Source organism: Capricornis sumatraensis, chromosome 20 (assembly GCF_032405125.1).
Source record: "Capricornis sumatraensis isolate serow.1 chromosome 20, serow.2, whole genome shotgun sequence".
Lineage (NCBI taxonomy): Eukaryota > Metazoa > Chordata > Mammalia > Artiodactyla > Bovidae > Capricornis > Capricornis sumatraensis.
Window position 1 is genome coordinate 65,779,139 of NC_091088.1, and position 115,808 is coordinate 65,894,946.

The 115,808-nt window shown below is 41.2% G+C and overlaps 2 protein-coding genes, 1 non-coding gene and 2 pseudogenes across 3 annotated transcripts; 1 reads left to right on the plus strand and 4 right to left on the minus strand.

Moving 5' to 3' along the window:
- Window positions 1–4,506: 4,506 nt before the first annotated feature.
- TRNAC-GCA (transfer RNA cysteine (anticodon GCA)) lies at window positions 4,507–4,578 on the plus strand. The gene has a single exon. It is a non-coding gene; the product is annotated as a tRNA-Cys (tRNA).
- A 12,910-nt stretch (window positions 4,579–17,488) lies between these two features.
- On the minus strand, window positions 17,489–18,697 carry LOC138096921 (zinc finger protein 415-like; annotated as a pseudogene).
- Window positions 18,698–21,895: 3,198 nt separating this feature from the next.
- On the minus strand, window positions 21,896–58,820 carry LOC138096922 (zinc finger protein 665-like). Its single transcript, XM_068993158.1, is given in 10 exon segments — window positions 21,896–21,947; window positions 22,576–22,674; window positions 29,516–29,755; window positions 29,757–30,095; window positions 30,097–30,402; window positions 36,279–36,285; window positions 47,902–48,005; window positions 48,085–48,850; window positions 55,956–56,141; window positions 58,733–58,820. Coding segments are annotated over 10 exon segments (2,187 nt in total).
- A 2,190-nt stretch (window positions 58,821–61,010) lies between these two features.
- On the minus strand, window positions 61,011–61,564 carry LOC138096585 (large ribosomal subunit protein uL6 pseudogene; annotated as a pseudogene).
- Window positions 61,565–66,069: 4,505 nt separating this feature from the next.
- On the minus strand, window positions 66,070–67,699 carry LOC138096923 (zinc finger protein 813-like). Its single transcript, XM_068993159.1, is given in 1 exon segment — window positions 66,070–67,699. A coding segment is annotated over 1 exon segment (1,320 nt). The 3' UTR covers window positions 66,070–66,379.
- Window positions 67,700–115,808: the final 48,109 nt, after the last annotated feature.

Sequence of the window (115,808 nt, forward strand, 5' to 3'; positions counted from 1 at the left end):
TGTGACAACTTGGAGGGATAGGGTGGGGAAGGAGGGAGGGGACACATGGATGCCTATGGGGGATTCATGTTGAGGAATGGGAAAAACCATCACAGTATAAAAAAAAAGAAAAAACTCAAGAAAAGGGAAATTCTACTAGAGCTGGCAATAAACTATGGAGCATAGTTATTAATTCTGTAATGTTACATCAACATTTTAATATGCTTTGGAAAACTAGACTTCTATTTAGTATTTATTACCATTCATTCAGTTCAGTTCAGTCACTCAGTCGTGTCCGACTCTTTGCGACCCCATGAATCACAGCACTCCAGGCCTCCCTGTCCATCACCAACTCCAGGAGTTCAGTCAGACTCGTGTCCATCAAGTCAGTGATGCCATCCAGCCATCTCATCCTCTGTCATTAGGCTAATGTAAAAATGTCTTAGGCAATAGATAGTAAATAGTCATTTTTCTGTTTAGTAAAACAGATAAATAGTAATTTACTACCACCTTCAACAGCCAGATAGAATAATGGAACATATCTTTACAGCAGGAAACGGAATGCAACAAATTCATAGCAGGAGTAAATATTCAGTGTTTTGTTAAACAGTCTCACTGTGGTTTCTCCCATGTTTGACTACTGATACCTCTAGACTTTAAAAACAACCGCTTCCTCTGCTGCCTGTCTGGGCAGGCTGAGAAAGTCCCATCAGATTGGAAGTCTATAGTGCTCCTACTAGAAAGCTGCATCAGTTAACAAACATTCTCATAACATATCATCTGTCCCAGTATCCAAACCAAACTTTGGTTTTGGTTCATTCTTGTGCTTTCAGTGACTTCAAAGTAACAAGAACAAAAAAGTTGGGATTGAATCTATGAAAGTCCTAGTTTATCAGACCAAAAAATGCCACCATGTAGTGTGCATTCTCAATGATTTCTGGGACTTCCCTGGCGACTCAGGGATAAGGAATCGGCCTGCCAATGCAGGAGACGAGGGGTCAATGCCTGGTCCAGGTAATTCCCACATGCTGTGGAGCTACTAAGCCCCTGAGCCACAACTATTCAGCCAATAATAAGTAAATAATCCTAAATAAATTATTTCAGAATTCTCCAAGGTCAAAAAGAGCTACCACTTTTAACCTTAGTTCTGAAGTTTATTTCCTAATAGTTTACATGTTTATTTTTCTATTTTCACTTCATGTTAATCAGGTGCATACTAATGGTTTTGTTTGGGAACAAAAGAGGACATTGGGAAATATCACACAGGAACATCCATAAACAGGGGAGTAGGTTTTAGGGGGCCAGAGTCTGTAAAAGCTCCACTATGGATGGAGTGTGGAGAGAATAGCTCAAGTGCAAATTATTAGTATATACTCCCCAAATTAACTATTCTTTGATTTCACCATGCAAAGAACCTCTAATAGATTCTTTCAAACTTGAGAGCCTTTGGGGCATTACTAGCTTCTGTTATGAAGAACTGAAAAGGGAGAAAACTGCTGTTTGAAGAAAAATGATTGTTGTGAATAAAGAAATATTGGTTATACGAATGCAGGTAACTCCTTCAAAATACTGATTTTTTACAGGACATTCCTGGTGGTCACAGGAATTCCAGGTTAAGAACCTGCCTTGCAACAAAGGGGACTCAATCCTTGTTCAATCCTCGGTTGGGGATATAAGAAATGACATGCAGCAGAGCAACCAGGTACCACCAAGACAGAGCAGGCATCCTCCAGAGCCCCCTGCCAGGATGAAAGGGCCTGCATGATGTGAAAAAGATCTGATGATCCACAACTAAGGCCCATGGGAGTCAAATAAATAAATATTTTAAAAAACATCCTGATTCTGCTTCCTTTGGGTATATAATCAGAAGTGAGACTCTGAGATCCTATGCATGTTCTCTTTTTAATATTTGAGGAACCTCCGTACTGTTGTACTGTTTTCCATGTACTATTTACATTCCCACCAGCAATTCACAAGAGTTCCGGTGTATCTGTATTGTGCAGGTATGTGGCACATGCATGTGATTTGGAAAGACATGGAGAGAACCCCGCTGCACTGGCAGCAAGAAATAGCAGCTGCATCATCTCCAGAATAAGCCTTTGTACTCCAGATTGCTATGGAGCTGATGGTCCTCGGAGTCTACGAATAATCCTTCCCTCTGCCCGTGAGCTAAGACGCTTCAGTCATGTCTGACTCTTTGGCACCCTATGGACTGTAGTCCACCAGACGCCTCTGCCCCATGGAGTAGGTTGCCATCCCCTCCTCCCAACTCAGGGATCAAACCCGCATCGCTTATGTCTCCTGCATTGGCAGGTGATTCTTTATCACTAGCACCACCTGGGGAGCCCGAGCCTTCCTTATATCCTGAGAATTTATGGCCCCTCCCTAAGGAAATCCCTCTGCCATCAAAGTTTAGCACTATCCATTTCCCTTCTAGGCTGAAAGACCTTTGTGAAATTTCATCTGGTTCAACACACTCTCCACACATCCAGTAATAATCCACCCATCGTGCTATGCAATCCCCAGAAAGATTCCAAGGTTTAACAACTCATGCATTTATGATGGAATAATACATGAATATGCCCAAGCACCATCCGGACTCGACATCTATTTTCAGTCACAGTGACCCTAGCCAGTAAAAACTGTTAGCTCCAAAGTCTAATAATAAAAGACAGATGCGTATGCTGATGCACATCCCCCAGTGAGACTTCAGCATCTTCCAAGGATACACTCCAAGGTCTTTTTTTTTTTTTTCCTTTCAAATGCATCGGAAACCTTCTTCACTAGCAACTCAAAATAATAGAAAATACTAAAGGTAACTGACAAAATCATCTCCGGGATTTTACCAAGTTATTTTACAGGTTGCATAATGATTCTTGTCCTTCCAAAAGAACCCACAAAATCTACTCCATGGAGTTGATGCTGTGGGCAACCTTCTGGATCGCACCGCCAGGACCAATGCACCCATCTTCCTGCACCCAGACTTCCCTGTGGGCTCAGCTCAGGCCTTGATTCTAACACACTGCAGGACAACAGTCCTCTTCCCAATTCCACTTCCTTACTTCCTCCAAAAGTGTGATCATGACTTACCAAATCAATCCAGGCACGCAAAACTCTGTCACAACACCTGTGTCCCAGGGAAACTGAGCTAAGACACTGTGGCATGCCCACCCTTCCAGGCACCCACAATTAGCCATGAGCCCACATCCAGGTCCTCCAGTCTGAACTTGTTGGGACCAGCCTAACAACAAACCAACCGGAGTGAGTAGGGCCACAGAAGAATAAAGAAAAATAAGACTCAGAAATAAGGTGGGGATCAGGGGGCTGATGCCATTCACAGGCAAAAGCCAAGATCCTGATCCTTGCATGCTTTTTATTGTTAACATCTACTTCCTTGTACATGCTCTAAAGACATCTGTTTTTTACAATCTCAGATCCGGGACAACTATATACAATGCACAGTCCTCAATGTTCTGGTTAATGTTCAAACCTTCAGGCCTTTCATGATTGTGTTTAGCCCTTCAGCTAGTGACCACCTTCCTCAGCAACTCCCTCAAGGCTCTGGTCTGAGAACAGTCACTAATGGTTTTCCATCAGTCACATCAGTACTTCAACATCTTGTTTTTAAGATGTTTTTCCACGATGTACTTTTTACTGCTCCCAGCCCTTTGCCTGGAGGTGATAAGAAAGTCATTCTTATTCTTCAAAGAAGCCCTGTTAATTATAGTACAGGCCTGTGCATAGCATATTCTCTACATATCCTCCTTTTTTATTTTTAGAGGCTTTTTATGATTATTGTTGATCACAGAAGCCAAAGCAATAGTTGCTAATTGCTGTTGTTGTCCGTTGACTGTCTTTGTGATTTGCTGTCAGACTATGTAGAAACAGAAAAAAAGACATATAAAAATTAACATAAAACCAGCCATTGATCCTCCAATAGTTTTCAAGTGAGGAATGGGATTTAATTGAGAAATTCCATCTGCTGCTACTTCCAGAAGATTAGATCCTTACAAAAGGTGTAGTTTCTGTGAGAAAGTTTCCATAATCTCTTATTATAAGTTATTAATATCCAGAGATAGATTACCTTGATTTAAGAGGTGTTGTTTAACTCTGTCCCAATGAAACGATAATTCATTGTATTTATGAGGAGTGACACAAAAAGAAGTAATATTTCAATCACACTTAAGACGAATCTGTTTTTGAAGAGTATTCACTTGATCATCTAGTTGTACAACCTGTTGTAAATCAGCCATTTGTGCAGCTAATTTTCCATCTATTTGTCTTTGAGTGGAACAAAGAACATCAGAGTCTTTATGCCATTCTTGCACAAAGTGCAGTCTGTACAATCTGATGTAATGCCACTCCTGTAGTAGCTATAGCAATAATTCCTAAAATGGCAGCAATTAACAATCCAATAAGCCGTTTAGTGCATTTTAATACTTTCTTAAGGATCTGTTCTACAATATAGACTGTGGGGCTATCCTGCCATGGTCTATTCATTTTTACAGGAAGCCATACTCCAGGTCTTCCCTGGTGGCTCAGATGGTAAAGCGTCCGCCTGCAATGCGGGAGACCCAGGTTCGATCCCTGGGTTGGGAAGATCTCCTGGAGAAGGAAATGGCAACCCACTCCAGTACTCTTGCCTGGAGAATCCCACAGATGGAGGAGACTGGTAGGCTACAGTCCATGGGGTCACAAAGATTCGGACATGACTGAGCGGCTTCACTTTCATACTCCAGATCTGGTTTTTAGAATATATAGAGAATAGTCATTCTGAAACTGGAGGGAAGAATTGATACAAGTGTAAAAAACAATTTTGATAGGTAAGTAACCCAGAAGAGGCATTATAAAAAGTAGGTCCTATCAAAAATATGAAAGGTAAATGAACACGTGTTTTAATCCAATGGGTTGAATTTTTATCAAAATGTAAGGAATGACCTGATACTGTCAAATTAAATTGCCCCTTCCATGCTGTTATTGGTTGGAAGGCAGCTGATATTTTCCACAATTCTGAATGTAAAGGCATATAAGGTAATTGATTGAGGTAAGGGAGGAGAGAAACTCCCTCCATGCCAATATACAGAGCTATCAACAATGTTATTCATGGAGTCTAAAGTATTAATTAACAATATAGGCAAATCCAAATTATTATTTTTATCCAAAGGATATCCTTTGGGACTCCAATCAATAATTTCTCCATCAGAAGTATTGGCCATAATATGTCCAGTTTTAGCTTTATATAATTTCCATTGTACCCAATGTTCTATTCCAGATTTTATAGAAGTAATAGTAGTAGTGAAGTTGCTCAGTCGTGTCCGACTCTTTGCGACCCCATGGACTGTAGCCTTCCAGGCTCTTCTGTCCATGGGATTTTCCAGGCAATAGTCCTGGAGTGGATTGCCATTTCCTTCTCCAGGGGATCTTCCCAACCCAGGGCTCAAACCCAGGTCTCCCGCATTGTAGACAGACGCTTTACTGTCTGAAAGGAAAGGAAAGTTGCTCAGTCATGTCCGACTCTTTGTGACCCCATGGACTGTAGCCGACCAGGCTTCTCAGTCCATGGGATTTTCCAGGCAAGAGTAGTGGAGTGGGCTGCCATTTCCTTCTCCAGGGGATCTTCCCGACCCAGGGATCAAACCCGGGTCTCCCTCATTGCAGGCAGACACTTTACCCACTGAGCCACCAGGAAAGTCCTATAGAAGTAATACAGTTAGGTAAACGGGGTGCAAATATAGTAGTATTTTCTCCTGTGATATTAAATGAAAATGCTTCTAATAAGAAAAAATGAGTTTTGTTCCCTTGAGGTTCTTTAACTATAGATAGCCAACTTTGTAATCCTCTTTTAAGACAATGAGTTTCTACTCCCATACATATAGGGGTAAGATCTGTTCCCACAGTATAATTAACACTAACATTTGAAAGTTGTTGGCCCTCTTCTGCCAGTTATAAAGGAACGCTTGGGTCAAAAGGTCCTGGTAACCAAGAAGAGTCATTTATGAAAATTGGAACAGAAGAATCCTCCCATGTAATTGGTCTTGATAGGGGAGTTTTGGGCACATATGCCCAATAAGTATGATTGGCACCTACCGTGGTAGTTACCACAGGTAACATAGCCAAAAACAAGGTAGCCGAGGTCAAAGGCTGTCCCTGTTCTTTGACCAATTTTTCCCCTTCAATGGTCAACTTCTTCAATTGGCCCCAAGTGGGCGGTTTGGCTTTGTTGGTCCTTGGAGCTGGTTTGGGGCAGTTGCTTGATCGTCAGTCTTGTTAGCCACATCACTGGTGGCTCTCCAGGAAGATCAATGTCGAGCCTTTTCCCCTTCTTTCTTTGATGTGCCTTCGTGGTATCCAACAGTGTTGTCCATCATCTGAAATGACAAAGCACAACCTCATCCTTTCTGAAGCCCTGTTAATTATAGTACAGGCCTGTGCATAGCATATTCCCTACAAGAACTGAGACCGCCCTTGTCAACAGTTTCACATGTTGACTCATGATCCTACGACTGCTGCAGGGAAGAGCCGACTCTGATTCCAAGTTGGAACTGTTTCTTTGCCTTGCTTTTCACTGCTTCTGTTATTATACTAATCCATAATGGCTGGTCTCAGAGGAGGCCTTTGTTGAGCTCACAGGAAGATAATCTGACCTGCCCACTTGTGAATGGCTGCAGGGACGAGAGATGAACACTGAAGGCTGGCTGTCCCTGAGAAGTATTGCAAGACAGATGGCCCTTTACTGATGGCCCTTTTTACTTTACTTCCCTTCCTATTCTCCCTTCGACTCTTTCCTCACTGCTACTTTCTCTCCTTTTATAAAGGAACCTGGTTACTTTGAGAAATTAGTCAGCCATCTTCTTGGTTAGTTGATTTTCAAAATAAAGTTGGATTGTTTTCCTCAACAAGTCCTCTCTCTGAAGCACTGCCCTGTCTTGCAGACAAGCAGAGTGACCTTGAGCTCAATCACACCACTATGCTTGGAACACATGTATACACCATTCACGGGGCTCATCCAGATGCCCAAACTTGCTCCCTCCCACAAGTCTCCTGCAGACCCCAACAGGTTCGGCTTTACTTTTCCCCATTTTTTTTTTTTTTTTTTACCACTTTTCTATGCACAACTGAGCAACAGTGCTAAAACAGCTAAGACCACTGGGCATGGGCATCACAACAGAAAACACACAAGCTGCAAATGCAAGGGCACTGGGCATTCAGTATAGAGACCAAGAAGCTGGCCCTCCTGGGAAAACCTGCCAGGAACTGGGGACACCACAAAGTATTAAAGGCCCCAGAGATTTGGTTGAATTGAGCTCAGTGAAGAAGTCACAAAGAGAGAGAGGCCCAGTGACACTGCCCAGTGTCCTCCCCCACTCAGAGCTAACTAGAAGATACCCCAGCTCTTTAAGACATGTTGCACACCAAGACTTGAGCCTATTAATAAGCCTGTCCTACATCCCACACAGCTGTGTACAGCACTCATTATTGTCTTCCCAATTCCAGGACAACCTCCTTTCTCTAATTTTAATCAATGAAGACAACCCACTCCTACTCAATTCTATCAACAGTCTACTAGCTGAAAGCATTTTCAGCTGATTTCTTATCTCTGACCATATTCCACCTACAACAGTCCCACAAATAACTGGGCCTCATTAGTTGAAGCTAACTGCTCCTCACCCCCTCTTCCACGCCATACGTAATCATCTCAGGCTTGAGTCTAAAACAGGCAGTCAACCTCAATGCACAAAATCTAAAATTAGCCCTCAAATGTCTTCGAATTCTCCAGTCTCTTAGGATATTTTCCCACTATTATATATCACTTTCCACCGCAACTGTCAGCAATCCAAAAGTCAGCATTATCCCCATTAGGTTTCATTGACTGGAAAGCATCCAACCAAAATCCACTTTTTAAATTCAAATAAAATTTTATACACTACTATCAGACCAAAGGGGCTTCCCAAGTTTCTCAGTGGTAAAGAATCCGCCTGCCAATGAAGGAAATGCGAGAGATAGGTGTTTGATCCCTGAGTCAGAAGATCCCCAGGATTAGGAAATGACAACCCACTCCAGTATTCTTGCCTGGGAAATGCCATGGACAGAGGAAAGAGTCAGACACGACTGAGCACAGTGACCATTTTATAGTTCTCTTTGATTCTAGTGCTCATACCAGTAACTAGCTGTAAGGCAAGTGCAGAGAAAAAGAGAGCGAGCCAGGCAGTCAGGCAAGAAAAGGAAATTTATTAGAGGGAAAAGAGGGCGACTGGCCCTTAAGGAGAACCAGCTTTCTCCGTTTCTGACAGACTCCTTCTTATACCCCACCAATGAAAAATTCTCTGAAGGGATGGTCATGTAGTCGGAGGTCTGGAATCTGGTGGTCTCGTAGCTTTGAGAAGATAGGTGCCAGTGAGATAACAGGATGCCATTTGGGCAGTCTGGTCAGTCTCACAGATCCCTGCACTGTGATTTTATTCTTTATGTGCAAGGTCAACATAACGAGCCATCTTATCAAGGAGAACCCATGTGGGCCCTATCACTAGCATCACTGAAAATAATCTCCTAAAATGAAGACTCTTTGTAGTCAACTTACTACCCTGTTCATGTAAACCAGAAAAGGAAAGTAATATACCTCCATCACACTGGAGAAAAAACTGCAGCTCTACCAGCAGTCCCAAAGCTGATATTCTAAGCTAGTTCCTGAACACCTGTTTTGGGATATTTATAAGTTTAGTGTCATGTCTTAATTAAAATGACTTTTCCCCTATAAATTACTGTGCATTTCGTGCACTATATGGGTTACTGTTACCAAGACCAAGCTCACTCTGCTTGACAAAGGATAGGCCCATGAATCTGAGCGACCAAGTGTTGAGGCAAGGAAGGTACTTTAAGGGGGAGCCAGCAGATGGAGAAGAGGGCAGGCTAGCGCCTCAAAATAAGCATCTCATTGGGATCTGGATCCAGTTTCTTTGATAGATCAGAGACAAACAAGCAATGAGGAACCAAAGTCAAAAGCACAAGAGGGAGGGAAATGAAGTACGGAAGTAAAACGAAAGGTTCTTCAATCTTGTAAAACATCTCCAAGAGAATGTCCAGCCTTCAGTAGGGGTGTGTTAATCTGTTCTGTTCACAGATGGGCAGAGACAAACGATGTCTCCTGGAGTTGAACAAAGGCCCTTTAGTGTACAGCGAAGCAAAGGGGCAGGATCCTCCAGGCAAGCCATTGAGTATGATTATAATAATAAAAGCAAGTCAAAGAAAGCAGTTCCCAACATGGTATGCGTCGGGGAACAGGAAGGTTCTAAATGATCCGAGACCACGGAGAGGGAGGAGAGAGGAGCCCCCAGGCGCAGCTTCGAGGAAAAAGAACCCTAAACACCACCTCACGTTTCCCAAGTCGACCGCACCTACCAAGTCTCGGCTTCAGAATTTGCTGTAAACTCGCTTACGTAGTAGGGCGACGGAAGACCCCTCCGCAGTAGGTGTCCGAGGTATACCACAGCGAGCGGAGGGGTGTGTGACGCGCCTGCGTCCAGGCGTGTGAGGGCTGGGGTCGAGCTGGGCTCAGAGGACCCCTGCACGCGGCTCCGTTTGGTTCCCGAGGCTCATGGGCGGTGGGGTGAGGTCAGGGGATTTCCAAAGGCTCTTTTCCCGGAACCTTACAAAATGGAGTTTTTCTTTTAACAAAATGGAGTAGCTTAGGTTCTTCAGCAACACAAGTACTGAGCCTGTGCTCTAAAGCCTGTGCAACAAGGGTAGCTACAGCAGTGAGAAGCCTGCACACAGCAACTAGAGAGTAGCTCCTGCCTGCTGCAACTAGAGAAAGTCCACGTGCAGCAAAAAACGGCTCAGCACAGTGGGGAACAAAAAGACGTTGAGTGCTCGGACTGACTAAAACAAGGGGATGCAGAATGCCAGTCTCCAACCAAACCCCAGCCAGGTTTATGTTATGTGTACAGAATTCATACCCCTGCTTGCCGCAAGGAGAGAAAAGCCAGCGCAACAGTGAAGACCCAGCACAGCCAAAAATAAATGTAAAAAATCATTAACAGAGAAAAAAATTTCCTTTAATGAAAACTGCAGTCTTCTTTATAAAAGTGTTTCTGCTCCACACTTGTGATGACGTAGCTTCAAATACTTTTGAGCAAAACTTGTTTACATCATAATATATAATACTTAAATCAACACTTCAATTTAATGAATGTCAAATTACTCTATGATCACTTGATGGTAATTAGACCATTTACTTTTTGTTTAACAATGGTAATATATTTTTGCCGCGGCCAGCACAAGCAAGAGTCGCACCTGCAAAGGGAGAGAACGGAGCGTCCCCGCGTGGAAAAATAAGAGAGACAAAAGATGGGGTTGAGAGGATCAGACCCACTATGTCTGATGCCTTCCTTTATTAGGCCACGGTATTTATAGGGTAAAGTACGTGACTTAAGACATGTACAAGGTTATTCTTTAATCTCAAAATACAATCACCAGACCCCTACCATTGTGTACAGAATTCAATAAGATAATCTATCTTTTATGATACGTGTATAAGATAATCTATCTTCTAGGACATGTTGCAGGAACAAGACATCCTGGAGCAAGACGACCTGGAGCCTTAAGGGCTACAAGAATTCTTGAGGGTGGCGGGACAGGGAGCTTAGGACAACGCCTAAGGCTCTGCATACCTGCGGAGCAGCTCCCAGGACTTAACCCTTCACGGGCCGTCCCCCGCATATTTTCTCTCATTTCTTTGTCTGTTTCTGAAAGCTGTCAGTTGTGGAAAACAAAGCAGACTGTAAAATATGACGTCTTGAGAAGACATTAGGATTCACTTTCACCAAAATTATCACGTTTGCACTATTTATAAATATTTTTATGTGTATAAACTGAGTGAACTCAAGTCCTACTAAAGGAGCTGTCTTTCTTCATATTTATAGGGCACCTACTATGTCCCTTGTGTTAAGGTCCACAAGGGGCTCATAGCATATTGTTGAAAAATGGCCCATTGTAGTGACCTGACCAACAAAGGATGAAGTCACAGCGGCCACATTGCCCTGGTGGGATCCTGTTTTGCTCTGCTGAGCCAGTTTCTCAAGACTACATGACCACCTGACTGTGAGACTCCTCAGATTATGTGATCACAAGACCCCAGCTGCAGGCTAAAGATAAAACTAATGCTCTCTCCCTGCAGGGCACAGCTTCCCATCAATAGGGTATAAGAAGGGTTGGCTGTAAAGGGAGAACACTGGCTTCTCTCTAAAGAGACACTTTCTTTCTTCCTATAACAAATCTTTCTCTGCCTGGTTCATTTTCTCCAACCTTGCCTTACACCTTGTCATTGTCTTATGTGCATTTTCATGTTACAAAAGTCTCAAAATAACCCATAACTATATATTTGTTAGTGTTAAGGCATGGAAGAAATGTAAATTAAACATTAAATCTGCATCACAACATGTGTATAGAAAAAAGTAACACAAAGCAAAAACTGGGCTTCCCTGATAGCTCAGTTAGTAAAGAATCCACCAGGAATGCAGGAGACCCTGGTTCAATTCCTGAGTCAGGAAGGTACGCAAGGGAAGTGATAGGCTACCCATTCCAATACTCTTGGGCTTCCCTGGTGGCTCAGCTAGTCAAGAATCTGCCTGCAAATGCAGGAGACCTGGGTATGATCCCTGCATTGGGAAGATCCCTTTGAGAAAGGAAAGGCTACCCACTCCAGTATTCTGGCCTGGAGAATTTCTTGGACTGTATAGTCCCTGGGGTTGCAGAGTCTGACTCGACTTTCACTTTCAAGGAAAAACTACTGGGAAAAAAAAAGATATAGGATGGAATGATTGGCAAGAATAGCACCGAAACATATATTACCCTATGTAACATAGATAGCCAGTGGGAGTTTGAGGAATGACACAGGGCACCCAGAGCCACTGCTCTGTGAAGACCTGGAGGGATGGGGTGGGGAGGGAGGTGGGTTCAGGAGGGAGGGGACACATGTATGCCTATGGCCGATTCATGCTGATGTACGGTAAAAAAACATCACAATATTGTAAACAAAGAAAACTAAAGAAATTCCACTACACCTGACAATGAACCATGGAGCCATATTACTTAATTCTATAATGTGACATCAACACTTTAATATCCTCTGAAAAATGGACTTCTTCTTAGTATTTATTACCTAATAAATAAGTCTAAATATTAATGTTCATTAAGCTAGTGTAAAAATGTCTTAGGCAATAGATCATAATTAGTAAGTTTTTTGTTTAGTAAAATAGACAAATAGTAAGCTACTACCATCTTCAAAAACCATATGAACAATGGAACATATGTGTACCATAAAGGAATGTTATAAATTCATGGCATGTGTAAACACTCAGTGTTTAAGAATATAAACAGTCTCACTGCGGTTTTTTGATGTTTGACTACTGACTCCTTTAGACTGTAAAAACAACCACTTCCTGTGCTGCCTCTCTGGGCAGGCTGAGAAAAAAAAGACTAAGGCCCCTTTCCTTTGATATCAACTAGAAGTTCACCAGAGCAGGAACGCTCCCCTCCTTGCCATCCAGTAATCATCTTAACACTCCAAGAGTCACCATTCCATGTTCGTCAAGCTTTTCTTTCCAACAAGCTTTTCTTTCCGAAGTCTACCCTGCTCCGACTAGAAAGCTTCAACAGTTAACCTTCTTAAAACACTTTAGCACATGGCTTCATCTGTCTCAACATCCAAACCAAACTTGGTTCCGTCTTCTTCCAGTGGGTGACTGCAAAGTAACAAGAACAAAAAAGTTGGGGACTGAGTATGTGAAATTTCTAGTTTATCAAGCAAAAAAATTGCACTCATATAATGTGCATTCTAAATTATTCCTGGGGCTTCCCTTGTGGTTGACTGGTAGGGAATCTGCCTCCCAATGCAGAACAACAGGGACTGATCCCTGGTCCGGGATATTCCCACATGCTGAGGACCTACTAAACCCAAGAGCCACAACTATTCAGCCAATAATAAAAAAATAATAATTTCAGGATGCTCCAAGCTCAAAAAGAGGTATCAGTTTTAACCTTATTTCTGAAGTTTTATTTCCTAATTATTGTATGTTTATTATCCCTATTTTCACTTCATGTAAATCAGGCACATACTATTAGTTTTATTTGGGCACAAAAGAAAACATCAGGAACTATCATATGGTGCACCTATAATATGCTGCTGCTGCTGCTGCTGCTGCTAAGTCGCTTCAGTCGTGTCCGACTCTGCGTGACCCCATAGACGGCAGCCCACCAGGCTCCGCCATCCTTGGGATTCACCAGGCTCCACCGTCCCTGGGATTCTCCAGGCAAGAACACTGGAGTGGGTTGCCATTTCCTTCTCCAATGCATGAAAGTGAAAAGTGAAAGTGAATTCACTCAGTCTTGTTCGACTCTTAGCGATTCCGTGGACTGCAACCTACCAGGCTCCTCCCATGGGATACTCCAGGCAAGAGTACTGGAGTGGGGTGCCATTGCCTTCTCCGTGCTACACATCCATAAACAGGGGGAAGGTTTTAGGGGGCCAGAGGCTATAACTGCCCTGCTATGATGCCAAAGAATGTTCAAACTACCATACAACTGCACTCATCACACAGGCTAGCAAAGCAATGCTCAAAATTCTCCAAGTTCAGCTTCAACAGTATGTGAACCAAGAACTTCCAGATGTTCAAGCTGGTTTTAAAAAAGGCAGAGGAGCCAGAGATCAAATTGCCAACATCCCTTGGATCATAGAAAAGGCAAGATAATTCCAGAAAAACATCTACTTCTGTTTCATTCAATAAAGTCTTTGCTGTGTGGGTCACAACAGATTGTGGAAAATTCTTAAGAGATGGAAATACCAGATCACCGTACCTGCCTCCTGAAAAACCTGTATATGCGTCAAGAAGCAACACTTAGAACTGGACATGGAACCACAGACTGGTTCAAAAGCGGGAAAGGAGTCCGTCAAGGCTGTATATTGTCACTCTGCTTGTTTAACGTATATGCAGAGTACATCATGCAAAATGCTGGACTGAATGAAGCACAAGCTGGAAGCAAGATTGCTGGAAGAAACATCAATAACCTCAGATACACAGATGGTGCCACCCTTATAGCAGAAAGTGAAGAACTAAACAGTCTTTTGATGAAGGTGAAAAAGGGGAGTGAAAAAGCTGACTTAAAACTCAACATTCAAAAAACAAATATCATGGCATCTGGTCTCATTACCTCATGGCAGATAGATGAGGAAACAATGGAAACAGTGAGAGATTTCATTTTCTTGGGCTCCAGAATGACTGCAGATGGTGACTGCAACCATGAAAATAAGACGCTAGCTCCTTGGATGAAAAGCTATGACCAACCTAGACAGCATATTAAAAAGCAGACATTACTTTGTCAATAAACGTCCATCTAGTCAAAGCTATGATTTTTCCAGTAGTCATGTATGGATTTGAGAGTTGGACCATGAAGAAAGCTGAGCACTGAAGAAATGATACTTTGAACTGTGGTGTTGGAGAAGACTCTTGAGAGTCCCTTGGACTGCAAGGAGATCAAACCAGTCCATCCTAAAGGAAGTCAGTCCTGAATATTCATTGGAAAGACTGATGCTGAAGCTGAAACTCCAATACTTTGGACACCTGATACAAAGAACTGACTCACTGGAAAAGACCCTGATGCAGGGAAAGACTGAAGGTAGGAGAATGGGACAACAGATGATGAGACAGATGGTTGGATGCCATCATTGACTAAATGAATATGAGTTTGAGCAAGCTCCAGGAGTCAGTGATGGACAGGGAAGCCTGGTGTGCTGCAGTCCATGGGGTTCCAAAGGGTAGGACACAACTGAGTGACTGAAATGAACTAATGGACAGAGTTGGAGAGGATAACTGAAGATATTGGTATATAATGCCAAAATTGTCTATTTCTTGATTTCATCATGTAAAATTCTCACAGATTCTTTCAAACTTGAGAGCTTTCGGTGCATTGCTAGTTTCTGTTATGAAGTACTGAGGAAGCATACAACTGTTGGAAGAAACATGATCCATTCAGAGTTACAGAAAAATAATAACAATTTTATTAGAGCATAGGACTTATGATACATTTTGAATAAAACATTAGCAGACTGTAAACAGCAGCAATTAATTCTGAAGCAGAAATGTGCACATACTTTCCTGGTTCTTTTGATTAAATTTTCTTCAAGAAAAAAGCTCTTCCATTTTGAAGAATAAGTTTCCATTAATCATTTATATGAACAGCAATTACCAGTCAAGGGAGAAAATGACCAGCATTTCCCTGATACTACTTCTCCCACATAATCAGTCCCCAGTAACCTGTTAACTCTGTGAATATTTCATGAAAAAAAAAAATACAGTATTCATTACCTGTGCTACCTTGCTTTACATATAAATCCTCTCACGTTCCACAGTTTTGATCTTTGGGTTAAAGCTTTAGCATATACATTACTTTTGTGTGGTTTCTCTGAAAGACATATATTCTAAAGTCTAGTGTACTCTGAAGCCTGCAGAAAGCCCTTGCTCACTCATTTCTAAGACTCCTCTTCATTATGGACTCTTGTTGTTTAATACTTAAACTCAAGCTGAAACGTTCCCACTCCCATTGCCTTTGTAAAGCATTGCTCAGAATGTTCCCCAACTTGGTGTTTCGTGAAAATCCTCCTGACAAAAATTGCCTTGTGTGGCTTAACTCCAGGATATGTATTCTTACATACCTAAAGTGTGAGCAGTAATTGCGAAAACTGCCATAGTCATTGCATTTAAAAATGTAAAGTATTTGATGAACCCTGAGTTTAAGGCAGTACCTAAAAGCCTTGACACATTACATACACTTGTAAGGTTCTCTCTAGGATGGATCATCTGATATCTGATGGTTGGTGAGATGTGAGCCCCGAGTTAAGGTTTTACACAACCATGTCACTTGTAAGCTTTCTCTCCAGAATGACTTCTTTACTGAATCGTGACTTCAGATTGTTATTCAAAAACCTTGACATGCTCATTACTATGATACAGGTTCTATCTAGTGTGAATATTCTCAAGAAGCCTAACATGTATACACCTGACAAAAGCCTGGCCACACTGATTACATTTGGAAGGTCTCTCGAATATGGATCACCTGATGCCTTTTTAGGTCTGAATGCCACCTGAAGGATTTGCCACACTTAAGACTTGTAAGGTGTTTCTGCATTATGAATTCTCTGATGATGGGAATGATGAGACCTGTTATTGAAGCCAGGTCTACACACATTACAGTTATATGTTTCCCTCCAATCTTAAGACAGGAGGGATTTACCATGCTCTAAATGTATGGCTTCTCGCCAGTATGAATTTTCTCATGTTTTGTAAAAACTGAAACGCTTCCAAGGCACTTGGTACCACATGCTCTACATGGGTAAGATTTCAATTCAAAATGAATTACCTGATGGTTAGTGAGATCTGAGCACAGAATCAAAGCTTTGCCACACCTACCACACATGTGTGGTTTCCCACCAGTTTGACTTTTCTGAAGGTCAAAAAGTTTATACACTTTACTGCATTCACTGCGGAGAAGGCAGCGGCACCCCACTCCAGAACTCTTGCCTGGAAAATCCCATGGATGGAGAAGCCTGGTAGGCTGCAGTCCATGGGGTCGCTAAGAGTCGGGCACGACCGGGCGACTTTACTTTCACTTTTCACTTTCATGCATTGGAGAAGGAAACGGCAACCCACTCCAGTGTTCTTGCCTGGAGAATCCCAGGGACGGGGGAGCCTGGTGGGCTACCGTCTATGGAGTCGCACAGAGTCGGAAACGACCAAAGCGACTTAGCAGCAGCAGCAGCATTCACTGTATTTGTAAGTTTTCACTACAGTATGGATTCTCAGATGATCTGCAATGTCATTCCTTTGACTGAAGGCTTTGCCATATGGTTTCTTTCCTGTTTGAACTGCCTAATGGTTAAGGCTGAACATGCACTAGAAGCATTTCCACATTCATTTCACTTCTTTTGTTTTTGTTTTTATACAGTGTGAATTCTCTGAATAATGATAAGGCCTGAACTTGGACTAAAGGCTTTGCCACACTCATTATATTTGCACTATAATGTACTCACAACTGTTCCATTTCTAATGTTTCTCTCTAGTATGAATTATCCAATGGTTTCTAAGATGGTCATTTCAAGTAAAGCACTGGTCACATACATCATATTTATATGGTTTCTCTCCTGTATGAACTGCCTGATGATGAGTTAAGGTTGATGGTGCCTAAACATTTGTAACAGTTTTTACGTTTTTAAGGTTTCCAGTATGAATTTGCCAATGAACTGCAAGGTTTATAGTTTGACTAAAACCTTGCCACATACATCACATTTGTCCGGCTTTTCTCCAGTATGATTCTCCAATAAATTCTAAGTTGTATGTTTAGAGTAAGGCTTTGGCCACATACATCACATTTGCATGGTTTCTCTCCAACATGAGTACTCCAATGAACTGCAAAATAAAATAAAACCTGGGACAGAACACTTTGCACATAAGTTACATTTCTATGCTTTCTCTCCTGTATGAACTGCCTGATGTCTAGTTAAGGAGAACTGTGCACTAAAATGTTTGTCACAATCGTTACATTTGTAAGGTTTCTCTCCAGTATGAATTCTCTGATGAACTGAATGGTTTGTAACTTGATTAAAGGCCTTGCCACATACATCACATTTATATGGTTTCTCTCCAGTATGAATTCTCCCATGAACAGCAAGGTATGCATTTACAGTAAAGGCCTTGCCACATACATCACATAGATATGCTTTCTCTTTAGTATGAATTCTCTGATGCAGTGCAACTTTACTAATGGCCTTGCCACATAAATCACACTTATATGGTTTCTCTCCAGTATGAACTCTCCAATGATTTCTAAGCTGTGTGTTTCAAATAGAGCCATGGCCACACACACCACATTTATATGGTTTCTTTCCCGTATGAATTCTCTGATGAACTGCAAGGTGTGTAGTTTGACTAAAGGCTCTGCCACATACATCACATTTATATGGCTTCTCTCCAGTGTGAATTCTCTGATGAATTGCAAGTTTTGCACTTTGACTAAAGGCCTTGCCACATACATCATATTTATGTATTTTCTCTCCAATATGAGCTCACCAATGAACTGCAAAGTAAGACCTGGAACTGAAGACTTTGCCACATAAATTACATTTATATACTTTCTCTCTTGTACAAACTGTCTGATGGTTTGCAGCTCGACTAAAGGCCTTGCCACATACATCACATTTACAGGGTTTCTCTCTAGTATGAATTCTCTGATGATATGCAAGTTTTTCAGTTTGATTAAAGGCCTTGCCAAACACATCACATTTATACGGTTTTCCTCCTGTATGGACTCCTTGATGTCTAGTGAGTTCTGAGTCCTGAGGACAGGTTATGTCACACTCATTGTATTTGTAAAGTTTTTTCTTGTGTGCTGCATGGTCTGGTGCCAGTTTTGAAGGATATGTAACAACACTCTTATGTTTATCAGAAATGCCTCTACAGATACTACGAGTTCTCTGAGGTGGTAAACCTGAGTCGCTGCTTTTGATATTCATCACAACTTGACTACATTCAAAAATTGTCCCTTCAGATTGAACTATCTGCAATTCATCCTGAAAGCTTGATCCATGCCTATCAACAGGCTTATTTCCTGCACCACTTCTACTGTGACGGTCTCTTTCATCAGTCAGGTTTTCCTTATGAGTTATAGACATTCCTTTGTCATTTCTTTCATCATCTGTCCACAGACACTCAAAATGATACAGAGTTCCCTGGATCTTCCTGAGGAAAAATCTCTGATTTCATGACTTTTGGCTCTTCCAAAGATCACTCTGAAAAATTTCTCATTTACCACTGAATTCTTCTGCCTATAAATTCTTGATCATATGTATATGAGACATATCTACAAGATATAAAGAAGCATAGGCATTGTATTAATTATAATTTATAAATAAACTGTTTCTCGTCAAACACATGGTATGATACCAAAACTCATACCCATCCTGAAAGGAATTATGAATCTTCGCAATGATGATCTTAAAACTATAAGACATGAAAGGAATAGAATTCTTTAAAACAGGAAGAGTAATCACATGTAATTCAAATTAATTTCAGGGTAGTGTAGTTTCAAAGACACAATCAGTAAACATTCATTTTATGCAAACTCATGTCAGTTCTCAAGGAAAACTGTATTTCCCCACCATGACCTCAAAGTTCATTTTACCTGGTATTAAACACACTGCTGTCTCATAATTGAGGACAAAAAATAATATATTGTACACACTTTATATAGACTTATATATATTTAAATGGTAAATAACATACAGAGCTATGTAGGTGACTTGGTGATAAAAAAACTACATGTCAATGCAGACAACACCAGACAGGGGGGTTCAATCCCTGGGTCAGGAAGATCCCCTGAAGCAGGATATCGCAACCCACTGCACTATTCTTACCTGAAAAAAATTTCATGGACAGGGGAACCTGGAAGGCTACAGTCCACCAGATCACAAACAGGACTGAGTAACTGAGCAAGCAAGCATCAAACAGGCAATACACTGGAATGGTAAATAATGCAAAAGAAGCATTCTAATGAATAATGTAAAAAGTAAGTGTTAGTTGACAACTGTTCAACAAATACTTCATTTCTTAAAAAAATACACACACACACACAAACATACACACAGCTCTATACATACGTATACACATATGTACATACATACTACGTATTTTTCCTGGACTATGTATTTTTGCTGCAGTGAAACTACTGAATTCTATCCACTGGACTGTCAGGGAATTGCCTAATTAAAAAAAAAAAATAAAAAGCAAAACACTTTTCTAAATACCTCTTAGAAATCTATCACTAGATAGACATATAGGCATTTTATGACATTAACAAGTGGTTCATGTCAGCTATATTGTGCAATACAAAAAGACAGTCATCAAAATAACCAAAAGTTATTAAGTGAAACATTCTCTACTTACACAGTTCAGTTCAGTTCAGTCGCTCAGTCCTGTCTGACTGTTTGTGACCCCATGACCTCAGTACGCCAGGCCTCCCTTTCCATCACCAACTCCTGGAATCCACGTAAACCTATGTCCACTGAGTCGGTGATGCCATCCAACCATCTCATCCTCTGTCGTCCCCTTCTCCTGTCCTCAATCTTTCCCAGCATCAGGGTCTTTTCCAATGAGTCAGCTCTTCCCATCATGTGGCCAGTGTATTGGAGTTTCAGCTTCAACATCAGCCCTTTCAATGAACACCCAGGACTGACTCCTTTAGGATGGACCGGTTGGATCTCCTTGCAGTCCAAGGGACTCTCAAGAGTCTTCTCCAACACCACAGTTCAAAACCATCAATTCTTTGGTGCTCAGCTTTCTTTATAGTCCAACTCTCACATGCATACATGACTACTGGAAAAACCATAGCCTTGACTAGACAGACCTTTGTTGGCAAAGTAATGTCTCTGCTTTTTAATATGAGGTCTAGGTTGATCATAACTTTTCTTCCAAGGAGTAAGCATCTTCTAATTTCATGGCTGTAATCACCATCTGCAGTAATTTTGGAGCCCAGAAAAATAAAGTCAGCCACTGTTTCCACTGTTTCCCCATCTATTTCTCGTGAAGTGATGGGATTTCCAAATCATTTTAGCATTCTTATACTGTAAATGTTTGTTTTTTAAAAAACATAAATACTACATTATGAATCTAGTAACATAAGACTAAATATTATTGAACAAAAAATAAATAAATCTTATTGAACAAATAATATGCAAGAACTGCTAATTCATGGTTCCATACCTAACAAGATGGTTTTTTCAAGCTTTTAAAGGACTGTAGTTTTCCATCGGTCTGAGGGACTAAAAAACAGGTGCAACCTCAAATAAGAGTAATAAACTTATTTACCTCCTTTACACTACTCACAATATTCGTATTAACAATACCAAGTATAAGATCAAACTTTAACAGTTATAGAAGTATTATATATCATTCCTATGTAAAACCATTGTCTCAAATGTGTCTATCATCAGTCTAATTTCAACCACAGTTATTCATAGAGACAAGAAATAATCAGCTCAAATGAACACTGAATCACAATCTAAACCTTAAAATTATCACTTCATTTCAAAATAATTATTCCTCAATCTTTGCACCAGTAGTACTATTAGTCACATGATCTACTGCAGAATTTATGATACATACACTGTAATTCTAATATTAATCAATTCTTAAGATATTTACTCCTGCCTCTTATCTGGGCTTCCCAGGTGGCACAGTTGGTAAAGAATGTGTCCATCAATGCAGGGGACATGGGTTTGTTCCTTAGGCCAGGAAGACACCCTGGAGGAGGAAACAGCAACCTGCTCCAGTATTCTTTGTTGGAAATCCCAAGGACACAAGAACCTAGTGAGCTGCAGTCCATGGGCATGAAGAGTTGGACTCAACTGAGCACATGCTTTTTATCACAATACTAATTTTTTTCCCCAACCAGGGGTCAAACCCAGGCCCTTGGCTGTGAAAGCATGAAGCCCTGCAACAGGATCATCAAGGAATTTCCACAATACTACTAATTCTTGTTACCACACTCTTTTCCAACTTTTCACAGGATGGGAAAGGGGTCAGAATTATGTCTTTTCTATTTATTGGGTGATGACACGGCCGAGCAGATACAAATACAGCTGCTCTTCAACAATTTTATACAATCATAGTGGAGGCTCTGGATTCATTACATTAACAGCCTAATCTCTATTCAGCTTAAACCCATGCGACCCACAATAAATCTTTATGCTTAACCTAAATCACTAAATCTAACCCTGACGGGACTTGTATTGGACGCAACTGGAAAATCTGCCCAGACTGGCTTGCACCCATGACTTTCCTCAGTGACAGAGGGGCCTGCTGCCATCTTAGCCCTACTCCACTCTAGCAGAAGAGCTGTAGCTGTCATCCTTATCTCCATTTATCCTTTCATAGAAAAGAAGAAAATTACCTAAACAGTTACAAAATGTTTAGGAACTCAGTTCAGTTCAGTCGCTCAGTCATGTCCGACTCTTTGGGACCCCATGGACTGCAGCATGCCAGGCCTCCTTGTCCATCACCGACTCCTGGAGTTTACTCAAACTCATGTCCATTGAGTCAGTGATGCCATCCAACCATCTCATCAACTGTCATCCCCTTCTCCTCCCACCTTCAATCTCTCCCAGCATCAGGGTCTTTTCCAATGAGTCAGATCTTTGCATGAGGTAGCCAAAGAAAGTATTGGGAGTTTCAGCTTCAGCATCAGTCCTTCCAATGAATATTCAGGCCTGATTTCGTTTAGGATGGACTGGTTGGACCTCCTTGCAGTCCAAGGGACTCTCAAGCGTCTTCTCCAACACCACAGTTAAAAAGCATCAGTTCTTCGGTGCTCAGCTTTCTTTGTAGCACAACTTTCACATCCATACTCACATCCATACATGAGTCCGGCCTCTGAGGGTCAAAACTGAAATTACTCGGGTGTGGAAGAGCAGGTGAGGGTAATCTGACGGTCCGAAGACCTCGCAAATGGAGGAGAGGGGACACCCAGGGGCAGTTTAGGGGAAAAAAAAGGTACCTCATGTTCCCGACAATGATCTCAGCTCCACAGTCATGGTTTCGGAACTTGGTGGAAACTCGCCGACCTGGGTAAGGAGGGAAGAGCTGGCGGCTGGGCCTGAGCAGAGGCCACTAAGGGCGGGGCGTAGGGCACTCGGCAGCCTCCTGCCGAGAGGGGCGGGGCCGAGCGGCTGCACGTTCTTCTGTTCGGTTCTCAACATATCCTGTCTGGGTTTAGAAATACTTTAGGGTCCTTGTGTCTTATGCTGCACCATTGATTCCTCCCTAGTTTAGGTAACTGTCACAGAACAGTTTTAAAGTAAAAACTTAAAGTTCTGTGGAATCATTACGCTGTAAAGTAAGGTTTACTCTTAACAGGAGTCCTGCTGATGAGGCTGAAGATATTCAGAGGTCTGGGAACTGAAACCTGGTGTGGTGGCGGGGCTCGGGTTTAATGTAGGGTGGTGGCTGGACCCAGAAACCCAGATATTCCTGCAATTAGAATTAATTTAAGCAGTTTAAGTAAACAACTGGATTTGTGTAGGGATGACAAGCTAGAATGTGAAACATATAACTCTTACAACCGGCTACTTCTTACTAACACCTGAAAGGAGAAAAGTGTCTTGACATCCCAGTTCTTCAAGGATCAAGTTCGTTAGACACTACAGTGCCCCAGTGGCAGTGCACCCTAAAGCAAATTCAGGATGGAGAAAGACAGGCACCAGTCTGTGCTTTGGAAATACTGACCTTGACACATCAGTAAGCGCTTCATGGGGCCATCGACCTCCTCAGCAAGTCCAGATAAGTTTGAGAGCCCCACTCAGTGTGTTTGAACTAAGTCCGTTAATACACTGCCAAGTAAAATTCAGGGTGATCAACCAATAACTGGGAGATCTGAAAACCAGGAGAAAAAGTGAAAGTGTCACTCAGTTGTGTCCGATTTTTTTGTGACCCCACCAGGCTCCTCTGACAGCCATAGTCCATGGGGTCACAAAGAGTTGGACAAGACTGAGTGACTTTCATTTTTTTCTCCTAGTGCCTAGTGGGCTACAGTAGGCTCACTGCCATAGCTAGGAGAAGCCTGCACACAGCAACTACAGAGTAGCCCCCATTTGCTGAAACTAGAGAAAGTCCATGCAAGGCAAGACCCAGCACAGCAGAAAAACCAACACTGAGTGATCTGGACTGACCAAGAGAAGAAGCATCAGGACTCCCACCTCTAAGCAAACCTGAGCCAGCTTTACGTAGGTATGGAATTTATACTTGGGGGCAGTTAACTGGGTACTAAGGAAATTCTGCTTTAAAAATGGCCAACATGGGAGCTCTTTCTGACATTCCAAAACTGGCTAGAGAAAGCCAGGTTTGTAAAACATCTTTTCAGAATCCCGACCCTAAAGGATGAAGTCCTAAGCGGAACCTGCATTTCTCTCCTTGTACCTTTGTGATATCAATGTTCTACCTGATCTTTTTAGGCTTTATTTATTTATTTTTTTCTGTTTTGAGAACTTGGTCTGGAAGGTACACACAGGGTTACATTTGGCAGCCAGTCAACTAGACTGGACCAGCTCTCATGGGACTTTGTCATAAGGGGTCCCTGCCATTATTTTAAACTTCCTTTTGTCTGGGTGTACAAGGGCTTTCACTTTCTTAGACTATTTTGAAGGCTGCGTTCCTTGCACTCTTGTAGTGACTTATCTTGTATCTTATCGCCTTGAGGGGCTGTTGGGCTATTACCACTCAATCGCCAGATGGTGGATCTTTTAAATAAGAGAAACTTCTAAACTGCGATATTTTTAGAACTCATTAGCAACAGCTTTCCGCTTTCCAGGAGGCACTAGTAGTAAAGAATCTATTGTAAAGTAAAATAAAGTAAAAATAAAAATTAAAAAAAAAAAAAAAAAAAGAATCTGCCTGCCAGTGCAGGAGACAAAAGGGCAGAGGAGACTGGGAAGCTACAGTCCTTAGGGTCGCACAGAGTCAGACACGACTGAAGTGACCTAGTGCACGCGTGCGCGCGCACACACACACACACAAACACACAGAAAAAGCTTTCTTATAGTTTTATTTGTATCTCTAAAAAGATCAAATTAAAAGGTGAATACAAAAACATATAATGGTTAACCTTAAGAACCCCCATAATTTAAAACAACCAACGAAACAAACAAAAAATTCACTCTGGGAGAATTTATTTGTGGTTTCAGCTTCCCCTCAATGGATCTCACAGGTGTTTATACAAACATTAGATGAGAGACTTCACTGTGGGTCCAGTGGTTAGCAATCCACCTGCCAGGGAACACGAGTTAGCTCCCTGGTCCAGGAAGATATCATGTATCACAGGGCAGCTAAGTCCGAGCATCACAACTACTGAGCCCACATGACCTAGATCCGTGCTCTGCAACAAGGAAAGTCACCACAATGAGAGGCCTGAGCACCACTAGAGAGCAGCCCTGAGCCCAACAAATAAGACCCAGCACAGCCAAAAGTAAACAAATGATCATCCCCACATTAAACAGACCATAAGTTAAAAAAACAATTTACAGGCTGGCAGAAAACTATATTGATATTGCATCAATAATTGCTTGGAGCAATAGCTAGGCCACATTTGGGTCAATTAATCAAGTTGGAGATAGACAAAGGGTCTTGGTGATTTTTTTTTTTTTTTTACATACCATGCAGTTTGCAGAATGTTAGTTCCCTGACCAGAGCTTGAACTCAGGCCCTCGGGACAGTGAAAGCACAGAAATCAAATTGGTTTACCAGGGAGTTCCCTGGGTGATTTATTTATAACATCATTCAGATGAGTAACGCATTACTTGCACTCACACCATATTTGGTAAAACTGGTCTCATGGCCTTGCCTTGCTGCACAGTGGCTGAGAAATTAAGAATACACATGGCTATTTTTGTGAAGTTATCAAAAAGGTGAAGGAAGTCATTACATTGGAGTGAACTTTACTGAAAATTTATATATGGAAATGGAAAAGAAGAAAATTGAAGATTGTAAAAAAAAAAAAAAAACTGTTTCTTGTCTTTCAAAACAAACCTAAAAAGTTTACATAACAAAAATTTTAAATAATTTCCCAACTACAAGCCTTCATCTCTCACTTTCAGGTAGGGTGGTACAAATGACATTTCAAAAATGGGTATTTTTCATTTCCCTGCCTTGATGCTAGAATTAGAATAGCTATCATTAAAATTTAAAGACTCACCTTGTTATTTGGGGCTTTCCAGCTGGCTCAGCAATAAAGAGTCTGCCTGTCAGTGCAGGAGATGAAGGTTTGATCCTCGAGTCAAAAAGATCCGAAGGAGGAAATGGCAACCCACTCCAGTATTCTTGCCTGGGAAATTCCACAGAGGAGACTGGCAGGCTACAGTCTATGGGTCGCAGAGTTGGACACGATTTCATGACTAAACAACTGTATTCTTATTTTCTCTTCATGTCAAGCAATACAGAAAGAACATGAAGACACCTATTCATACAGGGCACACTCATTGACGCATGGCAAGGTTCAGGTCGTGTTAAAAAGAAGAGACAGACCCAAGGTGGAACCACTGCCTCCAGGAGGGCAAACCAACACTTCATTGCGGTGCCTGCCTGATTAAACACATGACCAGGAGTCACTGACTGGAATTTCCAGGACTATAGTCCAGTAATCTGCAGGGCAAGACGCTGGCTACACCCTCCTCCTGCCCACACCCCTCCATAGGAGATCAGACCTGAAGCAATGCGTTTGCAGATAATTTTCTTGTCCTCTCTAGTTTCTACCTACAGAAGCCTTCCATGTTGTACAGTTCCTTTGAGCACCTCTGAATGAACTAGATAGGGTGCCACCTGATTCATGAATCATTCAACTTCAATTAGATCTTTAAAATTTCTAAGTTTAAATTTTTGTACCTTTTTTTTGGGGTGGGGAGGCCTGCCTGGTGTCTTGCAGAATCTTACTTCCTTGATCATGAATTAAACCTGTGCCCTCTGCAGTGAAGTGTGGAGTTTGAACCACTGGACTGCTGGGGAACTCCACAATTTTTCTATTTAAATATATTTTGAGTCTGAAAATGTACTGCTATGGTATTTTAATTACAGCTGTCTGAATGTTTTGAAGCAAAGTAACTCAAGTGCAAATTGTGAATATGTAATTCCCAAATTGCATGATCTTTGGTTCCATTGTGGAAAGCAATTCTCATAGATTGTTTCAGCCCCAAGAGCCTAACACTGCATTGTTACCATCTGTTACAAAACACTGAGGTCGGATAAAACCCTGTTGGTGGGAAGAACATGATTCATCCAGGGTTGTAGAGAAAGTGATTACATTTTATGAATCAAAAGAGGAGATCCATGATACATTCTGAATAAAACAGTAGCAAATGGTAATAGCAGCAGTTAAATGCCAATCATATACATATACATACTATTTGATTTTTTTTTAAATTAAATTTCACTCAGATAACTGCTGTCTTGATGGTAAAATGGTATAGCACCCAGTCCTACAACACGCTGTGGTCTGTGTATGGAAGGGCGCCCTGAACATAACAAGCATGGTAAGTTATGGCACAGTTTTACATTATTCTCTGCCCTTACCTGATGCCAATTCACACACCAGTAAATTGAATAATTCAGTGTCCCTGTGTTTTCAGGAAAGATGGATATGAATGAACCACACTTAATCAGCTTAGCCTCTTCATTTTACTAATTCCTCTGCAGAGACCACCATGAAAGGCCTGTAAGAAAGCTACAGAAGGTTTTCAAACTACTGCAGAAAAGTCGTAGTGAAAGGTTGTTGCTGAACCACGGAAAGACGCCGGGATTCTTGGCCTCCGGAGGAGAATACAATCTGGGGCCAGAGATGAGGCTTGATTGCTCAGAGCTTTTGTGTAATAAAGTTTTATTAAAGTATAAAGGAGATAGAGAAATATTTTGACATAGCCATCAGAAGGGGCTAGAAAGAGTACCCCCCTGCTAGTCTTCAGCTGGATGTTATATAGTCACTAGCAGTCTGTTAACAAATGAAAGGAAATGTCTTAAAACTCAGAATGACAGCAGGCCCCTCATCCATAAAATGTATTTTAGGATAATCTTGGCACCAGACAAGTCATCCCAGGCCATAAAACGATTGACTTGAATCTTGCAGAAGGGCAGATTACCATACAAATAGTTTCGTTTACATAGATTAGGGGAACAATGTCTGAGTATAACATGCTGGTTTGAAGACAGAGTCTGGGGTAAATGCATAGTACATTAAAATAGCTTAAGACAAACATTTCCATAAGAAAAATGCATTGGTTATCTCAAGGTTTGAGAATAGTTAACTTCAGGTGAAACCAGGTGTCATTATGGCAACACAGTATTTTAAGAGAAACCGCCTTTTAAATTTGTATAGAGAAGGAAAAAAATATCACTTGTTTGTTTCCTCCTGCCGCTTAAGAGAGATAAAAATGTGTGACACTTGCAGCCTATTTCTGCCACTGGCCTCCCTGCCTGTTACCCTCTCAATAGTAATATGGCCTTCTCAAGAAAACTCCACTAATTAAATACTTTACACACTGAAGATACTGGGCTATCCTCCTACATGTCCTTCAGTTTCAACATATTTAATATATACCTCATGCCATGAGTTTCAACATATTTAATATAATTATTCTGCAATAGTATTGGAGGTTAATGTTGGAAAACTAAAGATTTATTTTTCCTAATATGGTTTGCCTGCTGTAAGAACTGGTCTAAAAACTTGGCAAATTCATTACATCTGTAAGGATTCTCCCCAATATGAATTTCTTAGTGAATCTTGAAGACATACTGACTTTCTTAGAAGTGTTTTCATATTCAGTATATCTGTTCAGTTTCTGATCTGCAAAATTACCTCATTATGCCCAAGGTGTGAATATCTGATGAAAAAAACTATACAACATTCATTACCTGTACAAGCTTGCTTTCCAATATAAATTCTTTCATGTTTCAGATTTGAACTTCAGGTTGAAGTTTTAGCATGCACATTGTATCTGTGTACTTTCTCTGAAAGACGTGTAATTTGAGGTCTAGTGCAGTCGGAGCCTGGAGAAAGCCCTTGCCTACACATTTCCATGACTCCTCTTCAATATGGACTCTTGTTGTCAAATACATCCAACTCAAGGTGAAACTTTTTCCACCCCCAATGCATCTGTAAAATACTGTTCCAGTATGTTCCCCACCTTACGTTTGTAAGATGTCTCTGCATTATGAATTCTCTGATGATGTGAATGACAAGACCTGTTACTGAAGACCCAGCCACACATTACATGTATATGGTTCCCTCCATAAGAGTTACCTTATGGTCACTTAAGATTGACTGCACTCTAAATGTATGGCTTCTCTCCAGCATGAATTTTCTCTTGCTTTGTAAGAAATGAATGGCTTCCGAAACAAACACCTGCCACATTCACGATGTGGGTAAGATCTCAATTCAGAATCAATTACCTGATGGTTACTTAAGTCTGAACATAGAATCAAAGCTTTGCCACATATATTTGTGTGGTTTTCCTCCAGTGTGACTTTTCTGAGGGTCAAACAGATGATATGCTTTACTGCATTCATCACATTTGTAAGTTTTCACTGTAGTATGGATTCTCAGAAGACCTGAAAAGTGATTCCTGTGACTGAAGGCTTTGCACATAAATTACATGTCTATGGTTTCTCTCCTGCATGAACTGCCTAATGGTCAGTTAAGGCTGAACATGCACTAAGGGCTTTGCCACTCATTACATTTGTGAGATTTTTCTCCAGTATGAATTCTTCAATTAATTCCAAGGTGTGCAATTTGAGTAAGGCACCGACCACACATATATTTACATGGTTTCTCTTTTGTATGAACTCTCTGATTGACTGTAAGGATTAAACTCTGACTAAAAACTCTGCCACACTCAGGACATTTGTAAGGTTACTCTCCATTATGAATTATTTGATGAACCAAAAAGTCGGTCCTGTACCTGAAAGCTGTGCCACACAAATTACATTTATATGGTTTCTCTCCTGTATGTACTGCTTGATGGTAAAGAAAGGTTGAACGTGCACTATAAGCTTTGCCACACTCATCACATTTGTATGGTTTCTCTCCAGTATGAGTTCTGTGATGAACTGCAAAGGAAGCCCTGTACCTGAAAGCTTTGCCACATAAATTACATGTATATGGATTCTCTCCTGTGTGAACTGCTTGATGTTTAGTTAAAATGTGCACTAAAAGTTTTGCCACACTCATCACATTTATATGGTTTCTCTAAAGTATGAATTCTCTGATGAGCTTTAAGGCCTGAACTCTGACTGAAGGCTTTGCCACACTCATTACATTTGTAAGGTTTCTCTCCAGTATGAATTCTCCGATGATTCCTAAGGTATGAATTTCGACTAAAGCACTGGCTACATACATCACACTGATATGGTTTCTCTCCAGTGTGAATTCTCTAATGGAGTGTAAAATAAGACCTGAGACTGAAGGCTTTGCCACATAAATTACATTTATATGGCTTCCCTCCTGTATGAAGTGCTTTATGTTTACTTAAGTCTGAATGCACTAAAAGCTTTTCCACACTCAGCACATTGATATGGTTTCTCTCCAGTATGAATTCTCTGATGAATCCCAAAGTGTGCATTTTGAATAAAGCACCGGCCACATATATCACATTTATATGGTTTCTCTCCAGTATGAATTCTCTGATGAACTGTAAGTGTTGCATTTTGACTAAAGGCTTTTCCCCATACGTCACATTTATACAGTTTCTCTTCTGTATGAACTGCTTGATGTCTAGTTAAGTCTGAACATGCATTAAAAGCTTTCCCACACTCATTACATATGTAAGGTCTCTGTCCAGTATGAATTCTCCATGAAGAACATACAAAAACAAATTCAATCAATAGGCTGTCTATGCAGAAGTGTTACACTCTACACTGAGTGACATTCAGTATGTAGATGAATTACAGCAAGACTGGTATCTTCAGAGACTACAAAGTCCACAGTGGCTTTAAAAGGACACACACATTGTGATGACGACATCATCACACTAATGATAGGTGTTTCAGCACTTCCTACACACTAAGCATTACTCTAAAGACTTCACATGGATGAACTTGTCACCAACATAATAGCATGTTAGAGAAAGATCTGTGTCCATCTTACTGGGGAGAAAACTTTTTCACTTTAAGAAATTGCTCTGGTCAAATGCTTAAGCAATGAGGCAACAGCTTCTGAGCTCAGGTGGTTGGGAGTGACAACTGAACCTAAGGAATCAAAGAGTTAAGTAACAGAGCATAACGACCATCCACAGAGTTCCCTGAGAATATGTGGAACAAATTCAAGGAATCTGAAATACAATGGAACAGCATAAATGGTCACTATGCAGGGTCACACCCTCTCCCCACCAACCCACACAATGTAAATATCATTCTTATGATGAGGCAGAAAAAGCTTAAGGCCATGGAATACACTTAAGATACAGTTGCAACTGCTACAAAGCATAAAACATATTTATGAGATAATGTCTTCTAATAAAACCATGGAGTTACATATCCATGCACTCATGCATGCATGCGTAAACAAACAAGAGTTCCCTTTATGTTTTTCTCTCATTCAATCAAAATTTACTCAGCGTCAACTCTGTGCCTCAAATTGAGCATACAGCAGTGAACGTGATGGAGCTTCCATTCAAGCAGCCAGCTGGCCAATTTCATCCATAATTTCAGCATTAGTATTGTCATATGTGCTCTGAAACAGGCCTGGTGCTAAGGGAAGATTCAACAGAAGTCTTGACCTACAAAGATAAATCAGACAAGGTCTCTGTGAGGAAGAAACACTTAGGATTGGCAAGGTGGGAAGTGGAAGAGTGTTGCAAGGACAAAGAACAGCCTGAGGGCCGGCTCTGAGGCAGGAAGATATTTACTAAACAGAAAGCCAGTCAGTGTGACTGGGACACACAGAACAAAGGGGGGTGATGCCAGGTAGATGCTGCTTTCTACAAGGTCTTTGGATTTAGGACTTTATTCCAAAAGCTACTGGAAGTCACTGAAGAATCTGCAGGAGGAAAGTTAGACGCTAGATTTCTTTTTCAGAGCTCAATCTGCTGTGTGTGGAAGTTGTTGTTTACCTGCTAACTCTTTGCAACCCCACTGATGGCAGCCCACCAGCTCCACTGCCCATGGAATACTTCAGGCAAGAATACTGGACTGGGTGGCCATTTCCTTCTCTAAAGAGTTGCCCTTTGACTCATTCTGGAATGATACTCACACTTTCCTTTTATTCATGCGTGTTTCGGCATCTTTGGGACATTAAAAATGAATTAACTGTACTTCAGTAACTTTGTGTTAGTCATTCAGTTATGTCTGACTCTTTGCGACCCCATGGTCTGCAGCCCACCAGCTCCTCTATCCATGGAATTCTCCACGCAATAATATGGAGTGGGTTCCCATTCTCTTCTTTCATTTTACTTCTTCCTTCAGTAACTTTGTCAACATTCTATTTCTTTTTCAAGCTCATTTATTTTGCTTATGTTGGGTCTTTGCTGTGAGTGGGCTTTCTCTAGTTGCAGCTGCAGTGCCCGGGCTTCTCCTTGCAGTGGCTTCTCTTGTTTTGGAGCACAGGCTCTAGAGAGTGCGGGCTTCCATAGTAATGGCTCCCGGGCTCTAGGGCACAGGCTCAGTTGTTGTGGTGCATGGGCTTAGCTGCTCTGAGGCATTTTCCTGGACCTGGGGTGGAACCCGTGCACCCTACACTGGCAAGCACATTCTTAACCACTGTACCACCAGGGAAGTCCTCGATATTATCTTATTCTAGTTCAAAAAAAAAAAAAAGTAATACAAGCAGAAAATAACATACAGAAGATTTCTTCCAATCTCTATAAAATACCTGTATTTAAAAATAATATGAGGGCCTCGCTACTAGTAACTCGTAAAGAATCCACTGGGCAATGCAAGAGACACAGGTTGTTGCCTGGTCTGAGATCCCACATGCTGAGGGGCAACTAAGCCCGTGAGCCAGAGCTGCAGAGCCCAGGAGGTCAAACTACTAAAGCCGGCGCGCCCTAGAGCCTGGGCTGCAAGACAAGAGAAGCGACTGCAATGAGAAGCGTGTGCAGTGCAACCAGAGAGTGGCCACCACTCGCCAGAACTAGGGAAAAGACACTGAAGCAATGAAGATACTGTACAGGAAATAAATAAATTTCTAAACTAATACTGTGATTTGTATCATTAATTTTAGGTATGTACTGATTAACAAACTCCAAAATTTATTATTTTATTCCACTAAGAAAATACTGAATCAAGATTAGTGAAGTTGGAGGATTCCCTCATGGTCCAGTGGTCAAGATCCCTCACTTCCACTGCAGGGTTTCAGGTTCGATCCCTACTCAGCAAACTAACACCTTGGAAGCTGCATCAAGTGGTCAAAAGAGAAAGAAAAAAAATTAGTAAGCCTGATTTCACAGTTTAAATTAGATGGTTGTAACAAAACACTCCCTAGCCCTGACATCTGTTTCTGAACATTCCATTCCATTCCCAAACACTTAAGTTTTCAAGGAGGTGCTCATTTGGTTTTAAATGTACTATAAAAAGTCAGAACTGATTTCCCCTCAGTGGCCTCTTTGGCAGATTTTACCATGTACTGTACATGTTAATACGTGAGGTCCACCTACAGCTTCTTTACCCTGATTGACAGAGAGCAGACACCACATCCACACGGGCCTGAAGCAACCCATGCTGCCCAACAGCATGAGACCCCATCTCCAGCCCATGGGTGAGAAGCCGTACCCTGGACGGTGCCCAAGGGAACCTCCTCACAAGGGCCAGGTCACTGGGTCATGGGGAGACAGGATCTAAGTGGAGATGCCAGGCCCTGAGGGAAGGCCCCAGGTGAGTGTGCATGTACTGGAGTCAGACAGGATACCTCAGAGTCACACACGATTAGCGAGTCCAGAGAAGGGCATTTCAGGAAGGCAGTGTGAGATTCCACTGAGAATATGACCTTACCGGAGAAAGAGCCATGCCTGACTCCTGTTCTTTCCTCTTCTGCACTTCTTCATCCATGAGTCTTCACAGTTCTGTCATGAATGTGGAAAACATGCTATTTAATGCTTAGAGTCAACACACCCCTTTCCTGCGCCACAACCCCACACCCAGGGAAGTCCTCACCATGTGGAACAGACAGTCCTCTGTGGCCACTGGTCTCAGGAGGGACTCAGGACCGTCAACTCCTACAGAGAGACCAACACTGGACTTTCCCACACTTTCCCTCGGATCACACTCCCCTCATGGTGAGGCCTCATGTACACAGCAAGGGGCACCTCCACTGACCCCACGATCCCCTTCAGGTCACACAGCAGGCCCTGGTCCAGCCCCACTCAGAGCAGAGCACCCTTCCCTCCCCCAGGGCCTGATCTCAGTCTCCGAAGTGGAGGCTAAGAGCCCTGGTGCTCAATGCAGGATCCAGATCGGAATCATCTGCGCTTCCTGGGGTGAGGCCCCACATGAGAACCTGAGGCGTGTGTCTGATGGGGAGAACCGACTACTGAAAGGGTTATGTGTATACATACCATAAAACGTGACCATGTGACACGTGTACACTGTGAAATATTTATCACAATCCACGAACCAACACATCCATCACCTCCAAATTCCCATGTTCTGTGTGTGGTGACAACTCTGATGACGTACTCTCCAGACAAATTCCCAGCATGCAATAACAGAATAGGATTAACTACGGTCAGTGTGCTGCACACACCTCCCCAGGACGCACTCATTTTACAACTCAAAGTCTGTACCCTTCCAACCAACATCTCCCCACCTCCCAGCCCCAGATAACCACCATCCCACTGTCTGGTACTAGTGAGTTTCACTTTTTTACATTCTACATAATGGAACCACATCTTTCCCTGTCTGTTTTAATTCACTTAGCATAATATTCTCTACATTCATCCAAGTTGTCCCAAGTGACAAAAATCTCCATCTTTATGGGTACATAATATGTCATTACATATATGTGTGTGGGTTTGCCTTGGTGTATGTTACCAACCAGGACTTCCCTGGGGGCTCAGAGGGTAAAGAATCTGCCGGCAATGCAGGAGACCCAGGTTTGATCCCTTGGTTGGATAGATCCCCTGGAGATGGAAATAGAAACCCACTCCAGTATTCTTGCCTGGAGAATTCCATGGACAGAGGAGCCTGACGGGGTACAGTCCCTGGGGTCGCAAAGAGTCTGACATGAATGAGTGACTAACATTTATACTTCCTTGTTACTAACCTGGATCCTTGGGTTCTTTAATCAACAGAAATAGTTCATGAAAGCAGAGAAGAAATTCAGGGAAGGCTTTATTGGGATGCCTGCTGCATTAAAGGTAAGCAAGAATAAGAATCGGTGCCCTTGCACTTGCCAAGAAAGGGGGTGATGTAGTCCCTTAACTGGGGGTGCAGGTCGGTGTGGATTGATGGTTAAGGCTGGAAGGAACCTGAGGTGATCTGCCCTCCTCAGCACCCCCAGTGGTGCTGTGAGCAAGGATCAGGGCCGTGACCTGCCTTGCTTCCGGAGCCTCAGAACTAATAGCTGGTTTGTGGCCCTTTTTTCTCTATTGTTCAGAACTTCTGAGTGCACATGAATGTGGTTATAGTTTCTTTGTCTCTTACATTTTCTTTGTGGTCTGTTGCCCCAGGAGACGTTCATCCAGGTGCAAGAACTGCAGTAAAAGGTCCCAGGACCCAGCCTGTCTCATATACTGATGGTTTCATTAACCACTCAGCCGATAACAGACATTCAGGTTGTTTCTACTACAAATGGTGGTTGTGAATCATGCAGTATTGTTTACAACAGTGCAGGTAACTCCTTCATAACACTGGTTTTGCACAGGACTTCCCTGGTGGTCCAGTGGTTAAGAACCTGCCGAGCCCTGCGGGGGATGTGCGTTCAGTCCCTGGTGGGGAAACTGAGATCCCACATGCGGCAGAGCAACTAAGCCCGAGCACCACAACCAGGGAGTCCGTGCACCAAAACCAAAGATCCTGCAGGACTCAGGTGAAGCCAAATATATAGAGCCTTTTTTAAAATTTCTGAGGGAGATTGTGAGACCCTGTGCATGTTGAGGAAACTCCGTACAATTTTCTAGGTAACATTTATATTCCTATCAACCGTTCACAACTGTTATCTGTATCATACCCATATGTGGCACACGTATGTGATCTGTAAAAACAAAGAGAGAACAGTAGAGGAATCCACTGCACTGGCAGCAACAAGCAGCAGCTGCATCAAGTCCAGAAGAAGCCTCTGTACTATAGGCCGCTGTGGAGCTGACAACTCTTGGATTCTAGGAACGATCCTTCCCGACATCATGTGATTTTAAGGGCCCTCCCTGACGAAATTCTTCTACCATCAAAGCTGAGGGCCAACTATTTCCCATCAAGGCTGAAAGAAACTTCCAAACCTGCATCTGGGCCAACACACTCCCCAGAAACCCAGTAATAATCCACCCACCCTGCTATGCAATCCCCAGAAGGTTCAAAGCCTTAACAGCTCCTGTGTTAATGATGGAATAATACACATGAAGACGCCCCAACACCAACCAGATTCAAGACATCTTCTTATCAGTCACAGTGACCCCAGCAGCCCCCAAACTGTTATCTCCAAACTCTAATAATACAAGACAGATGTGTAGGCTGGTGCGCATTCCCCAGAGCAACTTCAACATCTTCCAAGGAACACGCCAAGTTCTCTTTTTTAACCTTCCATCTGAAACCTTCTTCAGTAGCAACTGAACATAACAGAAAGACTAAAGGTAACCCATGAACTTATCTCCAGCATTTTACCAACAGTTATTCTGTGGGTTGCAGACTGATTCTCGCCCTCCCTAAAGACCACAAATATCCACTGTGTGGAGGGGGTGCTGTGGGCACCTCCTGGATCCCGCCCCTCTTCTCTGGGACCACTGTGCCCATCCTCCTGCACCCAGACCTCCCTGTGGGCTGAGCTCAGCCCTTGCTTCTAACACACTGCAGGATAACATTCTTCTTCCCAATCCCATGGCCTTCCTTCCTCCACAGGAGTGATCACATTTCCTGATTAACCCAGGCACGCAAACCTCAGTCACAGCATCTGTGTCCAGGGAAACTGAGCTAAGACACTGGCATGCCCACCATTCCACAAGCTGACAATTAACATAAGCCCACATGGAGGTCCTCCAGCCAGAACTGAGACTGCCCTTGTCAACAGTTTCACACACCCCATGATCACACAAGCATGTCTGTCTCTCATACACACATACACCATTCACTGTGTTCATCCAGAGACCCACTCTTGCTCCCACAACCCTCCTAGAGACCCCGACAAGCTCCCCTTCACTTCCTCCCATTTCCTACCTCTTCTCCGGGCATAGGTGAATAAGAGGCTAAAGAGCAGTGACCATGGGCATGGGCATTGCAATAGAGTTGCCACAAGCTGCAAATCCAAGGACACTCGGCACTCAGTACAGAGACCAAGAAGCTGGCCCTCCTGGGTAAACCTGTCAGAGACTGGGGGCATTACAAAATTTTAAAGGTCTTTGAGATTTGGTTGGATTGAGCTCAGTAAAGAGGTCACAAAGATAGAGAGACCCCAATCTCAGTGAACCCTGTTCTCTCCACTGAGAGCTAACTAGAAGATACCCCAGATCTTTAAGGAGGGAGACTCCTTCATATCCCCTTGGATTCCACACCTTCTGGCCACTCTAACCACAGTAAACTCAGCATCCCCTGCTCTGAGCAGATAAACTGCTGGAAGGCAGAGCTGCTGTCCAAGATGGCAGCTGGTCCGTGGGTGGACAGAGCTTAGAAGACCTGGGGGCTGCAGTGAGCAGTGACACAGCAGACTAAAACATGGGGACACCTCAAGACACTAGATCTATCGGGCTCATTAGGACTCCCCATATCTGTTTGCTTTTGAGTAATGAAGTGTCCACATGAGGTAAGGATCAATTAGAGTTGAAATGTCCAGAACAGATATGGGAACCATCATCATCTACCCTGTCCCCTCTGTCTCCCCTGAGAATTCTTCAGCCCAACCCACAGTCCTAGTCTTCCCCTCAAGTGAGATACCCATCTCACTGCAAGGAAGAGGGACTTGAGTCACTGAAGCATCATTCAATGAAGGGAAAAGAGGAAAGACTCCAAATAATCAAAGGACTAGGGCATTTCTGATGAGGGTGATTCATATAGAGGCAGGAAACCTGATTAACGTGACAGAGAATATGGGAAGGAGACGGGGAGACCTCGCTGGCCTAGACCTGAAGGAACAGAAAGAGCAAGAGCCACAGTGATTAATGACCAAAGGCAGGCGTAGAAACTAAGATCCGAGACAGAAAAGGTTTTGGTGTTTATGAACAAGGACTAAGTGAACGTGACCAGGACAGACTGACCATGAGAACAGGGTCAGCTCCCAGGGTGCGGCTGGAGACACTGGCAGCGACCTGAGGGTGACAAAGGGCTGTGGAGCCACCTGAGGAGTCAGGATGCTGCCCTGAGGACACGGGGAAGCCAGTGAGGGTGGGAGGCCTCCCTGCAGACTGACCCTTATACATAGAAAACATCTGCTGATAATGTATCTCACTTTAAGCATTGACCTTTATTCATAGAATACGGCTCATGATTGCCTCTCAGACTCTCAGCCTATGTTCCTGCCTCCATTACTGTTCTTTTTCATTTTGCAAAACTGGGATTCATTTCAAACTCTAACTACAACTGGGCACTCCCTCCAAGAAATGCCACACACAGTCACACATCCAATTTGGCCAATCATTTCAGGGATCAATGTTGCTCAGTTTCTGGACCTGAGGGAAGCATCATCAGATCAGCTCATAGCTCACTAGTTACCAGATCACATAAGAGAGGAAAATGGAATATCACACCAACTGCTTAAATTAGGTCTTGACTGTTAATATAAAAGATCACTGACATCCTTATTAAGTATTCATCATAATAGTCTATAACTAATTACCAGTTACCAAAAAAATGTTGTGAAGATATAATGTTAAAAGGAAACAGCAAATGGGCCTCAACTAAATGTGAAAGAAACCTTAAGTGAATCAGCTTGTTAAATTTTTTCATTGAATGATAATGATGCAAAGTACAAAAAAAAAAGTTGAGAATACAGCATATTTAGAAAAGAATGACACGAATTAATTACAGGAGGCCATCAATTCCTATTTCAGAAGTGAATGATTGTTTACAAGCTGCTATTGAATGAACCAATCTTTATCCCAAGCTACAAAAAAAAACAATGAAATGTAAGGAAAACTATCACCAAGAACATGCTTAATGTTTCTTCAAAAGGCACTGTGTAGTAAGAGTTGGTCACCTCCTGCCCCACTTCTCTCCATAACTTTTACTCCACACCAGGAAAAGGGAAGGGGCTGACCCACCTTTGGGAGTCAGGCCACCGCTACAGCCCCCACCGCTACAGGCTCTGCACATGGACGCTATCTTTTCATACAAATAATTAGAACATGCAGAAGCCCTACAGACGGAAGTTTTGCAACTCTCATTCGCAACTGTACAAACAAGTTTAAAATGTATTACATTCTAACGCCAAAAATCAATGCACTATGTTCATCATCCTTATCCAACCCATTCAGCACTCGTCTGGATCCAGTCCCCTCCCCCACCTGCACACTAGTTGTTTCTACTTCCTCTGGTTTATCTGTTTCCCTACTCATTTCTCCATCCCTCTTCCTCTTCCCCTCTGCTCTCCTGCTGTGCTTGTCCTCCTCTGCTGCTTCCTCGACTCCCATCCGGCTTCTCTCTGCCATCTGTTCCCCATCAGGATGCTTTCTCTCCAACCTCTCTGGGGATCCTCAATCTTCATATTTCAGCCTTTCTTCCTCCATCTCTGCCCTTCCTTCCACCCAACTCTCTGGCACCCCAAGTGGCTACGCTTCCTCTCAGTTTCCTTTCTCAGCTTCTCCAGTCGCTAACAGTCCCCTTTCTCTCCCAGCAGGATATTGTCTGTAAGCCAAGGCCCCAACTCTTGTATCCCCTTTGCGGGCTCTCTGTGTGAACCGCCTCTCCACTGTCGCCCCCTTTGGGACCCCTGATTTACAGTCCCTCTCCCTTGAAGGCTATAGAAGAGGGCGGCAGAGGATGAGATGGTTAGATACCATCCCTAGACTCATCGGTCATGAACTTCAAACTCTGGGAGATACAGGGTTCGCAAAGACTCAGAATTAAGAACACCTACTTATTCTGCTCACCTTTACTCCGGAGATCCTGCTTTTCTCTAAACTTCCCTCTTTTCCCCACCCGCTACCGAATGTTTATTCTCTTTCATGAAGGTGTCTCTTCCAAGTTCCCCACCAATCCTCTTCATTGCCATCGCTTCTCCCTCGTGCTTTTCTCCATTTTCTATTTCTCTCGGAGTCGCTGTCTCTGCTTTTCATGACCCCTCCTTGCCCACTATTTACAGGGATGGTGACTAACTAAGAAGCCCCCCTCCCTCAAGAGCCAAATTCCAACAGGTGGCATTTGGGACCCAAGAACCATGGGTGACACGTGGCTGGCTCAGGTCACCTGCCCCCCCACAGGGTCACTATGAATGGAAGGTTTGCGGGACACAAGGATCGGCCTGAGGACAGAGGGGCTGGGAGGGAGAGGGTCTCAGGGGCGGCGCGGGCTCTCCCGAATCCTGCAGAGGAAGGCCTCTCCGGGAGCGGGGGCGGTAGGCCGAAGCTGCCCAGCGAATAAACCAGCTCGCGGAACAGTTTTATGAGGTGCAGGAAGAGCAAAGGGTTCAGTGAGGTCAGTTAGTGGTTTTAAGCAGGAAAGAGGTGCCATACGCAACGTCTCAGTGGACCAAAAGCAGGAACCGGCTTCAGAGCGACTTCAAAACTGAGGAGTCTCTTCGTCGCTACAGAGACGTCTCTCAGTTTGCTGGGGTGGTGGGGTGGGCGTGGGGATATAGAGTCTTTAGAGTCAGTAGCGAATCTCAGACCCCGGATACACAGAAAAGGAGCCTGCGAGGCGAAGGTCCGACTAGAAAGACAGAAACTCAAGTGGCGCTTTCTAGAAGTTCAGTGGGAGAATTCTTTAATCATTGCTACTTTACACAATACAGGGTCTGAAGTAAGCTCAACTCTGTCATCATAAACCTTAACACCAAGAAAAATAAAAAAAAAAGTGATGAATACATGTTATAGTTGAAAAATGGAACATTAGGAATATGAAACCAATAATAATAAAAAAAACAAACACCCAAGAACCTCGGTGTATGTACCTTAGAATGTCAGTGAAGGGCCTTGCGTGTTTCTTTGGGGATGTATTGTGTCTGGTCCTGTTACATCGTAAAAACACCATTAGGTGTTAAAAGATGTTCCTCTGAATCTTGAAGTCAGAGGTCTGGGTTGATGTTAAATTGAACAAGATCCCAGAGGTTATATTAATGGCAAAATCTTGACTCTCTGCAATGCCAAACCAAATAACTTGAAATACAAAGAGTTATGGAGGAGAAAGAGTGGCTTTATATATTTGCCAGGCTAGGAGGAAACACATTAGGCCCCCTCCCTGGTGAGTAGGGAGAGATTATATTGTCTGCTAAGGATCAAGGCAGTCACAGTATTGTATTCTTCTTTACTCAAGATATTATAAAATTGCAAAAGGATGGGTTTGCTGACAAGATTAGGGTGTCTGCAGGGTCTTAAGTGATTTGGTGTCCTAATCAGTGCAGTGGTAAAGAATCCACCTGCCAGTGCAGGAGACTTGGGTTGAATCCCTGGCTGGGAAGATCGCCTGGAGTAGGAAATGGCAACCCACTTCAGTATTCTTGTCTGGGAACCCCATGGACAGAGGAGGCTGGTGGGCTGCAGTCCATGGGATCTCAGAGAGCCGGACAAAAGTAGACGGGATTGACCCCAGCATAAGCACCCTTCTTTGATAAGCAACTGGTCTGCCCTTTGGAACTCACAAAAGGTCATGCAGGCTAGTCTTGCCTATAGGAAATGGGTTGCGACATCAATGCTAAGAAAATATTTTCCATTTTGCCATTTCTCTGGTGATCATGAAAAAAAAGTTTTGCACAGCATCGTGGATTTTATGTTCATGATTATAGACAGTAGTGAAATATCATACTGATGTAACTAAATTATCCACTTATCTCCTCTTTTACCAGCTGAGCCCTGCTGAAGAAATAATCTGGTGAGAATATGGCTTTCTTGATTAATAAAGTGAAAAAAGTGTCAGTTGCTTTCTGTGATCTGAGAAAGCAAGCTGTATGTGAACTGTCCTTCATGTTGGGCATGGAGTCAGTGTACACAGATGTGGATCAACTAGGTATTAAGTTAATACTGTTTGGCCCAGACACCTGGGGGAAAGTCTTAAGGAAATTCCTAGAGTTGATCTGTGGAGGATTTAGCACATCTGAACTAGTAAACACAAATTGAAGTGATTTATCCAAGAATACTGAACCCTGTTGGGAAAATAAAATAAAGATAAAAATGAATGGGCCTGGAGATTATCATACTAGGTGAATAAGTCAGATAAAGACAGATTAAATATCACTTATATGTGGAATCTAAAAAAAAATGATACCAGCAAACCCATTTATAAAACACAAACATCCTACTGTATAGCACAGGGAACTCTGCTCAATATCATGTGACAGCCTGGATGGGACAGAAGTTTGAGGGGAGAATGGATATATACATATAACTGGCTGAGTCCCTCAACACTGCCATTTATCCTGACCCCTTAAAAGACCTGAATCCTCTTGGAACCCAGCAGTACTCTACACTCATCCCCACGCCACCCCCAAGTACAAAGCGCCTCTTCCCCTGCCATGTCTTCACTGTTTTTTTTTTAACACTTTATTGGAGTTAGGTTGATTCACAACATGGTGTTAGTTTCAGGCATACAGAAAATTGAATCAGTTATACATACACATATATGCACTTTTTTAGATTCTTTTCCCATTATACCTCATTACAGGGTAGAATTCAGTAGAATTCTGTGCTTTATGTTAGGTCCTTATTAGTCATCTACTTTATATATAGCAGTAGGTATATGTTAACCCTCATCTCTCTCCACTTCTCACCCCCTGATAACCATATTTTGTAGGTCAGTACCTCTATTCCTGTTTTGAAGAGTTCATTTTTACCCTTTGTTTAGATTCCACAGATACAGTGATACCATATGTATTTGTCTTTCTCTTTTGTCTCTTGCGGATAGAAAAGCTGAAGTCTTCCAGACCTTCCCTGACATAAGAGAAAGACTCAAGCATCCAAAGGTTAAGACACAAGAGCCAGACTCACTGTCTGATGCACATTTCTGAGTTCTTTTTAAAATATTTATATTTATTTGACTACATTGGTTGTTACTACTGGCACGTGGGGTCTTTCACACCAGCTTAATTGTTCTGTGCCATGTGCCATGTGGAATCTCACTTTCCCAACCAGGGACAGAACCCATGTCCCCAGCATCGGAAGGCAAATTCCTAACCACTGGATCACAAAGGAAGTTCCACATTTCTGAGTTTTACAGATATGGCAACTGCTACCAGAGGGAAAAATGCTAACTGCATAAGCCGACTGCACCCATGCCATAAACTGCTTCATCTTGATTCAACGCCAAGTGTATGCCTAGGGCAGTTTCAAGAACTGGCATTAGGAGAACTGGATTAACAGTATTGCTCATAGTAATCTATATCTCTGGGGGCATCAGAATAACTGTAGCTTGCTCTGCCTGTGTATGTAAATAGGCACGCACAACTGGCCATACAGAGATGCTACATGATGGTCAGGACGTGGAAGCAAACTAGACGTCCGTCAACAAATGAATAGATAAAGAAAACGTGTAAATACAATGGACTATTAGTCATAAAAAGGAACAAAGGATGAGCTGTAGTGAGGTGATGAACCTAGAGCCTGTTACAGAATTAAGTCAGAGAAACAAATATCGTACATTAACATATATATATGGAATCTAGAAAAGTAGTATTAATGAACCTATTTGATCAATCCCTCCCAGCATCAGAGTCTTTTCCAGTGAGTCAACCCTTCGCATGAGGTGGCCAAAGTACTGGAGTTTCAGCTTTAGCATCAGTCCTTTCAAAGAAATCCCAGGGCTGATCTCCTTCAGAATGGACTGGTTGGATTTCCTTGCAGTCCAAGGGACTCTCAAGAGTCTTCTCCAACACCACAGTTCAAAAGCATCCATTCTTCAGCGATCAGCTTTCTTCACAGTCCAACTCTCACATCCATACATGACCACAGGAAAAAACATAGCCTTGACTAGACGGACCTTAGTCGGCAAAGTAATGTCTCTGCTTTTGAACATACTATCTAGGTTGGTCATAACTTTCCTTCCAAGGAGTAAGCGTCTTTTAATTTCATGGCTGCAGTCACCATCTGCAGTGATTTTGGAGCCCCAAAATATAAAGTCTGACACTGTTTCCACTGTTTCCCATCTATTTGCCATGAAGTGATGGGACCAGATGCCATGATCTTTGTTTTCTGAATGTTGAGCTTTAAGCCAACTTTTTCACTCTCCTCTCTCACTTTCATCAAGAGGCTTTTTAGTTCCTCTTCACTTTCTGCCATAAGGGTGGTGCCATCTGCATATCTGAGGTTATTGATATTTCTCCCAGCAATCTTGATTCCAGCTTGTGTTTCTTCCAGTCCAGCGTTTCTCATGATGTACTCTGCATAGAAGTCAAATAAGCATGGTGACAATATACAGCCTTGACGTACTCCTTTTCCTATTTGGAACCAGTCTGTTGTTCCATGTCCAGTTCTAACTGTTGCTTCCTGACCTGCATACAGATTTCTCAAGGGGCAGGTTAGGTGATCTGGTATTCCCATCTCTTTCAGAATTTTCCACAGTTTCTTGTGATCCACACAGTCAAAGGCTTTGGCATAGTCAATAAAGCAGAAATAGATGTTTTTCTGGAACTCTCTTGCTTTTTCCATGATCCAGCGGATGTTGGCAATTTGATCTCTGGTTCCTCTGCCTTTTCTAAAACCAGCTTCACTCATTATTAGAGAAATGCAAATCAAAACTACAATGAGATACCACCTCACACCAGTCAGAATGGCCATCATCAAAAAGTCTATAAACAATAAATCCTGGAGAGGGTGTGGAGAAAAGAGAACACTCTTGCACTGTTGGTGGGAATGTAAACTGATACAACCATTATGGAAGATGGTATGGCGACTCCTTAAGAAACTAGAAATAAAACCACCATATGACCCAGCAATCCCACTCCTAGGCATATACCCTGAGGAAACCAAAATTAAAGGGGTACACATGTACCCCAATGTTCATTGCAGTACTATTTACAATAGCTAGAACATGGAAGCAACCTAGATGTTCTTTGACAGATGGCTAAAGAAGCTGTGGTACATATATACAATGGAATACTATTCAGCCGCAAAAAGGAATGCATTTGAGTCAGTTCAACCTAAAGCCTATTATACAGAGTGAAGTAAGTCAGAAAGAGAAATACAAATATTGTACACTGATGCATATATATGGGAATCTAAAAAGATGGTACTGATGAATTTATTTTCAGGGCAGTAATGTAGAAACAGACCTATGGATATGGGGGAAGGGAGGATGGTGAAAGTGAGTTGTACGCAAAGAGTAGCATGGAAATTTAGAGTACCATATATAAAATAGAGAGCCAGTGGGAATTTCTATGATTCAGGGAACTCAAACAGGGGCTTTGTGACAGGCTGAAGGGTGGGATGGAGAGGGAGATGGGAGGGAAGTTCAGAAGGGAGGGGCATGGCTGTATTCTTGTTGATGTATGTTAGAAAACCACAAAATTTGGTAAAGCAATTATCCTTCAATTAAAAAATAAATTTTTTTAAATAAAATGTTGTAACCGAAAAGAAAAAAGAAATCTGTGCTCATAAGCACGTTTATTTCACTGTGTGACTGAGGGTGCCTATTTTTTACTTCAATCACCTCTATTCATAAAGGGCATTCATTCACTAAGTGGGGAATGATTCCAATCTCTAAATATGTAGCAAGAAGCAAAATGAATACCCTGACTTCACGTAGCTTATATAAGGGAATTTCACCAAGATCATGATGAAGGTAAGTACAATGAAACTGTATATGAACAATGATAGTGACAGGAAGTCCTGGTTTAAAAACAGATTCAGGTAATACCTAGATGATGGGAAGATATCTGAACAAACCCAATAATTAACCGAGAATGTGTTATAGAAATACACATGGGGACCACTAGCCAAAGGAAGTAATTTAACCATGTCCTCTAGAATTGGGAACAGGCAAGAAAATGAATTGCGATCAGGAGAATCCAGCAGGAGCACAGTGCATTCGTTGGATATACTGAACATTTCTGGTGTCCAAAAAACAAGAGAATAAATCTGTGCTGGTTTAAGGTACTCAAATTTGTGGCAACTTGTAATAGGAAACACAGAAAAGTTAGTAATGGTGTATGTAGAAAAGCAAGTCTATAAAAATATCTAGAAAAAGTATAATTTGCAAAGATAGGAACCACATGAAAAAATTGAATGCAATTCTTTTATAGCTGCCATTTACAAACTGGAATTGAAATTTTAAACATACATATTTGTATGCAAAAAGTAAAAGAAAATCTAGCAAAACATGGGCTTTTATGCTAAAAAATAACATGGTAGTAAAAGTTAAAAATAACCTTTTATTTAGGGCATTTTTGAGAAACAAACCATAGTCGCTGAATTGCAAGGCAAATATACCATATTCATTGATTGGGGAGAACAAGAAATATCACCTCACCTCAATGTATAATTCGTTTTAATCCATTTCCAGTCAACATATTTGTACATTCAAATAAAACTATTCTAATAATAAGAAAGGGAAAAATAATGAGAGCTAAAACATCTGAAAGCACTGAAGTGGTTGGGATCACTCCACATGATACCGATTTCAAAGATTTCAGTTGGTGGAGGATTCTGTCCCACACCCCTTGTGGCCTATCTATAGAAGTGCACCCTGAACATAATGAGTATGATGAGCCATGACCTAGTTTTACATTATTCTGTTTCTGCCTGACCCTAATTCACACACTATTCAATTTGACAATTTCGGCTGGAAGTGAAGAAAGGGTACCTAATGAAGTTGGTCCTTCATCTTACTCTTTTCCAGGGAATATCGTGAAAAGCCTATAATAGTGTAAGATAAACAGACTTCATGTTGAAAGACACAAAAAGTAACGTACTCAAAATCACTGACTATTCATACAATGAAGATAACTGGCCATTTCAACATACCTCCTTCAACCTCTCATATAATGTCATAAGTTTTTGGGCTTCTCACGTGTCTCAATGGTTAGAACCAGCCTGCCAAACAGGACATTTGGGAGACACAGGTTCTATCCCTGGGTTGGGAAGATCCCCTGGAGAAGGAAATGCTACCCTCTCCAGTATTCTTGCCTGGAAAATCCCATGGACAGAGGACCCTGGTGGGGTACACTCCGTGGGATCACGGAGTCTGAGACGACTGGGAGATTAACCCACCACAAGTTTTATTTTATATTTTTGCTGTGCTGGTCTTCGTTATGGTGCAGGCTTTTTCTCTAGTTACATAAGCAAGGGCTACTCTCAATTTGCAGTGTGTGGACTTTTCATTGCTGTGGGTTCTCTTGTTGGATAGCACTGGCTCTAGGCTTCAGTAGTTGCAGCTCCCAGGCTCTAGAACACAGGACAACAGTTATGGACCATGGGTTTTTCATTGCTTCATGGCATGTAGGATCTTCCTGGACCAGTGATGGAGCCCGTGTCTCCTGCATCTGCTAAGGATTCTTTACCTGAAGCAACCATTGAAGCCCCCATATTATAAGTTTTAACATAATACGGTGTGGCCTGTAATGACTCTACAGCTTTTATTACCTTAGAGAACGAAAGATTCATTCATTCACAGTTACCTATTCCCTGCTGTGGGCTCTTTTAAGTATTGCTCACAAAATTCACCAAATCCATGACATTTGAAGAGTTCTTTGGTGACATCTGAGGACACAATGTTTCTCAACAATGTTTTACACGGACAGTATACATGTATGGGAATCAAAACAGCCAGGAGAAATATCAACAATCTCAGATATGCAGAGGATACCTCTTTAATGGCAGAAAGTGAAGAGGCACTAAAAAGCCTCTTGATGAAGGTTCAAGAGGAGAGTGAAAAAGCTAGCTTAAAACTCATAAAAAAAAAAAAAAAAGATTATGGCATCTGGTCCCATCACTTTATGGCAAACAGATGGGGAAAAAGCAGAAACTGTGTCAAATTTCATTTTCTTGGGCTCCAAAATCACTATGGACTGTGACTGCACTCATAAAATTAAAAGATACTTGCTCCTTGGAAGAACATTTCTCCATATGCTTACGAACTGAAAGGGTGGATGTTTGTGGAAACATCTTGCCACACTCTTTACATTTGTAAGGTTTCTCCTCAGTATGAATTGTATTATGAAGTGTAAGGTATCTCTTGCTGCAAGACCTTCCCACGCTCATTACATTTCTAAGGTTTCTCTCTAGTATGATTTCTATTGTGAATTGTGAGGGCTAACTTTCTACTAAAAGCCTTCCCACACTCATTACATTTGTAACGTTTCTCTCCAGTATGAATACTCAGATGGCTTGCAAGGCTGTTCTTATGCCGAAAAAGCTTGCCACAATCATTACATTGGTAAGGTTTCTCTCCAGTGTGAATTCTATTATGAACTGGAAGGAAATTCTTTCTACTGAAGACCTTGCCACACTCACCACATTTGTAAGGTTTCTCCCCAGAATGACTTCTTTGATGATGAACTGCAAGGCTTTTTTTTTGACTAAAGTCCTTGCCACACTCATTAGGTTTGTAAGGTCTCTCTCTAGCATGAATATGCTGATGAAATGAAAAGGTGGCCCTATGCCAAAAGACCCTGCCACATTCATTAAATTTATAAAGTTTCCCTCCAGTATGAATTCTATTATGAAGTTTAAGGTTTATCTTTCTACTGAAGAGCTTCCCATATTCCTTACATTTGTAAAGTTTCTCTCCTACATGAATTTTTTGATGATGACATGTAAGGTTTCCTTTTTGAGTAAAGACCTTGCCATACTCATTACATTTGCAAGGTTTCTCTCCAGCGTGAATTCTCTGAGGACATTCATGGGTTCTTCTTTGATGAAAGTCCTTGCCACACTGTTTAAATTTGTCAGGTTTTTCTTCACTGTGGATTCTGTTAGGAATTATCAGTAGTGAATTCTTACTGAAGACCACTTGTCTTTTATCAGTTTTATCAGTGTCTGCTTTTAGTTGTAATTTCTTGATCACATGTACATGAGACATAGCTAAAACACAGAAAACCACAATTATCCTGTATATTATAATTCATAAATAAATGTCTCACATTAAATATATGCTACTATCCTAAAAAACCACTTATACCATACAAAGCAAAGCAAACACCTAGAATCACCTATGATGAGCTTATAAAATTTAGGAACACAAGGGAATAGGATTAGTTTCTAAGAAAAAAACTGATCAGAGACAATTCTAATATTTTTAAGAGCAATTCAGTTTTAAACAAGTGGTGACAAGAACACTCAACCTAAACAAACTCCTTTTGGGAATCAAAGAAATTGTGTATTTCCACTATGCCCACAATCTATGGATCAAGTAATGAAACACTGCTGCCTCAATACCAAGGAGAAAAAAATCATAATTTACATATATTCTGCATGTGCCTGTGTGGTGTTATATCCAACTCTTTGTGATCCCATGGTCTGTGGCCTGCCAGCCTCCCCAGGGAACCTTCCAGAAAAGAACACTGGAGTGGGTTGCCAATTCCTACTCCAGGAGATTGTTCTGATCCAGGGATTGAACCTGTATATCCTGAATCTTTTACACTGGCAGGCAGATTCTTTACGCCTGGTGCAACCTGAGAGGTCCCATATTCAGCATTCACACTATAAATAAAGAATGATAAAGAATGATAAATATGATAAAGAATACACAATATATTGTAAAACTAACTAAATCAGAATTAGCTTATCTAATTAACAACCTATATACGTAGGAGTTACCAATTAGACACAAATAGTATAAAGAAAGTGAAGAATTTCCTTCTGGTTCAAGATGGCAGAGTAGAAGGACGTATACTCCTCTCCGCCTCTGAGTACACCAAAATCACAACTAGGTGTTGAACAACCATCGACAGGAGGACAATGGAACCCATGGAAAAAAGATGCCCCATGTCCAAAGACAAAGAAGACACTAAGGCAAGACAGTAGGAGGCATGTAATCACAATAAAATCAAATCCCCTACCCGCTGGTGAGTGACCCACAAACTGGAGGACAACAAACAATACCAAAGAAGCTATCCTACTGTTGTGAAGGTTCTGAACTCCACATCAGGCTTCCCAACCTGGGAATCTGATAAAGGCACTGAGAATCCCCAGTGAATCTGACCTTGAAGTCCAAAGGTATTTTATTACAGGACTTCCACAGGACTTGGGCAGAGACTCCATTCTTGGAGGCCACAAACAAAATCTTGCACACACCAAGACCCAGAGGAAAGAAGAAGAAAGAAAGAACCTGAGAAAATGTTTGAAGAGATAATAGCCAAAAACTTCCCTAACATGGGAAAGGAAATACTCAACCAAGTCCAGGAAGTACAGAGAGTTCCTGGCAGGACAAACCCAAGGAAAAATACACCAAGCCACATGGTAATCAAACTGACAAAAATTAAAGACAAGATAAAATATTAAAAGCAACAAGGGAAAAAAAAAATCATACAACATAAAAAGGAACTCCCATTAGGGTATCAGCTGATTTCTCAACAGAAACTCAACAAGCCAGAAAGGAATGACACCATATATTTAAAGTGATGAAAGGGAAGAACCTACAACCAAGAATACTCTACCCAGCAAGACCCTCACTCACATTTCACAAGTAATTCAAAAGCTGTCCAGAGAAGCAAAACTTAAGAGAATTCAGCACCATCAAGCCAGTTTTACAACTAATGCTCAAGGAAGTTCTCTAGGCAGGAAAACACAAGAGAAGGAAAAGACCCACAGAAAATAAGTCCACAACAATTAAGAAAATGGTAACTGGAGCACACACATGGATAATCACCTTATATATAAATGGATTAAATGCACCAACCAAAAGGCATAGACTGACTGGGCAAATGAAAACATGTGAATGCATGCAATTCCAATTGCCACAATACCCTGCTTGAACCCACAAACTGAATGCAATTATTTTATATTGTTAGCTTAATCACGTTCCCATTATGGCTTTCAATTGTAATGATCTCTAATTTTTTGTCTGGATATTAATCATGAAAACGGATAAACATCTTTACTATTGTGACTATGTAATTATTGTGACTGTGTAATATTACATATTACACATATGTAACTGTTGTGACTATGTAACTATACCATTATTGGTCAACAGAAAAAGAGTAGAATTCTATATCACCAAAACTACCACTTAATAGAAAAAGTTTTAATCACGTTTTAAAATCAACATGCATATCAGAATTATCTTGGAATTTTTTGAAAAATACAAATGCCCAGGTATTGCTTTTTTCCTACAAAGCTCCAGATATGTTTCCAATGAGCAGCCGTAAGCACCTGGAGTACATACATGATGATCTTTTACTTTTAGCTAGTTTGTTACGTTTTTTTGTATTTCATATTCAGTACTCCCATTTCATTTAGCTTGTGTTTTCCAGTTTCTCCATCCTTTTTTAAATGTTCTTTCTCAAGCCTTTATCAAGCGTATATACAAAAGTTTTTGTATACATATATACAAATAGTATGTATAATATATATATTTTAGAAAACTTATGAATTTTTGGTTAACTAAAAATTTTATGACATTTCACTTGTTTGATTTAGTATGAATAGAATGACAGATTCCTAATTAAAAAGTAGATATACAACAAGCAACAAAGATTTCCTGTATAGCACGGGACCTACAGTCAATATAATGGAAAATAATCTATCTGAAAAATAATGTATAACTGAGTCACCTTGTTGTGTGCCTGAAACACTATAAGTCAATTATACTTCAATGAAACATATATATTAAGAAAAAATAGAAAGTGAATTCAGCAATAAAAAATCAAACTTAAATGTATATAAATGAAATATTCTATCAGTTCAGTTCAGTTCAGTTGCTCAGTCGTGTCCGACTCTTTGCGACCCCATGAATCGCAGCATGCCAGGCCTCCCTGTCCATCACCAACTCCCGGAGGTCACTCAGACTCACGTCCATTGAGTCAGCAATGCCATCCAGCCATCTCATCCTCTGTCGTCCCCTTCTCCTCCTGCCCCCAATCTCTCCCAGCATCAGAGTCTTTTCCAATGAGTCAACTCTTCACATGAGGTGGCCAAAGTACTGGATTATCAGCTTTAGCATCATTCCTTCCAAAGAAATCCTGGGGCTGATCTCCTTCAGAATGGACTGGTTGGATCTCCTTGCTGTCCAAGGGACTCTCAAGAGTCTTCTCCAGCACCACAGTTTGTGGAGGAGCTGGAAGGCTTTAAGCAAATACTGAGAATGTATTTGCTCCACTCATGACGAAGGTTGGAAGCTGGGATGAGCATAACAAAGGGTTATGAGGGTTCACCGAGTGCCCAAGGCTGGATAACGAAGGGTTATACGCCCAGCCTTGAGGCGTTCGAAGGCTTCCTTCTGACCACCTGTTTCTGGGAGCAAAGACTGTTGTTTCACAAGACTCCCTTTAGAGTTTCGCCAAAGCTATGTTATGGCTTGGGCGGTGGGAACTGTAATTTATGCTTGAATGCTTTGATGTTTTATCGAGAAAGGCTACATGCAAGTCTGCTTTATGCTCTGCTCCCTGAGACCATATATCTGCAAAAAGCTGGATAATAAAATTTGTCAGTCCACTAGAGGCTGTCCCTGAATGTCCTTTTCAGAGTGCGGCCCTCCGAGCCTTACAACAGTTCAAAAGCATCAATTCTTCAGCGCTCAGCTTTCTCCACAGTCCAACTCTAACATCCATACATGACTACTGGAAAAACCATAGCCTTGACTAGACAGACCTTTGTTGGCAAAGTAATGTCTCTGCTTTTCAATATGCTATCCAGGTTGGTCATAACTTTCCTTCCAAGGAGTAAGCGTCTTTTAATTTCATGGCTGCAATCACCATCTGCAGTGATTTTGGAGCCCCCAAAAATAAAGTCTGACACTGTTTCCACTGTTTCCCCATCTATTTCCCATGAAGTGACGGGACCGGATCCCATGATCTTCGTTTTCTGAATATTGAGTTTTAAGCCAACTTTTTCACTCTCCTCTTTCATCTTCATCACGAGGCTTTTAGTTCCTCTTCACTTTCTGCCATAAGGGTGATGTCATCTGCATATCTGAGGTTATTGATATTTCTCCCAGCAATCTTGGTTCCAGCGTGTGTTTCTTCCAGCCCAGCGTTTCTCATGATGTACTCTGCATATAAGTTAAACAAGCAGGGTGACAATATACAGCCTTGACACACTCCTCTTCCTATTTGGAACCAGTCTGTTGTTCCATGTCCAGTTCTAACTGTTGCTTGCTGACCTGCATATAAAAATGAATAAATAGTACAATTTACTACCTATGCAGTGCCATTAAATATCCAGTTTACTGGCTCCAAGTCACATGAAATAAAGAGAGAGCAGTATGTAACTAGCACTCAAAATATAATGCAAAGGATGTCATAATAAGTATTACAGAATATTAATGTGTCTTTTTATATAAAAGTAACTTTTTAGCCTTTAACAAAAGACAGGTACTATTTTAACCTGGCTAACAATCTTTTAAAATAATTTGATCCCTCACCATGGATCAAACCTGTGACCCCCTACACTGCAAGGCAGATTCTTAATCACTGGACAACGAGGGAAGGCCCTGAAATGAAAGAATTAAAAAACTTTTTTCTCTTTTTTAAATTATGAAAGTATGATAACACATTTATAGAAGACCTGGAAAATACAGAACAAGGTTACATAGAATGCCACTATATATTATAATTGTTTTTCAAGTAGATAACTTTAGATTTTAGTTGGAGTTACAATATCAAGCTCTCAAAAATTAACAGAATGAACAGACATAGTAGTAGGACACAGTAGACATGAAGAGCATGAGAAAGCGATTCATCATAATTAAGATTTATACAATTTTCACACAACAGTAGGATAAAAATTACACAATTCCCATAGACTACAAACTAGTCCCAAAGACTAAAACGTTGATACAGTGCCATGTATTTTGGCATCTAGTATTACTGCCAGAAGTCTAGAAAATTTATTATCTCAGTGATTGAAATAAAAGATTTTAAAAAGAAGAGACTGTGATATTAAAGGAAGAGAAGCTCACATCTATTACACTATTCACTATGTCATGTATCATACTGCATATTCCGTAAGCTCCATTTCCATGCATATGTTCGATAAAAACATACACAATATTTGAGGTGACTGGGCAAGCATTTCCTTAGCACAAACTAGAATGAAGAAACAAATACAGTCCAACCAATAGAGGTGAGTTAATTCTGCGTAAACACAGTGTGCACCTAAAGAATCCACAGTACCATAAAGTAGGGAGACCAGGATGTCCTAATGAAGTTCCTGGCTGGATGAGCAGAATCATCACAGGGAAGCGAGGCTGGCAGGTGTTTGCCAGAGTCTGAGCACTTTAAGCCCCGGGGTACCACAACTAGTGAGCCCTCACTCCATAATGAAAGAACCTACTGTAATGAGAAGCCCACACACCGCAACCAGATAAAGCCTGCAAGCAGCAACAAAGACCCAGCCTGGTTAAAAAATAAAATAAAAACATAATAAGGAAGATGACAGAACTATAAAACAAGTACTCGTTAACACAAGAGGGAAACAAGTCAAAAACAATGAACAAGACAGACTTTGGCGGGGAGGAGGAAGGACGCTGGGAAAACTCTACAAACCAGTAGGGAAGCTGGAGGACCTATGTGGGAACCATATTTTACTGCTTTCTCAGAAATATCTCCAGGAATTTAATCTTACTCATTCCCTCTTCCTTGCTTGCTCCCCTACTCCGGTCCTTCAATTAGAAGTTCTGGTTGACACGTCAGCATTAGCTAGGTGCAGTTCTGCATGCAAAACAAACCACCTTATCTTCAAAGACCTTTCTTTACAACTCTCCTGTGACTACCTCCAGACCTCCACAAGGAAGCTTCCTTAATCCCAGAGTTCTGGTCTCTGTCTGGCTTTACTGCTCGTAGTTAAAAGATAGTAAGATAAATTATCAATAAATATGCACTTAGCATTTTCTCAAAGTTGCTCTTCTGCGAGCTCTCCCTGCATTGTCTCTCATATTCCTGTGTGTTTGTGAGAATTATTCAGTGTGAAATTGCCACAGACCTAAGACATTGCCTATCCTGAAAATACTGAAATGAAGAGTGTAGGAGTTTATGACAATTTCCTGGCCTTTGACGCCCCAGCTCATTGGGACTGAGGAATAGAAGACTCCCAATTCCCACGTGTACCCTCCAAAAGAAATGCAAAACAAAATCACACTGAGATATTCCCTCAGTCCTCCTGGAACAGCTGTCACCAGGATGGAGGGGATCTATGTATGCTGATGGCTGAATCACACTGTTTTATGGCAGAAACCAGTACAACACTGTAAAGCAATCATTCTCCAATCAAAAAATCCAGAGATTCCCGGAATCAACCTTCTAAGGTGCGTGCACCCATGCATACGCACACACACACACAAAGACAAAGACAAGAGATGACAAGTGTTATCGTGAATGTGGAGGAAATGGAACTCTAATAATTATACTGAAGCATGCGAACTGGTGTACCAACTTTAGGAAACGTTTAAGGTTCCTAAAAATATATTTTTACAAACTTCTCTGGTGGTCAAGTGGTTAAGACTTGAGCTCCCAATGCATGCGGTAGGGGTTCAATTCCGGGTCAGAAACTAAGATCTGGCACGCTGTATAGCATAGCTAAATATGTATATCATATAATGCATCATTTCCATTATGAAATCATTGTCTTAGAAAGATACCTGCACTCCCATGTTCATTACTGAACTACTTACAATAGCCAAGACATGAAAACAATCTGTGTCCAACAGACAACAGATAAAATCTGAAAAAGGACGAAATCTAGCAACTATACCAACATAGTTGGATACTGCAAATATTTGCTCAGTACATTATTCAGAAATAAAGACCCTCACTTAAATAAAGACCTCAGTAAAACACAGTATTAAAAAGAAAAAAAAAGAGTCAAACTAACAGAAACAAAGTAGGTATCACAGTTTGTAGAATGAGGAGATATTAGTCAAAAGACTATATTTCTAGTTGTAACTGGAAGGAGTTATAGGAATCAAATTACAGTATGGTGAATATCCTTATCAACACTCTGATATATAATTGTAACAAGTGATCCTCACCCACAGAGACCAGGTTCCTATAGATCTCCCACGTCATATCCCTGTACAGGGCCCCCTGAGCAGGGTCCAGGCATTCCCATTCCTCCTGAGTGAATTCAGTGGCCACATCCTTGAATGTCAACTGTTCCAATAAGGAAACACATTTCAGAACGGGACCATGAGAAGAGTTCTTATTGTCACAAAAAACTGAGGAGGAAAGAGGGGTGAGAATCATTTCAGTTGAAGTATATACTCTGACAGATCCACTTATATGTATCTGGAGCAAATTATGGGTACCTAATTTTCATTCCTCATGCTTTTTCATAAAATTATGATATCATCCAGTTAAAGCAGACTTTTCATATTTGTGGGCAATATATGAAATACACAGAAAAAAATTCAACAAAGGTTTATCTATGCAGAAGTGTTATCTATTATGTTTTACATGATAAGTGATATTCCTTATCTACATGACTTACAGTATAATTGGCATCTTAAGAGAGGACAAAATTGAGATATCCCTGGTGGTCAGGTGGTTAAGACTCCACATTTCATTGTAGGGGACACAGGTTCAATACTCCTTTGGGGAACTAAGATGCCACATGCTGCATGGCATGGCCAAATATTTAAAAAGAGAGAGATGACAAGGTCCACAGTAGAATTTTTACAAAGTGTAAATATTAAGTGACAAAGATGATAAGAATAGCAATGACTTACGGTGTCCAAATACTTTCTAGATATTAAGCATTACTCTAAATGCTTCATATGTAAGATTTTTTGAATGTGGACTATTTTCAAAGTCTTTATTGAATTTATTATTATATTACTTCCATTTTATGTTTTGTTTTTTTGTCAGCACGTACAGAGAAAAATGATTCCATAAGAAAACTACTACTCCAAAAAACAATTTTAGGGAAGTCCCTGCAGGTCCAGTGGCTAAGACTCTGAGTTCCCAATGCAGGGAGCCCAGCTCCCATCCCTGGTGAGGGAACTACATTCCACATGTCAATTAAAAGAACCCAGAGGCCATTATGAAGATGGATCTTGCAACTAAGCGGCACAGCCAAATGCAAAAATAAATACTTAAAAAAAATAAAAGAAACTTTAGAAAAGCTGTAGCATAAGAAAAGAAATCAACACTGAAAAATCAGTTGCAATTGTATACACAATTAACAATATCAACCGGAAATTAGAGAACAATCCTATTCATTATAACATCAAGAGGTAGAATACTTATGAAATATTGGCAAAAATATTAGCAAAGAAGGTAAAAGACTTATACACTGAATACTGCCAAACACTGCTAAAAGAAGTCCATGGAAACACACATAAAAGAAACCCTGTATTCAGGAACTGACAGGGTTCTTAAAATGATCACAATACTCAAAATTTTCTGTGTGTGTGTGCTCAGTCGCTTCAGTAATGTTCTACTCTTTGCGAACCTATTGACTATAGCCTGCCAGGCTCCTCTGTCCACGGGATTCTCCAGGCAAGAACACTGGAGTGGTTTGCCATGCCCTCTTCCAGGGATCTTCCCAATCCAGAGATCAAACCCACATATCTTGTGTCTCTGCCTGCACTGGCAGGTAGGTTCTTTACCACTAGCACTACCTGGGAAGCCCTAAAGTTTTCTACAGACACAGTGAAATCCCTATTAAAATTTGAATGGCAATGTTTATAGTAACAGAACAAATCATGTGAAAATTCCTATAGAATCTCAAGAGACCCCTAAATAGCCAAAACAGTCTTCCAAAAGGAATTGGAGGCCAACACTTTTAGATGTGAAAAATGCTGAAATCATCTGGGATGTGGTACAGGCATAAACAAATACACAGAAGCCAGGGGAGCAAATCAGAAAGCACAGAAATAACCCTTAGAATATATGGAAAAGTTGGCTTAAAGCTCAAAATTCAGAAAACTAAGATCATGGCATCCAGTCCCATCACTTCATGGCAAATAGATGGAGAAACAGTGGAAACAGAGACTATTTTGGGGGGCTCCAAAATCACTGCAGATGGTGACTGCAGACATGAAATTAAAAGACACTTGCTTCTTGGAAAAAAAACTATGACCAACCTAGACAGCATATGAAAAAGCAAAGACATTACTTTGCCAACAAAGGTCTATCTAGTCAAAGCTATGGTTTTTCCAGTACCTCTGTACGGATTTGAGAGTTGGACTATAAAGAAAGCTGAGCACCAAAGAATGGATGCTTTGGAACTGTGGTGTTGGAGAAGACTCTTGAGAGTCCCTTGGACTGCAAGGAGGTCCAACCAGTCCATTCTGAAGATCAGCCTGGGATTTCTTTGCAAGGGATGATGCTAAAGCTGAAACTCCAGTACTTTGGCCACCTCATGCAAAGAGTTGACTCATTAGAAATGACCCTGATGCTGGGAGGGATTGGGGGCAGGAGGAGAAGGGGACAACAGAGGATGAGATGGCTGGATGGCATCACTGACTCGATGGACGTTTGAGTCTGAGTGAACTCCAGGAGTTGGTGATGGACAGGAAGGCCTGGCGTGCTGCAATTCATGGGGTCGGAAAGAGTTGGACACGACTGGTGAACTGAACTGAACTGAACTGAAATGGGCAGAAGAACTAGTAGAAAACTGCCAGGTTGCAAACAAATTGACACCATAGTTGTGTTGTTTTGTGAGATGTTATATGAATTTTTTATTGGAGAGAATTAAATTTTCGAGTTTCTGGTAGTAAGGACCTTTTTATCTTTCATGACTGAAAAGACAACCCTTTATAATCCTTATTGTGGTTTGGTTTTGATGTCCATTCTGCTTTTTTACACAACTGAAATTCCCTAGAAGGTTTAGCCATCAGTACTGGATCCAAAATCATGTTGAACAGGGTGCATGATGTCTGAACATCTTTCATTCTGGCATCCTTACAGCTATAAAGAGGGCATGTATGTGCATTATTTGTGATGTTAATGGAAGGATAGTAAACATTGTCAAAATTGCTGGGGAGATTTGATCTCACGGTATATTCATATGCATAATATTACATCTCTACCCCAGGAGGCACCTAAGTTTGTATTGCTACTACTATTTATGAATACATATCAAGAAAACTGAGTTGATTTAAGTCTCAGTCATGTGAGTTTTCTTCTCACTATAAATATTCTGATATCTAGTGATCAGTGAGCAATCAGAAGAAACTTAAGACATATTCACTGCATTTATAAGTAGGAAATATTTGGTGAACCCACAGTACACACTGTTGTTATTCATTTTTCAGTCCCTCACTCATTTCGACTCTGTTTCATTTCATTCCTTTCATGTCTTTCCAACTTCACTGTTTGAAATACTTCTCCTATATCAGTGCTTGCTTTCAGTTGCCATTTCTTGATCATATGTGTATAAGAGCCATCTACAATATATAACAAACTGTAAGTATTCCATTCATTACAACTCATGAATAAATGTTTCATGTTAAATAAACTGTATTATATGAACCATAATACATTTATCAAGAAAGTTATGAATGTCACCAACCTCGATCTTACAATTTATAGGAAAACAAAACAAATGATTCTTTACTAAAGCAAAAGTCAACAGAGGAAATTCTAATTGTAAGGCACCCTTTAAAATAACCTGCTGCTGCTGCTTATATGACAAAAATATGCACAATGGAAAAACTGTTAGCTATCAAAGAAAGCGTGAGTTTTAAAATGATGGCAAAGCATGTACCAATTGTCAGGAAACATAATGGCTACAATTAAAGGATGAGCAAAGGATATTAAACTATATATACTGCATACTTATTTTACGTGAATGAGTGGTAAAGAACCTAAGATGAAATAGTAAAAGGAAAAACAAAACCAGTTTATCTAATGAATAATTTAAATGAGTGCCACTTTAGAACTGGGAGACAAATACAGCACTGAGAAAATGAACAATCTGAAGTTAAAACTTTTGGCTGTTAGGAATTAAAGCTTCTATTCACAATTTCTGGGGATTTGCTGATGGCTCAGTGGGTAAAGAATCCACCTGTCATGCAAGAGACTGAGGAGACATGGGTTCCATTCCTGAGTCAGAAGATTCCCTGGATGAGGAAATGGCAACTCTTCCAGTATTCTTGCCTAAAAAATCCCATGGACATAGGAGCCTGTGCAAAGGGTCACAAAGAGTTGGACATGACTGAGTGATTAAGCACATCAGTTCAGTTCAGTTGCTCAGTCGTGTCTGACTCTTTGCGACCCCATGAATCCCAGCACGCCAGACCTCCCTGTCCATCACCAACTCCTGGAGTTCACCCAAACTCATGTGCATCAAGTCAGTGATGCCATCCAGCCATCTCATCCTCTGTCGTCCCCTTCTCCTCCTGCCCCCAATCCCTCCCAGCATCAGGGTCTTTTCCAATGAGTCAAATCTTTGGAAAACTAAACAGGCACTCATTAACCCATGAGGAACTCAATATACAATAAACAAACAAACAGGCCTTTGGGAAAACTCTACAAATGAGTAAAGCCTCACTACATGTCCAGAAAACATTAAGCCTACAAGTGTAGGAAAAGTTCATGACAATTTGCTGGCCTCATGACAATCTGAAGTAACTGAATTACAGCTGAGCTATTTCAAATCCCAAAAGATGATGCCCCATACGTGGAACAGGGAACAGTGCTTTCCAGTACCTTGAAAATGCTCAGTTTAAGTTCTTGTCTGTAACAGCTTTAAGATAAAAGCTTGTATTTGTGTGGGCTGCTTACATCTAAAACTGATATTTCCTCCTAACAAGCTGAAAACAATAAAAGCAATAAAACTGTTCTTTTCTATTAATGTGCTGTGCTTAGTCATTCAGTTGTGTCCCACTCTTTAAGACCCCATGGACTACAGCCTGCCAGGCTCCTCCGTCCATGGGGATTGTCTAAGAAAGAATACTGGAGGGTTGCCATGCCCTCCTCTAAGGAATCTTCCCAACCCAAGGATCAAACCCAGGTCTCCCACATTGCAGGTGGATTTTTTTTTTCAAATCAAGAGTTTTTATTGTCTCTTTAAAAGATCACAGCTGGGTCCACAGAACTGTCTGCTATTTTGTTGTTTCTGCAGCAGGATCACTCAGATCTTACTCATCAGCCTGCTGAACTGTTCCTTTTTCAGAAACATAGATACCATCCAAAAATTTTCTGATATCCTTAACTGTGGTGGCTTGCTGAATCAAAGCAGCTGAATTTGACACAAGTTCAATGTCATTTCCTTCAAGAATCAACTCATCTTTCTGGGCTTGAGACACTGAACAGGCAACCCTGCGTATGTATTTTTCATCCCCAAAATTTTCAGATTTCCACAAGAGAACCATTCTCCTGAATAACAACGTTGATGGGGAAGTGGGCATACACCGACCTCATCTTGTAACGGAAGCCCAGTGTAACACCCTTGATCATGTTCCGTACCTGACTACAGATTGTGTGAACAGTAGCCAGTTCCTTTCTGTTTCCCCACCATTTGTCAACACGGAGCCTCTTCTTTTTCTTTCCAAGGAGACTGAGTTCTACATTGATGTGATTGAAGTCCCTCCACAGGGTGCCTCTGGGGCCCTTCACAATAACTGTCCATCCCTTCAAGTTAATGTTAATTTTCTGGGATGTCGACAGTCTGATTGCTGGGAATGGTCTTCATTCTCGCAGTAGATGTGGCAAAGAAAGAGCTGCAGGTGGATTCTTTACCAACTGAGCCACCAAGGAAGGCCTTTCTATTAATACTTCACCAAAAACTCTGTTTTAAAAGTTCCATTTAGCACCAGTGCACACAGGCCAAGTTTTCACATTAAAACTATTTCTGTACACCATCTTTCAATCCTAAGAACTTAATGGTGCACTTTGCTTCTGTAGTAAAAGTACCCAGGTGGAATAAATGTGTGTTGATGAAATGAACATGATTCATTGAAGTTTATGAAGAATAATTAAATTTTAATTAAAACAGGAATAAAAAGATAGCAAAAGGTAATGACAGCCACTAAATGTCAATCATACACATACATCACTGCAGATGGTGACTGCAGTCATGAAATTAAGACGTTTACTCATTGGAAGGAAAGTTATGGCCAACCTAGACAGCACATTAAGAAGCAGAGACATTACTTTGCCATCAAAGGTCCGTCTAGTCAAGGCTATGGTTTTTCCAGTAGTCATGTATGCATGTGAGAGTTGGACTATAAAGAAAGCTGAGTGCCAAAGAAGTGATGCTTTTGAACTATGGTGTTGGAGAAGACTCTTGAGAGTTCCTTGGACTGCAAGGAGATCCAACCAGTCCATACTAAAGGAGATCAGTCCTGGGTGTTCATTGGAAGGACTGATGTTGAACCTGAAACTCCAATACTTTGGCCACCTGATGTGAAGAGCTGACTCACTGGAAAAGACCCTGATGATGGGAAAGATTGGGGGCAGGAGGAGAAGGGGATGACAGAGGATGAGATGGTTGAATGACATCACTGACTCAATGGATGAGTTTGGGTGGACTCCAGGAGTTGGTGATGGACAGGGAGGCCTGGCGTGCTGCAGTTCATGGGGTTGCAAAGCCAGACATGACTGAGCGACTGAACACATACATACAGGATTCTGGCACTTTGGATTACATTTTTCTTTCACAATCAAAAACTGCCCTCTTTTTAATTTCAAAGAGCAAGACTAATTTTTCATTAATCACATGTATAGAACAGCTATTCCTAAGCAATGGAGAATGTCACCAACTTTCCATGTGTATTGTTGCTACCAGATAATCACTATTAGCTTTTCACTTTCTTCCCATGTAAAGTCCAGTCCATTAAGGTCCTGCTGATCTTTGCATAGTGATTGGCAGATGCTTCTGTCTGATGATTCATTGTGACCTATCTCCAAAGGGCACCCTTGAATAATAAGCATGGCTAATCATGTCATATTTTTATATTACTTCTTGTCCCTCTCTGATGCTAATTCACACAATATTCAATTGGATAATTTAAGATCCTTCCTTTTTTAGGAAATAAGGATATGCATCATCCACACTAAATGAAGTTAGCCCCCTCATTTTATCGATTTCCTCTCAGACTATCATAAAAAAGCTGTAATGAATGCATAAGATCAACAGTCTTCATACTTCAGGTAGAAAGGTATAAACAGGTCAAAAAGCCTCTGGTAATTACATATTTATAGATAATGGGCCATTTCCACATATGTTCTTCTTTCTCTCACATAGCAAATATGTCATTAGTTTTGACATATTGTCACTTGCAATGATTCTGCACTGTAATAGTCTGACTTATCTCGGAGAAATGAGCTCTTCCTCATAGCTCAGTAGCAGAGAATCTGCCTGCAACGCAAGAGATGCAGGTGCAATACCTGGGTCAGGAAAACCCCCTGGAGGAGAAAATGGTAACCCACTCCAGTATTCTTGCCTGGGAAAACCCATGAGGAGCCTGGAGGGCTACAGTACAAGGGGTCACAAGAGTCAAGACACAACTCAGTGATTAAACCACTACCACCACAATCTAGGAGAAATAACTTATTTACTCCTAGTATTAAATTTTCCAATATGTACTCTGCTGAGAGAATTACTCAAAAAATTTACCATCATCATCACACTTGAAAGGATTCTCTGCAATATAAGTTCTTCGGTGAATGCTGAGGATGCACTAGCTTCCATAGTTGGTAAATTTCTAGTTTCTGCACTGTATAGGTGCACTTATTACAAAAGGTGTGGATACTGGATGAAAATTTTTACAGTACTCATTACATTTGAAAAGTTCCTCTCCAGAGTAAGTCCTGTGTTTCAGAGTGTCTATCTTCTGGTACAAGCCTTAGCACGGGTATTGCTTTGTGTGGTTTCTATGAAAGATATATATTGAGATGTCTAGTGCATTGTGAGACCTGCATAGAGCCTCTCCTCATGGATTTGAAGTGTTTCTCCTCAATTGCTGGGAGCCAGCATAGGGAATCCCGCCCGTGGCAAAGGTCATGAGGAAGAGGCCTGATAGGCAAAGGTGAGATCAGGCCTCGAGGAACCCCCCTGGGCCTTCTGGAGCATCTACCCCAAAACCAGAATCTGTCTGTCTTATTTTATGACTTTCACCAACGTTTTTGACATTAACAAGGGAGCTATCCCCGACCACCTTTCTCTGGAAAAGGTTAACTTAGAGCTCCAGTTAACAGTCTCCTGCATAGAAAAGGAGTGTTTCAGCTCAAACTACCCCTCTGCTGGCTCTCTAACTTGCCTTACCCAGACTTTTACAACTACGCATGTGATTGTTTACAGCCCCCAACTGTGAGAGGCACGGGAAGCCTAAAACATAGAGCCTTTCAAAGAGTTAAAAGCTGTTACAATAGTGCTGGTGTGAGATTTCACTGTTGGGCCAATGCTTGCTGCCAAGTTCCCATATCCCTTATCCACTGTGCATCTGGGAATACATTTGTTAACATAGTTAGAAAGTAAGAAAAACAAGTGTAGCCTTGAAACTAACTACATCAGACCTTTGAGCTAATTGGTTCTTTCTTTGTTGTAACTCGCTGCACCTTTGCTTCGTGAAAATGTAACTCTGTTTGATACTTTCTGAGGCTAACATAGAATAGAAATATAAAGAAAAAACATTTCAAGGGAAAATAAGTTTTCTGGTTGAGCAGCCTTTATTAAAAGAGGGTCTTAAAATGTTCACAGGCCTCCAAGGCCAGAAGATAATGTACACAACATCATTTATGGGAAAGGTGTAAAAGCCCTTTCGAAAATAAAGCTATGGGGCCTCACTTACCGAAACAGCTTGGTCTCCCCGTATCAATCATTCTCTCTCTCTCCCTCTCACTTTTTCAGGCTGATCCCTTGGAGCATAGAGGCTCCCAGCAATCACTTTACTGCCCAGGTTTCCAAGACCTGAACGGAAAGACCTTCTGCATCTTCACTCCCTTGGGAGACCAGGAGGGCAACTGTGGCCTCCGTGAACGGGGCAAACTTCTTGCCTTGGAGTTTTATTGGCTTTCTATGTAAACCAAGGAATATCAGCCTGTTTCTCCACTAATTTTCCTACTACACTATTCTCTCCTAATCTCTTTTCTAATTAAATAGTCCTTTATAAGACGGCGACTCTGTCCCCCCTTCGAATTCCCTGGATCCACCAGGGCTGGACCGTGGCACTCAATGGACTGTCTGATGTTGCCAGTTCTTGAATTCAACACAAAGGTTTTGTCAAGCTCATTGCATTTATAAGGTGCCACTCCACTATGTCTTCTTTTTTTAATTTAAAAAAAATTTAAACTTTTTATTTTTGGCTGTGCTGAATCTTTGCTGCTGCACGGGCTTTTCTTTAGTTGCAGCGAATGGGGGCTACCCTCGAGTTGCAGTATGCAGGCCTCTCTTATGCTGGTAGCACAGGCTCTAGGGTGTGCGGGCTTTGGTAGTTGCGGTGCACAGGCTCAACAGTTGTAGCACATGGGCTTAGTTGTTCTGAGGCATGTGGGATCTTCTTGATCAGGGATCGAACCCATGTCTACTGCATTGACAGCCATATTCATTACCACTGAGCCACTAGGGAAGCCCCGTGTCCCATTTTCTGACCTTTGGGTAAAATCCTTGCCACACACATTACATTTCTGTGTCTTCTCTCCAGGATAAATACGCTGATATCTAGTGACAAAGGAGTAATAATGTGAAACTTTGCCACAGTCATTGTATTTTAAAAGCTTTGCAAAATTCAATATACTTGTAATGTTCTGTGCAGTGCAGATTACTTGATTATTGGTGAAAAGTGAGACCCAAGTAAGAGTTTTTTCTAGTGTTCACCCCAACTGTGAGGTAATTTTGAGAATGAATTCTTTGGTGATTGAATTCCTTGTCTAAAACACATTTATCACATCTCCCTCCAAAAGGACCTTTCAAATGAAGAGGTGGACACCTGCTAAAACCATTTCTTAAATTCCCTCACAAACAGATTACCTAACAGTAAGTTAGACTTGAGAGTACACCAAAGGATTTGTCACACTCATTTTATTAATAAAGTTTCTCTCCACTATGATTCTTCGGTCGACTTTAAAGTACAAATTTTGACTTAAGATTCAGAGACAGTTATAAAATTTCTACAATTTCCATCCAGTATGGATTTTCTTGTAATAAATGAAGCTGTGCCACTCATGAATGTGCACAAGTTTCTCCCCACCATGAATTTCCCATGACTTTAAAATGTCAGTATTAAATGAAGACCTTCCCACATATATCCATTAACTTGGTTTACTGTCTGTATTGATTCCCTGATGCGTAGTAAGGTTTGAGGTCTGAGTAAAGGCTTTTCATTACTTACTGCCTTTGAAAGGTTTCTCTCCATTACGAATTCTCTGATGAATTGAAAGGTCTGAATTTTGACTACTGACTTCATGACATTCCTCACAATACTATAATTCTTCTCCAGGCTCATTTCTCAGGGACTGAGTGAGGGTTGACCTATGATGAAAAATTCTGCCACACTTAACTACATTTCTAAGACTGCTCTCCTGTATGAATTTTCTGATGATGTCTAAGGTGTACTTTCTGACTAAAGACCTTGTCACAATCATTACATTTGTAAGGTTTCTCTCCAGTATGGACTCTCTGATGTCTTGCACAGTTTGAATGACAACGAAAGACTCTGTGACATACTTCACACTTAAATGATTTCTCTTCCCTATGGACTAATTTATGCTGAGTGAGGGCTGAGTTCTGATTAAAGCTCTTGTCACACTCGTTACATTTGTAAGGTTTCTCTCCAGTATGAATTCTCTGATGAATTTCAAGGTTTGATTTTTGATTGAAGGCCTTGCCACATTCATCACATTTGTAAGGTTTCTCTCCAGTATGAATTCTCTTATGTCTTGGAATGCTGGAATCATGATGGAACATTTTGTCACATATATCACATTTATATAATTTCCCTTCCGTGTGGATTAACTGATGTCTACGAAATTTTGTGCTGTAATGGAAGGACTTTCCACACTCATTACGTTAATAAGATTTCTCTTCAGTATGATTTCTCTGATGAAACACGAGGATTGCCTTTTCCCTAAAGACCGTGCCACACTCATTACATCTGTAGGGTTTCTCTCCAGAATGAATTCTCTGATGACATGTAAGGGTTGCTTTTTGACTAAAGACCTGGCCACACTCACTGCATTTGTAAGGTTTCTCTCTAGTGTGAATTTTCAAGTGATTTGTAAGGTCTGTTTTTTGACCAAAGAGCTTGCCACACTCATTACATCTGTGAGGTTTTTCTCCAGTATGAATTCTCTGATGATTTGCAAGGTATGAATTTCGACTAAAGACTCTTTCACATACATCACATTTATGTAATTTCTCCTCTGTATGGATGACCTGATGTCTACTGAGGTTTGATCTCTGAAGAAAGGTTTTGCCATCCTCACCACATTTGTAAAGTCTTTCCCTCTGTGCTTCCTGGTTTTGTGTCATTATTAAAGGATTCATGTAATTACTCCCATATGTATCAGAAATGTTCATTTCTACACTAGAAGAAGTTCTCTGAAGCACTGAAAATGGGGCACAACTATTGAGAATCTTGTCAGCTTGAATGAATTCATCAGTTTTGTCTTCACTTTTAAAAATATACAGTTCATCCTGAAAGCTTAAGGCAAGCCAATTTTCAATAGGCTTGATTCTGGCAACACTTTTATCATGTTGATCTTTATTACCAGTGAGATTTTCATTATGGGTTATAAGTATTCCTTTGTAATTTTCTTCCTCATCTTTCTGCTTAGACTGGAAGTTGTATATATTTTCCTGAATGACCCTAAGATAAAAACGGTCCATTTCATTCCTTTCAGGTCTTCCCAGTATCCATGACTGGAATACCTCTCCTCTATCAGAGTTTGTCTTCAGTTGTAATTTTTTGACCACAGGTGTGTAAGAGATATCTACAAGATAAAATGAACTGTATACATTCAATTCATTTAAATTTGTAAATAAATGTTTGTTAAACGCACAGTAATATAAGTAATACTTATGTCAAGCAGTTATGAAGCTCCCCAACCATGATCATAGAATTTGTAGCAATAAGAAAGTAATGATTCTTTACTACAATGAAAGGGATCAAAGGTAATTCTAATAATTTTAGGGCACCCTAGTTTCAAATAACCTATCACAAAAACAGGCACATTGGAAAAACTTCCGTTATCTATTAAAGAAAGCGTACTTTTCAACCATTAACACCAAAGCGCATACCAATTATACGTAAATATTATGGTCTTCTTTAAGTGAAGCGAAAAGAATATTAAACCATATATATATATATATATATATATATATATTCTGCCTAATTATTACACATGAATAAATGAAAAAGAACATAAAATATATTCTATAACTAAATAATCCAAAACTAGATTATCTAATGCATACCCTAAATGAGTGGTGGTTCAGAATTGAGAAAGAAATACAGCACTGTGAAAATGAAGAATTTGATAAAATAGTTTTTGAAAAGGCTAAATATTTTTCTAAGTACCTTGCCTCTATCTGTATACCCATGAAGTAGCATAAAACATTCTGAAAACCATCATCTGTAAATCAAAATTAAATACATTAAATATCAACAAATGAAACATTCTTTAGTTATATGAAGAGCCAGTAAATAGAGCAATTCCACACATATGCAGGAACTTTAAATATATAGTTTATTGGCTCCAAATTATATGTAATTAAGAGTGAGCAACATGTAAATTTATTTAATTAGGTTCAGACATAATATTGTTAAAAAGTTTCCCAGATGGCTCAGTGGTAAAGAATTCGCCTGCCAATGCAGGAGAAACAGGAGATATGGGTTTGATTGCTGGGTTGGGAAGATCTCCTGGAGGAGGAAATGGCAACCCACTCCAGTATCCTTGGCTGGAGAATCCCATGGACACAGGAGCCTGGTGGGATATAGTCCAGGGAGTCACAAATACAGGGACATGATTGAGTGACTGAACACGCATGCACAATATTGCTAAAAACAAAGGGCAAAAGAAAGAGATACAAGACATAATGCAGACAAAGTGGTACTATAATAAATGTAACAGGATACTTATTTTTTTTCATATAAAAGTAACTTTTGAGTCTTTCAGTTCACTTCACTTCAGTTCAGTTGCTTAGTTGTGTCCGACTCTTTGCGACCCCATTAATCTCAGCACGCCAGGCCTCCCTGTCCATCACCAATTTCCGGAGTTTACTCATATCCAGTCTTTAGAAACACACTATTCTCTGCCATCTAATTCTACTTATTCATTGTTAAAAGCGTGCAGAAGATAATCACAATTCTTCAAGTAAGGGAAGTAGATTCAGGGCTTTACATACATGACCTCAGTTGACAAATAGTTAAGAGGAAGAAGGTATGAATCTGAACCTACAGACAGACAAAATATTCTTTTTTTTTTAGGCTGCACCACAGGACTTCCAGGATCTTAGTTCCCCGACCAGGGATTGAACCAGGGACATCAGCAGGCAAATTGCAGAATTCTTACCACTGGACTGCCAGGGAATTCCCAAGACAACATATTATTAGTATGACTCCCCATTCGAGTAGTCCACCAGACTAAGGTATCAAGACAATTCAGTGAAGAACAGATTTTGAAAAACTGGTGCCTATCAAAAGAATATTCACAGTGGGAAAATGAAAAGATCTCTATCTGAACTTTACATGTGTACAAATAATAGCTCCAATTTAAAAGTTTTGGCTATTATGAAAAATCTTCTACTGAACATTTTTTATAAGATGTTTATACAGATAAATGTTTTCAAATCTCTTGGGTATACCTGTAAAAGCAACACTGCTAGGTGTGATATTGTCATTTATAAGAAACAGGGATGTGGTCATTCAGATGAGAAATTCATTAATTCCACTCACACCTTCTTTGGCTAAATTCATGTTCATTAAGGCCTTGCCTTGATGGAAGGAGACTGAGAAATTAGGGGAACCCATGGCTATGGGTGCATAAAGAATTCTAGAACCACAATGGCAAAAAAAAAAAAATTAGAAAATGGGCAAAATGAGAAAGACTTTTCACTAAAGCTGGAATATAGAGTAAAAGTAGGAAAAAGAAAATATTTTCAACATCACTAACCAGCGAGTGTGGGACCTTCACATTTTCTGTTTCCTCCATGTACACCCCCTACTACCTTCAGAGTTCATAGAAAACTAAGAGTCTCCACTACCCACTGGAGATGATCATTATGAACTTGTAATTGTGGAAAGTGGCAACTGGGAACAAAGTTTTTCAAAACCATTCTCAGCGCACCAAGTGTGCACCGCCAATGCACTAGAGTTGAACTGATATTACATTTCCAGGAGATGGTATATCAAAATCACAAAACGTATCTCAGAGACAGGCTATCTCCCTCCCAGCCAACAGTTCCAGTAGGAGGAAGGCATCAGATAAGTACTTTGCTGAAGCAAGAGAGTCTATAAGAGGAAAAACGAGTAAATGCTCACATCTCAAACATGCATGTCTCCTGGATCAAGACGAACCCACTGGCAAAGACGAGGAGGAATGATTCTGAAAACGACAGAGACTGTGCAGGGAAGCTACAGGTCCTGAACACCACAATAACCCCTGACAACTACTACTATAATTTCATGTATGCTCACTGATGGTGGTTGTGGATTTATCTATGTAGCATTTAATCTGATGGTAAATTTATCTATGATTTCATGTCAGTTCCCACAGCCCCGTGCTCTGCCTCCTGCTACAATATGATCAACAGAAATTTCTATACATAAGAAAGAAATGTGATTTACTGTGGCTTTTCCAGAATCATTGTTCTTTATCTTGCTAAAGACTGAGGACACAATGGAGGGGTCGAGGAAAACATTTCAGAAATTTACCTTCTGCTGGCCTCCTTCAGAATACACAAGGAACAGTATACAATGCAGAAACGTAGCTCACTTTCTAGAACTCAAAACGCACACAGGTAGAAAACAGGACAGTGGGACTCTTAAAAGTTTGTCACTGAGCTTTAAATATAGAGTGAGTTCTGAAATAACTGTATCACGAAGTGGGTAGATCTTCTGAGGAAGTTAGGCTGAAGTTCCTGATGCCACATCCTGAAGCTTTTCATGTCTGAGCCAACAGGGCTTTGAGTCAGTCAAGCAAGGCAGGGGTTCCCAGGAGGCAAAGAGGGGAAATGCAGAGATACCCTAGAGCAGATCCCCACTTCAAAGAGAAGTGATCCTCACCCACAGAGAGTAGGTTCCTGTAGGTCTCCAGCATCACGTCCCTGTACAAAGTCCTCTGAGCAGGGTCCAGGCATTCCCACTCCTCCTGAGAGAATTCTATGTTCACATGAGTGGATGTCAATGATCCCTGAAATGAAAATGTATTTCACCAAAGGGCTCTGAGGAGAGTTCTTATTCTCATGGAAAATAAGAAGAGGAGAGAGGGATAAGGATCAATTCAGTTGCAGCATGTATTCTGACAGATCTATGTGAAGGGATTTGGAGCAAATTGTGTATCTCTAATTTTAATTCCTCATACTTTTTCACATAATTATAATGTCCTCCAATCAATGTGGATTTTTCATACTTGTAGACAATACATGAAACACACACAAATAAAAGCCAGCCATGGGTGGTCTAGACTGAAGTAGCATCTGAATGAAAATAAAAACACAACATACCAAAATTTATGATATGCACTCAGAGCTGTACTAAAGGGGAAGTCCACATTGCTAAAAGCTTACAATAAGTAGTAGAAAGGGGCAGCTTGACACTACTGTTCAAAACACTAATGAACATCTCCGCCAGAGACATTAGACAAGAAAAAATTCAAAGTTAACCCTGTACAAAAAAATTCAGTTATTCCTGCACAAAGTCAAGAGTAAAATTACCTGTTTTTGTAGGTGACAAGAGTTTTCATGTAGAAACCAAAAAGATTCCAAAATAAAACTACTACCTTAAAAAACAACTTTACAGAAGTCACAGCCAAAAAAAAAAAAAGCACACAAAAATCAATTGCATTTCTATACACAATGAACAATACCAACAGAAAATTAGAGAACAATCCTATTTACTATGGGCTTCCCTGATAGCTCAATTGGTAAAGAATCTGCCTGCAATGCAGAAGACCCTGGTTTGATTCCCGGGTCCGAAAGATCTGCTGCAGAAGGGACAGGCTACCCACTCCAGTGTTCTTGGGCTTCCCTTGTGGGTCAGCTGGTAAAGAATCTGCCTGCAATGAGGGAGACCTGGATTCGATCCCGGGGTTAGGAAGATCCCCTGGAGAAGGGAAAGGCTACCCACTCCAGTATTCTGGCCTGGAGAATTCCATGGACTGTATAGTCCATGGGGTTGCAAAGAGTCAGACACAACTAAGCAACTTTCACTTCACTTTAACTTCCTATTTACTATAGCATCAAAAGGGGTAGAATACTTTGGAACAAATGAATCAAGGAGGTGAAAGACTTGTACACTGAAAACTAGTAAATGTTCTGAAAGAAATCCATGGAGATAGAAATAAACAAAAAGACAGCCATACTCATGGATTTGAAGATGTAATATTCTTAAAATGACCACATTACCAAAGTGTTCTAGAGATTCAATGGAATCGATATCAAAATTTCAATGGCAATTTTTGCAGTAATAGAAAACAAAAATCATACTAAAGTTCATAGGGAATCTCAAGTGAAGTGAAGTGAAGTCGCTCAGTCCTGTCTGATTCTTTGCGACCCCATGGACTGTAGCCTATTACGCTCCTCTGTCCATGGGATTTTCCAGGCATGAGTACCAGAGAGGGTTGCCATTTCCTTCTCCAGAGGATCTTCCTGACCCAGGGATCGAACCCAGGTCTCCCACACTGTAGGCAGACACTTTACCATCTGAGCCACCAGGGAATCTCAAGGGACCCGAAAGGGCCAAAATACTCTTGAAAAAGAAGATGGAGGTCATCGTTGTGAGATTTCAAGACATATTACAAAGTAATCAAGATGATGCGGTATTGGCATAAACAAAGATACATCAGCCAATGAAGCAGATTAGAGTACCAGAAACAGGAAATATTATGGCGGCCCTGTTAGTGCTGAGGGCCCGGATTCGGTCCCTGGTCAACGAACAAAGATCTCACAAGCTAAGAGGTGCAGCAGAAAAAAGAAAAAAAAGAATATCAGAAATAATTCTTGATAAATACAAAAAATGTATTGACATGGATGCCACACAAAGAAGGATGGTCTGTCTCAATAATGAATGGTGCTGACGGCATAGGAAACAATAAACAAAACAAAAAGACAACCCACAGATTGGGAGGAAATATTTGCAAATGATGTAACTAATAAGGAATTAGTCTCCAAAATTTACAACAGCTTATGACACTTAATGGACTTCCCTGGTGGCTCAGAGGTTAAAGTGTCTGCCTGGAATGCAGGAGACCAGGGTTCGATCCCTGGGTCGGGAAGATCCCCTGGAGAAGAAAATGGCAACCCACTCCAGTACTCTTGCCTGGAGAATCCCACAGAGGGAGGAGCCTGGTAGGCTACAGTCCATGGGGTTGCAAAAGAGTCGGACACAACTGAGCGACTTCACTTTCCCTTATGACACTTAATAGCATCAAAACAAATAACCCACTCAAAAAATGGGTGGCAGAAGACCTGAATAGATATTTCTTCTCTAAAGAGTGTATATAGATGGCCAATAGGCATATGAAAAGATGTTCAAAATCGCTAGTTACAAGAGAAATGCAAATCAAAACTATAATGATATATCACCTCACACTGGTCAAAAAAATCTACAAACAACAAATCCTGGAGAGGGTGTGGAGAAAAGGGAACCCTCCTGCACTGTGTGGGTGGGAATTTAAAATTGCTTCAGCCACTATGGAGAACAGTATGGAGTTCTTAAAAAACTAAAAACAGAGCTACCATATGACCCTGCAATCCCACTCCTGGGCATATATCCAGAGAAAAACATGACCCGAAAACACACATGCACCCCAGTGTTCACTGCAGCACTGTTTACAATGGCCAAGATGTGGAAACAACCTAAATATACATCGACAGAGGAATAGATAAAGATGTGGCACAAATACGCAATGGAATATTACTCAGCCATTAAAAAGAATGAAACAAGGCCATTTGCAGCAACATGGACAGACCCAGAGAGTGTCATCAGAGGGAGAAGGAGAAATATCATATGACATCCTTTATATGTGGAATCTAAAAAGAAATGATACAAATGAACATACCTGCAAAACAGAAAGAGACTCACAGACTTAGAAAATGAACTCATGGTTGCCAAGGGGAAGGGGTGGTTGGGGACCTTAGGAAGGTCATGTACACACTGCTATGTTTAGAGTGGATAACCAATGGGAACCTATTGCATAGCACATGGAACTCTGCTCAATGTTATGTGCCAGCCTGGATGGGAATGGGGTTTGGTGGGGGAATAGATAAACGGACATGTATGGCTGAGTCCCTTCACTGTTTACTTGAAACTAACACAACACTGTTAGTCAGCTATACCCCCAATACAAAATATTTTTGTTGTTAAAAGAAAATTAAAAAAAAATAATAATGAATGGTGCTGAGAATGTAGGTATCTTCTAGCAAAAGAACGAAGCTGAAACCTTACCTGCTTTTATCAAAGATAAAACCTACTTTTATCAAAGATAAAAACTTCAGTGTGTCACCAGCACTGCAACTAACACCCAGTGCAACCAAATAAATCAATAAATATTTTTACAATTACACTGACAGAGGGCTCACTGAGAAAACTTGAAAGAAGTTCAAAAAGAGTGGCATGAAAGGTCATTATATACGTGGACCCACACAAACACACACATACACATAAAATGTTAGTAATCTTCCCACTACTGAAACCATTAACATGATAGTGTAGGAAAAACTCAAGGCCAGGGAATATACTGAAGATATAATTTCAACTGTAAAAGATATATACTCTTGAAATCATGAGGAGTGATTGCAACTGGCATCAAAAAACATTTTTTAAAGGATTAAAAGGGAGTCCTATTAACAAAAAACCCCACAAATTACATAATCTATAAGATATGAGTAATTTTGTAGAAACTTAAACCTACTAAGTTGGAAACATTAAGAAATAAAAAGTTTGAACAGAATCATAACTATAGAGATTCAAGTTGTAATAAAAAATCTCAAAAACTCAGGAAAAGGTGTCTATATAACATAATTCTACCAAACATTTACAAAAAGGATTACCACTACTCCTGCTAATTGGACAGCATCACTGACTCGATGGACATGAGTTTGAGTAAGCTCCAGGAGTTGGCAATGGACAGGGAAGCCTGGTGTGCTGCAGTCCATGGGGTCGCAAAGAGTCAGACACAACTAAGCAACTGAACTAAACTGAATCCTGCTAAATATCTTGCGCAGAGTTAGGAGAAAACACTGCCAAACTCAATCAATGTGGCCAGCATGATTTTGACATCCAACCCAGAGAATATCTGACATCATGACCAAATGGATTTTATTTCTATAAGGCAAGGATGACTCAAGGTACAAAAATCAATGAATATGATACACCAACAGAATAAAGCAAAAAAAAAAAAGCACACCACCATCTCAGTTGATGCAAAAAATTCCCGTGGTAAAATTCAACAATTTCCCCGTATATAACACTCAACAAAACAGAAATAGTAAACTACCTCAACATAATAAATCCTATACAGGAAAGGAATACCCCTAACATCATACTCAAAGGTGAAAGAATGAAGGCTTTTCTTCTCAAATCAAGAAGAGGACAAGGATGTACATACTCCACACAACTGTTCAACAAACTACTGAATCTCCTAGCCAGAGCAATTAGACAAGAAAAAGAAATCAAAATTATCCAAAACTGAAAAGTGATTAAAATTATCTTTTTTCCTAGAAAACAAGGTTTTAACTGTACAAATCATAAATGCTGGTGTTGTTTACTCACTCAGTCATGTCTGACTCTTTCTGATCCCATGGACTGTAGCCTGCCAAGATCCTCTGTCCAGGGATTTCCCAGGCAAGAACACTGGAGTGTGTTGCCACATCCTTCTCTAAGGGATCTGCCCAACCCAGGGATCGAACCTGTGTCTCCTGATTGGCACATGGATTCCTGACCACTGACCGAAAGGGAAGCCCACAAACACAAGTAGTCCACTTACGGAAAACAGAATCTAGGATTCCACTCTAGGATTCAGTGGAATCCCTATCAAAGTTCCCATGGCAATTTTGGCAGAAATAGAAAAATGCTAAAATTCATAGAGAATCTCAAGCAAACTGTCAAAAGGCTCTTGAAAAAGAAGAAAGATGGAAGTATTCCTTTTCTATATTTCAAAACATAATATGAAGTAATCTAGGGGACTTCCCTGGCAGTCCAGTGGTTAGGATTTTGCCTTCCAATGTAGGGGGTGCAGGTTCGATCCCTGGTCAAGGTGTTAAGATCCCATATGCCTCGCAGCCAAAAAGCCAAAACATAAAAGAGAAGCAATATTGTAACAAATTCAATAAAGACTTTAAAAACTGTCCACATCAAAAAATGAAAATAAAAAACAAAAAAACCCACCAAGTAATCTAGATGGTAGGGTACTTGCTGCTGCTGCTGTCGCTTCAGTTGTGTCCGACTCTGTGTGACCCCAGAGACGGCAGCCCACCAGCCTCCCCCGTCCCTGGGATTCTCCAGGCAAGAAAACTGGAGTGGGTTGCCATTTCCTTCTCCAATGCATGAAAGTCAAAAGTGAAAGTGAAGTCGCTCAGTCATGTCCGACTCCTAGCAACCCTATGGACTGCAGCCTACCAGGCTCCTCCGTCCATGGGATTTTCCAGGCAAGAGTACTGGAGTGGGGTGCCATTGCCTTTTCCAAGGGTACTTATACAAACATAAATATATAAACCATTGGAGCAAAAGTGAGTACTCAGAAATAACCCTTTGCATGTATGTAAAATGTACTGAGGAGGGTGCTGAGACTACACAATGGAAAAAGGACAGTCTCAATAATAAATGGTGCTAAAAACTGAGTATCTACCAACAACACAATAAAGCTGGAATTTAACCTGCATCAATCAGAGAAATTGTGATGTCAAAGGACACAATCAACAGAAAACCTCTAAGGGGGACATCATATAAAGTGATACAAAGTATTTCCAACTCTCATAGATTTAGGTTGATTTCATACCTTAAAATTAATGATGGAATAAAACAACCTCTATCACTCATGTCTGTTTCTCAAGTATCCATCCCATTCCCAATCATTAAGATTTGGAAGCCAGTGACCCACTCATTTACCTACAAATATATTATAAAAATCAGAAAAAAAAATTTCTCCTCACTTGTCTCTTTCAGAATTCAGCAGGCATTCGTGCATATTAATACTCAACCTCTGTGTGTAGCTTCTTTCATCCTGGTTGACAGAGAGCAGAAAGGGCATCCAGATGGGCCCTAAGCAATCCCTGCTGCCCAATAGCACTGAGACCCTGTCTCCAACCCGTGGGTGAGAAGCCCTGCCCAGGATGGTGCCCAGGGGAGCCTCCTCACAAGGGCCAAGTCACCAGGTCATGGGGAGACGGGATCCAAGTGGAGACGACAGACCCTGAGGGAAGGCCCCCAGTGAGTGTGCATGTACAGGAGACAGACAGGATAGTTCAGAGTCAGACATGATTAGCGAGTCCAGAGAAGGGCATTTCAGGAAGGACAGACTGAGAATTCACTGAGAATATGACCTTACCTGAGAAAGAGCCATGCCCAACTCCTTTTCTTTCCTCTTCCTCATCTTCCGTGTGTCTTCCTCAGGCAACATGAGACTTTAGGAGTCAATCTTAAAAGTTACAAACATGCTGTTTAAGGCTTAGAATGAACATCCCCCCTCTCTGTGTCACAACCACAGAGGAGAAAGCTTACCATGTGGAACAGAGTCCTCTGCTGCCCACTGTCACAGGAGGGACTCACAACAGTCAACTCCCACACACAGTCCAACACGGTGTTTTTCCCCACACTTTCCACAAGATCACGCTCCCCTCCTGGTGAGGCCTCATGCACACAGCAGCAGTGGGCACCTCCGCTTATCCCACAATCCCCTGCAGGTCACACACCAGGCCTTGATCCATCCCTATGCAGAGCAGAGCTCCCTCAGCTTCAGCCCACAGACCCATATCTAACAGGACATATCACCTACTGAAAACATTCTGAAATCTTGAATGTGGTTTTTTAGACGCCAGAAGGATAGAAGTTTACTTTCGTATTTTCCTGTAAGTAAGAGGGCTTATTTATTTTGAATAAAGAGTGATTTATTTAATTAAAAAAAAATCCTGCAATCTTAACCTTAGCACTCATAAATTTCCTTCTGGTGCAAACAAACTTACAAGCAATACAATAACAGAAAACATTCCAAGCCCTAATAACTGGTGCCTGAGAGAAAAATACATGAGAAGACACTCAAGGGCCCACTAGATTTCAAGTCACACTACTTTCACATCCAGTGACCCAAACCAAACACTGTCATCTCCAAAAATGACTACTGAGAGATGTCTCCAACAATGTACATGTCCCAGTGGGACATTTATTTACTTATTTTTAAAAAAGGAAAAAGAATCAAGGACTTCCCTGGTGGTCCACTGGTTAAGAATCCACCTTCCAATGCAGAGGACAGGGGTCTGATCCCTGGTCTGGGAGGACTCCACATCCCAAGGGGCAACTAAGCCCATGCACCACAACTACAGAGTCCACACGCCTAGAACCTGTGCTGGGCAACAAGAGAAATCTCTACAATCAGAAGCCCAGGCACTGCAACTAGAGAGTAGCACCCTCACCACAACTAGAGAATGCCTGTGCACAGCAAGAAAAAAAAAATTTTTTTTTAATAAATAAAGTTCAGCACAGCCAAAAAATAAATTTGAAAAAAAATTTAAGAGTCAAAAAAGAAAAAGTAATTCCCTTACAAAAAACAAAATATTTTAAATAAATGTTCCACTAAAAAGGCACTATGTAGTGAAATCAGTCATTTCCTACCCCAGGTGTCCTCTCCCCAGTCCCCTACCCCAGGGGTGACCCACAATTAAGTGAATCCAGACCCTGGATGAATAAGGACTGCAAATGGAAGTCATCTTCCTGTATAAATAACTACAAAATGCACAAACCTTGTAGACAGGAGTTTTGCAATTCTCATCCTCATGTGTACAATTTAAACAAATTTTAAATTTACTAAATTCCAAAGTCACATCAAGGTCTTGGCCGTGATGCTGTGAAAGATTGATGGTAGGAGGAGAAGGGGACGACAGAGGACGGAAGGGATGAATGGCATTACTGACTCAACAGACTTGAGTTTGAGCAAGCTCCAGGAGATGGCAAAGCACAGGGCAGCCTGGCGTGCTGCAGTCCACGGGGTCGCAAAGAGTCAGACAAGACTGAGCAACTGAACAACAACAAAAGTCACACATCAATATATCCTAACTTAATCACCCATATCCAAACAGTTCACCATCTATCTGGATCTAGTTTCCCCCTCTACCTGCACTATCATGTGTTACCATTTCATTCCCTTTATCTAGCTCCCACTTTCTTTCTCTGCCCACCTCATTTTGCTCCCCGGCCCTCCTGCTGTTTCTCCCCTCCTCTCTACTTCCCTTTCACCTGTCCTGCTCCACTTCGCAACTTGCTTCCCTTCTTGACCCTCCTTCCTCCCCCGTCTCTGCTCCCCCTCTACCCTCTGGGTTACACCTCATCTATTGCAGTTAAATTCCCTTCCTCTCCACTCCCTGGCACCTTAGCTGGCGATGCTTCTTTCCTGCTCTCTCTCTCTGTCTGCTCTTCTTGTCACCCTCTGTCCTCATTCCCTCCCAACAGTAAGTCGCTCTGAAGGCCAAGTTTCTACCTTTTCTAACCACTGTGGGACTCTGTGCAGAGGGCAGCACCACTCATGCCCCTGTCCTATGGCTGATCCGGCAGCCTCTCCCCACGTTTCCCATCTGGAGAGCGGCTTGTTAACTTACTTCTCTTATTTTATTCACCTGCTACTTTCCAGGCTGAATCTATTTCATTTTTAAAAAATCCCTTTGCATGTCCCTCAGCCATCCTCTATGTTCCCATCTGGTCTTCTTCATTCTTTTCTCCAGCTCAGTTTTTCTATTCCTTTCTCAGTCCCTCTGTCTCTGCTTCTCCTGATCCTCCTTTCACCCCTATATTTAGAAATAGGGCAACTAATAAGAGGGGCTGAGATGGCGAGGCTGGGCGAGGGACAAGAACACACCCCTGCAGACAAGTACTTTATAAGAGAGGTGGTAAACAGTAGAAGGTTTTAAGCAGGAAAATGTTGAGTAGGCAAAAAAGCCAAGGGCAGCTGACAGAGACAGAGTAAAGGTACAAAGTAGATGATTAAATAGTTAATCCCACTAGGGAGTTGGTGATGGAGAGGGAGGCCTGGCGTGCTGCGATTCACGGGGGCGCAGAGTCGGACACGACCGAGCGACTGAACTGAAGTTAATGATTACACAAGAAAGCAGGTTCGCTTAACCACAAAACCAACCAGGCTTGCTTAGCAACGAAATCATGCAATAGAAGCACAACACATGCCAACAAAGAGTAAAACAATGGTGGCACGAAACTCACATCCTGCCCATTGAGCTCAATAAGTTAGGACATGCTCTGTGCACACATAAAAAGCAGTAATTTGTGGATCTGGCTTTACCTTGTAGGAACAAGAAAACTCCCCTGCTCAGTCCGGAGGAGGATGGAAGCATGATGTCTATTCAGAAAAGACAAGGAAGGTCTTCTCCCCCTCATTTTTCCTCTGATTATAAAACTGGAGCGCAGTAAATTCTCAGGGGGCATCCCCTCTCCCGCGCCCTTGTAAGCCTCACAAGCATCCTCGTCTAATAAATCACTTCTTACTATCTCTTTGTCTCTAGCTAAATTTTTTTTTCTGCGCTGAGACATAAAAGAATGTGATACCGGAGCTCTTTAGAGCCCAGAAATGGGATCGAACAGTGTCACAGCGAATGGCCTCAGAGAAATTCACAAACCGAAGAGAAATGATCAAAAGAAAGAAAGAATCAGCGACCAGTCCCTCTAGGTCTGAACTTACCGGGGTTGGGACGGCAGTGGGAAGTTTAGATGCGCAGTCACTCACAAGACCCTAAGGAGGAAGTAAGACAGGCCTCGCAGCGCGGAATTTCACTAGAAAGGAGAAATTCACCCTTCCTTGTACGACCTTCACTCCTCGCCCTCCACTTCCAGGTCCTTTTCAGAAAACGCCAGCGCGGGGTCAGAAGGAGGACTTCCGGGGTCGGGGGCAGGGCGGAGCGCTTCCGGCGAGGGGCGGGGCGAGCAAGGAGAGGGGCGGAGCGAGGAGAGCGCTCCAGTCTGCGTTCGAAAGAAAGAGGGCGGGCCAGGGGGCGGTCCGCAAGGTGCTTTTCAGTAAACTGACAGTGCTTAGTAGAAGTTACTGCCTGTAGCAGTTTTAAGGTGCAACTGCTGGAAATGGCAACCCACTCCAGTACTCTTGCCTGGAAAATTCCATGGACGGAGGGGCTTGGTGGGCTACAGTCCATGGAGTCGTAAAGAGTTGGACACGACTAAGCGACTTCACTTTCACTTTCACTTTCATGCATTGGAGAAGGGAATGGCAACCCACTCCAGTGTTCTTGACTGGAGAATCCCAGGGACGGGGGAGCCTGGTGGGCTGCTGTCTATGGGGTCGCACAGAGTCGGACACGACTGAAGTGACTTAGCAGTAGCAGTAGCTTACAGCTCTGGGGGCCAGAAATAAAGTGCACAATAAATGTAATGTGTTTGAGACGTCCCCAAACCATACCGCCATCACCACTACTTTCCCCATCCCCGCCACCATGGAAAAATTGTCTTCCAAGAAACAGGTCCCTGGTGCCAAAAAGGTTCTCTGTGCAACTGAATAAATCCATAGTGCTGTCACTTATGTGACGGACTTACAGGTTCCACTTCTATGTGTGTAAGTTTTGGAAATGACTTCTATGCCTGGACAATTCATTGACTTGATGTGTGTGTGTTAGTCACTGGGTCTTGTCGGACTCCGCGACCCCATGAACTATAGTTCACAAGGCTCCTCTGTCCGTGGGATACTCCAGGCAAGAATACTGGAGTGGATTGCCATTCCCTTCTTGAGAGGATCTCCTCCACTCAGGGATCTAACCCTGGTCTCCTGCATTACAGGCAGATTCTTTAACGTCTGAGGTACGAGGAAAGCTTCATTGCCTTGACAGCTGGAGAATATGTAGACAAGAGTGCTACTGCTGAATTCACTATCCTATTTGCTTTAAATAATCAAAAAGAACTGTCATCAGTCTGTTTCACTGAAGCTTTGCCTTACAAGAACTCAAAGGAGACATACATCATTCTGATTTTGCCTTTGTAGGGATAGTTTTATGCCCATGGAGGTAGAGCTAGAAAACAAGTGATTAGGAATCTTTCCTCGTTTCAAAGAAATTTCAGCTTCACAATGATCGTTTAACTCATTGGTCAAAGAACTTTTAGTGTCACCACATGGCCCTTTCCAGCATCTGGTGCAATAGCAAACAGCTCTTGCGGCATATGGATAAATGCCTCTGTGGAAGTAGGGATCTCATTTCAAGAAAAGTAAAGAGCATGCATATTGGTTACAGCAAATTTTGTCTGACAACTCATGTCAGGCAACTCATGTCAGTGAGCTGGTGTGACATCGCGAGCCCAGTGGCCTGCGTACCACAGTGTGGGTGGAGTATGCTTTGCAGTTGCGACCGAGGGCTACCCTGGCACTCCTGGGTGTGTGATTGGGGAAGTAGGTGTGGGACACCACGGCACCCAGTTTTCTGTGTCAAAAAGCTGTGTCTTAACAATGCACTCTTTGGAGCTGTTGGAGCTGAGAATAAACGCAGGAAACTGCCTTTGTTTGGGGGAAAGTGAGGGGAGATTATGGAGATATCAGCTGAGACTTTTTACTTGCATAATTTGCATACAATAAAATGCAGTTCTATTAAGAGTACCATACAGTAGGATTTAGTATGTTTCCAATATTGTCCAACCACAATAATGTCGTCATACATCAGTTCAGTTCAGTTTCTCAGTCATGTCAGACTCTTTGCGACCCCATGAACCGCAGCATGCCGGGCCTCCCCCTAAAAACAAAAACAAAACCCCTTTGTCTGTCAGCAGTTATTCTGCATTCTATCTGTAGCCACAAGCAAACATTACTTTCTGTCTCTACAGATATGGCTATTCTGGACATTTCATATAAATTAAGTCATATAATATGTGGCCTTGGACTTCCCTGGCTGTCTAGTAGTTAAGATTCTGGCTTCCACTGACTGGGGAATGGGTTCCACCCTCAGTCTGGGAACTAAGATCCCAAAATGCTGCACTGTGTGACCAAAAAAAAAAAAAGAAAGCCTTATTTCTCCCTTCTTTTGCTTAACATAATGTTTTCATAGTGCCATCCATGTTGGAATTTTTATCAGTGCCTCATACGTTTCTATTAAGAAGTAGCAACATTCCACAGTTTTGTTTACCTTGTCATCATTTGATGGAGTTTTGGGTTCTTTCCACATTTTGGCTATTATAAAAAATACTTCTATCAGAAATTTCTTACAAGATGTTTATGTGGGTAAATTGCTTCAAATGTCTTCGGGGTATTTGTAAAAGTGGAAATGCTGGGTGTGACACAGTGATGGGTAAGAATTGTGGATTTTGCTATTCAGATGAGTAAAGAACTACTTCCATACAAAGATATTTAGCAAAATTGGTCTCATGGTCTAGCCTTGATGCAGAGACTGAGAAATTAGGGGAGGACATAGAGGTGCATCAGAGAAGGCAATGGCACCCTGCTCCAGTACTCTTGCCTGGAAAATTCCATGGGCGGAGGAGCCTGGTAGGCTGCAGTCCATGGGGTGGCGAAGAGTTGGACACGACTGAGCAACTTCACTTTCACTTTTCACTTTCGTGCATTGGAGAAGGAAATGGCAACCCACTCCAGTGTTCTTGCCTGGAGAATCCCAGGGATGGGGGAGCTTGGTGGGCTGCCGTCTATGGGGGTCGCAGAGTCAGACACGACTGAAGTGACTTAGCAGCAGCAGCAGTATACAGGTGCATGTTCACTTAAGTCACTCAGTTGTTTCCGACTCTTTGCGACTCCATGGACTGCAGGACGCCAGGCCCATCACCAACTCCCGGAATTTACTCAAACTCATATCCATTGAGTTGGTGATGCCATCCAATCATCTCATCCCCTGTTGTCCCCTTCTCCTCGCACCTTCAATCTTTCCCTGCATCAGGGTCTTTTCAAATGAGTCAGTTCTTCTCATCAGGTGGCCAAAAGTATTGGAGTTTCAGCTTCAGCATCAGACCTTTCAATGAATATTCAGGACTGATTTCCTTCAGAATGGACTGGTTGGATCTCTTTGCAGTCCAAGGGACTCTCAAGAGTCTTCTCCAACACCACAGCTCAAAAGCATCAATTCTTCAGCATTCAGCTTTCTTTGTAGTCCAACTCTCACATCCATACATGACCACAGGAAAAACCATAGCTTTGACTAGATGGACTTTTGTTGGCAAAGTCATGTCTATGCTTTTTAATATGCTGTCTAGGTTGGTCATAACTTTTCTTCCAAGGAGCAAGCGTCTTAATTTCATGACAGCAGTCACCATCTGCAGTGATTTTGGAGCCCTCCAAAATAAAGTCTGTCACTGTTTCCACTGTTTCCCCATCTATTTCCCAAGAAGTGATGGGACCGGATGCCATGATTTTAGTTTTCTGAATGTTGAGTTTTAAGCCAAATTTTTCACCCTCCTCTTTCACTTTCATCAAGAGGCTCTTTAGTTCTTCACTTTCTGCCATAAGGGTGGTGTCATCTGCATATCTGAGATTATTGATATTTCTTGATTCCAGCTTGTGCTTCATCCAGTCCAGCATTTCCCATGATGTACTCTACATATAAGTTAAATAAGCAGGGTGACAATATACAGGCTTGATGTACTCCTTTCCCCGTTTGGAACCAGTCTGTTGTTCCACATCCAGTTCTAACTGTTGCTCTTGACCTGCATACAGATGTCTCAGGAGGCAGGTCAGGTGGTCTGGTATTCCCATCTCTTTAAGATTTTTCTGCAGTTTGTTGTGATCCACACAAAGGCTTTGGCATAGTCAATAAAGCAGATGTTTTTCTGGAACTCTTTAGCTTTTTCAGTGATCCAACAGATGTCAGCAATTTGATCTCTGGTTCTTCTGCCTTTTCTAAATCCAGCTGAACATCTGGAAGTTCACGGTTCACATCCTGTTGAAGCCTGGCTTGGAGAATTTTGAGCATTACTTTGCTAGCGTGTGAGAGGAGTGGAATTCCACTCCAGTATTCTGGTCTGGAGAATTCCATGGACTTCTTATCACAGACAGAGCAGAAAGGAAACAAAGCTATAAGTTGAAAAGCCCTGAGGTACTAATTTTAGCTTCTCATTTGCATCACTGGGCAGAGTGGCCATGGGGCACATGGAATATTATACTCTCAAGATAAACATCAGAGAAAGTTGACAAATCTGTTCCTAACATCTTTTTCCCATTATCTTTTTCTGTTCTTGAGGTAGAAATATGAAATTCAGAAATTCTCATTTCTTATTAAAATTATGGTGGTTGTTTAAGACAACTAGCTTATATTTGGAAAAAAGTGAGATTTTTGTTTCCATAAAAATTAGACAAGATCTGAAAATTAAAAGGGTTTTGCCTGTTAGCATTCACCCTTCTTAGTCATACAAAAGTCATGTTGCTGCAAGAAATGTGAAGACTAAGTGCTCATGCTCATAGAGGTAGAAAGGACAGAGGATCCATCCCCTCACCACCCAGCACATTCTGGACTTCTTTTTAAGTGAGAATGATAAACCTCCTACTTCATTTAGTGAAGTCACTCAGTGTGTCTGACTCTTTGTGACCCCATGGACTATAGCCTGCCAGGCTCCTCCATCCATGGGATTTTCCAGGCAAGAATACTGGAGTGGGTTGCCATTTCCTTCTCCAGGGGATCTTCCTGACCCAAGGATCAAACCCAAGTCTCCTGCACTTCAGGCAGATTCTTTCCTGTCTGAGTCACCAGGGAAGTCCCTAAAAAATTAATACTGGAGTGGGTAGCCTTTCCCTTCTCCAGAGGACCTTCTCAACCCAGGCCTCCTGCATTTCAGGCAGATTCTTCACCAGCTAAGCCACCTGGGAAGCCCTGGTTTTATTTTTTGATAGTATAATGGAGAAATAGAGCCTTTCAGAGCCAGAACTTAAAAATTTATGGCTTGCGAAAGCTTCATGAAAACATACTTTTGTTGATGAGTTAGATGTCGACCACACATTGCCTAAAAACACAATGTGTGAACAAAGTAAGGCAGGAGAATGTAAGACAAACGTTCAGGAAAATGGTTGAAATGTTACCAGGGTAAGGAATCAGCTGCCACAAATATTACATGTTTCAGATTTTGTTGTTGTTGTTGTTTTCGTTTGGTCATGCCCGAAGGTATCACCTTTCCCTGACCAGGGATCTGACCATCCAACCTACACCCTCTGCATTGAAAGTGTGGATTCTTATCTACTGGACTGTCTCAGAAGTCCCAGATATTATAGGTTTACTTGAGGATTTGATATACTGACTTATGAGAACCTTCTTTGCACTGATAGAGTGTCCTCATTTATTGTCACTCTAGAATGACTTCAACCATGGACGATCTATCAGGAAGCAAAATCAATGCACTGCCTTTATGTAGCTCATATTTTATATTGGTAGGTCACAATAATTAAATGCGATAAGATGGTGGGACTTCCCTGTGGTGGTCCAGTGGTTAAGACTCTGCACTTCCAATGCAGGAGACATAGCTTCCATTCTTTGTTGGGGAACTAAGATTGCCACATGCCTCAGAGGGGTCAAAAATAAACATTAAAAATTGTCTTAGAAAAAGCTAAGATGGTGATTTGTACCATGAAAGTGTATGGGTACAATGATGGAGCGAGAGTGTGTTGTAATTTAAAAAATTTGTTTACGAAATTCTGATATGATAAGGAGATATTTGAACAAAATCGTTAATTAACTCAGAGAGTCATGAGGCAAAGGATGTCATGGCCTCTGAAACCCACAAAAGTAAACAAAACAAAACAAAATAATTGTTACCTGGGTAGTGCTTTAAATCATTTTATAACTCTGGACTCCAGAATTCAAGAGAATAAATCCATTTTGTTTTCAAGCAGTCGGTTTGTGGTAATTTGTTACAACACCAATAGGAGATTTAATGAAATGGTGTATGTAGAAAATCAAAAGGATTTTGATACAAAATATTCAAGGGAAGGTATGATTTTCAAGACGTCAGAACACAAAAACAATATACAAAATGCATTGAAATTTTGTTGTTGTTTAGTTGCTAATTTGCGTCCAGCTCTTTGCAACCCCATGGACTGTAGCCCCCCAGGCTCCTCTGTCCATGGGAGTGCTGAGGCAAGAATACTGGATTGGGTTGTCATTTCTTTTCCCAGGGGATTTTTGCCACCCAGGGACCAAACCCAAGTCTCTTACACCCACTGTATTATTAGGCATATTCTTTACCACTAGTGCCACCTGGGAAGCCCCCAAATGCTAATATCTCTATGTAAAAATCATGCCAATTGATTGCCATTTTCTCTATGGATGAAATCTTCCACCTGTAGGGATGTGGGAAAATCTACTTTGTAAGTAGATGTTTAATGACATTTGCCATCAAAATATTGAGGGTAGATATGAAGTTATCAGATGGTTGATAATCTAGTTTTGCTTTCTTTAGGGTTTATATTAAACAGAATATACTTCCCCAATAAATGCCCTCATAAATATAGCAAAGTTAATATTCTTTAGATGAAAATAAATCCCAATGTCTTCTGAATACTGTATATTTTACAGGCTCTGTTAACCAGATTTGATAGAACTCTCAGCAATAGAACACCAAGATGTAAAATACATTACGGCTTAAGAAAAAAAGGTAAATATTAATTACTCTCAGAGTGAACATATAATGAACTTGATATTGCATTATATTTACTTATGATTGACTTAATTATATTATGATGTAAACAGGCTTTTCTCAAAAGCATTTGAGTGTGGAACAGAATAATTATTTTACCAAACAAAGCACTTCTCATCAAAAGAAAAAAAATTTCCCTTCTTTCCATTTCTCTGTTTATCTTATCCGGATTAAATGATGGATGCTAGTTAAACATATTGTGGTAATCATTTCACAATATAGGGAAATCAGACTATTTTGCTGTATACCTTAAACTTATACAGTCACACATGTGATTGCATGAAGAGCTGTTTATGTAGCTCTTGTATGTCACTGTAGAGTTGGTTTTAAAGAGGGAAATAATTAAAACATATTAGCAAAAAAGAGAAACCATAAAATTTAAAACAATTTAAAAAGAATATTGCTCTTTTTAAAGCCATGGTTAGTAATCTAAATTATCACTTCCCTTAGTACTCCAGTATCAGACCCCAGATCTTGTCCTTGTCTCTGGAACTGAACAGTGTTTAGTTTGGCTTCTGCAGTGAAAGACAGAGGAGTAGAGAAGCTGTTCTGCACTATGAAATAGACCATACAAGGTAGGGAAAGTTTTGTATTTCTCATTCTACTGTGTAATACAGAGACAAATTCAGTTCTTGTTTCCTTAAACTGTTTAAATTCTAATTGCGCAAAATGCTCCCGCATCCAGCTACTATCCTATGTCAACTACTCTGCTGCTGCTAAATCACTTCAGTCGTGTGCGACCCCATAGACTCCCCCGTCCCTGGGATTCTCCAGGCAAGAACACGAGTGGGTTGCCATTTCCTCCTCCAATGCATGAAAGTGAAAAGTGAAAGCGAAGTCGCCCAGTCGTGTCCGACTCGTAGCCACCCCATGGACTGCAGCCTACCAGGCTCCTCTGTCCATGGGATTTTCTAGGCAGGAGTACTGGAGTGGCTTGCCATTGCTTTCTCCGGGAGACCCACATTTCCAGAATCCTGGATTGTCTTTAGGCCTCACTGGCAGGGCAGGAGAGCAGCTTGCTGGCAAAAACAATGCCTTTTATTTAAACCGTTTTCAACTTGTTGAAACTTATGTTACTTTTGGACATAACTGGCCCACAGAAATGCAAACTTTACCTTAAAGTTGTTACTCTCTGCCACTTCAAATAAGCGGGTCAAGGACAGGGAGGGACCTTGAGACCCACCCCCTTTCCCGCCCTCGGGTGGTCCAGGCTCAGACCTGGACTCCCCGCCCACCGACCCGTCGCTAGGGCTCCGCCCAGGCCCCGCCCAGGAGGCCCCGCCTTCTCGCCTCGCGCACGCGCAGTTCTCTGCAGACCCGGAAACGGAATGCTGGGGACGAAGGTCACTCTGCAGAGCGTAAGTTTCTCTTCTCTAGCTTAAATCTGTGCTTTGCGGTTCCTTGACTCCATCTTCAGGGTCTTGGAGTCACTGCGGTCTTTAAATTCCCTCTCACGCCCCTACTCGCCATGTGAACCGAGACGTGTGTTAAGAGTTCGCAGACCGTTTCCCTTTGCGTTTTCAATTTCTCTGGGGCCAGTACTGAAGCCCTTGGCTTTTCTGCCTTCGGTCTTGTAAACACCGCCTTTCGCCACATTTTCCTGCTTAAAACCCTTTACTCTCTCTGCCTTCCGCCTCATGTAAAGTCTTCGTCTGCGAGGTGGATTCGCGGCCCCTCTAGCCTCTCCCTCTCGGCCCCTGGAGACCGCGCCGGCCGCCCCGCTCCCGGGATTCTGGAGAGTCAGCCCCGTTCCTAAGACCCCCTTGCTCGCAGCCCCTCAGTCCTCACGTCTCGTCAGACCCGTCCTTCTGCTCGTCAAGGCCCCCTCCTGGTCAGCCCTAACCCAGAGTAGAGGTGGTGACATGGGCCATCTCTGTGACGCCCAGTGTTCTTCGGTCCAGAGTTCCAAACGGTCTTTTTCAGTCCGCGGGTGTCTTACTCAGTCGCCATCCTCGTAAATACAGGGGCGAGGAGGATCAGGAGAAGCAGAGAGAGCGACTGAGACAGAAAAATTGAGAAGGATAAAGAATGAAGGAGAATCAACGGGAACAGACAGGGACTTGTAAATAGTAAAGTGAAAGTGATTACGGCTTGAAGGTAGAAAGTGAATAAAATAGAGAACTAAGTTAAAAATGCCAGCCAGATCTCCAGGTATTGGATAGCAACAGAGGGAGAGGGGCTCTGGATCTACTGGTAGGAGGGTGGCAACAATGATGAGGCCCTTCACACAGAGTTCGGGAGAGGATAAAAGGTGGAACCACAGCCTTCAGAGCATCATGGTGATTGGGAGCGGAGAGGAAAATTATTGACTGCAAGAACGAAGGGGGAGAGCAGGAAGGAAGCGTCACCACCCTGGGTGCCCGATAGTGGGGAGGAAGGGAGTGTAACAGAGAAGGGGTGTAACTGAAGGGCACAAAGGAAGCAGAGAACGGGGAAGAAAGAGGCAAAATATATAGAGATGTAGGGCAGTCAGAACGGTTACAGACAAGGAGCATCAGGAGAGGGAATGATTCGCAGAGTGGAGTGAGACAGGTGTGAGAAAATAGGGGGTAGGAACAGCAGGAAAGTAGAGGGGAACAAAAAGAGAAAGATATAGAAATAGGGAGACAGGATAATAATATGTGGAAACACATGGTATAGGTAGACACGATTGTTACACTAAGTGAAGTAAGTCAGACAGACACACATGATATTACTTATCAGTTCAGTTCAGTCGCTCAGTTGTGTCTGACTCTTTGCGACCCCATGAATCACAGCACGCCAGGCCTCCCTGGCCATCACCAATTCCCGGAGTTCATTCATATGTGAAATCTAAAAAAAAAAAAAGGTGCAAATGAACTTATTTACAAAGCAGAACTAGATTCACAGACACTGAAAACAAACTTGTGGTTCCCAAACATGGAAGGAGGAGGAGGGATAAATTAGAAGTTTGGGATGAACAGATACACACTACTATATATAGAATAATTAAGACCTACTGTATAGTGCAGGAAACTATATTCAATATCTTATAATAACCTCTAGTGGAAAATAATCTGAAAAAATATATATTTAGTGAAAAAAAGGATACCCTACACTATTTGATCTTCAAGGAACTATCAAGCACTGAAAAAAAGTGTAGGAACTGACTTGTTGATCTCTCTGTAGGAGTTGACTGTTCTGAGTCCCTCCTGAGACAGTGTGCAGCAGAAGGCTGTCTGTTCCACATGATGGGGTCTTTGTGTGTGTGTGTGTGTGTATGTGTTTGGGGCATAGAAAGGGGGTGTGTTGATTTTAAGCATTAAACTGCCTATTTTCACCTTTCAAGATTGACTTCTAAAGACTCAATTAGACTGAGGAAGAAGCCTGGAAGAGCAAAGAAGAGTCAGGAATGGCCATTTCTCAGGTAAGGTCATATTCTCAGTGGATTCTCAATCTGTCCTTCCTGAAATGCCCTTCTCTGGACTTGCTAATCGTGTCCGACTCTGAAGTGTCCTATCTGTCTCCTGTACATGCACACTCACCTGGGGCCTTCCCTCAGGGCCTGTCCTCTCCACTTAGATCCCGTCTCCCTATGACCCGGTGACCTGGTCCTTGTGAGGAGGCTCCCCTGGGCACCGTCCTGGGCAGGGCTTCTCACCCACAGGTTGGAGATGGTCTCAGTGCTGTTGGGCAGCAGGGATTGCTTAGGGCCCATCTGGATGTGCTGTCTGCTCTCTGTCAACCAGGGTAAAGAAGCTGCACTTGGAAGTCAGGTGTTAATACGCATTTTCGCCTGGTGCATTTTTGAAAACAGACTAATTATGGCAAATATGTTCTGGCTTTTTATACTGCATTAGAAGCTAATGCAGGTGGCTCAGTGGGTAAAGAATCTGCCTGCAGTGCAGCAGATGCAGGCAGACGCAAGTTTGATCTCTGGAAGATCCGCTGAAGAAGGAAATGGCAACCCACTCCAGTATTCTTGGCTGGAGAATCCCATGGACAGAAGAGCCTGGCATGCTACAGTCCATAGGATTGCAAAGAGTCAGACACAACTGAAGTGACTGGGCAGAAGCTAAATGGGTATATTGATGATTTAAAAATAATAATGATTGGGAATGGAATGAAAAGTTCAGAGATATCAGTGATACAGAGTGTTTCATTCCTTTGATTTTAAACTATGAAATCAATCTCTGAAACTTAGAGATTCTTAATCCATTTTCATCATCTCCATTCCTTGGAGGTTACCTTTTCACTGTGCTGATTGCCTCCTTTGACACATAGAAGTTTCTCATTTTGATACAGGTGAGGTTCCAGCTTTATACTTTTATTGGTAGATATCCAGCTTCCCAGCACCATTTATTCTGAGACTGTCTTCCTTCTATTCTGTGGTCCTGGCACCACTGAAAATTCATTTTGCTGCTAAGTCGCTTCAGTCGTGTCTGACTCTATGCGACCCCACAGACGGCAGCACACTAGGTTCCTCTGTCCCTGGGATTCTCCAGGCAAGAATACTGGAGTGGGTTGCCATTTCCTTCTCCAACGCATGAAACTGAAAAGTGAAAGTGAAATCGCTCAGTCGTGCCCGACTCTTAGCGACCCCATGGACTGTACCCTACCAGGCTCCTCTGTCCATGGGATTTTCCAGGCAAGAGTACTGGAATGGGTTGCCATTGCCTTCTCCTATTGTAATGCTAAATAATCCAAAACAAGCTTATCTAATAAATAATCTAAATAGCTTGTAGTTTAGAATTGCAAAACCATTGTAGAACTGAGAAAATAAAACAACTTATAAGAAAACAAAATATTTATCTTAATACAGATTATATATCCACATGTACCCACTGAGAAAGCATTTTACAACATTACGAGATGCTGTGTGTCAGATATATTGCAATTCTGAGCATTCTGTTCTCTTGCACTGCTTTATGTATCTGTGTTTATGCCAGTACCACACCATCTTGATTACTTTGTAATATGTTTTGAAATCTATAAGAGTTCCTTCCTTTCTTCTTTGGCAATTTGGGATTCTTGGAGATTCCCTGCGAATTTTAGTGTAATAACTTATATTTTCTACCAAAATTGCCATTTGATTTTTGATAGGGATTAGATTGAATCTATAAAACACTTGGGGTAATAAGTTCATTTTAAGAATATTTAGTCTTTCAATCCAAGAGTATAGGATGTCAGTTTATTTGTATCTCCTTGTATAACTTACAGCAATGTTTAAGAGTTTTCAGTATACAAGTTTTTCACCTCTTTGTTGGATTTCTTATGAAGTGTTGTATCCTTACGGTGCTTTAGAAATAGGATTTTTTTAAAATTTTCTTTAGACATTGTTCACTGTGTATATGCTTCCCTGGTACCGCAGTCAGTAAAGAATCTTGCTGCAATGCGGGAGACCTGGATTTTATTCTTGGATTGGGAAGATCCCCTGGAGAAGGAAATGGCAACCGACTCCACTATTCTAGCCTGGGAAATCTCATGGACAGAGAAACCTGGTGGGCTATAGTCCATGGGGTCACAAGACTCAGACACAACTAAGGGACTGAGCACACAGAAATCTAAACCAGCACTACCATTATGTATAGAAATTTACCTGATTTTTGCACATGGACTTTTGTATCCTGAAACTTTTCTAGAGTTATTTTTTGATGTAGCAATATCCTTGTGAAATCTGTACTATTTTTACACATAAAGGTTGTCATCTACAAAAAAAGATCATTTTACTTTTTGCAGTTTGGATAAGTTTAATTTCTTTTTCTTGTCTAATTTCTCTGATAAGGGCTTTCTGTACTTTGGTGGACAGTAGTACAGAAGTGTGTATCCTTGCCTTCTTCCTGATCTGAGAAGAAAAGCCTTCTAGTTGAATGTTTATATCTTTTTTTTTTTTTTTTAATTTTTGACCAAGCCAAGCCACTTGTGGGATTTTAGTTTCCTGACAAGAGACTGAACCCAGGGCCACGGCAGTGAAATCACTGAATCCTAACCACTGGACCATCAGGGAACTCCTGTCCTTTCAAGTAATTGTGTGTTTACATGTGTGTGTGTGAGTACATGGAAGTACAAGTCCATGGTTTTGATAAAAACATCATATTTCAAACCTATCTTTACATTTGAAATTATATCTTAAATATAATCCTTGACCTCAAAAAATTTTTTTGGAGCATCATGTTAATGGTTTAAATAGCAATAAGATTACTAACATCTTCTGTGTCTGTGTTTGAGCCCACATACATGATGATCTTTTATGCTCTTCCATGTTGTTCACCATGAACTTCTTTCAGATTTTCTCAGTGAATCCTCTGTCAGTGTGCCTTTAATACTGTTTTTTCTCTTATTCAACTGTTTGATTCTTCAGCTTCGTTTCCAGAGGCCAACCCTCTGAGTTCTGATATTGCTGTTTAGTTTCATGACCCGAGTCAAGTGTCTCCAAGTGTGTCTGGCTCAGTATTCTCCTCCGTAAGATGGGAAGAGATCATCTCTAATGAGCTGTTATGTTTATAGCAATTTCATACATATAAGAAATTTATTAAGAATGAAATTTGGTACATAGGAAGTGTTCAAACACTTTGAGTCATTGCTCTTGCAATCGTCATAATTGCAGATTTTGACCTTTCTGTAAAGCCACTGTGGACTTTGTCATCTCTGAAGATCCCACTGGTGTTGTAGCTCATCTAGATATTGAATATCACATGGTATATAAAACATAATAGGTAACATTTCTGCATAGACCACCTGTTATTGAATTTTATTTCTAGGTTGTTTGTGTGTTGTCCAGAAAAAGTGAAAAACCTACGTTGTATGGAGGATATCATAATCTCTATGAAAAGGGATAAGAAATTAAAATTATGGATGCATAATTTGCTGCAGATACCTTTACCTGTATCTGTCAGAATACTTACTTCGATTAAATGGATCCTTACTCCTCTCTCGTCTTCTCATTTTGTGCAAAAATAACTCTCTTCATGGCCCTTTGATGAGATGTTTTTGTTTCAGGAACAATTGACCTTCAAGGATGTTGCTGTAGAATTCTCTCAGGAGGAGTGGGAATGCCTGGACCCTGCTCAGAGGGCCTTTTACATGGATGTGATGGTGGAGACCCTCAGGAACCTGATCTCTGTGGGTGAGGATCACTTCGCTTCAGAAATTGGAATCTGTCCTTGGGTATCATTGCATTTCCCTTCTGTGCTCCTTGGGAGCCCCTGTTTTGCTTGATTGATCTGAAATCCCTGTTGATTCAGACATGAAAAATTTCATGATGTGGTATCATGAGTTTAAGCTTAGCTTTTCTGCAAATGATTAATCCATTTCATGATACATCAGGCATTGTTCCAGAGCTAAAGTATTTATAAGGCTGAGGGCAAACTTTTAAAATATCAAATTCTCTTTTTTCCTGCCCCTGTGCTTTTGCTCCACTACTTCTTGGAAGAGAGCTCATTATCTGAATATTATACTGTTTCCTCTGTATTCAGAAGGAGGCAAGTGATGGACCAACCTATGATGGAGTTTTTCAGACCCACATTCAATGTCCTCACTCCTCACCTGGACAAAGAGCTAGAAAAGCCCCAGCTCTTCACATTTCATTCTTTTGAGAAGCAGAAATTTCTATTTCTGATGAAAATATTATTTCCATCTTGGAACAAGAGGAACAGCCCTAGCCTGTGAAGAGTGACATGAAAAGAGCAAACCACCGATGATAGAAATGTATCAAAAGTCTGAACACAGCTTAGATCTCAGAAGGGCAGAGAGGAAGTGGCAGTATTACTGGTCTTTGGGTAACTCTACCCACATGGGAGATTTCTTTTCAGAAAACAGAAGTTTATTTATTGTGAATGCTGAGAGCACATTTTTCTTACGCCTGGGTTATCATTCTGTTCTTCAACATGTAGAATGTATTCTTTCACCCTCTGGAGGAGCCCCACCAGAAACAAAAGCAAAGTCTTCATCATGATCTACACCCTGCCATCTGGTCCCTGTGAACTAGTTGTTGGTTGACTTTGAGCACCATGAAGAGGGTTGCTTTATTTATATATTTATTTACTTTTAAAATTAAATTTTTATTTTTATTTTACTTTACAATACTGTATTGGTTTTGCCGTACATTGACATGAATCCACCACGGGTGTACATGCATTCCCAAACATGAACCCCCCTCCCACCTCCCTCCCCATAACATCTCTCTGGGTCATCCCCGTGCACCAGCCCCAAGCATGCTGTATCCTGCATCGGACATAGACTGGCGATTCAATTCTTACATGATAGTATACATGTTTCAATGCCATTCTCCCAAATCATCCCACCCTCTCCCTCTCCCTCTGAGTCCGTAAGTCCACTATACACATCTGTGTCTTTTTTTCCTGTCTTGCATACAGGGTCATCATTGCCATCTTTCTAAATTCCATATATATGTGTTAGTATACTGTATTGGTGTTTTTCTTTCTGGCTTACTTCACTCTGTATAATCAGCTCCAGTTTCATCCATCTCATCAGAGCTGATTCAAATGTATTCTTTTTAATGGCTGAGTAATACTCTATTGAGTATATGTACCACAGCTTTCTTATCCATTCATCTGCTGATGGACATCTAGGTTGTTTCCATGTCCTGGCTATTATAAATAGAGCTGCGATGAACATTGGGGTACATGTGTCTGTTTCAATTCTGGTTTCCTCGGTGTGTATGCCCAGCAGTGGGATTGCTGGGTCATAAGGCAGCTCTATTTGCAATTTTTAAAGGAATCTCCACACTGTTCTCCATAGAGGCTATACTAGTTTGCATTCCCACCAACAGTGTAGGAGGGTTCCCTTTTCTCCACACCCTCTCCAGCATTTATTGCTTGCAGAGTTTTGGATCACAGACATTCTGACTGGTGTGAAGTGGTACCTCATTGTGGTTTTGATTTGCATTTCTCTGATAATGAGTGATGTTGAGCATCTTTTCATGTGTTTGTTAGCCATCCGTATGTCTTCTTTGGAGAAATGCCTATTTAGTTCTTCGGCCCATTTTTTGATTGGGTCGTTTATTTTTCTAGAGTTGAGCTGCATAAGTTGCTTGTATATTTTTGAGATTAGTTGTTTGTCAGTTGTTTCATTTGCTATTATTTTCTCCCATTCAGAAGGCTGTCTTTTCACCTTGCTTATAGTTTCCTTTGTTGTGCAAAAGCTTTTAATTTTAATTAGATCCCATTTGTTTATTTTTGCTTTTATTTCCAGAATTCTGGGAGGTGGATCATAGAGGATCCTGCTGTGATTTATGTCGGAGAGTGTTTTGCCTATGTAAGAGGGTTGCTTTAAAAGGGTCTTTTACCTCCTTTCACTTCTCTCTCTGGATTCAATTTCATTGGATGCTCAGTTCTCAGTCTATATAAATAAGAGCTGATGCTTCCAGACTCACTCCCTGGGCTTTTCTCCCCTTCATCCCGATTTGTGTTCTTCAAAAAATCTAATTAGAAGATGGGAAGGCATTTGATCAAAATCAAAAGCACAAGCTTTTTGATTCCAAGTGGCACCTTCAGGGAGCTGTTGTCTCAAGCCCCCTCCCCTGTTTAGATTCGCAGCCATTTCTTTTGTTCTGATTTTTGCCACACACTTCAGGGATGTGTGAAACAGGGAGGTAGATTGGGTCTCGCTTAATTTTCACATGGCAAAACTACAAAGACAGTGGACAAAGAGATAGTTCCTCACGGGGGAAATATGTGTATCTTTCAAGCTGTTGGTTTGGCATCTTAGGTTGAGTGCATGGTTTCATCTCTTCACCAAATTTTGTATTTTTTCCACTCTTTTATGGCTCTTCTGTGGCTGTACCTAATCAGTATACTCTTCTGATTCCATATTCTTCTACCTTTGCGTGAATTTTACCTTTTGAAACTTGAGGGATTTTGTGTGTATGTGTGATGAAATAAACAATAGATAAATAGATTAATTATTTTATTGGCTTTCATTAGGCTCTGGGAGAAATATAAAAATAACTAGCACATTCTTGCCTTCAAGTAGAAAAGTTTATAATCTTGAGTGTGAAACTTGCTTTTGAAATAGATATTCCTAGAGTCTATAATTTTATCCAGTTTCGTTGCTATGATAATCCACTTGTAGTAGACAGCTCCAGATGGACTCTCTGTGGGTTGAATTTACTAACAGAAAGGTTTTGATGGAGAATGCTTTTCCTTAAATTTTTAAATATTTTCCTGCTATGTACTAAGTCACCACTTGAAGCTACTTAGTAGATTGGTCAGCATATTGTAGGATACGAGATAGAAAGTATCATGAGAGCCTCACTGATGAGTCTTTCCCCATTGTTTTTTTTCTTTTCTTGGCTTTGAGGACTGTCATGACAGCCCGTCTCAAGGACATGGTGTCAATCTTATTTCCAGATGCTAATGACCATCCTCTATGAGCCAGAGGAAATGATGTAGGAGTTTATTCCAGGAAAACTTTATTCACATTCTCCTCTTCCTGATGTCGGACCCCTGGTTTGGAGGGTCTGATGTGGGGCTTCTGTGGGAGAAACTGCGTATGTAATTATTCTCCAGTTTGTCTGTCACCCACACAAAGTATGAGATTAGATTGTATCATGGGTCCGCCCTGTCCCTCCTGTGTTGTTGGGGTTCTTTCTTTATGGCTTTAGTTGTAGCAGGTATTTTCTGGTAGATTTTAGTCTTTGTCAGTGATGGTCATATTGCAGATTATTGTGATTTTGGTGCTCGGAAAAGAAAGTGAGATGATTGCGCTCATGAGAGGAAGTGAGCATAGGACACGTCTGCTCCGCCATCTTGGCTGCTCTCTGGTACAGTTATATTCATCTAGATATACAATCACTAGCTGTGCTCCCACATATGCATATACCTTGTGCTCCACTCATGCCATTTCTCATTCTGGACCTTTCTTCACATGGTACTGTTATGTGGATGGGAAGACTGTCATTTGCTTGCATATTTAAATCATTATTTTCATCCCAGTTTCCCCAGCACTCCTTCACTCATAGCTCCACCTTCCACATCACTCAGTGTAAAAATGGTCCCTCTTTTTCTGTTGTACGACTTTCTCATGACATGACCAAAATCACTATGTGCAGCTGTGAAGACTTAGAAAAACCATTTTCAGGAAGGGTGGCTAAATAACAGTATCAGTTACATGGCTGACTTCTTTTGTGTCTCCCTTGGAATACTCTTTTTAAACTCCTGGTATTTGTTTTAGTATTTTGTAATCTATACTGCTGGGGTGAGCAGTCATCCTTTAGAATATGTTGTTATTATTTGGAAGTTCCGGTTCAAATCCTGTGTCTCTCAGTACTTTCTGTATCAATTGTGGTCATGCATAGAAATCTGTGAGTCAAACCTGTGATTTGAAAACTTGTGTTGATTTACCTCACGCTTTTTAAACCTTTAAAAACAAACCTTTTGAAAAAATTAGTGTTCTTTGATGGCTTAGACTCTTGCATGTTTTATAATCAGGATTGAAAAGTTGCTTTAAAAAAGTTATGTATTTATTTCTGGCTGTGCTGACTGTTCATTGCTTCCTTTGCTTGTTCTCTAGTTGGGGAGGGCAGGGGCCACTCTAGCTGCTGTGTGCGGCCTTCTCATGTTATGGCTTCTCTTGTTGTGGAGCAGGGCTCTAGGGTGTGCAAGCTTTGGTAGTTGCAGCTTCCAGGCTCTAGAGCACAGGTTCAATAGCTGTGGCACACAGACTAGTTGCTCTGAGGAATGTGGAGTCTTCCTGGATCAGGGGTGAAACCCGCATCTCCTGCATTGGCAGGTGGATTGTTCACCACTGAGCCACCACGGAAGCCTGAAAAGTTACTTTTTATAAATAGTTATATTGATATTCTGTCATGTTTATTATAATACTATTTTGCATCACATCTTGTATGCTTTTCATCTCCAGTTTGTGCTAACCAACATTGTGTCTGACCCTAGTTGATATTTGCTCTTTATTACATATCTTTTTAGAGCCAATGAACTGGAGAATTTTAAGTGTTCTGTGAAGGCTGGGAATGACTTTATTTATTTGCTGTTAGGTTACATAACTCTAGAATATTTTATTGGTTAACTCTTAATTGTGATTAATATATGATGGTTTTTCAGCTTTTATTATAGAGTGCAACTGACATGTACCATTTGTTAATGTTGTAAAATGCATATCCTTTATGGGTACATAGCTCTATAGCAGATATTCAGAAAATTTTTTTGTGAAAAATTGTGTTAACAAATTCTTCCATTTTTATATGCTGTATTTTTGTAATTCCATAGTACCCGTTAGTTGTTCATTAGATAAGTGTGTTTTGGGTTATGTACATGGCACCCCACTCCAGTACTCTTGCCTGGAAAATCCCATGGACGGAGGAGCCTGGAAGGCTGCAGTCCACGGGGTTGCTGAGGGTCAGACGCGACTGAGCAACTTCACTTTCACTTTTCACTTTCATGCATTGGAGAAGAAATTGGCAACCCACTCCAGTGTTCTTGCCTGGAGAATCCCAGGGATGGCAGAACCTGGGATGGGCTGCTGTCTATGGGGTCGCACAGAGTCGGACACGACTGAAGTGACTTAGCAGCAGCAGCAGCACGTACATTACAGTGGATTGTGTGGTCTTTAGCATTTATTTGTCTGACATCGAATATAGAATATGTGTACAGTATAATATTTTTTGTCTCCTTAATAGCGAGACCACAGTATATGTATTGTTAATTGGTATATACTTTAGTGTCATAGTGACAAAATATTCTTTCTTTGAGAGTTAACCTACATTTGTCTAGTGTGAATGTTTTTGTCACAGGGTGTTAGAACTCAGCTGTCATTGTTGTTATTGTTCTGTCTCTAAGTTGTGCTCTGACTCTTTGCAACCCTATGGACTGCAGCATGCCAGGCCTTCCTGTCCCTCACTATCTCTTGGAGTTTGCCCAAGGTCATGTCCATTGAATCAGTGATGGTATCCAACCATGTCATGCTCACCTAACATAATCACTCTTTCTTTAGTAAAGAGTCTATTCCTTTAGTGTTCCTAAAATTTTTAAGGTCATGATTCGGAAGTTTCATAACCTTATTGGGCATAAGTAGTACTTTTGGTTTGTTTTATTTTATTTTGACCATGCTCTGCAACATCTTTGATCCCTGACTGGGGATCGAACCCATCACCCTTGCAGTGGGAGCACAGAGCCCTAACCATTGGACTGCCAGGCAGTTCCCTACCTTTGGTTTAATGTCATATATTCAACATTACACTTTTATTCATGAATTGTACTGAATAATACACTTTATGATTCTTTGTATCTTGTAGATATCTCTCATATACATGTGGTCAAGAAATTACAACCAATAGCAAGTAGTGATAGAGGAGATGCATTCCAAACAGTGACATTGGAAAGACAAGAAAGCCCTGAAATGAAATATTTTTGCTTCACGGAAATCCAGGAAGATGACTTTGGGTGTCAGTGGAAGAATGATGAAAGAAATTACAAAGGAATGCCTGTAATATATAAGGAAAATGTAACTCACAGAAGAGATCGACAAGGTAGGTGGAATGCAGGAAAGAAGCCAATTAAAAATAGATTTGTGATAAGCTTTCAGGATGAACTGCATATATTTAAGAAAAATATTTACAAATGTCACGAGTGTGGTAAATCCTTTAATTATGGCTCCTCCCTCAGTAGACACCTTCTAATCCATACAGGAGAGAAATTATATAAGTGTAGTATATGTGGAAATGTTTTTCGTCTAAAGTCACACCTTGTAAGTCATTGGACAACTCACACTCGTGCGAAAACTTACAAATGTGACGAGTGTGGTAAAACCTTTAATCACAGCTCATCCCTCCGTAGACATCAGATAAGGCATACAGGAGAGAAAGTGTATAAATGTGATGTATGTAGCAAAGTCTGTAGTCAAAATTCCTCCCTTAAACGTCATCAAAGAATTCATACCGGAGAGAGACCTTACCGATGCAGTGAGTGTGGCAAAACCTTTATTCGTGGCTCTCAACTCTCCACACATGAGGTAATCCATACAGGCGTGAAATTATGTAAGTGTGATGTATGTGGCAAAGTCTTTAGTCAAAATTCATGCCTTAGAATTCATCGGAGAATTCACAACGGAGAGAAACCTTACAAATGTAATGAGTGTGGTAAGGTCTTCCGTCAAAATTCACATCTTGGAAGACATCAGAGAATTCATACTGGGGAGAAACCTTACAAATGTGATGATTGTGGCAAGGTCTTTAATCAGTATTCAAATCTTGCAAGTCATCAAAGAATTCATACTGGAGAGAAACCTTATAATTGTAATGTGTGTGGCAAGGTCTTCAGTCAAAATTCAAATCTTGTAAGTCATCAGAGAATTCATTCTGGTGAAAAACCTTACAAATGTAATAAGTGTGGCAAATTTTTTAATCAAAGAGCATACCTTACAAAGCATCAGAGAGTTCATATTGAAGAAAAGTCTTACAAATGTAATGAGTGTGGGAAGGTCTTCAGTCGAAATTCAAATCTTGAAAGTCATCAAAGAATTCATACTGGAGAGAAACCTTTCAAATGTAATGAGTGTGGCAGGTTGTTTTCTCAAAAGCCAAACCTTGGAAAGCATCAGAGAATTCACGCGGGAGAGAAACCTTACAAATGTCATGAGTGTGGGGAGGTCTTCAGTCGAAATTCACTTTTTGCAGTTCATCAGAGAATACATAACGTAGAGAAGGCTTTCAGCTGTAATGAACTTGAAATGCCTTTACTGAGTTCTCAACCCTCACTAAGTATCAGATAATTTATACATGAAAGAAACTATGTAAGTGTGACATATGTGGGAAGTCTTCATTCAAAATTTACAGCGTACAGTTCACTGGAGATTTCATAGTAGGGAGAAGCTAAGCAAATGTCATGAATATGCCAAATATTTTGTACCTGCAAGCCTCATTTTCTATCAGATAATCTATAGTGGAGAGAAATTTTATAAATGTACTAAGTATCTCAAAGTCTTCAGCCCAAGTTCATACCTTGAGATCTGCCAGATAATTTATACTGGAGAGAAACCTTTCAAATAAAATGAGTGTGGCAAATCCTTCAGTGTCAAGCCCGAGTTACCATCAGGTGACCCATTCTGATGAGAGACTTTAATAATACAGTGATACGACAAGGCTTTTAGCAGGTATCCACATCTTAGGCTTCATTGGAAAATTCATTCTGCATAGAAACCAGATAAATGTATTTTATTGTGGTCAGGCCTTACGAGGAGTAATTTATTAATTAACTCATTCTCAAGGTTATCTCACAAATGCCATGGATGTGAAATAGTAATCTTATTGCTCAGGTAGGACAGTTTTTATTTGTGAGTGACAGACCACCTGGAGAACAGGGACTGAAAGTAGTAGGAGGTTTATCATTCTCATCTAACAGGAAGTCCAGAGGCTGCCATGTGGGTTGTGATGGGGTCCTCTGCCTCTGTAACCTCCATGAGTACTTAATCTTCACCTTATAGTAACATGACTGCTCTATGACTGAGAAGGCTGAAGGTTGAAGGCAAAAACGCTTTTCACTCTAAGGTTTTTGTATATTCTCCCTGGGTCACGCTCTTGTGACATGTCTAAGGACTCTGCATCAAGTTCCAGATTCTGAAGTTTTTGTTCTATAGCATTTTTCCTAAATCTCTTATAGTATAAAGTTCCATAATTTGTTTTAGAGCACTGATTAACTTTTTGCTGATGTTTGACAGATGTAAAGTTTAAATGGAGAAATTTTCTTTTGTACTATGAATATTTCATTGACATGTGTGGGACCAGTCTTCCTTCATTGAGTTGCCTGGCTACCTTTATGAAAAAGTAATGGGAAGTACACTTGACCCTTGAACAAGGCAGGGAGTTAGGGTTTAGTCTCCTGAGCAGTTCTACATCCATGTATAATTTAATGCTATCTTGCTATATCCATGGTTCTGCATCCTCAGATTCAACTGACCTCATATCCTGTAGTACCGTAGTAGTGTTTATTAGGAAAAAATACCCATATAATCGAATCCACACAGCTGAAATCTGTGCTGTTCAAGAGTTAATGTCCTGTGCAGTGTTCTCAGTCATGTCTAACTCTTTGTGACCCCATGGACTGTAGCCCACCAGGCTCCTCTGTCCATGGGGTTTCCCAGGCAAGAATACTGCAGTGGGTTGCCGTTTCCTCCTCCAGGGCATCTTCCCCACCCAGGGATTGAAACTGCGTCTCTTGCATCTCCTGCATTGGTGGGTGGATTCTTTACCCCTGTGCCGTCTGGGAAAAACTGTAGTGATGGAGGGCTATTTCTTGTCTCCTCATTCTGTTCCATCGGTCTTTGCGTCTGTTATTCCACAAATCCCACACAGTCTTGATTCCTGTCACTGTATTAGAAATCTTGAGATCATGTGGGGCGATTCCAACCACTGCAGTATTTTTCAGGTATTTTAGCTCTTCTAGTTTTTTTGCCTCTCTCTGTTATTTTTAGAATAATCTTGTTTGAATCTACAAAAATCTTGATGGAAAATGCATTAAACTTGTATGTCAATTTGGGATATTTTAATATCACTTCTTATGTTGTATCTTTCAGTCAATTAATCTGGTATGTTTTATTAACAGTTCAGTGAATATCATGTTTCTCTCAGATGACCTAAATAGATCATCTTTGATTTCATTCTTTCCCATTGTAGGTTTTAAGCATAAAAGTCTTTATTTTGTTAGATTTACACATTTTTCTTCTTTTTGAGCAAGCATCGTATTCTATATTTAATTTCAGTTTCCATTTGTAAATTGCATGCATATAAAATTACAATAGATTTTTGCATGTTATGTCCTGACACCTTGCAAATTATACTTTTTTCTAGAAATTTGTATAGATTCTTTTGATTCTCTACGTGCGTTATTTCCTTAAATTTCCTGTTTCTACTTTTAACAAGTTATCACAAGCTGAGAGACTTGAAGGAACACAAGTTTATTCTCTTATGGTTCTGGAGGTCAGAAATGGAAAATGAGCCAAAGCCTTATGTTCCAGGATCCAGAAGCCACTTAGATCCTTTGTTTCATGTGTCCCCATTTGTATCTGGATGGCGCACACTTTGAATTAATGAATGATTTTATTCAGATGTCTTCTTGTTACATGAGCATTTTCTGAACACACTGTTTAATTTAGGGCACCCTGTCACTTCATCTTTGTACATGTACTCCTTAATAGTACTTAACACCATCATATATGATTTAATTATTGGTGACTTTCCCCTATAGAATATGGTCCTTGAAGGCAGGGTATTGATTTTATTTCCTGCTTGATATCCAGTGATTGAAACCATTTTCAACTGACAGGTGTGTGAATGCACTTTATCAGTGCAAAGGGTTCTGTAATAGGTAGGCTCATAGAGCAGTAAGTCAAATAGTCTAATATTAAACATGTAATCATATTGTATTTGTGGCACCAAATTCCTTACTCTATTACACCCAAGCATTTTGAATGTTTCTCATAAATTCTCACAGTGTGATTTATTCACACATTGTGAATTTTCTCCAACATGTGCTAAACAGATCTAACTCATAAGAAATGTCTTCATGAAGTTTTTTTAAGCTACAACATTTTCTTTTTTTATTTTATTTTATTTTTATTTGGAGGATAATTGCTTTACAGTGGTGTGTTGGTTTCTCCCATACAACAACGTGAATCGGCCATAAGTCTACATGTGCTCCCTCCTTCTTGAACCTCCCTCCTACCCCCCACCCCATCCACCCCTCTAGGTTGTCACAGAGCACTGGGTTTGAGCTCCCTGTGTTATACAGCAACTTCCCATTAACTGTCCGTTTTACACATGTTAATGTATATGTTTCATTGCTACTCTCTCAATTCATTCCACTCTCTCCTTCCCCTGCTATAATACACATTTTCAATTTAGGATTCTTTCAGTAATGCTCCATTCTACACCCATGACAAAATAGTAATTCTGTTTCTCGGGTAGGATAGTTTTTATTCGTGGGTGAGAGGCCACTTGGCAAATAGTAACTGAAAGAATTAGGTTTATCATTCTCACCAAACAGGAAGCTCCAGAAGATGCTATGTGGGATGTGATGAGTGCTCTGCCCCTTCAGCCTCCATGAGCACTTAGTCTTCAGTGTCCTCACAGCAAGATGGCTGCTGAATGACCAAGAAGAGTGAAGGTTGAGAGGCAAAACACTTTTCGATTATAGATTGGGTCTAATTTTCATGAAACAATAATCCTAGTCATTATTTTCTGATATTATTAGCCATTTGCATTAAATGGGCACCATAATTTTAATAATAGATGTGAAATTTCTAATTTAATATTTTTCTCTTGAACAAAGAAAAACAAAGGGGGAGAAAGTGTTAGGGAGAGATTATATCAAAAGATTTTGTTCTTTATACCGAGAGTATAATATTCCACATAACATATGGTGACTTTGCTTTATGTTTGAAATGCCAAGCAAAACTTTTTAGAGCCCTTATGTTTTATGAGTCATAGATTTATTTCCTTTCTGTTCTATCTGATACTAAATACACTTAAATAATTCACCATATTTTTGGCGGGGGCGGGGCAGGGGGGTTGCTATTCTATGTGGCTTTCAGGATCCTAGTTCCCTGACCTGGGATTGAACCTGCACTCTCAGCAGTTAAAGTGCCAATTCCTAACCACTGGACTGCCAATTTTGATATAGTTATTCTGATTGCAGTATCAGGGCAAGGAATCAAAGAATCCATTTTGAAATGCTTTTTTGTTTGTTTGTTTTTTTGAAATACTTTTTAACCGTGTCATTCTACCTGAATGTGAGAAATATACAGGAGGCTTGTAATTGGGAAATATTCTAACATCACTTCCAAATATATTTTAAGATTAGACTCATATTAATTATATAGTAATGTAACTGCTATGGGGCTTCCCAGGTGTCTCAGTGGCAAAGTATTTGCCTGCCAATGCAGGAAACACAGGAGAACTGGGTCTAATGCATTGCAGGCAGGTATTAATTATTTTAATATTTATTTTTATTTATTTATTTGGCTCTGGTGGGTCTTAGTTGTGGTTTGTGGGGCCTAGTTCCCTGAACAGGGACTGAATCTGTGCCACCTGCATTGAGAATGTAGTGTTTTAGCCACTGGACCACCAGGGAAGTTTCATTCATTCATTCATTTAGATATGGAAAGTGATACATTCTAAACAAAATAGTATGACAATGTAAAAACAGTGTGCCTGTTTGAATCCCTGTCAAGCACTCTCTACTCTTGTTCTTTTCGTTGAATTAACTTCAGTAATACTCTGTCTGCAGCGTTCTGAAATAAAACGAATTTTCCATAATCTATGGTAGACAACAAAGGGCTTCCTTGGTGGCTCAGTGGTAAAGACTCCACCTGCCAGTGCAGGAGATGCGAGTTCAATCCCTGAGTCGGAAAGATTCCCTGGAGAAGAAAATGGCAACTCACTCTAGTTCTTGCCTGAGAAATCCCAAGGACAAAGGAGCCTGGTGGGCCTCAGTCTATGGGGTCACAGGAGTAGGACATGACTTAATGACTAAACCACCATCACCACCACCGTGGTAGACAACAGCTATTCCCTTTTAAAAGGGAGAGAGGATCTTCTCCTGTGGGCCAGTGGTTCAGACTGTGCCTTCGAATGCCAGTGGTACAGGCTCAATTCCTGGTCAGGGAATTAAGATCCCACATGCCATGAGGTGCAGCTAAAAACCAGACAAACAAAAAAAACCCATGTTCCCCTGCTTTTTTTTTTTTCTTCCACATGTAGCCCATCATGAAACACATATGAAAACCTGACTTTCACAGTGTCAAGTTCTACTCTATTTCTTGACCATCTGCTAGAATAATCTTTCATATAATCATCAATGATGGCCCTCATTCATAACAACATATCTAGAGAAGGTGTCATGGCCACCAAAAACATGATATTTTATTTTTAAATTAATTTGTCCACAGCGGGTCTTAGTTGCAGCACATGGGATCTTTTCGTTTTGGCATTTAGGATCTAGTGCCCTGACCAGGGATTGAACTCTGGCCTCCTGCACTAAGAGTGGAGTCTTAGCCACTGTACCACCAGGTGTGTGTGTGGTGTGTTAGTTGTTCGGTCGTATCTGAATCTTTGCAACCCCATGGATTGCAGCCCACCAGGCTTCTCTGTCCATGGGATTCTCCAGGCAAGAATACTGGAGTGGATTGCCATTCCCTTCTCCAGAGGATCTTCCCAACCCAGGGATCAAACCCAGGTCTCCCACGTTACAGGCAGATTCTTTACCATTTGAGCCAGGGGAGCACACCAGGGAGGTCCCCAAAGCATATTTTATTTATTTATTTATTTTTTTCCAAAGCATATTTTAGATAATATTTTTACATCTCTACTCTGGCTGTCCCCATGCTCTCAAATTAATACCATCTTGCTTCTTAAAATCCAGAGAAGGCCATGGCACCCCACTCTAGTACTCTTGCCTGGAAAATCCCATGGATGGAGGACCCTGGTGAGCTGCAGTCCATGGGGTCGTTAAGAGTCGGACACGACTGAGCGACTTCACTTTCGCTTTTCACTTTCATGCATTGGAGAAGAAAATGGCAACTCACTCCAGTATTCTTGCCTGGAGAATCCCAGGGACGGGGGAGCCAGGCAGGCTGCCGTTCTGTGGGCTCGCACAGAGTCGGACACGACTGAAGCGACTTAGCAGCAGCAGCAGCAGCTTCTTAAAATCAGTGTCCTAGTTTTTCCTGGTCTCATGGATATGAATAAACCCCACCTAATGCAATAGGTAGGGTTTCATCTTAACCCATCTTTCCCCTGAGACTATCATGGTGACAAATGAAAGGCAGATAATGGAACAATAACATCAACAGATTCCAAACTTCAGGTTGTAGGTCATTAATGGACCCTTTTCAGGAGACCTCAGATAATTGAATAAACAATGTACCATCTGCAGATAATTAGATCTTTCCACAGATGTCTGATCCTTTGACAGGTATCAACTCATGAATTTTAAGAAATTTTAACTTTCAGTTCTCTGTAGAATTTAACATCTGAGATTGGTTATTTCAAACCTAATAGACTGAGTTTCTTCCCACTGTAAGTTTTCTTATTTTTAAGTCCATTGAGAGGATTGTTTGAAGATTTATCTCCCCATTAACATTTGTCATGTTTCTGTCTAGTGTGAATTCCTTGTGAAGTATCCTGAGTAATTGCTGCAAAGTCTTAACATTCTTGTATGGTGTCTATATTATATTAATTCTTTCAAGACCACAAAGGCATATATATTTTTATAAAGTTGATCACATTCAGTACATTTGTCAAGTTTCTCCCTAGAAAGAATTGTGTTATGTTCTACCAGGCTTAAAATTTGGATCAGCTTTCTCATGCATTTGTGTGGTTTTCCTCAAAAGTCTTTCTTCTGATATCAAGTGAGGTGACTGCCCTGGTTATGGGCCTTGCCACCTATATTAATTAGTTTAGTATGGTGTCTCTCCAGTGGAACATCTTTTTAATTTTAGTTGAAACATTGCTGTACAATTTTTGTTTCAGGTGTAATGTTTAATGTTTAATTTTTGCAAACATTATGAAATGACCGACCACAGTAAGTCTAGTAGCCATCTGCGCCCAAACAAAATTCTTACCATATTATTGACCCTATTATTTCTGCTGTATATTATACATGCTCCTGACTTACTTATTGTGTAATTGTCACTGTGCCCGTTTTAAACTCCTTCACATAATTCACTCCTCTACCTCACTCTGGAAATCACATATTTTTTCTGTGTCTGTTTTCGTTGTATTTTGCAATTTTTTCTCTTTTAGATTCTCTAGATAAGTAAAGCCATGTGGTATTTGTCTTTGACTCTTTTTTCACTTAGCTTAGTACCTTCCATGTTGTTGCAAATGGAAATATTTCTTTATTTTAGGGAATTCTGTGGCAGTCCAGTGGCTGATACTCAGTGCTTGCACTGCCAGGGCCTGGGTTCAGTCCCTGGTCAGGGAACTAAGATGCCCCAGGCTGCACAATGCAGCCAAAAAAAAAAAAAAAGATTTTATGCCTGAGTGATGGTCCATTCTATACACACACCACATTTTCACTATCCATTCATTCATCCTTGATGCTCAACCCAGTCTTCACATTAGATCAAAGAAGCACTTTGTAAATACATGTTTGTGCCCTGACCAGTCCTTTTCAAATAAATGGGGTGAGACCCAAGGTTAATTATATTTAAGGTTCCCCAGATGATTCCAATCTGAATCCTTCCTTGAACTTCAGGACTCTGAGTCCTCCTATTCCTGAGGGCTGAGATCTGGGCTGAGTGGGAGCGTTCTGCTCTGAGTAGAGATGGACCAGGGCCTGGTCTGTGACCTGAAGGGGATTGATGCGTTTTCTGAGGTGCCCACTGCTGCTGTGTATGTGAGGGCCTCACCAGGAAGGGAGTAAGATCTGACGGAAAGTGTGGGAAAATGCTGTGTTGTTCTCTGTGTAGTTTACTGTCCCGAGTCCCCAAAATTTCAAAGACGAAAACAAATAGTTATGGAGTTGTAAGGCAAAATACTATTTTTAGTAGTATTTTAGTCGTTTATCTTATTTGGGAATGATCTAGATATTTATAAACTACATATAATTTGTCAAACATGTAAGGTTTCCTGTTGACAACGAGTTGGGGAAAGATATTTAAAAAGTTTACCTGGAAAAAAAAAAATTTACCTGGAACCTTTTATCTCATACACAGTTAATTGGACATGTAAGCAAACTGCTGGAAAAAACAACTTTTTACTGTAACCGTTTTCAACGTGTTAGGATACATCTTAGTTTCAGTATAACTGGCCCAGGCAACTGGCCCAGCTTTCACCTTGAAACTGTGACAGTGGGCCTTCCCTGGTGGTAAAGAATCCGCCGGCCACTGCGGGAGACATGGGTTCATCCCTGGTCGGGGAAGATCCCACGTGCCTTGGGACAACGAAGTCCGTGGGCCACAACTACTGCCCGTGCTCTGGAGCCAAGGAGCTGCAACTACTGAAGCCTGTGTGCCCCAGAGCCTGTGCTCTTGGCAAGAGACGCCACCGCAATGAGAAGCCCACACACGACTAGAGTAGTCCTCTGCTCACTGCAGTTAGAGAAGTGCCCAGGCAGCAAGGAGCACCCAGCACCGCCCCCCCCCCCCCAAGTGGGACAATACATGTCAAAAAAGCAATTTCAAATTAATAGGATCAGCCTCCCATCCCCGCCCCCCGCTCTGCGCCTGCCCTGCCTCCCGGCACTCCCTGCGGGCTCCGGGGGTCTCTCCAGGCACCTAGCGCTCCGCCAAGGCCCCGCCCCCGGAAGCCCCTCTCTGGCCCCTCAGGCGGCGTTCTTTACGCAACCGGAAGCGGACTCCGAGGAGAGAAGGTTACCCCGCTGAGAGTAAGTTGCTCGTCGGTAGTGTAACTCGGTGGCGGCGGGGGTCCCCCTTCCAGCTCCACCCTCACGACGTGGGGGTTGGCACGGGCATAAAATCCCAGCACCCGCCTCTCCGCCCCCAGTCAATCCAAACGTAGCTGTTACGGACTGGGTGTATTTTTCTCTGGGTTGAAATCTCAGAGGCCGGTCCCTGCCTTTGGCTTTTCCGCCTTTGGTCTCAGTAGACACCGCCTTTTGCACGTTTTCCTGCTTAAAACCCTTTCCTCCCTCTGCCCCTCGCTTCATGTAAAGCCCTCGTTTCGCGAGGTGGATTCGCGCCCCTCAGCCTCGCCTTCTCGGCCCCTGGAGGCCGCGCCCTTTCCCCGGTCCCGGGATTCGGGAGAGCCCGCCCCGCTCCTGAGACCCCGGCCCCCCTGGCCTCGCGTCTCCTCAGGCCGCTCTTCCGCCCCGCGGGCCTTCCCTCCCTGTCAGCCCGTCCCCTCACCCCGTGTAGGGGCTGGTGACCCCGGCCAACGTTCTTCAGCCCCCAATTCTTCCCTCTGTTGGAAAACGGTCTCTTCCCGTAGGCGGCCCTCTTACTGCGTCTCCTTTGCCATAAATAAGTGGGCGATGGGATCGGCAACCTCAGATAAACCTGAAAGAGGAAAACTCATTGATGAGGTGGAAAGAATAACGGAAAACGGATGGAGACAGAGGATGGCTGAGGGGCTTGTAAAGAGACCGTAAGATGAAATAGATTTAGCCTTGAAAATGGCAGGTGAATAAAATTGAGAAATTTATAAAGCCGGATTTCCAGGGATTGGGCAGCAACATGGGGAGAGGGGGCCCTCGATCACTGGTAGTAAGGGGAGCAGCAGCGGTGAGGCACTTCACAGAGATTCTGCGAGAGGATAAAAGGTGGAGCCGTGGACTGCAGAACATCGTGGTCCTGGGAGAGGGACAGATGACAGCGTGTGACTAGCAGAGCAGAAAGGAAGCCTAGCCACGTGGGGTGCCTGAGAGTGGGGAGGAAGGGACTGTAAGAGGCAGAGAAGGTTTGTAACCGGAGGGCAGAGGGAGTTGAGCTGGGGGAAGAAAGAGGCAGAAATGTAAAGATATGGAGGGGAAAGGGCAACAAGAGGAGAAACGAGTTGCAAAGTGTGGCAGGAGAGCAGAGAGAAATAGACCAGCAGAGGCACCAGCAGAATAGAAAAGATTAAAAAGGAGATAGAAACGGGGTCGTGGGGGGGTGGGGCGGGCAGGGAGGAAATGGAGATAGACAATTAAATGGAAACGCATAATAGTGCAGGTAAAAAAAAAAAAATTGTGCAGGTAGAGGGGAAACTGGGTCCAGATGGGAGAGGTGAGTTAATTGAATTTGGACTAAGTTATGATGCACTGTTTTCTGGCATTTAAATCTAATAAATTTAAATTTTGTTTGCTTAAATTATACAGATGAAGATTCATATTGCAAAGCTGGAAAGTTTGTACATTTTGTAATTGTATGATAAGATAACGTCCCTATTGAGCTAAGGAGCAGTAACTTGACTCAAGACAGGTGTGGGTCACTCCTTTCCATTTCCTGGCATGGGATGGAAAGGGCACTAGTGGGACAAGAAGGGACTGGTTCTGTCACCATATAGTACCTCTTTAAAGAAACATTAAAAGTGCTTTTTTCTATAATGGATTTACTTTTTTCTCTGTTTCCTTTACATTTCTTTTGTTGTTAACTTTATATATATACTACTGCATTAAATGACTAATTCCCTGCAAATAATTACTAACTTGTGAAGTTTGGGGTAATATGTATTCTACTCATGTGGTTCTTTTCTAAATATGATATATCTTTAATTTTTTAAAAGCATTGACAGCAAGATTATTTCCTTTTATTGATTCAGATATTCTTGACACCAAAGTGCTTTCCCTGCTTTATCTTAATATATTGGAAAATTCTTTCATAACTAGTAAATATGTTTAGATTCTTTTGATGAGTACTTGGTAGAAATGTCTTTTATATTAATGGTCAAAACCTGGTTTAACCTGGTTTAGTCTAATTTTTTTTTTTTTTTTACATAGCATTCACATTTTATTTGGTATTATAAGTAACCTCGAGATGATTTACAGCATATAGGAAGGTGTGTGTAGGTTATATGCAAATACTATGCCAGTTTATATAAGGGATTTGAATCCCTTATATTTTTTTTTGCCTCTTTTATTCCTCTGTTCACGATGAAGTTTGCTCAGAGCTTACTTCTAAGCTAAACCCTTACAATGTTTTCTGCACCAGCAGCTGTGCTGCTGTGACTGTTTAGATTATTTTACTTTGATTTTTCTGGAAAAGAAGAATTACCTGTTTGGTGTCTGTGTGATCAGACCTTGAAAGAGAAGTTTCCTTTGATCAGGTACCTGATAGATGGTGTTTTAAATGGAACAGGTGATAAGGACAAACTGCCCACTGACTTTGCGGGATCTCATTTGGGAAACACTGCTATTCTGTTCACTCCACCAAGACTTTTTCAAAAAATGTCTCCCTTCTGGGCCTCAGGGAGCCTGCTTATAACATGCAGATGAGAGACTAGACCAGAAACTCAGAGTAACCCTGACCCTGAGGTGATTGGCCAAACTGGGTGTTTCTCTGCGTGGCAGTTCTTTTTGGAGAGAGTATCTAGTTTTTGTAGAATTGTATATGGGTCCCTGTCTGGCTTGGAGACAGGAACACAGGCTCTGAGGAGCAGTGACCATAGTAGAAATATTTCTCAGCATTAAATGTAAATTTGTGGATTTCTTTTTTTTAACTTTTAGTTTTATATAGGGGTCTAACTGATTGACAATGCTGTGATAGTTTCAGGTGACCTGTGAGGGGACTCAGGCATCCATATACCTGTATCCATTCTCTCCTAAACTCCCCTCCCATCCAGGCTACCACATAACATTGAGTTCCATGTGCTATACAGTAGGTCCTTGTTGGTTATCCATTTAAAATATAGCAGTGTATACATGTCCATCCCAAACTCCCTATTTATCCCTTCCCTCACACCCCCTACCACAATCGTTCTCTAAGTCTGTGAGTCTCTTTCTGTTTTGTAAGTTCATTTGTATAATTTCTTTTTAGGTTCCACATCTAAGGGATGTCATAAGATATTTCTCCTTCTCTTACTTAACTTCACTTCATATGGCGATGTCTGGATCCATCCGTGTTGCTGCAAATGGCTTTTTTTTTTTTCATTCTGTTTAATGGCTGAGTAGTATTTCATTATATATAAAAGTACTACATTTTCTTTATCCATTCCTCTGTTAATGGAGGTTTGGGTTGCTTCCATGGTTTGGCTTCCATGAAGGCAGTGGTTTCAGGCACAGAAAATTATTTTCTTCCAATGTTAGAAGTACAGCCTGAGCTGAGCACACAGGGATCCTTGGGTGCAGGAGGATGGGTGCCTTGTGCTCTACAGGTGACTTGTGTTGGGTCTTTGGGGAGGTGTCAAGAATCATTGTGTACGGACACTGCTTTGAGAAAGATCTCCATTACTTCTTGCAAGTAGTAAATCCTTCCTGCTCCAGAGGAAAAGAGAGAGAGAGAAAGGAATCTTTCTACAGTTTTTAGAGTAATATAAGAAAAGTTTCAGAGGTCATTTTGTTGTTTACCTTTAGTACTCTTGAGTATTTTGTGTCACAAATTTTCAGTTGCACTGTGAAAGCTACAACAGAGGGATTGGGGGTGTTTCTTTGGGAGATGTTTGGGTCTCGCTGGGGCTTGTGCATTGCTGAAAACATCTTTTATATGTAGTTTTCAAAGATGACAATCTTTGGGCTGAGGTTACAGTGAATGAAAACATGGTGTTTTGCATCCAGTGGATCCTTGGGTGTCTTCATACGTTCTTTTCTCTCTGGCATGATTTATTAGAGTTTGGGATTTTGTGTGTGTGTGTGTGTGTGTGGTTTTTTATAGCAGAATAAGTGGATCATTATGGGTTTTATAGAGACTGTGTTGGACCCCATGAGAGTTTATAAGTTCATCTGAGTCAGAAAGGGAAGGAAATAATGAATACTAAGCTTCAAATGGCAGAAAGTTTTCATTGGAGAGGTTTTGCTAGGCATGCTTCTGTGGACAGAACTTGAGAGCGGCCATTAAATTCTTCAATGTAGGGAGAGATTGTTCCAGGAATCAAGAGGACTGGCAACACCAAGTGAACGGTAGTACAGGGGGACATCCTTGATAAGGTGTAGCTGCTACTTTCTTGCTGCCAAGCCAGTGCTAGTTTCTCTCCTGTCCTCTCCCACCCTGTCCCAAAACATGCATGCACACACACATACACACACACACAGAGAATAGGGAACTATTGTGTACTCTTAGTGGAAATGTAAATGGTATGGCTATTACAGAAAATGACTTAGAGATTCCCCTGTCTAGCTATCCAGAGGAAATTAAATCACTATATTTAGGTCAATATTTGCAGCATGTGCATCTAATGTTGACTGTGGTTAATCATACTGTGTTTCTATATACTTGGTATTTGCTGAGAGAGTAACACTTCAATATTCTCACCACACAGAAGGAAAATGCTAGTTGTGAGTTGACAAAAGTGTAAATTACTTCATCAGATAATCACACTGGGTGCCTTATATGTACATACTTGTTCTTCATCTGTTAACCTCA